Raw genomic sequence first — 142,548 nt, forward strand, 5'->3', positions numbered from 1 at the left:
GGGGAATCGGACCAGACTCTGGGTCTCTTTCTGTCACCTACTAGGTGCAACCTTGGCCCAATTCCCTGACACCTCTGGGTTTCCAGTTCCTGAAACCTGGCCCCTGGCTCCTCTGGACTGTATGCGCCCCTTGAAGGCTGCTGTCTTGCTCAGCATTGCGTGATGGGCGCCGGGACCAGGACCAGTCCTGAGCGGGTTGCCAGTCACCTGATGCACCAGTGAGCGAATGAATGAAGGAAAGAACGGCCACCCTGTGGGCCTCCCAGGGGCTGCTGTGCGAACGGGCTTTGTGGACCGGCACCGTAAGAATAAACGTGCTGTCTTTGTGACGGCTCAGAGCAAGGGAGGTGGCAAGGACATCTCCAGGTACCTTCTAGCCTGAGATGGAGAAGGAGTGAAGCCCAGAACCGAATCTTCTCCCTCCTTCTCCTGTCTGCGTGTCCCATGAAGGGATGGAGGCAGGCAGACGCCTGTCTAAGGTGCCTCGGAGTCCCAATAAAGCGGGGGGTGGGGGTTCCCAGCTTAAAAGACTTGGATGGCTTCTCGCCTGGCTTACCTGACCCCCCTGTGTTAGGCTGAGCTGAGGCTGGCAGCAGCAGATGCTGGGGGCCGCCTTCTGGGCTATGCAAAGGGTCGCCTGGCTTGTGCCGTGGGCCTGCCTGGAGATGTACTAGGTGGACCTGCTGCTCACGCTGTCCCTCCCCCACGTCCTAACAGGGGGCATTTCCTCCGAGCAGAACTTTTACACACAGGCCCACAGGAGGGATCCATAAACCAGGTTTATCCACCAGCTGAAAGGCGAGTAGCTTGGGACCCAGGGCCCTGATGCTAGGAAGATTCAAACATCACCACGTCTGTTTATTTTTTTTTAAGTTTCTGAGCGAATGTATATTTCTGCATGTTTAGAGATTGGCAGCCCTGGAAAATGAAGTTTATTTATCTACCAGATACACATCATATAAACAGCTGCAAACGGTACCCCCCACCCCACCCCCCGCCAGCTGCCCCACGGGGCTGTGGCACTCGGCTCTGACCTGCAGGCCTACAGCTGAAAGGTGGCTGCATTTCTTGCCTGCTGTGCTCTGGGCCAGGCCAGGTGATGCCCATGGGAGGTGGAGGCCTGCATCCTGGGACTCAGGTGGGGCTGAGACCCATTCTCGACTGCAAGCAGGGGCAGATTCCAGAATCTTCTCTGGCTGCCTCGAATCCCAGGTCTTCGGTTTATTTGTTTCTTCAGCCAACCCATAGCGATCTTGCCCAGGCCCCATGCTAGATCCTCGCGATGCAGAGGTGATCCGCCTGGCCCTTGGGAGCCCCTCACCCCGCAGGTGAGAGCCTTGAGGGGCCGTGTCTTGAGGGGGACGGTGACTTCCCTCTGGAGCGTCTTTCAGCCCCAAACAAGACTGCCTGTCTCTTCTGTTCCTCCGGCAGCGACAGCTGTCCCTCGTCCGCCCAGCTCTGTTCCCATCTGTGCTGGGGGAAGTGAGCTTAAGGATGTTTCCGGAAACGAGGAGAGGTCAGGACGCTCAAGTGTTTGGAAGTCGTTCTAGAGAGTGAGCACCGAGGCCTGTACTCTCCACAGACTCTGCCGTGGCTGGGGACTGCTTTGCGTTTGCACATGTTCTAATTGATTAAACATGGAGGTACAAAAAAAATGGAGTGAGATTCCTGCACTGCTGATGGAATCCATCAAACCTTTCCTCCTTTGCATTTTAAGTCAGGCCAACGTAATATGAACAAATGTGCAAGGGTGGTGATCAGCCGGTACCCAGTGTCTTGTATGTAGTGCAGACCCCCAAAGAATTACGGCCCTGGAACGCTCACTTGGCCAGGGTGTCTGGATGTTAATTGCTCTTCTTTCTAGGAAGAGCAGCTCGCGCTTACAAGGTGGATTATTATCAGACCAGGAGAGGCAGAGGGTGCAATTTCCTGCCTGAAAATTACTCTTCTTCTGAACCTTTCTGCCACTGAGTCAGCATCTTGCTTTATCTTTGTTTCTCCCTTGAGTTTTTGACCTGCATTGCCTGATAGGAAGGCTCTGTTTCCAGCCAGCTGAGCGGCGGGATTTTCGGGGTGGAATAGCCTTTCCAGTCTCCATCTTTAATTGGCCCAACCTGCCAATGGGTACAGCCACCTGGGGGGTGGCCTTCCAGAACAGGTGGGGCTTGAAGAGTGGCCAAGATGTGGATTTGGACAGCCTGGGAGAAGGGAGGGGGCATCACCGACAAGGGGGCAGCCTGAGTAAAGGGCTGGGGGGAGGGGGTGAAGCTGAACACAGGATTGGAAAGGAACGGTCAGGACGCAGGACAGAAGGCAGTGTGATCTCTAGGCCTCTGCCACACATGCACCAGCCGGCCCCGTCCATGGCCGTGGTCATCCAGTGTGTCTGAGACCTCACTTGTGCATGCCAACCGCTACTATTGATTAAGCACCGGCCAGTGGTCAGGCCCCATGCCTGGTGCCTTTCTGGCATTACTTCGTGTTGGGGTTGAATTGCGTCCCCCCAAAATAGTTGTTGAAGTCCTAGCACCGGTATCTGTGAATGGGACCTAATTTCGAAATAAGATCTTAGCAGATGGAATCGGGTTAAGACGAGGTCGTTAGGGTAGACCCTCATTCAGGATGACTAGTGTCTTTTTAAGAAGAGTGAAATTTGGACACAGACATACAGGGACAAGCCCACGTGACGAGAGAGGCAGAGATTGGAGCGACGAGCTGCAATGCAAGGAACGCCAAGGATTGCCAGCCACCACTAGAAGCTAGGACAAAAGAGAAGGGATTCTCCTCTATGGTTTCAGAGGGAGCATGGCTCGCTGACACCTTGACTTGGGACTTCTAGACCCCAGAACTGTGAGACAATAAACTCCTGTTGTTTTAAGCCATCTAGTTTGTGGCACGTTGTCACAGCAGCCCTAGGAAACGAATGCACCTTGTTTTACCCTACAAAATCACTACCCCATCTGCGGTAGGCAGAATAATGCCTCCCCCCTCCCCTGCCCCAAAGACATCCATCGTCTAATCCCCAGAATATGGTAAAAGGACTTTTCAGATGGAATTAAAGTTATGGACATTAAAATAAGGAGATTAACTGGGGGGACCCAATCTCATCATGTAAACCCTTAAAAACAGAGAACTTTCTCTGGCTTGAGCAGAAGGGATGCCGGAGGGGAAGAAATCAGAGGGATTCCCAGTGTGGGAGGGACTTGGTGTGTTGTTGCTGACTTCACCAATGGAAGAGGGGAGTGGAGAGGGGCTCCTGGCAGCCAGGAAACAGGGCCTGCAGCCATCGGGAGCCGAATTCTGCCAATAACCCGAATGAACCTGGAAGCAGGTTCTTCCCTCCGAGTCTCCAGAAAGGGACACAGCTCTGCCAACACCTTGAGTTCAACTGAGCCCCCCCGGACTTCTGAACCACAGACCTGTGGCTTAGCTAAATTTGTGTCGTTTCAAGCCACTAAGTTTGTGGTAATTTGTTACAGCAGCAGTAGGAAACTAATACGCCATCTAGAAAACAGGTGTAGCAACGGACACACAGAGAACTTGTCCAAGTTCAGAGAGTGGTTCAGTGGAGGAGCTGGCCTGGGAACCCAGGTCTGCCTGAAACCAACATCCATGGCTTACCTGTCGGAAGCTGAAGGCATTGGTGACAGAGGCAGATGACGGGTAAAGTGAGCCCTGATGCATGACGTGACATGACAGGGGCTGGCAGAGGGGATGGGAGGGATGGCCAGTGGAATCCATGATCTCTGGGGCTGGTGTTGGGGTGATACCCACAGCAGACAGCTGACACTGGTGGGGTCATGAGAAAGTACTGGGAATTCAGCAGGCTTGAGCAGAAAAATTGGCTCTGAGAAATGGAGTCAGGTAGAGTAGCAAGGGCTGGCACTGGAAAAATGGCCCAGGTGGGTGGGGACATATTTGTAGCAGAGGTCCTGTCTGCTGCCATCTTGGACCAAAGTTGTGTTTTGCCCATCAACTAACTCCCCGTAGGATGGCAGAGATCAGGTGAGGAAGCACGGTAGCTGAGAGGCCCGTCATCACAGGCCTTGTGACCTGTGGCAAGCTGCAGTGCCCAGGGACTGTCACACACACTTGATGGCAAAACATCATGTCTTCTCCAATAGTGCAGTCAATACCATAGTTACTACTTCATTCAAGAGGAAGCATGGTTTTATGATAGATTATTATCTTTATCTCCAAATAGCACTCTCAATGCATAAATTAATCAGGTCCAGGATGGGAGGGGGAGGCAGTTCCCAATGACCTCTGGAAAGAATGCCCAACTCTCCTGGACTTGCCCCAGTCAGTCAACTTGTGGGAGTGCCTTCTACCCAGTGTAGGGTTGCCATATAAAATATAGAACATTCACCACAATCGGAATTTCAGATAAACAATGAATACTTTTTTAATAGAAGTATGTTCCATGCCATATTTGTTCATGCAATATTAGGGAATACTTATACAAAAAAAGTATTCATTGTTTATCTGAAATCCCAATTTAACTGAGTGTCCTGTATTTTTATAAATAGCTAAATTTGGCACCGCTAACCCAGTGGTGTTCTGAAGTGGTGTCTTGTCTTATTTGGAGGCTAACAAATGTCTTGATTCCTGTTTTGAAGCACACAGAGGATTTTTACAAAGAAGTGAATGGGTTCTTTCCTTGTTCCCAGAGGCTGGGACTAAATGATGCCTCAGTTGGATAAAACCAAGAATCGGCTGTTGGTCATGATGAGCCAACACTGGAATGGATTTCTATGTGATACTGAGAAGCCCCTTAGAAGAAAGTGAGCAATAATTTGCCCTAGACAGCTTGAGCTGCTTCTGGAATCAAGGCTATTCGGGGTGAAACTTGAACATGGTGACATCCAATGCTCACCACCTATAAATAAGGACACAGGAGGCTCAGAAAGCCCAAGTAACTTGCCCATGGTAACACAGCAAAGAGAAGTAGCAGGAAACAAAGCCAGGGTTAGGACAGAGCTACAGAGAAGGAGGTCTGAATGCCTCTTCATTCAGACTGGAGATAATAACACCAGCTAACATGTATTGATCATGGTATTAGTGTTACTTCATTTTACAGAGGAGGATGTGGAAAGAAGGTGCAGATGTGAGGCCCACAGCAGGCAGAGCTAGACTGCAGGGCCCACGATCCCTGCCGCTCCAGGACAGCAGAGGGTGGGTGCAACCTGCAGGCCCACAGGCCAACTGAAAGAGGGGTCAGTCCAAAAATTGACACAACTGTCATAATCCGAATGGGATGGCCAAGCTCTCTGGAAGGATCAGAAGAATCGGCCCCATTGGCCTCCATTTCCATCCACCAGCTGAGGCTGCTGCCCCACCCTGGACCTGATGTGGCCCCCACCGCCTGCTCAAGGAATCCTGGCAGCATAAGGGACAAGCATCTGCCCCAAAGCCAGGCTCCCTACCTCATGACTGTATGACTTCGGCAAACTCTCCACGTTTCCACTGCTTGATTTGTAAAACGGGGGTCAGAGTGGTGCCTACCTCACAGGATCCTTGTAAGCAATAGGGGGTCACCCATAAGGCCATGATCACATTTGCTTGGACCAGAGCAAGTGCCTATTAAATGTCAGCTACCAAGCACCCGCTCTGTGATGACAGAGCAGAGGGTCATGGTTCTAGCAGATGCGTGAGCCGCCAGGGCTCTGAGTGATGAAGGAGCAGGGCGGTGGTCGCCACCTCTGGGTAGAGTGGGTGGCGGAGAGCAGAGGCTGGAGGGAGACGCTGGCCCAGAATCCTAAGGGACTGGGGATCCAGGGCAGCTGCAGTGATGCTAGGAAAAAAACAAACCCGAAAGGGGGTCGGGCTGTGCATGGTTTTCCAAAGACAGCCCAGATCTGGGCACGGACGGGCTTTGGTGGGAGGGGAGCTGGAAATCCCCACCCTGGAGGGTGGCAGTCTGGGTGGGCCCTGGGGCCGGAAGCCCAAACAGTGGGCGGGAGGTCGGAGCTGGTGTAAGGATGAGCGTGCAGACGTGGTTCTCAGGCTTGATCCATGTGGAGAGATGTGGCCACAAACTGGAAGTGTGGGGGAGAGGCCACGCTGTGGACAGAGGAAGCCGGAGGTAAGGACACGCCAGGCCAGGCCAGGCGCGGTGGAGGCCGGGCCGCCCGCTCCCCTTGCCGCATCCCGAACCCCAGACATCGGGGCAAGACATCCGTCCCAGCAGGATTCCTGCTGCAGACACGCCTCGACGTTAATCGCTCATCACCTGCCCGAACGACTTCCGGGAGAGGCCGGGCGCAGGCGGGATCGTCCCTGCTCCGGGCCGGGCTGCACCCCTCGTTCACCCGGCCCCGCGGTGCCGGGGCGCCACCGGCCCACCCAGCCACCCTCTGCGCGCACGGGACGCGCGCGGCCACACGGGGGCGCTGGCGCCCGCCGCCTGCCTCAGCGCAGAGCCCGGAGAACAAAGGGAGCTCTGGGGACCTCGGCCTCAGTCACCTGGAGCCACCTGCTCCCGGGGCCGCGGGCCGAGCGCCACGCCGGCATCCGGCTCCCGCGAAGGAGTTAATTTTGGTTCAGCGCCGCTCTTAGAAATCTGTGAAAGAAATCGCTCCCCCCTTGATGGTCTTTCTCCCCAGCCTGGGGACAAAATACAAGAGCTCTGGGACTCTAAAAGTGTTACTGGGCTTGTGGATTTACGATTTCTGCTCTGTATTCTCCGTCTCCTTCCCCAATTTTACCAGGATCCTGGCCGCATCATTTTTCTCCCCTTCGGTTTATTAAAGTGAACTTCTTTTCTCGTTTGGACGAAGTAGACACACACCCTCAGGGAAATAGCAAAACAAACCAAACGCAGACATCAAGAGGAAAGGGGGAGGAAGGCGCTGTGGAAATCGCGTCTTGCGAAGAAGGGAACGTCCACTGCACAGCTAGGTGGGCCTTGCCGTAAAACGGCTTTTCTTTTCTAACTTCTAAATATACTTCATGGACTAGCTGCAAAACCCTATGTAAATGTTCCCAGACGCCTTAATTAGGAAGCCCCAAAAGAGGCTAAGTTCAGTCACCATCAATCACCAAGTACCTGTTGAGGGCCCGTAGGCACAAAGGCAGCTCATGAACTGCCCACAACCAGCCAGGCAGTGTGCCAGGCCCTGGACCGCGAGATGGGAGAGGCAGGCTGGGCTTTTTATGCATGTTATGATCTAGCGGTCCCCAATTAACCCTTTTATCCCCAAATTGTTGTCCAAGGTCAAATTCGGCCGGGCTTTCTCCCAGGGCATTGCCATCTTGGTTCAGCCGGCCTTTCTCCCTCTGATTCACGGCCCTGGAATCAGAAGGTGATGCTACAGGCACCTCATCACTTTCATTCAGCCAACGGTAATATTGTATTTGTCCATCAAAGAGTATCCTGGGTCTCTCTGGCACTCTTCCCATTCCGAAGGGTAGAATTCCTATCCCTAAACCCTGCTGGTAGGGATTTCCCTGGTGGTCCAGTGGTTAAGAATCCACCTTCCAGTGCAGGGGACGCGGGTTTGATTCCTGGTCCGGGAACTAAGATCCCACATGCCGTGGGGCAACTAAGCCCACGCGCAGCAACTACTGAGCCCGCCACCACAACTAGAGAGAAGCCCGTGCGCCACGATGAAAGATCCCACTTCCTGCAACTAAGACCTGATGCAGCCAAAAATAAAATAAATAGAAATTATAAATAAATAAAAATAAACCCTGCCGGTAGCACAAGACGATGGAGAGCGAGTGGGAGTTGGGGGGAGAAAGGCAGGAGCAGGTCCTGGGGACTCCCCTGGCTAAGGAGATCCTCTTGGAAGGCAGGGAGCCTCTCCAGGGAAGTCCATCTGATACAGCATTCTGCCATGATGACAATTTCCTCTAACATCTTCACTGTCCAATGTGGTGGCCCTAGCCACATGTGGCTTTCGAGTACTTGAAATGGGGTTAGTGTTAACAAAGACCTGAACTTGAAGTCTTATTTAACTTTAATTAATTTAACTTAATCACATTGCCTGGTGGCTGCTGTATTGGACAGCACAGCTCCAAGCAGCGACAGTGGGCGCGGATGGGAGGGGGCAGAAGGTGGCAATAGGACCATGGTTGATCTCCTTCTAATTTGTCCTGCACCAGCTAAAACCACCTGCATGTTTTCTCTCCAGTCCGCTTGGAGGCGTTGTGGTAGAGGTGGTGGTTGAGGGCGGGGTGGGAGTGGAAGGAGAGCACGGAGTCTTGCAGCCAAGCAATGACATGCCGTAAATTGCTCTTAAGCAGCAATGGGCCGGGGATTAGAGGACTTTTCCGGCAGATACCATTACTAGCAGACAGGGGTCAACAGCAGGGTTCCTGGACTATGGTTTCAAAATACTTTAAAGTGGACGTTGACTTCCTGTAACCAGTTCGCTCTTCAGTGATGGGTAAATGACAACCTCTCTGTTTCTCTAGAGGCAAGGAATGCTCTGAGCTGGGAGGGGCTGGAGATCATAGACAAATTTGTCTTTGCAGCTAGAAGGGGGAAACCTCAATTATGCAAAAGTGGGTGATGCCAAGGGTGGTGGGGTGGGCACATTCAATGACTTTGCTGTTAGTCCCTGACAACGTTGGGATGAAAACCCAGGTCTTGGGTGCCCTGGCCTCGTGCTGTTTCTGCTGCACAAGGTTGCCTGTCAAGTGCCCTGTGACTTTGGGCTTCATAGACATCACATCTGGCTGGTTTGGCCAACCGTTGAATCGATCAATCAAATTTCCTTCACGTGTTCAGACTGGCAGACGCCAGGGAGGAACTTGCAGCTTATGGGGGTGACACTAGGGGACAGTGTTGAGACCAGAGTAAAATTTCCCCAGTTATGCCCTCTCCCACTATCTTTTACAGCGATTTTTGCTTTTCTTGAACCAGAACACAGTCAAGGTTCCTGAATCGCCCCTCAATTGCATTTTGAGTAACAGACCCAGTTACCCAGATGCAAATAGCAAATGTGGGGTGGATTTGTAAGCCTTCGTTTTTCAAACGCAAGCCTCAGCGATTCTTCAGAATCTTCCATTTCCATTTGTTTTTATAATATCCCTGATAAGAATCATTTTACGAACCAAAAATGTTGGCCTTTAATTCTTCCCCTGTTTTGAAGACTGTGCAAATTCAGCTAATGAAATTGTAAGCATGCAAAAGAGATGTCAGACGATCTCATGCACCTGAACTTGAAGGTTCTTTGAAACATAACATAACAGCAATGATAACCCTTACACAGATTCTTCTTGGAACACTTGAAGAAGGAGAAATGGGCTGGACCCATGGGGAGTGGGTAATTTCTCTGGAAATATTAACATTTTGGGAGGCAGTGAATTCTACTCAAAATATCTCAGTTCTATACTGAGCGGAATCGCCTGGCGTAAACAGATGAAAGTGGCTGACTTGTTCTCGTGGCCACTGAAAAGAATCCCAGCCTGATTGGGAGAACAGATTTCTGGGTTTCCCTGCCATCAGCCAGCATGGTGGCCTAGAGCCCGTCACTTCCCCTTTCTGCACCCTGATTTCCTCCCCTGTAAAATTCGGGAGTCAACAGGATGGTTTAATACACACTTCCTCACCTTGGGCCCAGTCTCCCTAGGAAGACCTACCAATGTCATTCAAGCCATTTGGAAATCTAGCAAACCATCAGAGCAGGGCAAAGTGGCAATTTTTATTCAGATGCTCCTCACGTTTTCAAAGAAGCTCTTTCTTAAGCTGTTCACTGGTGTTAAAAGTGTCTTCTGCCCAGCACCACCCCCTCTATCTTCCTTGCCATTCCCTGGGACCGCTTCTGGGCAGTGGGTACCAATGAGCGTTGTAATGCTTTCCAGTTGGATGGCCATTTGTATGACTTGGCTGCCTTCCAGACATTTCATCTTAGGGGGGTCTTGGGTAGGCACCTCCAGGCCTTTCAGCTGGGGCAGAGGAGGATTGGGGAATCCAGCAGTGTTGGCTCCAGACTCACTTTAATTTTTCCAGTAGTCCCAGGAGGTGGGAAAAATACTAACAGCTAATAATAATCATAGCAAACACATTGCATTTCCCATGTGCCCAAGAGTTGCTCTAGAACCATGGGGTATCTGGATAAAAAGGTCTAAATGCTTGTCACACCTTAATTCATTTAATTCTTTGAGTGACTCTATTAAATTACAGCAAACTCCCTACATACGAACGAGTTCCATTCCGAGAGTGCGTTCGTTAAGCCCGATTTGTTCGTAAGTCCAACAAAGTTAGCCTAGGTACCCAACTAACACAATCAGCTATATAGTACTGTACTGTAATAGGTTCATAAGACGTTTGCGTCGTTGAAACTTCGCAACTTGAAGGTTCGGATGTAGGGGACTTACTGTACTACAAGATAGGTACCATTGTTTTCCTAATTTTATAGCTGAGAACATGGAAGACTCAGATAACTTAAGTTTTTCTCCAGGGAAGTCTTGGCTCAGAGATTCAGGCCCTGTTCTAAGTGTAGAATCATTGGTGATGATCAGTGCTGGGATTCATGATGTTGCTTCAGCTAAAATGTCATGAGCTCCCCGAAGATGGGTCCAAGCTCTCCGACCCCCTGCCTCCACCAGCCCATCCTAGGATTAACGACTGTCACCATAGTCCTTGGACTATTGTAGATTTCTCCTTTGGAAAGCTTCTTTTATGCTACAGACATTCTTGAGATGTAGCTTAAAGAATAAAATTCATAGTTTTGCAGGGCGCTCAGAACCACGTTAAAATGGCTCATTAGCACTTAAATGTCAGTAGCCTTTTTATTCCTCTAACTTTTCTATCGGGTGAAGGAACAGCCACCCATTAAAAAACAAATTATTAAAAGAGAAATTCTAAATCTTTAAAGGAGAGAGGCCCATGGCAGCTAGGGTTCCCACCCCCTCCCCTTTTCTCTTCGCAGAACCAATGGGCGAGCAGCAGTTTGTCCCTTGAAGCTTATGGGGCATTGGAGTTCTGGTGTCCTCATTTTCCTTCCTTCCATTGATGTATCATTACTGGAGTGAAAAAAAGAAGGGCGTCTCGAGGGCTTTTGAAAAAAAATGGGTGACTACTCAAGACATTTTGTAAAGGGGGGGAAATTGTGAGGAAAAGGGGCCTCAGTGGGGGGCGGAGGGGCTGTGAATGGGGCCTTGTCTGGCGGTTCTTCCAGCTGAAACCTGGTGCTGGCGTTCGTGGTTCAGTTCAAACTGTCACCTTTAGTTCTTTCTGGCTTCTCTGCCCTCGGCCCTGAACCTCAACAGATTGGGGCTTATTTACCTATTCACACTCGGCTGTGGAAGCTCATTAATAGGCTTATTAGCTACACCATTCACGGGAGGCCATTGACAAAAGGGGTTCCAGCCACTTGAAGAGGGAAGAGAAAAAAACTGTAAAGAGATTATTTTCTCATTCAGAAGTCTCGCTGGTGTGAAAGCTTTCCTAGACCCTCTGAGGTCACTCGAAGCCTAAATATGATGACAGGATTGGTTTTTTTTTTTTTAAATTCCAAACATGCTTTTGCTTTTCAAAAAACCAGTTTGCTGTTGTGGGCTTGCGGGCTTCACTCACTTAAAAACGGACACTCTTAAGGGAATAAGGGGCTTTTGATGGATGGGTGTCTTTTCATCCCTTTAAAGAATAAATTCTGCAAACTGCATCTGGACGTTGAAGTAGGTGTTCTTATCTGTCATTTTCAGCGGAAGGCTTCCTTTTTATTTGACGTACATAGAGCCATTGATGAATGGGGGATAGGGACGGCAGCTTCCTGCACCACTAATTTATGTGAGAATGTGTTAACAGCATTTTCAATGGCTGATGGATTCCTTGCAGGATGGGAAAGGAATCTGTACTGAGACGCTTGAGTTCCCCATTGGCAGGGAATATAAAGATGTAAGTGCCAGTCTCTGAGCAGGCAGACGCTCAGCCACGTCTCTTTCCGTGACCCCTGATCTGAGATGCTGAAAAGGTACTGATGTGGTCATAACAACTCAGGTGTGGTGGATGGCTGAGGGTCACCTGGCTGAGGTGTCCATGAATTAAAAGGTTCTGGGACTGATCCAGGTTTGAAGACTTGACCAAAACACATAGCCCTCCCCCAATCATATACATGAACTAATTGTTTTACTTGAGAGTCAGACTATTACTTTTGCTGTCACGTTTCCAAAATAGAATTTCATAGCCATTTGCCTGAAGCATTTCAATGGATCTGTTACTCCTGGCTTTTAGGGAATTTTACATAAAAGTTCTCTGAGATGTATTGTGAAGAAAAATGATTTTCTAATGATGTGGCACCTTGAAAAAATATTTCCGTAAATGTTATGAAGTGTGCAGTGTCAATGACCCATGAGCAACTGCATTTCTAAATTCAGGAAAAGTCGATTTCCCAGGTCACTTTGGTACTGCTGCTTCATCCATCTTCAGGACTCAAAAGCACTTCTGGGTTTAATGACCTTTTTCTAAGGAAAAATAATTAAGGTTTTTATCTATATTGTCTTGGACTTAAGGCACCACTGCTTAGAGCTGGATGAGTGAAGAAGAGAAAGTATATTAAAGAATAAATTATCCGGTAGATACAGCCTAGTGGAAAAGGTAAATGGAAAATATGAACTTTAACCAGTTACAGCTTGGCATTTGGTTGAAGAATCTTAAGATTGAGAGAGAGAGGAATTGATTTGCTCAAGGTCGTACAGCTATTTACAGTGGAGTTGAGTCTTTAGAATCTTCCGAATTTATTGATCCAAATATATATTACCAAACAACACTTTTTTTCCTCCAGTTTTGAACTTTTTCTAAGAGATCCAGATTCAGAGCCAGGCTCAGCTGCTGCCTACTCAGTAACCAGTTGTTTAACCCTGGACAAATAACCTCTCTCATCCTCAGTTTCCTTACCAGGAACTGGGACTATTACTCTGCAGGGTGGCTGTGTCAATTAAAAAGAAGACTATTCCGTGTGTCCCACCCATAGCAGGGCCTCCATAAATATTCGTTTCTTTTCTCATTGCTCTCGTTTTGAAGGACAGAGCAGTGTAGCGTCCAGCAACCATTCCCAAGTTGCTTCCTCTCCTCTCAAAGTTTCAGTTGCATTACGTTTCTCCCCCCAATACCACGCAGACGCATATTAAAGTCTCTTTCGGGGGTAGAGCAGGCATTCTGTCATTTGTTTTGACTTGAAATAAGAACGTAACGCAACCGCCCGGCAAACCGTCGGTCAGGCCAACTCCCGAAGAAAGGGGGCGGGGGCGGGGGCGCGGGACCCGGCCTGATTCACCGAGGATGCTGATGCCTCTCTCCGTCCCGGCGCTGGCCGGGCCCCTCGCCTTCCCGGCCGGGGTCTTGGGGCCGCTCGCAGGCGTCGGGAGCCGCGCGGAGCAGGGGCGGTCGGGGCGCGCGGCGCTGATTGGCAGAGCGGGCGCCGCCGTCCAGGAAACGGCTCGGGTTTCAGCGGGGGCGTGACCCGCCGGGAGGGGGCGGCGGCGGCGGCGGCGGCGGCGGCAGTGGAGAGCGCCGCGGAGAGCTGAGCGGGCGGGCGGCGGGTGAGGAGCGGGCGGGCGGGCGGGCGAGCGAGCGAGCGAGCGCGGCCGCCACAAAGCTCGGGCGCCGCGGGGTCTGCGCGCGGCGTAGCTAGCCCCGCGCGGCGACTCCTTTCCATGCTGGCTGGGCCCGGCCGCGAGCCCCGGGCGCCCCGAGGCCGCGGCTTTCCTACGCGCTCCGAGCGTTCGCAAGTTGCGAGCAAAGTTTGCTGGAGGAAACGCCAAGCCTGAGTCCTTTCTTCCTCTCGCTCCCCAAATCCAAGCGCAGCCTGCGGGCGTCATGCCCGCGCGCCTCCGCAACCTGGGGTGCGCTTGAAGCCTCGGAGCCTTGGCGCCGGCGAGGACCCAAGGACCACTTTTTGGGGGGAGCTCGTCGTTTGCTCCGTCCCGACCCACGCCGGGCGCGGGGACAGAGCCGGTCGCCGGGGATCGTTGCCATTCAAGGTAACCTCCGTGGTGGGCCCCTCGGGGAGCCTCGCGGGACTGGAGAGTGGGCCCACGGGAGAGTGGGCGCCGTGAAAGCCCGGGACGCCGGGTGCACGGTCCCCCGAGCGGAGGGCTGGCACTGTGGAGGCTGCTCCTTGTTCTCCCTCTTTGGCTGCATAGGTGATGGGGGAGCTGGGTGCATGCTGACGGCTGGCGTTAGGGAAGTTCTGCCTCAACCACCCCCATCCAGATGCTGACATCTGCCTCTGGCGCTCACACCCGCCCCCCTGTCAAACTCCGGCCGGCGAGATCCTCCGACCCCAGAGCTGGCGGGCGAGCGGCGGGGCTGCCTCGCTGGTGGCACAGCCGCACAGGTCCGGAGCTCGGAGGGGCATCTTCGGGGTGCCTCGTTCCGGGGCCCGGGGAGCACCCGTCCCGTTCCATCCAGGCCCCGACGGGGGTGCCCTTCCCCGGGAGGGAGCCGCTGGGGTGGGGCCGGCGACACCTCCGTAGGGTAGGAGGTGCTCGGGGGTGGCACATTTGGGGAGGGGGCTGCTCCGGTTCCCCGATTGTAGTGCCGGGCGCCCCTGGCCCGCAGCCGCCGTCGGCGCTGGAGGGAGCCCGGCGCGCCTGGGGCTAGGGGGCGAACTGGACCGACTTTTTCTAGTTCGCTGCCTGCTCCGCCGGCAGCAGCTCGGAGATGTCGAAAGCGCAGGCGAGTTCTAACTTGCGCGCTCATTCTTTCGGCTGCCGGACCGCGCCGGGGAATCAGCTGGGGGCCGGGCCAGGAGCTGGCTCCGACCCTCGCGGCCAGAGGGCCAGGCACAGAGGTCCGGCCCGGGGGCGATGAGTCTCCGCCGCTCCCCTCGCCGTCCGCTCCCTTGCAGACTCTTCTCGCGACCTTCCTTCCTCTCGCCCAATTCAATAAAACCTACCCTTAAAGGCAAACCTGCTTTCACCCATTATGTGTTTGGTGTGAAACGCTATCAACGTTTAAAACCCCATTGTCCCCGTGGTCCCAAATCCCTGTAAATCTTCCACTGGCCTCGACTCATTTTCATCTGAAAAGACTGTTTAGTTTGAATAGAAAAGAAATCGGGAGCCTCTCTCTCTCTCTCTCTCCCTCTCTCTCTCTCTCTCTCTCTCTCTCTCTCTCTCTCTCCCCCCTTGGAATGTCAATTAAAATGCAGATTTCTCTGAGCTCTTTAGCGCCCAGAGAAGGGGGAGAAAATCAGATATTCCAAGCAAACAAATGAAAGAAGTGCTACAATGAAGCCGGGTTGGTGGTGTTCAGTTCTCCCGAAGCGGCGGCAAGTCCTCATTGGCTTGCCAGCGTTAACAGGGAAGAGAAGGTGGTCCCAGGTCAGCCTGTATTTTGCATTTTTTGAGAATTTCAGTATGTTGAGTAATCCCCACACCCACCGCATTTGACCCCTTGAGAGGCCCCTGCCCTGTTAGCTGTGGGGAGAAGGGGAGCTAGGGAGGCTCTGAGCCAGGAGGTGGGTCTGCCCCCGGGGGACCTGGGCGCCCCCGCACCTTGCCTGGCTCTCTTGACTGATGTGAAATGTACTGGGAACAAAACACCCAAGTGCTCGTCATGGGCGGGCAGGCAGGCAGACAACCTCTTAGGGGTAGAAACTCAGGTAAGGCGGGCGCTGCATGGGCTGTCTTCTTGGAGCGTGGTGGTGGTGGGGTTGGGAATGTTCTGGTAAACCGAGGAGCCCAGCATCGACCTGCATAGGGACCACTCCCCAGCCAAGCCCACTCGCTTGTCACTTTGCCTGTCTTTGGGGGCGGGCTTGTGCCGAGGTGAAAATGGACCAGGGGGACGGGTGGCCATGAAGAGCCATCCATCACTGGGAGGGTGACAACTCCTCCCGCGCCCAGGCGGAGAAGAGAGTTCCCTTTCAAGGGGAAAAATAAACACGCTGGGGCTTTCACTGAGGCTCAGACTCCAGGAGGGATTATGGTATTGAAGGCAGGAAGCTGGGATTGTGGCCGCCAGTGGCATGCTGGGCCTGTGTTCCCAACACCGAGCCTGGGGACCTCATTATCCTGCCTAGGAGGTCCCTCCATACTTTTGTCCAGTCCGGTGAGGAGTTGTGCAGACCTGCCGCCCTAGGCCTCCACCTTCCAGAGATTTGGGAAGGGGGTGGCCGCGGGGCCTGGACCTGGAAATGGCTAAAAGTCAGTTTCTGGTGCAAGCTGTTGGGATGAATGAATGGTTTGGGATTTAGCTGAGGTCACTTACTGTCCACCTTTCCCTGCCTAGAGCAAAGGAAGCTCCTCTAGGCTGGGACAGGTGGGCGAGGCGGCTGGGGAAGCAGCCTGGGGCCCACTCTCCTGCTAGGATTTAAGATTGTTCCTGTGAGGCAGAAAATTCCCATGCATTCTGGAAATGCTTAGTAAGTCAATGAGAATGTTTGTGTGTTTCCCTCCCACGTGTATGTAGAAATAGATATGGAATTATCTTTTGAGGCTCTTAACTTGAAGAGGAAAGAAAAGTTGGCCAAAAAATCCTTCAAGCAGACTGAAAACAGGGTGGGCACACATGCTTTTCTTGCTTGTGCCGTGAATCACACCACTTCACATGTGCTTTCTTTGAAGCAGAGATTTTCTTTATTCCTCCTCTGGAAGTGGTGCAGCATCCTTTTTTCCCTTACCCACTTTAATCCTTAGTTAAAGCTAAAAGTTTTTTCTGATGTAGCTTTGGGGAGGCTCCAGCAGTATTGAAATCGTAGTCATAATTCGAAATATCAAGTCATGCAGAGAGCGTGGGGTTTAGAAAGTTCTCACCCCTACCCTCAATCCTATAAAATGTGGTTCATGCATGTATAGTTCACAGAATCTGACTGTGTCGATCAAATTCTCTAAAGTTTGTGCATTTCGGTTCTATACTTAGTAATTGATACCGAACAAATTTAAAGTTATTTGGAATATCTTAAGTGCGGAAAATTTTCTTTGCCTTTGGATCAAATGAGTGAACAGAATAGCAGGTTGGGCACCCCCTTGTAATTTCTGCTCTGAAATTTTAGCCAGTAGGTTAGCATACTGAAAGTTATTGGCCCAATCACATACCTTGATGATAATTTACATATCATCAGAAGCAGCATCATTAATAAATGCCTGTGATATTCATCAGAATTTGCATTTGCTCCCCTTCTTAACCCACTCTGTCTGAAGACATTCACTAGGCCTGGGTTGCCATTAGTCATAGTGGAACGGGATTCAGCCTTCGAATCTCTTTTTGGATCAGCTGCTTTGAATGTATTGCAGTTCCGTTCATTCTTTGTAAGTGGCTGCTTGGCGAAAGATTGAAATACATTTCTGCATTTGAAAATGAATCTCGACAAGTGTAAACTGGTGGGAATTTTTGGTCGCCTTCCTGGGGTTCTTTTTACTTTGCTTGTCTCCCTTCTTCCTGAGGGCTCCAGCCCCCAGAAGCAGATGCCTCTGAAGCGCAGTTGGCCTGAGAGAAGTTAACGAGAGGCTGGGTCTGCCAGCCCGAGCATCATTAACTTGCTTTTGTAGTTGCCCTTGAAACTAAGGTCACGTTGCTTCTGCTTCTTGAGGGCGGTAGAGGTGACAGTGGGTAGGAGAAGAGAGTACACTTTGCCTAACTGAAGTGGCCGCACGTATCTGTGTCCTGTAGCTCCTCTTTTTTTATCTCTGTTTCTTAAAAGTAGGCTTTCTAAACGATCAGCCTAACACCTTTTGTGGACGGGGCTGGTGGAAACCCCTGGGACTCACGTGCGGATGGAAGGCATTTGCAGATAATGAAGAAGAACTGGGTTGAAATGAGTTGGAGTTGGGGAGGATTTCGCTGACTTGCCGACTCTCTCCTCTAGAGGCTACAGCAGCAGCAGAAGTGGCTGCAGGGCCGGCAGAGGCTGTCACAGCACCTCGGTTCCCGAGCCCACCGCCGGCTGAAGGCGTTGCTGCAGGCAGTCCATGCTCATAGAGGAAGTGTGCAGATGGGATTAACGTCCACATGGAGATATGGAAGAGGACGGGGGATCGGCACTGTAACCATGGTCAGCTGGGGGCGCCTCGTCGGCCTGGTTGTGGTCACCATGGCAACCTTGTCCCTGGCCCGGCCCTCCTTCAATTTAGTTGAGGATACCACGGTGGAGCCGGAAGGTAAGTTGTTTAATTTCACTTTCAGGGTACCAAGTTTGTTTTGGGGTCTGTCCGGGGAAGTGGCACTTAGGTCGAGGCCTGTCTGAGAATCAGCTGCCCCTTGTGTTGTAAATGAGCCTTCCAAGAGCAAGGGAGAGTGGGCTGTCTGCTCCCCGCAAGCCAGAGATTACGAGAGCAGGTTCCCAGCTGGGACACTGCAGGCAGAGTGGTGTAGTTTGGTGGTTTTTCGGCATGTGCGTTTCTCTGACCTGGGTGAGGGAGACAGCGGGCAGTTTATCCAGTGCCCAGGAGAGCCGTGGAAGGGGAGCTTGTAGCTGAATGCCATCTAGGGCTTTCTGCAGGAGCATGCTTACCGGAGAAAGTTTTGCTCACAGTGTAAAGAATTGCTGTTTTCTGACAAAAGGAGTCACTAAGGGAAATTGCCGACATCTGAAATGCTGACATTTTATTTTCATTGTCTGAGGAGAAAAAGCAGCCTCTGAAGTTCAGCACGGAGATGCTTGACACGTTACATTCTTTTGAGCCATTGTAATTCATAATACTTAAGCAGTACGTCACAAAGCGGCAGATTCTATTTTAAGTCAATTTGAAGTGTACCTGGGCCTTTCCTGAATCTCTGAGAACTTCCAGATCTAACAGGGCGTGCGTTGGTGTTTCAGCTTTGGAAATTGCATGAAGGCAACACATTATGCATTTTGGAAGGTACAGAAAGGCGTGAGGCCAGTTGTGAGCACCGAACAGGGCTGAATTATCCCGCCGGGCAGATTTGGAAACTCTTCCCAGGTCCTTCCGAGATGTCGGTAGCCAAGCCCTGACTCGGTGCAGCACTGAAATCTGTCATCAGGAGGGAATATCGGTAGCTGAGCTATTTTTCAAGTGGTAATCTGAGAATAAAACGGCAGATCCTAGCACTCATCGCCACTTAATGAACCTGTTTGCTGAGAGCCCACCTGGTGCCTGCTGAGCTCGGGGGCCTGAGTGGGCTGGGGTCAGCTCAGCTGTTCTGGAAAGGCACCCAGCACAGAAGAGGACCGCAAGCCCGTCTAGGACCACGCGGGAGGGAGGGCTGTGTCCCCATCCGAGGGGGGCTCCCGCTGAGACCCCGAGTCAGGAAGCATAAAGGCATATCTTTTTCTAAGACGGAGGGACTTCTTACCGGAAGCAGTCCAGCAGTCGTGAGATGAGGCTCATGCCCTTTTTCTTACACAGAGGTACGGAGGCTTTATAATGAACAGGTGCGGTGACATCGCCGAGGTTTCCAGATCTCCGGGAAGGAAATCTTGTAGGAGCTTGTGTCTGTGACTACCTCCTTGTGACATAAGCATGGCTGTAATGTGCAGTGGTGATGATTTTTTTTTTTTTTTTTTGCGGTACGCGGGCCTCTCACTGCTGTGGCCTCTCCCGTTGCGGAGCACAGGCTCCGGACGCGCAGGCTCAGCGGCCATGGCTCACGGGCCCAGCCGCTCCACGGCATGTGGGATCCTCCCGGACCGGGGCACGAACCTGCGTCCCCTGCATCGGCAGGCGGACTCTCAACCACTGCGCCACCAGGGAAGCCCAGGTGATGCATTTTTAAAGGGTTTAACTTGAGGGAAAAGGGTCCTGGTTTCTGAAAGTCATGCCTGTACTTCTTTAATTTTGCTAATAATTAAAATGGATGTTTCTCTAATTGCCAGTTTTCCCCCGAGTGCGTGGCTCAGCCCACACGGAGGCAGCTGAGCTGGGATTTCCCAGGAATGGCCCAGGTTAGGAGGAAAATGTCATTTTTCATTTAGACTTCCAGGGCAGCATTATTGGGAGTTTATTTCAACATAAAGTGTAAAATGGTCCTGGAGGACTTCTTTTTATCATATTTAATTATTGAAGAGAGTTTAAAATATGTGTGCACATGCTGGAAGAAAGAGGTGAGGCAGAGAGGGGGAAAAGCAGTGGACAGGGATGGAGTCCGCACGGTGGTTCTTTGTTAAAAATGTGCCTCCAACAATGTGAGTATCGTTGGAAGCAGGTCTTCCCAACTTGGCATCTGTGCGCTTGCGGGTTGAGGGGAGGTGCCTGAATTCCCGGAAATGGTAGGTCATATTTTGCAGATGTCCTTCTGTGCATATTTCGGGGTTCATAGCTTCTATGAGGTTTGTGTCCAGAGTTGTGAGAGGTTAAAAAAAAAAAAAGATTTAGTGGACCCCGCAAAAGCCTGCAAAGCGGTGACTTTGGAAAAGCTCACAAACCCCTGGACCTCAGTTTCCTTCCCTTTCTGTCGTCTGAGGGTTGGATAAGACAGTCTTCAGCGTCTCTTCATTCGTGCTAAATGAATATTTATATCCTCAGAAGCCTTCTGATGACCTGCCTCAAAAGCTTGCTGGGAGATTTAGGTGGGCCTGGACGTGAAGTGCGCTTAGCACAGGGCCTGGCGTCTAATGAGCACCTGGGATGTGTTGTCATCATTGTTCCCAGTGAGCTGGGCACATGCATCTTCCTGGTCCCGTGGGCTGGCTGGGTCAGTTGCCACAGTGTCAGGAAACATCTAGGCTTTTGGAGACAGTTGAGTAGAAAGTTGCTCTCTAATGGAGGAGGCCCTTCGTGTTTCCAGGCAGCTGTGTTTGTTTGCTTTCTGTAGGGTCTGTACTTCCCCTTCCAACTGATTTGAGCCCTAAGATGAGTTCTTGCAATGCCGGAGTTTTGCTTTGGTGTCAGAGGTTGTTAGGAAGGTAATCTAATTGTAGATGAGGAAGAGGAGATTTTAGCAACTGGAAGCAGACTAAGTAGGGCAGCTCCAGTTTAGGCTGTGGTACCAACGAATTGGAGAGAGACAGACAGAGAGTCCCCCATCCATGTGTGTCCATCAGTCCCTGTCTGTCCTCCATGGTGAGTTTAACTGTAGCTTTGGTTAAAATAAGTTCAACCTTGACCTTCTAGTGCACAAGGCCTTATCTTATTTTTGTTTTGCTAATTGGGAAGCTCAGTTTAGATAATGTGTATCGGGCTGGACCAGAGGAAAATTTGTGCGGAGAAAAAGGTAACTAAGTTCCAGGAAGGAGCCCTAATGCTAGAGGGTCCTTTTCCAATTGTCCCAGCTTTGTACAGTATCATGTCATCTATCATCACCCTATCCCATCCATCATCATATCATGTATCACATCATCTCATCTACCATGTACCATCATATCATATATCCCATCATCTGTCATATATCATTTGTCTCTGGACACATTCTGAAGTGGTGGCAGTAGGTTTGGGTCTACTCAACTGACTTAAGAAGAAAATAATCTCTAGAAGATTTTAGTTAATATTCCAGACTAAAAATGAATATTTTCAACTGGTCATTCATTTTTGTAGGTGACCAGCTGCGAAGGGTTTAAACTCAGTTGACTCAAAGGGGCCAGTAGTCCTCAATGCCAAGCACTGCTCTGTTGGTTAAGATTGTAATTATTTAAAGTATAGTCAAGCTTGATTACCTTGGGGTGGAGGCGACTCTTACTTTCAAGTTCTTCCTGGCATTGTCACCTACTCTGGTTAATTAAGTCATTGTTGACATAAACCACATCTTTGTTTACATCAGCCCAGTAGGAGCTAAAATAAAAGGGCTTTTCCAACCCAAAACCCTTTATTACTTTTCCACCCTCCACAAAGTGTCATTCTGAAAAGCAACAACCTGGGAAGAAAGTAGTATGCCTTTTTTTTTTTTTTTTTAATCAATTTTTGGGCAAGGTGATCCTGACTGATGTGAGTTGGTCCAAAGTTCAGTAGCAGAGAGATTGAGCATGGGGTCCACACGGAGACCTCCTTACCTCAGATTTTTCCAGTATGGTTTAAGTCCTTTGTTAGAAGTATTGTAAATGCCATGATATCAGCCATACGCATTTAATTGCAAGTTAAAAGAAAAGAAAAAAAGAATATATCCGCATACCAAGAATGAATGATTTAAAATAATCTTCTGTTTTGTATTATCTGCATCTTTGTTCCTCAGTATGTGTTAATATTTAAGAGTTGACTGTAACTTGATAGCTTAGGAACAAGGACTTATTCTTGGTAAATTAAACCAAACGTAGGCTTATGCAGTTCAATACACAACGAAGTACACATTCTTTATTAGTATATAAAGTATTTCACAATTCATAGACAAAGAGCTGTGTTTAATATTACTTCTAGAGCAAAAATTTGGCAAGCCCAGAGAATTGGTATTTGTATACTTTCTGTACTGGCTCGCTCTCATCCAAATTCCGTGTGTGTGTGTGTGTGTGTGTGTGTGTGTGTGTGTTTGTATTTTGCCTTTTTATTTTAACCAGTTAAAACACTGAGTACCTACTAGGTGACTAGTCCTTGCTAGGCCATAACTGAAGACTTGTTGCTCTCAAGTGTTTCCCACTCAGCTGAGGGTGAGAATTCAAATAACTAGAGCAATCCAATATGAGATGTTTCCAATATCAGGCTTAATGAATAATTACATGGTTATGAAATAACTGGGGTCGTGTTTAAACAGGAAGAGTTTTGTTTAATGTTTGTGTTCTCAGTAAAATGTGTCCAGGAGCCCTCCCATTTGTAGTGTCTTGTTTGGGTATTTACTTATCCAGGGTAATTGTTAAAAGGCTGCCCCCCTCTTTCATCAGAGTCTGGCTTAATTTTACGTTTCCATTAAAAATGCTGTCTAATCTTAGTCTTTAAAGGAAAATGTGGGAAATTGATTTTTGGGTGCCGGCATCTTAGGCTCGGTAGGAAATACAGCTAGTGTGCCCCTTTCCGCTGTGTCGGTTTGACGCTTAGCAGGGTGCTTGCCTTGGTAAGCAGTTCAGAAGTGACTGTTCGGAAGTTTTTCAGGCTGTCCCACAAACGATTCTGATCCAGTGGGGTTTGTGAGGCTGTGCAGAAAGGCCCATGGTCTTTATTATTATTTGGTTTTCCTGGAGGGATGACTTTAGCCTGAGGTTTTGCATCCTTCTTGTGCTTTTGCTGCATCCAGGTGGGATTTAGAGATGGCTCTGCTTTTCCGGCTTCCCTGGCATTGCAACGCCTGATGCCACACCCTCACCCCACGTCCTTCTCTCTGCCTTACCGTCTTAGCAGTAACTTCTTTTAACTGATGGTGACAGTGCTGAAGGCCATATGTGGCTGAATCGTGAACCTAATGTAAGGGCTGAACGTTTGGCCTTAAGCCAAAGAGGTGGGTTTCTGATCATTATATCCAAGATGAACAAACCCCGAAGAATTCAGCTTTGACTCCTTAGAGGCTTAGAGGCTCTTGAACTTGAGTTTTTAAAGCTACGCACAACTCGTGTTCCATTTTGCGGACAGTGTCTATCTTCATGGGAAGCCTTAAGGCTTTCTGGCAGCCCGAGAGTCTGCACAAACTGGCCACTTCCTCCTGCTTACCCAGATAGACCTGGAGTGACCCAGCCAGGTTCAGCTCTGGCTTTCCTGGATCAGGGAATGGGAGGAGGTGGGGAAGGGAGCTGAGGCCGAGTTCTGTGAAGAAGTCTGGTTGAACAAGCTGCTGGCCTTTTCACTATGATGGGCCCCCATGTCTTGGAGATGTTTCCTTTTGAAATTAACAAACGTCACACTTTTCCCAAGTTCTTTTTCCCCCGTGCTCTGATTGTTACTACCCCGGTTTTGGGCATGACAGGAAACCCAAAATGGTAGCCACGTCAGTGGTAGATGGTGGTTGCAGGCTTTCACTGGCCTCTGTTTGTGTAACTTCAAGCTTTTACCGTTTATATAATCATGTAAAAGGATATTTTAAATCATCAGGCTAGACCACTGTTGTCCATGAAGAGTGCAAATCAAGTAGAATAGGCATGCTTTAGAGTTTCAGTGATTTTGGTTTTAGGAAACTTGTACCATGATGGAGTTTTAAGATGTTGGGTGTGAGCTGTTGTCATTTATTCCACTTTGGAATCCCATAAGTAGTTACGTCCCCTTCTGGACTTTTGCCATTTCATGTGAATATTAAAAATTTCAACTTCTTTTTGACTGTACTGAGTCAGGGAGCTAAGGTGTGGCCTACTCTTTGCTCTAACCCCTGTCCAACCAAAGCATGGTAAATTCCGAGTCGTGTCTGAATGGAATGCACATATATAGAATGTCGGGTCGTGGTGAACGTGTTTTATGGGGAGGTCAAAAAAATAGCTTATAAGGAAAAGACTGACAGATTCAGAATTGAGGTCAAGGGACATATATATTTTATGATCTATATATACAGCACTTGACTTGAAAGAAAGAACCCAGTTCTGAGCTCTGACGTTAATACGGTAAACTCTGTATATATTGTCATGATTATTTTCTAACACTAGAACTTCTTCTGAGTTACTATGTGTGACCTCTTTTTAAAGGCCAGTTTACTGTTAAGTTTTGCCATACGTAACCAGCTGTAATGTTTTAAGAACATCAAGACATCAAAAAGTCCAACTTTGTGTGTTGCAGGGGGCGGGGGGGTAGGAGGTGGGGGGGCGCTACAAAATGTATGGAAAGATCTTTGCAGTGGTGAGTTTAGGGTTTAAACTCTTTGAAAACCCTTACACTTCAGATTGTGAGTAGACAGTGAGTTTGCCCCAAAGGAGTGTGGCTGCCTTCACGGCACCTCCTTCCTTTGGGAATTCCATGGCGGTCCAGTGGTTAGGACTCTGCGCTTTCACTGCTGAGGGCCCGTGTTCAGTCCTTGGTCGGGGAGCTAAGATCCCGAAAGCTGGCTGCACAGGTGGCGGCCACCCCTAACCTCCGCCCAAAAAAAGGCACCTCCTTCCCATCCCACTAAGCCTCCTGGATCTTGACCAAAACTTGTTGCCTTTTTAGCTGACCCAGGCAGGTGCACAATTAACTATACATCCTAGGGTTCAAACAGAAAATCACTCAGATCTCTAAAGACCAGGAATACTCTATGTTATTATCGTAAATTCTGCATCTGACTTTTTTTTTTTCGTAGACATGAATAAAATCATTTCAAATGGTATGTAATGTGCTTTCTGGGGACCGAAACTCACCGAAGGAACTTGGCCTTGGGAGCTAAACAAAGCAGATTTGAATCTTTCCATTATCTACTGGTGCCGTGACCTTGGATAAGTTAGATAACCTCTCTGAGCCTCTCTTTCTTTATCTAACAGTGGGTCTGATAACATCTATCTTGAAAGGGGGACCCTGACGATCAAATGCAAGTGTATGTAAAGCCCGTGCAGTAGTTCCTGGCAGATAGTAGGTGCTCAGTAAGTGCTACTTTCCTCCCTGCCCCACCCCACTTCCTTGTAGAGGTAAAAACCTGAGATAGGATGTCAAACCAATACTTCTGGGATGTTTACCCTACGATATACAATGACAAATATTCTGATGAGAGGCATGGGAGCCTGTCCAACCCTTTGTATTATCCTGGGCATTTACAAGTCTGGACCCTAGAAATGGGGTCCTCTTGCTGCTTGCAGTCCAAATGGTTCAGGGTTGACATTTTTTTGCCCTGTCGAAAAAAGTCAATTGCGGCTGTGTAATGACGGCTGGATATGTGCTTCATAAGGAGCAATATATTTTGGCAAGGAGTTCTGTGCTTGGGGCTTCCAAACAAAGGATTGTCAAGAGGCCCTGTGAAGAAGGATGGAGAGGGACTTCCCTGGAGTCAATGGTTAGGACACTGCACTTCCACTGCAGGGGGCACGGGTTCGATCCCTGGTCAGGGAACTAAGATCCTGCATGCCACGCGGCACAGCCAAGGAAAAAAAAAAAAAGAGAAGGATGGAGAGAGGTTTATGGGATGGGTTGGCGGGGAAGGGGAGTGTCACATGCTCTGCTTTTGTCCTGGCCCGTGAGGGGAGCTCCATAGCATGTTATGATAGGCTCTGCCAGGTTGGCCTGTGGTGACTTCCCCCGGGCACTCTGCTGGGCCTTCCTTAGTTAACAGGTGGCTGGGCTTCCAGTCTTCGTGGAAGGGAGCTCAAGGAGATTGTTATGGTACCCATGGCACTGGGGGTGTGAGTGGGAGTGGGCAGTGTGGATGGGGTCATATTCTATTAGCCCATTCCTTGAGAGGCTGAGGATGCAGGTGGTGGTAACAGTAATTCTTATTACCATCTATTAAGTGCCTGTTGTGTGTTGGACATTGTGCTAGGTGCCTTGACATGTTATCTCTAATCTCTTTCCCCAGTTTTATTGAGATATAATAGGCAGCACTGTTTAAGATGTACGGCACAACCGTTTGAGTTACATATATGGTGAAATGATTACCACAGTAAGTTTAGCTAACATCCATCATCTCATACAGACACTAAAAAGAAAAAGAAAAAAATATTTTGGGATTAACTCTCTTAATGACAGTCACATATACCAGCCACAGAGCCGTGTTAACTCTAGTCATCACGCTGTACATTATACCCCTGGTACTTATTTCCCTTCTAACTGGAATTTTGTACCTTCTGAACCACCTTCCTCCAATACCTCCTCCCGCCACCACCTCTCATCTTAGTGATGCAGCTGACCCCAGCTATCCACATTCGCATTTTATGGCTGAGACTCTCGGAGATGAAACGATTCCTCCAAGGCCCCGTAGGTAGTGAGTGCGTGTCCAGGCCTTGGGGTACATTGATTGGTGCAACAAAGATTTCCCAGTGGCCTCCTCTTTCCTGAGCAGGTGGCTCTTCTGTGGAATACTGTGGGGAGCTGCTCATTCTTAAATCTGTCATTTGACTCTTAAACATGTAAGGACAGTGCTGGTTGATGCAGTTTCTTCTCATCTGTCCACATCTATTCCCCTAAAGCTATTTGAGGAAAAGTCGTAGACGATAAAACCATTCCAATAATTACCACTTCGTGATTCTTCTGGAATGGTCTCTGGTGGTATGTCGCTTATTGGTAAGAAGCTAACCCTCTCTGCTGCGCAGGAGACCAGAGGGAGACTGCGTGGAGTCCCAGATAGTGTCATGCGGCAGGAGTCACAGCAGGAAGGGCCGGCCCGCAAGGCAGCAGCACGAGACCATCCCGTTGTCCTCGTCCCAGGTGCTTCAGGCGGTCTGCCCTGGGACCTACTCAGTGTTCAGTTTTGGTCGTCAGTTTGACATTGTGTCAAGCTTTTCTTCAGCATTTCTGGTTTGAGGTTGGGTCAAGGCCTACCTCTGCAGACTGGTATACCTGGGGCTCCTGCAACCTGTGGTCATGGACAGATGCTGAGCCCTCTAATGTCAGAAGCTAGGAAAGCAAAAATAAATAAATAAATAAAAGGGGGGGGAAGGGGAAAAAATTGCCAGAACGAAAGGGCAGAAGCAGCAACACCTATATACTTCCTGTAGCCTTGGCCAGGAAGGGTGTCCCGAGGGAAAAAAGAGGCCGGGGTGCAGAGCCTGTTTTTAAAGCAAACGAAGTTCAGTTTGGTGGTTTAAAAAAAAAAAGAAAGTGAACTCTGAGCGGTTCCAGCCCGACGGGGAGGTGAATCAAGCCTGGTTCAGCCAGTTGCACTCCGCGCCGGCCACCTGCTCGGTGACGCAGAAGACGCAGGCATCCAGAAGGGGGGCTCCGTGTGGGTGAGAGGTTGTAGGATGCTTGGCTGGAAGGTGACACTGCGCGGTTCCCTCTGAGCCTCTCAGCCCTGGTGCGGCCGCAGCTTCCAGAGCCAAGGTCATTACCACAGCACACCTTTCAGATTGCAGCGTCGTTGCTGTGACTCCTTTGAGTTTGTCCCCCAATTATGTTGAGACCCTGCTATGTCCTACTGTGTGCCGGGCTCTGTGGGGATAGAATGACAAGCAGAGAAGTCTCAAGTCCTGTTGAATTGGGGGGGACGGGGGGCGGGGAAGGGGACTGGCATTTGTCAAATACTTGCAAAAAACGAAGGGGCACCTTCCAATCTGAGGTGAAGGTCATCCGAAGTAAAAGCATGGTGTGTCTCAGAGGGAATCGGGGAACCCCGAGGAGGCCAGTGTGCTAGAGATGGGGCTGCGGAAGCAGGCCAGGCCGGGCGGGGCTGGAGCCAGCCTACGTGCCATGTTAAGGGTTTTTCTGGGTCTTCCAACCGTGCGCCTTCCTGAGGCTGGTCTTGAAGGCAGTGGGTGCCGCCTTGATTTGCTGGTAAGTTCACCGCGTCGGCCCTAGTCAGCCCCGGCCAGGTGTGCCAGCTAGGTTGCTCTGTGCCCACTTTGGGAATCCTCCTGACCTCTCTGCTGTCCGGTAAGAGGTACCTACCCTTAAAGGTATGGCGAGTCAGGAGGTCACGGGCAGCCCTCAGCCGCCACTTGAGTGGGGCATCTCCTCGCTCCTTGACAGTCTGGAGCTGCAGTTCCTTACCAGACCCACGTGGATGCAGGGAGACGGCCCTGGGGAGCCAGGGAGACCTAGTGAACACGATTCTGGTCCCCTCTCAGGGGCCTCACCTGGGCACTCAGGGATTCAAACAAGGCTTCCTCCTCTTTCTGTGGAGAGGGGTGCACAATCTCAGCTTAAGAAAGGACCTGGTACGCCCTGTCCACGTCTTGGGAAGCCAAGACGCTGGGGAGCCGTGCACAGCGTTTCCAAGAGCAAATGCTCCCGAGGGTTTTGAAAGGGGCTCTATTAGGAGGTAGGGGCTCTTCAAAGTTTGTTTCCTTGAAGTTTTTACCTCTCTGCAAATAGGCGGCTTAGGGTTGGGGAGAAAGGTTAACCACGGTGGCGCCTATCTTAATTTGGAATTTCCTGAATGAATGTGGTTTCAATCCTCAGGCACAGGATTCCCCTAGGGAGATGTTTTCTTTTCTCTGCATATCACGGGAGAAAAGTGATCCCTGTGGCTTGTCCTGCCTTTCTGGGTCCTGCCGGGCCCGGGCCCCGGCTGGGAATGGGCCCTGCCCACCACAGAGGCTCCCCGCCCCCTCTGACTTCAGGGAGACCTCTGCCAGGGGCCATTCTGATGGAGCTGCTCGCTGAAGACCCCTCGGGCTAGGAATCTGTGCCTTCGCCTGCCCGAGCCAGATTTCAGCGCTGGCCGGGCCTGAACTTGCTGAGGCCCGGGCTGCCAGATCAAACCCATTCAAATGAGGAGGCCCATCTGTTTCCCAGTATCCAGCTGCTGTCCCTTCATTTGCAAATGGCTGGGATGCTGCTGGAGGGGGGACCAGTCTGGGGGCACATCTGCAGGCTCCGAACCGGTGTTGGAACTGGGGTCCTGCTGAGAGAAGAAAGGCCGAGCCCTTTAAGTAAACTTGCTGAACAATACCCCCATGAGGTCCTGAGCTGCAGAACCCGAGGCAGCCTTGCCCTCAAGGAGTAACTCTTCACCTCCCTCTCTCCTCGTCAAGCTTCCTGTTTTTTTCCCCTCTCATTTGCAGCTGGGGCCGCTTTAAAAGTATTCATGTATTGAGAACGTACTCGCTGAGGGAGGGGCTCGGGAAAATGTCCAATAGGATTTGGACATTGATCTGACCTTTACGGGACTTAGAGGGCAAATGTATCCCCTGGAGTTGGCACCGTTTATGTCAGTAATGGGGCCATGTGAGCCACAGGTAACACTAAGGTGGAAAGGCGACCGCCCCTGAAAACTTGCTTCTGAATGTGGTCAGGCTGCTGGCTTTGCAGCATGCTCTCTGGAACGCAGGCCAACTACCCCGCTCCCTGGAGCCCAGGTCCTCAAGCTAGTGGCCTCTGGGTCTGGCGTTCAGGGGGTTTCATGACCTGCTGTCGGGTTGCAGTGAGTCATCCCTGAGCCCAGCTGGGATCCTCTTTTCTAGGGAGTTCTTTGGGGGGTTACCATGCCCCCCATACAAATATCAGTTATCTCAAATTTGTTGGATGGATGAATAGTAAATGGTATTTTAATAAGCCACAGGCTTCTTCCCTTACAAAAGTAATCAAACAGGTGTTGTACATAGCCGTTGATGACGACGACTCTCACAAGATCCTTGGACGTTTAGTTCCATTTGGGAACATTCCAGAAATCCCCACTTTGGTAACTTACATATATATGATGTGGCAGATTTGTTCATTTGAAAGAAAACCCCTTTTTAAAATCAGACAAATTCAAATTGAGGTTCCCATGTGATTGGAAAAATGTAATCTGCTGATCAGTTAATATATTACTCAGCCATAAAAAGGAACAAAATTGGGTCATTTGTAGAGATGTGGACGGATCTAGAGACTGTCATACAGAGTGAAGTAAGTCAGAAAGAGAAAAACAAATACCGTATATTAACGCATGTATGTGGAACCTAGAAAAATGGTACAGGTGAACCGGTTTGCAGGGCAGAAATAGAGACACAGAGGTAGAGCACAAATGTATGGACGCCAAGGGGGGAAGCGGCGGCGGGTGGGGTGTTGGTGGGATGAACTGGGAGAGTGGTATTGACATGTATACACTGATGTGTATAAAATGGATGACTAATAAGGACCTGCTGTATAAAAAAATAAAATAAAATTCAAAAGTTAAAAAGAAAAAGTATCAAGCTACAGCCCACAAGCAGGAGCCTGGCCTGCTCTGGCCAGTGCTGAGGGGTAGGCAGGCAGGGCACCCCTGCCGGGGTGGAGGCTTCTCTTAGGTGTGCCCCCCACTTTACAAAAGCCTTCCCAGGCAGTCTCTGGTTTTGTCCCCGTGGTGACCTTGACCTAGCCTGGAGGTAGCCTCTTCTACAGACCAGGACTCTGAGGCTCAGGGAGGAGAAGGGGCCGCCCAAGTTGACAGGGTTCATCACTGCCGCAGCAGGTCTAAAGCTTGTCCTTAGACACCGGAGCTGAACTTCTCACAAGGCGGCCCTTGGACCAGTAGTATCAGCATTCCCCGGGAACTTGTGGGAAATCCAGAATCTCAGACCCCACCTCAGGCCTCCTGACCTAGAAACGTTGGAAGGGGCGCCCTGGAAGCTGTGTCTGGGTGATCTTTATGCAAAGTAAAGGCTGAGAAGCAGAGCCCCCCTCCTCCACTGCCCCCCCCCCCGCCCCCAGCTCTCAATTGGAGTGGGTGGGTGGAGGCAGACTGTATTCTGCTGGGAATATACTAGATGGATAAACAAAGACCTGATGAATTGGAGATGGGAGCCGTGCAGTCTGTCTTAATGGGAATCAGAGGAGATGATATTTGAGCTGGGCTTTGAAGGCTGAATAGGAGTTTGCCGTGCAGAGTCTCGGGACAGGGATGCAGGTAGAGGGAACAGTGCCCATGTGAACAGACAAGCCTCGGCTGTGAGAGAGAGGGTAGAGCGGGATCTGGGGCCAGGAGCAGCCAGGGCCTTAGTGTGGGTGATGTTCTTTGGGTTTCACCCTGTCGAACTGTGGAGTGGTCTGTGCCTTTTTTTTTTTTTTTTTTTAAGTGGTGGTAAGATTTGCTTTTCAGAAGATTGCTCTAGTGGCTCATGAAGGACACAGGGGGCGGCCCACGGGTGATGGGTTGGGGGGTGTTGCAGAGCTCTTTCGGAGAGATGGTAGAGGCCTGGAGTAGTGGGCCCGTGGGACCGAAAGCCGCCCTTGCTTTATCTCCAGAGCTGTTGCAGAGACAGACTGAATAGGGGAGGAGATGTGGGGACTGACGAGGTGGGAGGCGAGAGGGAGCAGAGGTGCTTTCGGGTGGATTTGGAGCTTGCGTTGATGTCACGTGGTGACTCCATTCAGCAAGAGGCCAGAGGAGGAGGTTGAAGGTCATCTGCCTGCTTTAGAGAGGACCTCTGTAGACACCCAGGTAAGGTGTTCCCTCGGGCAGGTGGAAACGTGAACCTGCAAGCAGGGGCTTGAGTGGCATTGCCATGTAGGGGTGGGAAAAGCTGCAGAGATGGAGGAGATCAGAATACAGGGAGAAGGACCAGAGGAGCTGGGGGTGGAATTCAGAGCGTATCCACAGGTATGCGGGGCGGGGAGGAGATTCCCAGAAGGGCAGGCAGGTCTCCATGCACGTTCCTGTTCTTGAGAACACATGTGCACACGCGTGTGCGCGCACACACACACGCCAGCAGAAAACAGCATGCCGCTGTAGGCAAATAGGCGCTAAGCTGTGTTAGGGGCTCTCCCTTTCCTGTCATCGCCAGCCTTCCGCGCTGAGAAGACCTGGTCAGGGGCGTTTCCTCCGTTCACGGTTAGCCCCGGAACAAGGCTTTCAGCCACAGGTTCTTCCCCACGGCTGGTACTTTTGAGCGCTCGCTAAGTGCTGGGCACTGTGCTCAGTGCTTTCCGTGCACTGTCAGTTATGGTTGTTCCTGGTTTGCAGGGGAAGAACGACGAAGTGATTAGAAAGCTGAGGGCCCTGTCCTGGGTCACACAATTTCTAAGTGGCAGAGTTGAGACTCAGGCCTGTTCTGAGTCTGGTCTTTTAACATCCCCAGCCTGTCCTTGCCTTTTCTGAAGAGTCACCAGGGAGGGGACAGAAGTGAGGCTAAACGCTAAGGTACCACAGGGAACAGCTCCAGGAATTGAAGGAGCATCGGATGAGGAAGGTGGCCTCCCACTCTGTACAGTGAGGAGGGCTGCCTGGGGTCAAGGGCTGCCACGAGGACTTGGGGACAAAACTGTTTTGGGGGGCAGAGGATGCGTTTTTCAGGACCGGAGATGATGATGTGTGTTCATTTTACAGGCGATGCCTCTGCAAGCCCACTTCAGGCAGATCCTGTTCATTCCTTCACCTCCTCGCGACACCCCCATCCCTGTTCCCCCCTTTTCCCTTCCTGGTTGTGGTGATACAGGGAGTACAAAACCTTCTGCTGAGAAAAAGAGACAGATTTTCCAGTGGTCTCAGTCAGTCGGCAGGGCCAGCTTTTTGATGATGTGGTTTTTCCTAGAACAGCATGCCCGAGGAAGCCTAGATTTCGAGAAGGGCCAGCCTCCTCCGCCGTGTCTAGCAAGCGCGTTCCCAGAAGGCAGGCTCAGGGCCTGGACGACCAGGGGGCTGAACGCACAGGCTCGCTGTATATCCGACCTGGGGCAGGGGAGAGCTACTTGGACACAACTCTTAGCGCCAGTTTCTGCTTCCTGGGCACTAGGTACCCTGATGGCTTGTCTCTCTGGGAATTGGGTTTTGAACAAAGGGCTCAATTTTGAAGTTCTTCCTCAAGCAAAGCTACCAATATCTAGGGACTTTATGCGGGTGCTTCTGTTCCGTACCCTCCTCCTGGTGGTCCCGTGGGAAGTTTGCTCTCCGAACGTGAGTTCGTTGCACGCGTTGTGACCGGGGGAAAACCTCTTTTGTGTCCCTCTTGCTTCCTTTTGGAGGACACTATCATTCATAGCCTAAAACCTTGGATCAAAAGAAGATGGGATGCTGACAAAATACGGGGTGAATATTTCCGCATTTGGGGTCCGAATATTGGGCGGTAACGGTGGCTCACTCTTAAATGTGTACTTTCTTAGGCACTTTACTATTTCCACATTTTTATTTTCTCTTAGGTAACAACGTCATTTCTTTTCCAACTTGGAGAGCTGTTCACCGGCTTTCTCAAAGACAGACCTAAATTATATGAGGGGTGCGCCTAAATATATAATTTTTAATGGTTACCATATTGGAAGCATTAGCCATTATCCCATCTGATCACCAGGAATGTGAGCCAGGCTAGAGTTTCTGGAACAGTCAGGCTACTGTGGCAGAGACAGCTATGAGTGGTTGTCCTGGCCCCCGTGATACCGCCAAGGAGAGTTTTAAGTCCTGACGTGAGTCTGCAAGACACCCCGACAAAGGGTTGGAAGAGAAAACTGCAGCCTGTTTACTTATCTGTGTTCCAGGGCTTTGAATTCTTTGAGGCCCCCATTTTTATGTTGGCAGTATTTCTTGAGGTAGAGAACTTTCATCTTTATATTGTGCAGAGTATTTGTCTCTCCCTTCCCCCCTTAAGGAACAAGTAGTACCCAGGCCTTATAAGGCCTCTGTTTGAGGCCCGGATTTTGTCTCCTGCAAGCCCGTTCTCGTAAAGGAGAAGCTTCGAGTCTGTCTGAGCTGGAAACAGCCAGCTCTGCTGCTGCCATCTGGGTGTCTGCGGAACCCCCGTGCTAGGGCACGCGAGGGTGGTCATTTCTGACTTGAGTGCAGGGACACCAGGACCTTTCAGTCTTTCTACGGCTAAGCTTTGATGCCACCTAGATGGAAACTGTGCCGTAGAAAAGTGTGGGCTTCGCTCTTCCAAAGCCCCTGTGCTCTAAGACACCATGGATTACGGAAAAGCAATGCGATATAGATGTCTGTCTGTCCAGACTCCCTCCGTTCCGGCTGGTAGAAAGTACTTTGGCAGTGCTGTGTATGTGAGGGATTCTGTATTCTGTTCCTGTGGACAGGAACTGGGGGGTTGGCCAGTTGAAACTTCTTGCCGGGACTGGAGTGTGGCCTCTACGGGCCATCGTAAAGACCAGGAGGATGAGTCTGCAACAGACACTTACCTGCTCTGTGCCCTGTGACATTGCAGTGACGTGTGCAGCTGCGTCCTGTGTATTTCTTCTGTCAAGACAGTGGCAGCCCCACAGCAGTGATATTTATTCCTCTCGTGCGAGGTGGCGGAAGGTCGGGAGGGCACCAGGAAACCGGGGCTGTTTACTACTCTTGCCTCACATGCTGGTGTCGTAGTTCCCGGGGAGGCCTGCCACCCATACCCCCTAGCAGGACACCCCTTTCCCTGTCTCTTCCTCCCCTCCTCTCTTGCTGAGGAATCTATTTAGGGATTTCTTTCTCCATTTCTTCCCCTTCCTGGAGGAATGTCTTTAGGGCTTGGATGCCCCTGACTTTCTCAGACGGAGAGACCTCAGGGGGGATGCATTCCAGGGGGGACCCCCCTGCATCCTTGAAACCGGGGCTCCCATTTCTTAGCTGTGATCATCTTGACCTTTGAAAAGACACTGGTCCCTAGGAAACCCCAGAAAAGGCTGAATTTGTGTAGTTAGTTGTCCCCTTGGCATATGCGGCTCTTTTCTTCCTTAACAGTTTAAATCTGTCATCCATTCTCCACGAAATGATTGGACAGGGCAAGACGCGGGTTTCCCATCTGTTCTCTGTTTGCGTTTGGGCGCCATTTCAAAAACCACACGGGAAAAGTTTATAGGCAAACATTATAAAAAGTGACAGTCTGAAGTGCTGCTATGGCTGGTACGGCAGCATCAAGTGTTACCTGAAATAGCTCCCTGTTCCAGCTTCTCTCCTGTTCCAATTCTCTCCAATTGTCTCAAGACGGCCTCCCGATGACACCAGGGAAGAATTCAGCTGGTCATGTACAGCGAAGTCCCAGAAACCACAGCCTTTTCTGACTTTTACAAGACTTGCCCCTCCCTGGGCTCTGCTCACCCCCAGCAAGGATTGGTTTCGCTGTGTTGATTTCCTGTGAAGTAAAGCTGGTGACATCAGCGTGATGTCACACCTCTGCCCTGATCCACTGCGGGACTTGGGGTGTCAGGCAGCCCTCACCTCCTCAATCTCCTCTCCGCAGTTGGAGGCCCCTCAGTTCTACATTCCAGGAGCTCCCAAAGCATCCCGGCTTCAGAGTTTCTTAGGGGTGGGAAGGAGATGCAGCTCTGGACAGGAATCACACACCAGCCGTGTGCAGTGGCGGCTGTTAGTCACACCATTCACTTTTTGATGAGCTGCAGAGATGCCCATCTCTCATTTTTTAATATCAGATTAGTCCATTTATTGGAAAGCAGCTGTGTGATAAGATGCCACTTGTGCTTCTCAAGTGTTTGAAACTTGTGGGGAGAAAGTTCAGATTGATGCAACCAAAGATCTGCACAGCCGAGCTGCCCCCGCCAGGCGTGTGGCCTCAGCAAGTAGAAACACGTGCCTTTTCGTCCTCCCAGAAAGTAAACTCAGCGCCTTGTTTGTTTAACACTTTTAGGTACAGAGACAAAGAATGTCCAGCACTGGTGTGTGCGCTCCAGCCTTCTTGCTTCTTTGTGGATTGTAATTTGTATTATGAAAGATATGAGGAAACATTTTCTGTCCGTGGAAGCCTCTGAAAGAGCAATTGGTGCATAGCAAAGTGGCTTCTGGAGCCTTCTCCTCGTTGTGTTTTGGTGAGAACAGATGACGGAAGTGTTGGGCTGTGTGTGTGCTCTGCATGGATTTCTCCACTCCTGTCTGTAAGAAAGAGTAAAAAGTATGCTACAGTACCAGAAAAAATAAATGCAGGAGGTATTAATATTGCTATAAAAGGTATCGTTTAAATCTCTCAGGGAATACTTTGCCCCGTGTCAACCATCATATTTTATAGAGCAGGCCGTGCAGCTTGGTGGACTCAAGGGGAGGCATGACCTGTGACCCTGGGAGGTGATCACATCACAGTTAGAGGGGTGGGTAGGGTACCGCAGGTGCAGCATCACTGATGTCAGAGGGAACCGGCCCGTTGTCTCCATGGAGCAAAGTGAGGTCGGTACCACTGTGGAGGTGTCCACAGAGCACTCGGGAGCACGTGGCAGGGAGTCACCTGGAGGATAGCGGCACAGAAGAGAAACCAAGCCCCAGTGGCCGCGTGGGAGGGGCAGGGACAGAGCTGCCTCCACTGAGCCAGTGGTTTGGGTCTCGGGCTAAGTGTCCGTGCCCTGGGATGTCTTCGATGCAGGAACCTACGAGCTGGGCCACGGGAGCTGCTGGGTGGCCTGGGATGGGTGTGTCGTTCAGCCCCTCACCCCCACCATGTGCCCCACTGGTCTTCCCCGACTTTTAATCCCCAACCTCTTCTCCCTTCTTCCCCCCTTTCTATTCACTCTCCCATCCTCCCTAAGTTGCGCTTGAAGTCCTAGATCATGCAGGGGTATTGCTGGGTTCTGCCGGGGTTCCCCAAAGCCGCCACAGACCCCCAGATGAGCCTGTTGTGAAATAATCAGCTGGGAAGGGGGAGCACACACTTGTAGAATCTCCCGCTGGTAGTAGTTACTGGTTTCAGACCTTGAAGGTGGATGGCTTAATGTTATGAGTGAACATTGTTACCTTATTGATGTATTTCGGGGAATTATTTTACTACCCTTGAAGCTTATCATCTAATTGGAAAACTGGGTGACAGGTTTTTTTTTTTTTTTTTGCGGTACACGGGCCTGTCACCGCTGTGGCCCCTCCCGTTGCGGAGCACAGGCTCCGGACGCGCAGGCTCAGCGGCCATGGCTCACGGGCCCAGCCGCTCCGCGGCACGTGGGATCTTCCCGGCCCGGGGCACGAACCCGTGTCCCCTGCATCGGTAGGCAGACTCTCAACCACTGCGCCACCAGGGATGCCTTGGGTGACAGTTTTTGTTTGTTTTTTTTTTAAAGAAATGAAATCCTTTAGTTTATTTATTTATTTTTGCTGTGTTGGGTCTTCGTTTCTGTGCGAGGGCTTTCCCTAGTTGCGGCAAGCGGGGACCACTCTTCATCGCAGTGCACGGGCCTCTCACTATCGCGGCCTCTCCCGTTGTGGAGCACAGGCTCCAGACGCGCAGGCTCAGTAGTTGTGGCTCACAGGCCCAGTCGCTCCGCGGCATGTGGGATCTTCCCGGACTGGGGCACGAACCCGTGTCCCCTGCATCAGCAGGTGGACTCTCAACCACTGCGCCACCAGGGAAGCCCTGGGTGACAGTTTTGACCTGGTTTTCCTGGAAATTAAAACCACTCTTAGTATCTCAAGTCACCTTACCAGTCCTTTTGACCTGGGAGCCAATCATTAGTAGCATCACTCTGTATCCATGGCGATACAAATCCAAGGAGTCTCTCTGATGATCCTCCGAAAAGAGAGGCGCTCGAGATCGTGGTAGTGTCTTCAGCCTTGAAGAATGATGGAGATAGTGACCGTCATGGGCCCAACAAGGTATAGTTGGAAGGTCAGGTTCATATTGAATGGCTTGTTGGATTCTCAAGATAATATCCTGTTTTGGGGGCATTCTTGCTTCTCAGGAGATGAGGAGCTGAGGCCGAGAGCCTAGGTAGGAGCAGAGTGGCCTTGGACCTCAGGGCTTCATCCTTTTCCCAGGCAGGCCGCATGCACTTAACCAGCATCTCCTGTGTGTCCAGCCTGAACAGGACGTGGTCCTTACTGCCCCGTGTTACCTCCTTCTGCAGCAGCAGATGGTAGTGTCCTTTCGGTGATGTTGGTCCAGCATCTCAGATACTCCTGGTTTCAGCAAGACTTTGTGGTTTACCCATTTCAGATGAAGGAAAGGCTTCTCAGTCAAAATGCTTTCCTTTAAAAATGGAGAAATCATAATTCCACCTTTGTCCGGAGGGAAATTTTTCTGCATCATAACTGCAAGTGTCTTGCTTTTTTTTCTTTTTAAACAAACAAAACAAAACAGAAGCAAAACAGTATTAGAGCTTTCCAGTGCCTCCATGAAATAGGGACATGGCTTCCCCTTATCCGAGGGCCAGGACAGAACAGGTTGGCCCTACGGGTCCTGGGCTCTCCTTTAAGGGAGGAAAGTGTTGCAGCTTCTGACCAGCTGGCTTCTTGCTCAGTCATCTCTTGATGACCAGTTCTGGCTCAGAGGAAAGCAGATTCCACAACATTCTTGGTAACTTGCTGATCATACAGTGTGGTTGTAATAAATATCGATTATTTTATGACCCAGGCTAAGCCACTGGCAGCTCATCCTAACATTGTGGGTGCTGTTTCTGTGATCAGTTGTTGGAGACCCAGGACCCAAATGACATCTGATCCTCGCCTTGACCAGCTGTGAAAGGGGTGGGCCAGGTGGCCTTTGGGGGCCCGTCATTTCAGATATTGACTGGCCCTGACTCTAGGAGGTGGGAAGAGGAGATGCTCTGAGATTACGGGCCAAGCTGATTCCTTTGTTCTTCTCCGTTTCCCCTCTTACCCGCATTTCTGCTCAGGATCCAGAGTTCAAAACATTTTTATTAGTCCCTGAATTCGGCAGCATTATGACTTAGCCTTGGGAGGCCGCATCTGAGGACCTTCCAGCTCAGTTCCCAGCAACATCTTTTAAGCATTGCTTTGCCCTTCACTTCTCTCCAGAGAAGACTTCTCTGACCATGCTATACAACAGGAGTTGGTGAACTTGCCCTAAAGGACGAGACTGTAACTATTTTAGGTTCTGCAGGCCATTAGGTCTCTGTTTCAACTACTCAGCTCTGCCACTGTCACATCACAGCAGCCCCAGACGATACGTAAGCATGGCCGTGCGCCTATAAAACTTTGTTTACAAAGACAGACGATGGCTGGGTTCGGCCCGGGAGCTGGGGTTAGCCAACTCCTGCTTTGGAGCCCGGAGCCTCCATCTCTGGGTGTGCCGCTAACCTGCTGAATCTTCTCCCTGACACTTAGGACCACCCTGCATGCTTTCTCATTTTGTCGATGTTGTATTTATTGTCTGTCACCCACTGTAATTAATATCCCATAAGTGCAAGGACTGTTTTTGTTTCCTGTTGCTTCTTGAGCATCCGGAATGAAAAGCAGCGTGGCCCGTAGTAGGTGCTCAACAAATAACTGTTGAATGAGAAAAACACACTTTTGAAATGTAACCTGCTTGTCATTGGGGCTTTCTGCCCTTGCTTTGGGGTGTGTTTTTCCATGTTAAACATGACTTCTATTTTCTCCTCTTTGTGTGGTAACCTCCTTATGTTCCCATCCTGTTCAACGTCTGGGCCCTTCTTGGCGTGGATGCCTCGGTGAGGCTAGGGGTGCCCCTTTGGGGGGCCCTGGCCCTCCATGTTGGCTGGCGGTGGTGGTGGGGAGAAGGATTTTTCTAGAACCAGATGCGTGCGGCTCTTGCTGGTCCTTGGATACAGGGACTGAAACGTGAAGTAACTTTCTTTCAATCTTATGTGGGAGATTGGTCCAGGCCACATTCAGAAGGACAAAACAATTGCCTTGTGATGTTGCCCAGCTTTGGAACCGTCCCAGAGCCGGGAAGCTTTGTGTTTTTCTGGGCCTGGGACTCTGGGTACCATTCATAGTTCTCCCTGTGGAGGATGAAAGCCGATTCACAGACCCTCGTGGGTCCCGGCTGGCAGCTCCGGCTGTTCTTGACGCACGGCTCCTTGTCAGTCCTTTCGCGGAGGCTGGATCCTGCCAGGTCCCATCTTGCCCTGTTCGAAATGATCACCTTCCATGCGTCTGCCTGGGGCAGGGGAGGGGCTCACAAAGAGCCACAAGACCTCAGCCCTCGCTTCAGGATCTTGGCATCTCCTCTGGACAGGACAAGTCCCTCAGGAATGTCGTCCGTCCCCAGGAGCTGGGGAAGAGGGGAGACCCGCTTCCCTCTGGGCCAGGGTGGCTGGTGGCACTCCCTCATCTGGGAGGGCACGAGTGATTTGGGCCTTGAAGGGCGGGTTGGTGTTAGCGTGGAGGCAAGGGAGGAAGGAACAGCCCTAAAGGAGACAAAGGCCGAGGCCTGAGGAGGCTGAAACCCAGGGTGTATGGCAGGGGCTTTTGGGCAGGGAGCGGTCCAGCTTTCCGAACGGAGCGACAGTCCTGCAGCCTTCAGCAGCTTCATTTCAGGATCCATTTACGTGTAATGGGGGCTGGGGACCGCCTCTTGGCTCCCTGGGGGCATTTTTCTCTTTTCTGTTTTGACATTAACGCCTTCAGGCTATTATTATTTTAAGGGAAAGCAGTGTATCCCAGCTCACCCAGCGCCGAAGTAAGACTCCAGACCAGCAATGTTCCGATCTGAGCCTGAGAGTTTGAGGCATTTCTTTTTAAGAAGCTCAGATTTATGACAACAGGCAGAGTCAGCACAAATAAATAGGGGTGTGTGTGTGTGTGTGTGTGTGCGTGCGTGCGTGCGTGCGTGTGTGCACAGCCATGCAGTCATGTGGAATTAAACCATTTGTAAAACACACGATCTCACAGATTAAAAACGCCACGATGATAGACTTTCCCGGGGGTTACAGTGTAAGCAGGCTTTGGATTGATCATCGACTTTAGAGTTTTCTTGTACAGTGTCTTTCCAGGTTGGGTTTGTGTTTGTGTTTAACGCTCTACAGTTTGTGGAAACTCAGTGGGGCAGCTTTTGCCGGGTGCTTCCTCTGGTTGGTTTTGGATTCTCCTCTTCTCCTTGGTGAGGGCGGCTTCTGGGGGTGCGAGGAGAAGCAGACACCCTGGGGCCATTTGCAAAGCATGAACTGCCTCTCTTGGGAGTCAAGGGGCCTCCACTGACCTTTGTTGGACGTTCTCTCCTTTCCCTCTTTCCCATCTGTCTCCGTCTTCTCTCTCCCACCTTTCTGCAGAGCCATCAACCAAATACCAAATTTCCCAACCAGAAGTTTACGTGGCTGCGCCCCGGGAATCGCTAGAGTTGCGCTGCCTGTTGCGAGATGCCGCCATGATCAGTTGGACTAAGGATGGGGTACACTTGGGGCCCAACAATAGGACAGTGCTAATTGGGGAGTACTTGCAGATAAAAGGTGCCACGCCTAGAGACTCCGGCCTCTATGCTTGTACTGCTGCTAGGAATGTAGACAGTGAGACTGTCTACTTCATGGTCAATGTCACAGGTGAGTTGGCCTGCCAGCTGTCTGCTCTCTCTCTTCTCTGTAGCCATTTTTCTGGGTAAAGTGTTATTGGACAAGTGAAATCATGGTGGGATCTGCTAATTGGATGCCAGGCACAGAACTTCACAGTTTGTGATTGATCTGTTGTTGAAGTTCTTCTACGGGACCTGGTATATCAGAGAGGCTGGTCGTTAAAAATGACGGGATTCTCATGTGCACAGTAACATTTTTCATTTAAGACAGCACACTTTCCTATAAGTAAAAACACATCTTTTTTTTTTTTTTTTTTAACCCCCATACCACCGGCATCCTTGGCATTTAGAACATAGAATTGAAACTTGGATGCTGAAGATTTCTGCTTCCTTTTGTTAAAATTTGAGTTTCTCTCCTTGACTTTTCTTCCATGTGGTGAGGAGGGACTGCACAGGACCCCTTTGCAGCCAAGTTTAAAGTTCCGCTTTCAGAATATTAGTAAACGGTCAGAAGGCCACACGGGGGCTAAGTTTTTCTAGCGACTAATTTGCTTTCTTGAAGTAGACCCCGAGTGCTGAAAGCTTGTGTTGGAAAGAATCTTTGGATATTACACAATCAGTAAGTTCGTTGGGGACTCGAGTACCATTTGAAGCTTAAAATCCAGTTTCAGTATATCCAATTTTATAGCATGTTTAAATAAGGTGAAAGCAAAAAACGTTGAGAATCATAATATAGACGAACTATCATCATGGAGTGAAAATTTAAGCCATTAAAACCATCTTAACTAAACACGGTCTCAGACTTCTTGCCTGGGTTCCTGGGTTGTTGAATCCCCTTTCCAGAAAGACTAAGTTGTAGATGATTGCAACCTTTGGCTCAGCAAAAACACAACCATGGATATGTTCTTTTGAATACAGATGCCATCTCATCCGGAGATGATGAGGACGACACAGATGGCTCGGAGGATTTTGTCAGTGAGAACAGTAACAGCAAGAGTAAGTAATTGCTGTCTCTGAAGGTCCCCGAGAGAGGAGAGCTCAGTGGGAAGGCCTGACTCTAAGCTGTCTCCCTGTCGACTCTTCGGGATGCTGTCGCCCGCGGTCCCCACCTCTCTCTGCTGTGTCTCCTCTCTTGACTTTCAAATCTGAGAATAAACCAGTGTTACTGTACACCCTTCTCTACTGTTTGTTCTTTCTTATTGTGTCAGTAGCCACTTTTCTTTTGAAAGCAGTTATGACTTTTCTTTCCTTGGTTTTCCTTTTTCCTCTGACTTCTTGCTGTTTGGAGACGTAAAGCCAGCAGAGCCGTGTAACATTCTGGTCTCGTTCATAACCGTCGACGGTGCTTGGCTTGTCCCAGTGGTTCTCCACGGGGGGTGATTCTCCTCCTTCCCCCTCCCCAGGGGGACACTGGGCAATGTTTGGTTGTCTCAGCACAGGAAGTCGGGGGGATGCTAGTGGCTTTGCAGAGGCCAGGGATGCTGCTAATAAACATCTTTACAATGTACAGGGCAGCCCCATAACAAAGAATTATCTGGTCCAAAATGTGGATAGTGCCAAGGTTGAGAAACCATGGCCTTGTGAAACATTAGTGCTTGCTGAGCAGAAATAAGGGAAGTGTGTCTTACGTTGCAGATAGAAAAGGGGGGCAACGAATGCTGTTTGCGCATTTAAAGGCAGTTAAAGCACTGCCGTAACTGACACTAGGAGGCCTTTACATGGTGAGTGAGAATGTGGCCTCTCAGAGCTGGGCAGCCTCGGTTCAAATGCTGCTCCACCACTGCCGAGTTGGGTAACCTTGGGCAAGTAATTTAACTTTTGTGCCTCAGTTTCTTTATCTGTAAAATGGGAATAATCACAGTATCTTTGGGGGTTATGAGGATTAGTGAGTCCATATTTGTACATTGCTCAGAAAAATATTTGTGAGTGTTTATTCAATAAAGAAGATCAAATATTTCCAATAACATGGTTGGAATATTTCCAAAGTGATTTTGCATTGGTCAGTGGCATTCTTTGCTTAGATGTTACATGCTACGTTTTCTCAAAAGGATATTACTTTAATAACTTTAAACAAGGCCTAAATAATAAGATAATTCGTTATTAAAATAGACCCAGGGCTTTTTCAAGGAAGAAGAGAAAAATCCATGTTGTCCGGCACCTGGGATAATGTTTTGCTTAAGTGGGGAACTGGATTTGTCTCTTGAGTCTCCTAGTAGCTTAGGCAAAAAGGGAGGTATTTTGGCTCATGTAGTTTTCACTCTTCGGCAAGAGAAAGCTTGCGACCACTAGCATCAGCGTCACTTAAGAACTTACTGGGAATGAAAATTCTCGGGGCCCACCCCGGACCCACTGAATTAGAAACTTTGGGAGTGATTCTGATGCACAGGAAGCGTAAGAACCACTGGCTTAGGGATTCACACATGCAGATCTGCTTCCAGAAGGAGTTTATTGTTAGCGATCTCGTTGGTAAAACAGTGGGTAATAAGGCGAGTGAAAGTGTCTTCCGCTGTGCTTTGTACCAGCCTTCTAATGAGGTGGTTGTTATCATTGCGATTTAGTAATAAAACACTGGTACGTTACAACATGCCGCTCACTTCTTATTAGTTCTCTGGCTCCGGCAGGAGAGGCAGTGACCCTGACAGTGATGAAAAGGGTCTGCTCTGGGCTGACTCTGGGCTGGCTGCTGGTTCAGTCAGTGCCCCCAACGACCAGATAAGGTGGAGACAGGAGTTGTTTGTGTTTTATTCATTGGCAATCTGTGATTCAGTGAGCCAATAGCCGAGCCGCAGTTCAGTCAGAGAGGCCTGTTGCATGTCTAATCACAGCGCCCCTCTGCCAATACTCAGGGTGATGACGGGGGTGAAGGGAGGATGCTCGCACAGCTGTTTACAGCTCTCAAGTGGTACCCGTGTGTGGGAGCCATTGCTGGTGACTGGGACATCAGATTCAGCGCGGTTCTGTTGGCATGCCTGGGAACCGTGTTGTTCTGGTGATCAGTCCCCTGCCTAATAACACGTTACCCGGAATATGCAGGAAGTTATCAAATGTAACGGCAGGGTAGGCTGAATGAACTGAATCTCTCTCTGATGACTCTCTTTTCATCCTGAATACTAGTCCTGACTGCTCAGTGCCCAGGTAGGGCCAGGTAGTAGAGTGTTGCATTTAAGGCACGCCAGCCCACGTTGAGTGAATGGCCGTGCCTTCCTTCACCTTGCAACCAGGGTTCTTTGTAATTAGCTCTCGAATGACACCAACTCTGCCCCGAAGTGGGTGCTCTGCAGTGATTAAGGGCTGGTGTTAGCTGTACCAGGCAGATACTGCTGTCGGGAATTGCCTCTGTTTGGTGCCTGTGAAACATTAGATGCGATTTAAAGTGATAGCAGTTCTTAGCTGGCTCCTTGGCCTCTGCCATCTGTTAGTGTGATTAGGCCGGTCTGATTCACAGGTGCAGCCTGGGGCGGCTGAGATTAAGCAGCTGTGGCCCGTGTGGACAGAGGAATGCCATGGCCAGGGTAATTGGCAAGGCGGGGAAGGGGATGTTGCCATTAAGACAATTTTTTGCCACCTCGAGTGTCAAATGCCTGACCTGATTAATAGGGAACATTGTAGAAGCACTGAATTCTTTGCATTTTCAGCCACCTGGAAACCAGTCATGTGTCCAAATTGATTCCTTCGGTGCCTTCTGATTGCCTGGAGATGCCACTGGGGTGTGTTTGAAAGTTCCCCTTCAGTGAAGTTAACAAATGATGCTCCGGTAACCCTGTGCTGACACTGATAGCCCTGAGCTTCTCTGAGAAGGGTTTTTCTCTTTTAGGATTGGTCTACGTTAGTTCTCCATCAAGTGACTCCAAAAATAGATTGTAGGTTACTCTCATTGCTGGTATTCTTGTTTATCTAATTTTGTCAGTTAACTCTCAGAAGCCAAGCTTATCTGCCTGGTAGAGTTCTTCTTAGATTCTGTACAGAGTGCAAAAAGTATGGTAGTCAAATATAATGGCAAAAAGCACAGTCAAAAATTAAGGCAGGATTGTTGCATTTTGGCCGTGAAACTGGTATCCGTTAACCTCCAGGTCCAATTTGAGTTTTATAGGAATGTACTGCAATGTTCAGGTTGATCTGAACTCTTACCTCATCCTGCGAGACCCAGCTCAAAAGTGGGCTCCTCTGTAGAGGATTTCCTTGTTTACACTGGAAGATTGAGTGGCTTTGACTGTTGTTCACGGGTTCTGTTGTATCACAGGTAGTGTACATTGTATCACGTGTAGTATCACGTATCTCAGACCTGCCTTTTCTGGTAGATTGCTTCTGGAGGGCAAGGACTAGCCTGGATGTTGAATGAATATTTTGTGGAACTACCGTCCTCACGTATATCTTTTACAGATCCCATTAAAAACAGAGCAGCGTTCAGGTTTGGTTTGTACATTAAGAGAATAAGCTGATGTTTCTCAAAGAGTATCCCTTGGAACCCTAGTTTGGCATAAATTCTCTGCCAAAAATGACTTGTATTTTGAAATGAATTTGGAAAATACCTCATACCGTGACCTTTCTTGAAGACTTACAGTGTCCATCAGCCTGTTACAAGCTCTGAGAAGTTCTGTAGTAAGACATCTGTTTCTTTTTGTCCTTTCCCAGGGTTTTCCAAACTTACTGACCGTAAGACCCTTTTTAAAATATAGCATCTATTCACATCCTGCTGCACGTGCTTTGAAAATCCCCGCAATGGGCTGGTTTGATTGATCTGACTCTGCCTCCCCTTTAAGGCAAGTTCTTCCATCACAGATGTGAAGGGCATTCTCCGGTCATATTTTAGCAGCTGACTAGCTGATGACCTCACGCCTGACCAGTGCTAGACGTTTCCCTGAGTGGAACAATCTTGTGATGTCACTGCGAGCCCGGCTGCCAGGAAATAATGTTGCTACACATGCCCTTTGGTGAAAGAGACTTTCTCCGGACAGAAAGTGGTGATTTCAGATGCTAATTTTTGAAATGCGTCCAGGTTGAGGATTTTGAAAAGGTTCAAGCTTTGTGCTTTAGCTTAAAAAAGCGTAACTTAACTAGTCCTTGCCTTCCCTAGGTACTAGGTGTCTTAATGGGTTATCTGGCAGCAAATAGATAGACGTGTCTGTCCGTTTTTTTCGAGGTACTTTTTATCACCTCCCGCTTGTGTTTAAGTGATTCCTGTCTCTGGAGAACTTGAGACTGACTTCTTGGGAAGGGCATGAGTGACAGAAGGTTCAGGTTGGCTGCTTAACTAGAGGGAATTGATAGTAAGACAGTCGTATCAGGTGGAGTGGTTCTTCCTATTGAGTAAAGAGAGAGAAGGTAATTTTCTATTTTGGCTTTATTTTCGTTCAGACCTGCATCTGCCCATCCTCCATATTAGGGAGAAAGGCAATTTTTTTTTTTTTTTTTTTTTTGTTGTTGTTGTAAGCAACTGGGGAAAATGAAGGTTCTTGGCCTGAGATTCTAAACGTTCATTGATAGACCTGCTGATCGTAACAGTTCACCGTCTCCTTGGCTCTAATTGAGATTTTCCTTGGAAGAGATCGTACCTAAGTTGGTAAATGCTGGTTTCTTAGTTGTGTTGAAGTTTCCAGGAACTGAAGAAAACAAATTTTTAGAAAATGTACCAGCTGCCTAAAGTTTTTGAAACACCTTTGCGGTGAAAACCTCATTACAAGTTTGGTTTGGGTGTTTTATCACAAAGGCCGGGGGTGGTGTTCCATCCATTCGGCCAGATTGAGCGTCTTTTCGTTCTCGGCCTCCCCTCTGGTCCAGCAGCATCACCGGCCACTAGCGGGTTCTCTTTTGAAGGCAGAGCCTGGGAACTCCCCCAAGCAACTGGTCTCCCAGTAGACTTAGGCGTTTCACATGTGGGTCGCTTGCCTGGTTTGTTTTAATGTATTTCTTATTGAGTGCCTTGTTGGTCAGCAAGCTGTTGTTTTAATGAGATTTCTCCAATAAAGCCCCCCTGAGCCCCACAGTCACACCTTCACTGACATCTCCATATTTTGCTGGATTTGTTTTCTGTTTCTCTGTGCAAAACTGAAGACAGATGAACTGCAGTCTACTGCAAGGATGGGGTAGAGCTCTCAGAGACGTGCCTCCTTCCCTCATCAGGGGTCAAAGCATTGAAATGTCCTGATTAGTGATATTTTTAAAGGCACTAATTATAGACTTAAGACAGAGGCCTTAGTGAGGCTTTAGAGAGTTTGTGAGACTTAATCTAAGAGCTGAAACAGGCTGTTGTTTTTTTTTTTTTACATCAATAAAAATACAGTTGGCAGTCATCAGCGGCCACAGCTCACATAAATCTTGAACTTTTGACTTAATTACCATGGGAGAGTTCAAAGGGCAGCATGGAGTGGTTGAAAGAGCACTGCTCAGGGAGCTGGAGACTTGGGTCTAGCCTCAGCCCAGCCTCTGGCCATGTGACCTTGATCAAATCACTTAACCTTTCTGGATGACATTGATCACACCAGCCGTTGGGCCAGATGGTCACTGAGGTCCCTTTTGGTACAGTGGTAATTTGAGTCCATGTTTTTCCTTTAAACCACCAGGCTGTATTCTCTCTATTTGGTGAGAGAGAGAGAGAGAGAGAGAGAGAGAACCATAAACCTTCGATGCCGGGGTGGGGATACGTAAGAGTTTTTGTGGGAGCTGGCTCAGCAGCCCATGTTTTCTCCTTGGGTTTAGGTTGCAGGGTCAGAATAAATCCTCTGATCCTATCATTTGTTGACAGAATCAATATCTGTGTAGAATATAGATAGATACCTGGAAAGAATGTTAGAACCGGGAGGGGCCTTATCAGAACATTCAGTTCAGCTCCCTCATTTTATAGCTCAGGCTTTTAACAGTCGTCCATCTGGTCCGTCCATCCATCCATCCATCCATCTGTTCAATAAACACTTGAGTGCCTGCTTCACAGTCTGAAGGTGGCTTGAGCTGCACACTCCAGGTGATCTGCCCTTATTGGTCAGCAGACATCGAGAGGAATATGTTTCAGTCTAGAAACACTCTGGGCATGGAAACAGACATAAGTAACCAGGAAGATGGTGGACCAGAGAAGGAATGATGAATCTTTATTGTGGGTTGAAGGGGGGTTAAGAAAGGCTGTGTTGAGGGAACCTTGAGGGAAGTTTCTGTGGGGTTATAAATCTGCTTAACCAGCCACAAGTTAAGAGACTTCTGTTGTATTAAGTTAAAATTCTACTTACTTGGTATTATTACTAACATACAGTATCTGTTCCAGTGTAGAAAATGGTAATGAGTCAATACGCTAAACCTTGATGATGGGCTTGTATTTATTGATTTATTTTGGCTAGGTCTTACTGTTCCCTTAACTTGGTCGTTATTAGTATTTAATGACTAAGAGAATGTCGTTCTTTTGCTGCATACTACAGCAGAAGATTTGAGAGTGTCAGAGCAGAAGGGGCCATACCTATCATCTAGGTCAACTTATTTCCTCCTGATTTAAGTATAATTCATGTTTTATGCCATCAGGGGCTTATACCACGATTCCGTCTCTATTAAATAAATCCCTAAGATTATGTCAGGGAAGGCGTACAAAGTGGTTGCCGTACACCTCTTTCAAGCAACATGGTGTGGCCTTGGCCATCCGTATTGAGCATCTACTGTGTGCTAGAGTCTTCTCTGCTTTTGTAGATCATTAATTTGTTAAGTGAGTTCCTCCTCCAAATGAAAGTTGTTAATGCTGTTCACAGCCTTGGGATAGAGAGGCCTCATTAGGTAGAGGAGCTTTTTAGGAGCCTGGTCCCTGTTTCTCTCCAGCTGCATTGTAGTTCTTGGGGTGGGCACCTTGGCATTTCCATGTGTCCAGACTGCAAACATAGCAGGAAATATTGAAGACAGGAAGAGTTCGCAGAGGACATAGGACATTGATGATGGAAACACAGCAGGGCCTTTCCTACAGTGTAATTATTTTTCTGGACCTTCCAGATTCTTCAAGTTTTCCATAAAACTAGTTTATTTCAGAAAGAGCCGTTGTAAAATAATAAAATAACTCCTCCCCTCCAGCATATGTTCTTAAAAAAATTCGTGAGCTTGACTTCTTAAAGGAAGACCTCATCGTGAAAGCACATGGTGCCTGTGTGACGTTAGCACCCGGAGTGGTGTTGGACACGGAGTTGGTGGTGACCCATCACTGCCACTCAGGGAACCTCGAGAACTTGGCCTGACGGCCCTTTTTGTTGAGTCAAGCTTTGCCGTTATTCAGAGAAAGCGAATGTTGTGAATTCGGGTTTCCAGTGACAGTCATGTAGGTGATTGGCTTCTACTTTGTTGATTAGATTTCACGGCGCCTCACCCACCTGCGATCTCTGAGCCTTTAGATGAGACACACGGTGCCCACAGACTTTATTTAAAAAGATTTTTTTTCTGGTTTCTTCTTTTTTTTTTAACATCTTTATTGGAGTATAATTGCTTTACAATGGTGTGTTAGTTTCTGCTTTATAACAAAGTGAATCAGCTATACGTATACATATATCCCCATATACCCTCCCTCCTGCGTCTCCCTTCCACCCCTCTAGGGGGTCACAAAGCACCAAGCTGATCTCCCCGTGCGATGCAGCTGCTTCCCACTAGCTATCTGTTTTACAGTTGGTAGTGTGTATGTGTCAATGTTACTCTCTCACTTCATCCCAGCCTAACCTTCCCCCTCCGTTGGGTCCTCAAGTCCATTCTCTACGTCTGCGTCTTTATTCCTGTCCTGCCCCAGGTTCATCAGAACCTTTTTTTTTTTTTTTTTTTTAGATTCCGTATATATGTGTTAGCATACGGTATTTGTTTTTCTCTTTCTGACTTACTTCACTCTGTAGGACAGACTCTAGGTCCATCCACCTCACTACAAATAACTCAGTTTCATTTCTTTTCATGGCTGAGTAATATTCCATTGTGTATATGTGCCACATCTTCTTTATCCGTTCATCTGTCGATGGACACTTAGGTTGCTTCCATGTCCTGGCTATTGTAAATAGTGCTGCAGTGAACATTGTGGTGCGTGACTCCTTTTGAATTAGCCCATAGACTTGAGATGAGAAGCATGGCTGTGTGTCTGTTTTGCACAAGCAGATTTTATAGGTGCAGGTTTGATGATTGAAATTTCACCCCAGGGAAGTGGCTATCTGCCAGAAATTCCAACAAAATTCTTTCACCCTTGTCCTTAAATAATTCCTCAGGCTCCAGGAAAAAGGTGCTGGTTGCCAGTGTGCTCTTGCCACAGGCCAAGACTGTACAGGCCCATGTGGCCTGGGGATCCCCATGTGGGTTGCAGGCTCACCAGCAGCTTAGCCCGGTGACGGAGGAGCAACGCAGCGTTCCTAGTTGCTAAAGCTGAGTCCTGTTTTTCCACATAGGGAACATGGAAATCGTGCCTCTTGGTACGTAAGCACACGTCTGTTGATTTCTTTTTATATAAAAATGCAAAGACACTCCACGGGATCAGGGCAGCTGTAATTGATGGTATCTGAAAGAGCCACTACATTAATATTTAGCTAATTCGTATGAATAGGCTATTGTGTTTACTTAAACAGATAACATGAATGCAGATACCTGACAGCATGAGGTATGCTTTTCATTTAGGGCAGATTTGTAAAAGTCTTTGTGTAGCGACAAAGCTCATTATTTATTTTGTGCTCTCACTGCTTTCTTTTTTAGTGGCTGTGGATGGAATTTTTCTAAGTAGGAGCTTTTAAAATGAAAGATGATTGAAATTGTTGCAGTATATGCCAGGCCCTGGGAGACTTATGATAAACAGGAATCGAGTACTCCCTGGGGAACCCTCAAAAGAATAGGTGTGTTTATGGGCATTTGACACCCCAAGTCAAGTGGCTACCAAGTTGCCTACTCATTACAGATGCAACTGGATTCAGAGGAAAGAAGGGCAGCTCTATTTTCTCCCCCAGCTCCCCTCCCGCCCTCCCACTGGCCTTTCTCTCTCTGGTGCACATGACTGACAAGTTTTGCCTCCCTTTGCTCTGCCTTGGCATCATGTCGATACCCCACCACCTTGACACTTAGATAAGCAGAAGGATAAAGACGATACAGCGTGTCCCCGTTAAGAAATCCCTGTTTCACCTTTTATAGCAGGTTTCAAGAGCAAGGATGAGTCAAAGAAGGGTAGGTGTTTTGGATGCAGTCTTTCCACTTTCTGATTCCACCACGACAGCCTGGCTGTTAAGTGAAGGGCATTGTTACCTCGCCAGGAACGAGCTGTGTCATCCGCAGAACAGAGGAGGAAGCTTCTAAGTCTGCATCGTAGACAAAGCCCCTTCCTACGCCCGTTTTTGCTTCTGGTTTGTGGAGGGTGTGTGCTGCTGCTCAGTCTAACCCTTGTTAGAAATAAGCACTTATGGATCAGTCTTCAAGAGTTTTAGTGTTCTAGAATGTTCTAGGATGTTAAAGGCCCTGCTGATGCATGCTTTGGGGAGGATACAGGGATTTTGGTTACCTGTTTGCTGAGACAGAATCACGCATGTGAAGAGTTAAATTGCTGTATAAGATTTCATTGGAAATCCTGGGCAGTAATAACGGAGGCAGTGTGCCTTCAGCTGAGGCTGTCCTGGACGCCAGTCCTGCACGTTCAGAGAGGTTAAAGGTATGGATTCCAATGCTTTGGAGAGTAGGTAGGTGACAAACAGTGGGCTCTGCAATCAAACTGCCTCGGATCACATCCTGGTCGCGCTTCTTCCTAGTTTTGTGGCTGTGGGCAGATTACTTCTCCGTGACTCAGTTTCCCCATCCCTAAACAGGGATTATAATTGAATTGTGTCAGGATTAATACAGTAAACACGTGAGAGCTTTGGGGGCTTTGTCTGCAAATAAGAAGCACCCAGTCAGTAGTGGTCATGAGCCATTATTAGCAGGCTTGAAGAATTTATGGCAGTATTCCCGATTGATGCTGTGACTTTAATTTAGAAAAAAATGTCCTTCCTGTGGTAGTTGAAGAAGGTGTCTCCTTCTTTGAGTTTAAAAAATCCCTAGTGTTCCTGTCTTTGAGGGCTCCTTAGAGGGCACAACAGTGTTTAATTGGCAGCCTCCTATTGAGTTACCTGCTTAGACGTGCTGGTAGAATTAGGGCATTCACAACCATCATACGAGAGGAAAGAAACCTTTTTTTCTTTCATTTTAAAAATTAAAACATATTTAGTAACATGGCTTGTTGACTTGTCAGATAAAGTGCTGGGAAATTAATGAATCCTCCCTGAGCTATTCTACCCTACTGAGATAAGTTATACTATTGATTACCCTTTGAAGCGCCAATGGGTAAATTGATGTGGCTTTTGGGCACAACTTGTTTATGTGTATATGTGATCCTTTCGTAGGTGTGGTGATCTAAAATGATACATTTGAGGGGGACTCAGCTGTTGTTACGGTATGTGTTGTCACCGTGTCTAAAGTAGCATTTTAAAGCATGATTCATGCATTTATATTCTGGCACTAAGAACAGGGAGAGAAGCTTCCCTGTTAATAGACATAAACTCTAAACTATCAAGCAGCCCACCTCCAGGGACCTTCTGGGAGGCCAGCTGGAGCAGACTTCAGAAAATGTTTCCCTGATGTAAATATTACCCAAAGGTTTTGAAAGCGTCGGATCATTCACCTACAAAAGAAAATGATCTTACCTGTTAGGATTTAATGATGGAGATGAGGCTATCCATCTACGTACATTATAATGTCATTTTCCAAAACAGGGGCACCGTATTGGACCAACACAGAAAAGATGGAAAAACGGCTGCACGCCGTCCCAGCAGCCAACACTGTCAAGTTCCGCTGTCCAGCTGGGGGGAATCCAACACCAACGATGAGGTGGCTGAAAAACGGGAAGGAATTTAAGCAGGAACATCGCATTGGAGGCTATAAGGTAGAATGAAGCTTTCAAAATATTCTATTTCTTCAATTTTTATTTCTTTATTTTTTTAAGTAGTCAAAAGTTAGCAGGAACTAGAAGGAATATTCTTTTTTTAAAAAATCAATAATTATCATAATTGATCGTTTCCATGTTTGATATTTTAAAAAATTTACCCTGGACTTGCATGTAATTTTAAAGTACAATCCCCATTTGTGTTGTTCTTTATATGAAGAGAGTTTAGTAACAGAAGGGTCGAAAGTTGAGAGTCTGTTTTCTATATGTTTTATGGTCTGTAAAACTAAAACTGAAGCAGAATTTGAGAAGTGTTGTAAGTTCAGTTGCCCTATCTGAGCAGGATTGTATGAACAGTGGATGGACTTGGATGAGAGACTGGGGTATGAAATACTACTTATTAAGAGAGAACACTTCCCGGGACTTCCCTGGTGGCGCAGTGGTTAAGAATCCGCCTGCCAATGCAGGGGACACTGGTTTGAACCCTGGTCCGGGAAGATCCCACATGCCGTGGAGCACCTAAGCCCGTACGCCACAACTACTGAGCCTGTGCTCTAGAGCCCACGAGCCACAACTACCGAGCCTGCGTGCCACAGCTACTGAAGCCTGTGTGCCTAGAGCCCGTGCTCCGCAGTGAGAGAAGCCACTGCGATGAGAAGCATGTGCACCACAACGAAGAGCAGCCCCTGCTCGCCGCAACTAGAGAAAGTCCGTGCGCAGCAATGAAGACCCAACGCAGCCAAATAAATAAATAAATAAAACTAAAAAAAAAAAAAGAACACTTCTAAGATGACAGAGGCAATCTCCCTGTCCTCCATCCTCAAGGATTCTGAAGAGCCCATTACAGAATGTGGTGAAATATAGTCTCATCACTCACTGGGGAGGTTGAAATTGACAACCATTTCCCTGAAGATGCCTCTTCAGGCGTTTGTCCATCCATTGAGCAAATGTTGATCGAGTGCCCTCGTAGCAGGCACCGTCCTAGGCTCTGGGCAAAGCACGGCCCTAGCTTATCGGGGCTCCTCGTCCAGCAGGAAGGCAGACAGAAGAGCTGGCAATCAAGACACTGATATGGGTGAAGTTAGAAGAGTAGGTTGTGCCGTGGATGTGCAGAGAGGTGATGTTGGCTCCTTGGGAGACTAAGGTAAAGGAGATCAGGAAAGGATTCTAGGCTGAGTTTGAAGGAAGGTTGTCTCAGAAGAGTGATGTGGAATCTCCAGGTCATTTAGTGTGGAAGGGGAGAACTCTACGAATTTAGTATATAAGGATGACTTAAGGAACCTTACTGTGAAATTCTTCGGTGCATTTGGAACGTGAATGGGTGTATCAGTTACCCATTGCCTTGTAACAAATTACCCCAAGACCTGGCAGCTTTTATAACAGCATTTATTCTCTCACAGTTTCCATGGGTCAGGAATCCAGGTGTGGCTTAGGTGGCCTTCTGTCTCAGGGCCTCTCACAGGAGGGTAATCGTGGTTTCAGTTAGGGCTGGGGTCTCATCTGAAGGGTCAGTGGGGAAGGATCTGCTTCCAGACTCACTCATGTGGTTGTTGTCAGGATTCACTTCCTTGCAGGCTGTTGGACTGGGGGCCTCAGTTCCTCACTGGCCGTTGGCTGGAGGCCACCCTTTGGCCACATGGGCCTCTCCATAGGGCAGCTGACAGCATGGCAGCTAGCTTCCTGAGGGGGAACAGACAAGACAGGAGAGTATGAGGAAGATAGATGTCACAGCCTTTGTAACCTAATCACAGAAGTACCATCCCACCACTTTTGCTGTTTTCTACCATTAAGTAAGTCACCAAGGGAGGTGATTACTGAGGGCACGAGTATCAGGCAGCACGGGGATCACTGGAGCATCGGAGGAACCTGCACAGTGGATGAAGCGGGATATGCATCAACTCAGGCCCCAGGTCCTTAAGAACCATGTGGGAGAGGATTTCTTGGTGGCAGCAGTGTGATACCCAGGAGGACTTTCCCTGATGTACCCCTTACCTGTGTTAACACAGCAACATCACTTTAGATGGCACGTGAGTCCCTGTCCCATCCCTGCTGCGCTCAAATGGGGCTTCCCTCCACACAAAGTGCCCCGGAGCCCTTTCCTGAAACACTATACACAGTTACTCATCTTGAAAGGGTTAGTATTTTCGTCTGTAGGAACTTTTGACTTTTGTTTTAACATTGAAAAATTACTTTCTAGAAGCCAAAACCCAGAGGATAATTGGGAAAGCCTATGAGTAAATTTCTAAGCGCACGTGTGGGCAGTTTATGTGTGAAACAGATGTGAAACACATCTGCTGGAAGGTGGATGCCTTTGAAGCCGTGGAGTAGAAATACTTGGGTTGTCTTCTACGACTCCTGCTCATTGGGGGAAGCAGTAGCAGGAGGTCGATTTGTCTCTTTGTTCAGTCCTTAGACTGGTACAATGAGATTGGAGGTTGGCTTTTTTTTTTTTTTTTTTTTTTTTTAAAGAATGAATAGACAGATTTCATTAGGGGATGCTGGTTGTAAAGGAAGAGTTAAACCACTAAAATCGAGGCCCCTGGGATTGTTCTAACCACCAAACGTTCTCTGAAATCATAACTGATGCAGTTCCAATGACTTATTTAAATACAACTTGAGTATAAGAAGGGTGGTCAAAATCTTGGTGGTTAACTCATTTCCTTCCTCAAGAAAGTCTGGGAAATGAGTGCAAAGGGTCAGTGAGCCTCCAGAAACTCCCGGTCTCAAAATAAATAGGACCAACATCATTATTACGGGGAAGGAGCTTTTTGCAAATCTGAATTAGTGGTTACAAACACGCTGGGAGACTGAGGGTGCCGAGTGAGGAAATGCTGCTTGCTTTTAACAGGTGCAGTTCGGTTTTGATTATTGATGACAACACTCCACGAAATGAAGAGCAGCTAATGTTCTAAAAGTGAAACTAGGAACCTTTAGCCTCATCCCGAGGAGGCACAGACGACCAAAGTATTTTTGTTGTTTGATGTTGGAGTCATTTCTGGAGTGAAAGAGGAATGGAATTTGAGTGTGTGGGGAGAAAAATCTAAACTCTGTTTTTGTTTTCAATGAAAAGGGCAAACAAAAGGGAGAGTATTACACCTTTGGAGCGGGGGTGGGGAGTGCCAGCCGGCAGTGATGCATCTCTTGCCCAGCTGGCCTTTCTCTGTGGGCCTGACTGGCCTGGGGGCTTGCCGCATCATTGCAAGGGTAGTCAACCTGGATTCACAACCGTTGTGGCATCGGTCATTCGTTTTGGGAATACGGGACACCCTTAGAAATTCCATTGAGCCCAATGGGCTTCTGGGACTTGAAAGGAAAAGACAGAGATCTCTTACCTCCTGGGAAAATATAGTTACCTAAAGCCTAAGTCTTGCTAATGACGTGTTAGACCCACCCCAGGTCCCCAGGTTCCTAGGCCATGAAGTCGCCAAAGGTCACAGAGGTGGACTCCCCCCTGAGGGCCACCCCTGCTGGGCTGAGCTCCAGGGCAGAGTGGGGAGCATGGTGGTGATGGGAGGTTTTCCCTCTGATGTTTCCTTTGTTACCTACATACACTTGTAAAGAACTGTGTCTCTGAACATGTGACTTGAGGGATCCGTGTTGTACAGTTTGTAGTTTCCATTCCTCGGCACTTCCCCCCAAGGCCGAGACCTAATTGTTCACGTGGAGGGCCCGACTGATGTTCAAATGACCCCTCCTCTCACTCCCGTCCTTTTGCTCTTTTATTTAATGAAGAAGCAAACTGTCAAGTTTTCCAAGATGTATTTTTCCAGAAAGCAAGACCTGAAATTTCCCACAAACAAAATTGTGATTTTTTTGGTGTGCATTTCTGTGATTTTTTTTTTTTTTCTCCTTCATAAATCTCATTGCATAAACCATGGCTGTGCTCTGATGGCCCAGCTGTCTGTCTAACTCTTTCTACCTGTTTATGGGCTGGGCACTTTGGCCCTGGTCTACTGTATTATGCATATGTGGCCATTGAAGGGAGAAGGAACACAAAAAAACCAAAACAAAGTCAAAGAGAATTATGAAACAGGACAGAAAGCTCATTTTAATTAAAATGGCCCATAGAGCTCTTTGGTATTCTGTGTTTCAGTCTTACTTATCAAAGAACTCATGCTGAGCCATTCTTAGGTTATTAAGAGTCAAATTACTGTTTTTCTTAGTATGTGGGCAAAGCCTGGTTGGATGTTATATAATGACGAAGCATGACTTGAAGCAAAACCATATCTCCCTAATTGTGCTGATGCCTGGGCTTTTTAACATCAGTTAAAAAGTTGGCTGAGATCTCCGGGCTTCACATCACCTATCCTTAAGATGAGAAGATGGGATAGGAAATCTCTAACGTCTGATCCTTTCCAGCACTAAAACCTGTGATTTAGTAGCCTGACCATAACGCAGCATCAGCCATTTTTCATCTTAAACAGCAGCACAGAGTTTGTTTTTTATAAGGAGGTTGCCTTTAAGGCTAGATGTTTAGTAGGGCTCTGAGCAGTGATTACAATTAAATGTAGAAAAGCAAGAAGATGACTGAGATAATTAATAGACCAGCTCAATTGCTAGCTCATTCCTAGGTAACGATTTAGGCATAGAGGAGAAGAACATTCTTAAAAACCATCTTTCAAGCCACTTACTAACTGCGTAAGACCCAAGAGAGATCATGGGATAAAGCTCTCCCTCAACACGGCCATAGAATTGGCACAAGAGCCCACGGCATCCAAGAGGTTAGAATTCCCACGGAGCGGCCTGGCAGAGGAGAGGAAGCATTGTAGAGTATGGACTGTTAGTTTCCAAGTACATTTCAGGTCCAAGAAAAGACAACTACAAAAATTATTTTCTTATCACAACTGAACTGGTTGTTTTGATGGTTAGGTTAGATTTACATTTTCTAGGTTATTAAGTGTAATGCTTAACCCCAAAGTGTGTTTATTTGGAAAAATCAGTACTAATTTGCGTTTTAATGTATTCATATTTGTTGAGCTTGTTTTCAACCAAGACACTTCTGCTTTAATGTCAGATCAGGGAGACTGTGACGAGGGGCAGGTGTATGTTGGTATCTGCTGGCATGTGTTGTCTGCTCACCTGTGTCCTGACTGTTCCAGGTGCCTCCTGTGTACATGGCACCCTGTCCCCTGCACAGCCCAAAGAGGTGGGCACTGTTCTTTTGTCCCCTTTGCACATGGGGCTCCTAGGTGGTGGAGCTGTTATTTGGACCCAGGCAATTTTTGCTCCAAAGTTCATGCCCTTATTAAAATATGGTTCCATGTTTTGTTTAAAAAAAAACCCCAAACACTGTTATGATAAACGAAAGACACGTAGGTAGTAATGGCTTCCCAAGAGCATACAACTATCAGTTGATGCAGGGTATACTGTTGAGAGTAAAGTTGGGGGGAGGGGTATGACGCTGTTCTTCTAGCTTCCGTGACCTGTATGAGATTTTTTTTTTTGGTGTGTGGTAAAAGTATAACATAAAATTTGTCATTTATTTCTAAAACTTTTTCATCATCCAAAAAAGAAACTCTATATCCATTAAACATTAATTCCCTCCTCCTCCTTTCCCCAGGCCCTGGTAACTTCGAATCTACTTTCTGTCTGTGAATTTGCCTGTCCAGGTATCTCCTATAAGTGGAATCAGAGGAAATGTGTCCTTTTGTATCTGGCTGTTTCACTTACTGTGTTCAAGGTTCATCCATGTTGTAGCATATGTATCAGAACTTCCTTCTTTTAAAAGAGTGGCTGAATCATATTCCATTATATGGGTATATCACACTTCGTTTATCCGTTCATCTGTTGACGGGCGCTGGGGTTGTTTCCACCTTGTGGCTACTGTGGATGACGCAGCTATGAACATTGGTGTACTAGTATCTGTTTGAGTCCTTACTTGGAGTTCCTTCGGGTGTATACCTAGGAATGGAATTGCTCGATCATATGGTGATTCTGTGTTTAGCTTTTTAAAGAAGGCTGTGACGTTTTTAAAGAGTTAAGTTCAAAAGGCAGCGGATGCCCTTTTGGCAGTCTGTCCCCAGAGCACCTTTCTGGGCACCGTCAGGGAACAGGCATCGAAGAGATCAGCCTTGCATTTTATAATTCATTTCCCACCTCCTCTGGAGAGATCCATTGTTTACTGAGTAGAGGGAAGAGTTTCTGCCATTGGTCCTCAAAGATCAGAGCTCACCCAGCCCTGTTCTCTGGACCCCTCCCGAAAAGCAAACCTCTTGGCGTTTAAGCATTAAACAGGTGTTTGTCTCCAGGTCTGCGTGGTGACAGGAAGCAGTGCTACAGCCCTTGGCACATGTAAGCTCAGTTTGTATGTATACATCCCAGAGGGATGGTCTGGAGTCCCCCAGGAACCAGCTGAAAATGGGGATCTGCCATGGGCTAGTAAGATTTTAGGCATCCTCATGACACCTGGTCTGTGTTGAATTGTAGTTCGTGGGGCACCTTATGAAGGCCAGGGTTAAAAGGGAGTGCTGTCCTTCTCCATAATTTGAGCCCTGATACTGGTGGAAGGAAGTCTCGGGGGTATTTACCATCATGTGGACACATCATTCCTCGATTTGGCACAGAGCAAAACTTTCCATCCAGCTTCTGGGTGTTTATTCTGCTTGTTATCGAACACCTGGGTGTTTGGAACTGTTCAGAGTTTTCTGCAATGTGGAAAGCAAACATCCAGGTGACAGCTGGGTCTTTGACCTTTCACCTTTCACCTAGGTGTTTTGGTGTCCTACCAACTCAATCGACATTCCCAGTTGTCAGCTGAAGGCTAGGGGTTTTAGGTGCAACGTGGAGGCTTTAGGTAACTGAGGAATTCCGAGAAAACCTGTCTGGGCCACCTTTTGTCTTTGCAATGACAGGGTGTAGCATGTTTGTGGATCCAGTTTTTGGATTACAAGTAAGAAGAGAGTTGAGGCCATTAGCTTCAGTCTGCTTGGTTTCAGTATTGAAATGTTATTTTTAGAAGATTTTAGTGAACATAGTTTTGAAACCCCATGCTCTCTCATTTTGTTCCTTGGCAGATGAAAAATACTGATGAATTCCACAAAGATTTAGCCACAGGGAGGAATGAGAAGAAGGGATTGTGCATGGTCGGTTCCTGCAGGATTTCTCTTCTCCCTGGCTTTTGTGGTCTGTCCGCCGGAGAGTTACACATGCGGTGGTTCTGCCACAAAACAACTACTACCCTAGGGTTTATTTCACTTTTTCTGTTGTGTGTGTGTGAGATTTATGTTTAAATCTGAAAAGTGAAAATGAGAAAAGAGTAAACATTTCTAATCCTGCTGCTTAATTCTATAAAGTATATCACTAACAGTTGAGTACATTTTCTTTCTGATTTTACCTTGTACACAAGTCATGCTTACAGATTCAGGCCTATATGCGCCTAGAAGGTTGTGTGTGTGTGTCATGTGTGTGTCTTGTGTGTGTATGTTTTTTACAAAATGGAATCATGAATATACATATTTGCACTCAGGCTACTTGTTTTCATTCATCAGTAACTATCAGTGATATTTTACCGGGACGGAACATAAGAATACCTCATTCTTTTTAATGACTGTATGCTATTCTTTTGGAATAAACTGTTCATGTTGAATGAGTCTCCTGTTGATGGATTCCAGTTTTCTTCTGTTACAGACTGTGCTTGAAGCAACAATTTTATTATGTGCTTTGAAGTAATCCTGCTCTTTTCTGTGTAGGCAAGATTTCTAGAAGTGGAATTAGCTGGGTCCAAAAAAAAAAATGTGTGTTGCTAATTTTAGCAAATTATTTTACAGAAAGGTTTTTCTCAACTTATGTTATCAATTTGAGTTTCTATTTCCCTCCACACTCACCGAGTACTCAATGACATTGATCTTTCTAATTTTTGTTAATCAACTGGTGAATAACAGTGTCTCATCATTGTTTTTCCTTTTTTTTGCGGTACGCGGGCCTCTCACTGCCGTGGCCTCTTCCGTCGCGGAGCACAGGCTCCGGACGCGCAGGCTCAGCGGCCATGGCTTACGGGCCCAGCCGCTCCGCGGCATGTGGGATCCTCCCGGACCTGGGCACGAACCCGCGTCCCCTGCATCGGCAGGCAGACTCTCAGCCACTGCGCCACCAGGGGAGCCCTCATCATTGTTTTAATTTGCAGTTCCCTGCTCCTTAATGAGGTTAAGCATCTTTTCATATGTTTGTTGAGTACTTACATTCCCTCTTCTGTGCAACCAAAGATGGTTTATGTTCATTTGACCTAAGTGGCAGAAACAATGGAGCATTAAAAAACTGAGGAATTGAGAAAAACGTGTCGAAGATGACATCTTACATTTTTGTAGTTTCTTTAGGTGTACCCGGAATCTCGGTATGGAAATGGTGTGTTTAAAAAAGCACAGAAATCTTTGTGCCTCTGTTCCCCATCTTTGTAGAGTTACTGTTTGTAGTCTCTTAGCTTGTCATTAAGCAACCAATAATTAATGGTAGGATGTCCCCTACAAAACTGTCAAATAGTCTCCCTGTTGGAGACTTCCAAGGGCATCCATTGGAAAATGCCACAGCTCATAAAATTCGGGATTGGTGGTATGTCAAGGAATCAAATACTGGGGCCATGGTGTAAGAAAATAAATATTAACAGCACTGTATGGGGCAATATTGATTGAGTACCAAGGTCTCTGGAAGGGCAGAAGCACCCTGTTGGGTAAATGTGTTTCTCATTGTGAAAGCATTTTATAAATGTTAACTTATTAACGTTATTGTCGTGCATCTCTAGGAAGTAAATATCGAGGGAGCACATGCCCTTGTAGATCTTACGTGGAATGCCATAGCCCCGACGAAAGACTGGAGCTGACCATAGGCCCTAGGGTTAAAAAAAGGCAGTGGCGTGCGGGGCTGTATATGCCAAGATTTAATGTCTCGGGCAGAGACAGACCATGCCCTGCTTGCACAGTTCAGGTTCAGCTCCATTTGGAATCCACTCTGTGCCAAATCTGGATCCAGGCACAAGAAAGACATTGACAGTTTGGATGGGGTCCAGAGACAGGCACTAGCCATGATTAAGGGCTTATGGGCATGACATTTGAGCAGGGGCTCAAAGAACTGAATATTTACAGCGGGGCTAAATGCTGGATTACGTGGCTTGGTGACATCGGCCCGAGTTACCCTCCACGTGACTGGTTCCTCAGAGGCCAAGAGAGCCCCATTGCTGCTACTGCTGAGCGCTTCTGGAGCGGGAGAGTCTCATTGTGGGCTCATCTGCCTCGAGTCAAGGAGCTAGCACCTGCCTTTTCCATGCTCTGAGCCTACAGCTCCGGGGTAGCCCCCGGGGGGCCAGGATTTCCATAGGGAATTCTTACACTGGAGATTTTAGCGTCCACATCTTCTCTTCTTCCTGAGCGTCCCTTTTATACATTCTGCAAAGAAGGTGCTTCTCCCAAGAGGAGACACAGCCTCTCGTTTTGGTTCTCCTAAAAGTCTTTGGCCCAGCCAAGAGTAGAAAGTGAGTCTTCTCCGACGTAGAGAATAGACTCTCTCCATTGTAGGTCTGATGACTTCAAGTTCATTGACTGCCAGACATTTCACCTGGGACAGTGAGACGAACACCCCATCACCAGCTCCAGGACCTTAGACTGAAACAACCTCCACGGTTTACAGGGGGAGTCGTTTTCAGGCAGCACCTGAAGCAAAGTGACTGCTTGGAACGCAGTCTTAATTCAGGGCTTGTAGTCTGTGAAGAAGAAGAATCCAGCCTTCACCCCCATGATGCTTCCCAAGACTGTTAGTGATGACCAGCAATCTTGTTTTTGGACTCAGCGTCAGTAACTGCACTCTGCCGTGATGGCTTGTGCTGAACTGAACGGCTGACATGAAAAGAGTTGTCCTATCGCGTGTTCTTCTAACCTCTTACCTCTGTTGGCTCTGCTTTTCCAAGTGGACAGCTGCTCTGCCCTCCCCTCTTTATAATGGAGCGTTCACGAGACGGTTTTCTTTATTCTCTAATTTAGTTCCTAGAATCTCTCATGTGCTTGCGCAGGCTCTGCTGGCATTATCGGTTTTTTATGTGATTAAGGCAGAAAACACTTGGAGTGCTCAGGGAATCATTCAGAAGGTCAGTTGGAATCCCTGAAATAGGATGAGTAGGCCCTGGCTTTTTATTTTTTCTTTCCATTTCTCCAGAATGCCTTGTCCAAAATGCCTTTAAAGAATGATACGGATTTGGAGAGAAATATTAAAGCCATGAACCTGAAAGATGAAATCTGCATTTTGACCTTGATAAGGAAAAATCATGCTTGCTTGAAAGCCTGAGTCTATTGAAATACTTTGAAAGCAAGGTGGAAACCTTAGAACCTAGTCTGTTTGCATGTTGACAGAACTAGGGTAAGAATCACAATAACTTATTTTCTCATGTGCTGCTTATTGAAAAGTCTCAAGGAGTTTGTAAACAGATGGATACACAACTTAAGTTTCCTGAGGATTCATTGCTCCCATATTTGAAATTCCGAGTGTATCTCAGGAACATGTAGCATCTATTCAGCCAGAGATGGGAGGGGCAGACCTATGTTTCCAGCTGAAACTTCTTGAGATGTCCTGACAGCATCTAAGCGCTGTGGGGAAGGATCTAAGAGGACTTCAAACCAGAAGCTTCCAGGAACAATAACAGCACCTACCTTGCGGGCTCCTTGGGAGAGTTAAGGTTAAGTTAGCTGAGGTGGAAAGGAGCGCTCAGCAAAGTGCCTGGTTTACGGTACGTGTTCACTGGCGTTTGCTCTACGTAGTTCCTTGGTGCTGTAGGGTTTGAGGGCTCCCAGTGGAGGAGCAGTCTGAGGCTCACCTGCCCTGGGGCACTGATGCTGTGGGTTAGTGTTAGGTTCCCCGGCCACTTGGCAGCTCCTGGAGGACCCCTCAAACCCGTGACAGTGACAGACCTACTGCAAACACTCTTTTGTATCTTAACATGATGATGTCAGCTTGCCAGATGTTCACCATGATGATAATTGTTGTTTTCCTGTGTCACCAGTCTGAGTATTTATTATGAGGAAAATTTAGAATTCAGGTGATTCTTCTCTACCTTCCTTGTCTCCCTCAACTTCTTTTTAAATCAAGAAAGCAAAGCGCCTGGTGTTCTGTACTAAGATTGTTCAATAACCACCTTTCCTCTCATCTTTGCAGGTACGAAACCAGCACTGGAGCCTTATCATGGAAAGCGTGGTCCCATCCGACAAAGGAAATTATACCTGTGTGGTGGAGAACGATTACGGGTCCATCAATCACACGTACCACCTTGATGTTGTTGGTGAGTTTGCTTCTCCCCGAGCGGCAGCCACGTGCCAGCCTGCTGCAGCTTTACTCATTTGAAATTGTGAAAGTGAGTCTTGTTTCTCCCCGTGCTTTCAGGAGGCTTGGTTTGTTTTCATTCTTTCTAAATACACGCTATCATTTGGGAAGGATTCTTCTGTCATTTGACAATGTTCTGTTTCCTGATTAGCTGAGTTTTATGTGTTTTGCGTGATCCCCTTGGCTCCCAAGCATCGTTTTGTGTAATGTGGATGTGGTGTGAGATGTGCTGATGTTCTGGAAGCTGAGATTTCTCCGCAAAATGTTAGCGTCTGCAGGGAAAGGTACAGTTAGGCTGTGGGAGAACGTTGTTGCTGAAAGAAGGGCAACTATATAATGCTGGCTGAAGAGTAAAGGAAAAGGTATTATAATGACTGAGCTTATAGCTGGTTGGACGAAGGTTAACGTCAAGGGACCCTTCAGTCCCATCAGAAGAAAGTCATTAGACACTACAAGTTCAACATCTATTCCTAGAAGCTATTTCTTCTGTGAAAAGGGAACTGTTTTAATGGGCTTATGAATACTTTTTTAAATCAAAGTGCTTAAATAAACTATTTTAATGAAATATCTTAAGACAACATAGCTTGTTGTCCTGGAAACTCAAATTTCTTCCTAAGTCTGGTCTATTATGATGGGTTTTGTTGTAACTGATGAAGAAAGGCTGTTTCTCTGTCTTGTTGGAGCATTGATAAACTTACACCCAGGAGGTGTCTCGTTTCGGGATGGTGGGCTGAGATCTTTCCTTTGTAGAAGCCACCTTTTGTCTTTGCCATCTACCCTGACTCTCAGTGTGGCCACCTGTCCTTGAGTCCTTGCTGTGGGTTACCTAATCGGTTTGCACATCCCCACATGCAGGTTTCTGACTCCTGCTAAAGTCTCAGGCTCACCTTGACTCATTTTGCGTTAGTGTGACCCTCTGTAACCCCACAAACTCATGCCCACCCCCTGTGCATCCACAAACAAAGGCCTTCCGCCATCATTTCCTGTGCACGTGCCCTTAGTATTATTTCACATGTGGGCATTTCTTCTCCTTCAATAAAATATAAACTGTTTGCGGAGAGAGACCCCATAGATATTTGAGTTGCCCAAAGAGCCGTTAAAGAAACTTTGCAACATCTTGATAAACCAAATTACATAGATGTGGTTAATTGAAGTTTTAGGTTAACTGAAAATTAAATAGAAAACCATTTTAATTTTCTATCAGGTTAAATTAAATCCATAAGAAACTCTGCCTTAGAAAGCATGATTCAGTCTTTATCCCCATTTGTAAAGTGTTCAGTGAAAAAAACAGCATTTTGTTATTCAGAAGCCCTAATGTGAAATTTGAAAGGATTTTGTATAATATAGATTCTGTAGATATTCATAAAAGCCTGAGTTTTAAGAGCCTTTTTTTCTCACAGAGATATTTGTGGAATGTTTCTTAGCGGGAATCACTACGTACTGATAGTTTACCAAACAAACACAAGGAGAAGTAACACTCACACATGAGAAGAAAATGGTTAACATTTATTTTGGCATTGATGTGTCATAAGTCTATCAATCAAAGAGCACACGACTTGGACTTCCCTGGCGGTCCAGCAGTTAAGACTCCACGCTTCCAATGCAGGGGGCGCAGGCTCAATCCCTGATCGGAGAACCACGATCCCACGTGCCACATGGCGCGGCCCCCAAAATAAATTAATTTAAAAAAAAAAAAGAGGAGCACACCACTTGGATTTCACTTTGGGCCTCGCATATCCTGAGTTTGACATGAAAGTGTTCCTATTAAAGGAAAGAAAGTTTTGGGGCTAAAAGTTCTAAATAGTTAATTTTGGACAAAAGTCATTTATTGTGGGAATAAAATCATTGTGTTAACAGCAGTCTTTGGGGATCCTGGCTTTGCAGAGATCTACAAATCATTCATTAAGATTGGCTGGGGCCATTCCAGGAATCAGGAGTCATATCTCGGCCACTTCAGCCACGGGCTCTCGCTTCTAGCAGGTTTTAGGTTGAGTTGTTATGTAAAATGTTCAGAAGCCCCTCACCCCACCTCCCCTTTCAGCTTGCTGGCAGCTCATCTCTGTGAAGCCCTGAAATCTCTCTTAGAGTTTAGGGTTGGATTTGAATTGTGCTGCTGAATAATGGAATTGTGCTGTCTAATGTTAATCCCCTGGCAATCAGTCTTGTTGAAAAGAGCGTATGATTCAGTGGTGTAATGTGGAGGGAGCGTAGTGTATGGAGTAATGCAGAGAAAGGCCTGATTATGTCACAAAGTTGGGAGATCGCCCAGCTAAACGTGGGCCAATAATGACACAATGCTGGTTGGGAATATCCATTAAAGCTCAACCCCAATAATTTTCCAAGCCTTGAACCTTCTTAATAAATAGAAGCCAAAAGTCAGTGGAGTATAAGACATTTTCAGGAAAGATGGAGGTGTGAAATATTCTCATCTTTGCTCAAAACCCTAGTAATTGCTTTGAGAAGTGGTAATAAAATAAGAATTGAGTCAGCTGAAGCGTCTCAGGCAGACTTACAGGGCTGGCAGACAGTCATCCTGAACATCTCGGCAAGTGGAAACAAAAGGAGTTCAGGCTTGAACTGTGAATTTCTGGTGGCCTGTAGGTCCAAGTTTAATACACGGCTGCGTGGTAGCAGCCTCTCACCTCCATCTCGGTTTGACAGACTATCAGAGACTCTTTCCCAGAGAAAGTGAAGTCCTGACCTAGTTCCCGTTCTCCGAGGTTTTATTTTTGTTGCTATGATACATAGGCTTGTAGTTTGGATATGACGACGCATCAAACTGGGTGAGACCTTTTTATTGAAATTCTTCCCTGGAAAGGCATTCCCATAAGCACTTTAATGTAAAAGCTGTGTAATTTAAGTGACATTCTTGTGTTCTGGAATTAAATAGCGAGCCATTGTTGTGTGTGAGGGAAACGCTTTGGTTTATGGGAACCTTTTAGGAGCCTTGTTTGATCCTCATTAAAATTGACACCATTACTTTTCAGCCATTTACTTGCAAGGGAAAATTAGTGTGAAGCTCCACATCTCAGTAATTGTGGTGATAATAAAACGGGCCCTCCTTAAAATAGCGAGCTCTGGGAGGTGGCAAGTGCTCGCCCGTAGCTCATCAGTGAGTGAGGCTGGAGTGCAGAATTCTGCCTGGGCCCCGCCACCAAGAAGCAGCAGCCTGGCAGAAGGCCTTTAACTTTTTTTTTTTTTTTAACATCTTTATTGGGGTATAATTGCTTTACAGTGGTGTGTTAGTTTCTGCTTTATAACAAAGTGAATCAGTTATACATATACATATGTTCCCATATCTCCTCCCTCTTGCATCTCCCTCCCTCCCACCCTCCCTATCCCACCCCTCTAGGTGGTCACAAAGCACTGAGCTGATCTCCCTGTGCTGTGCGGCTGCTTCCCACTAGCTATCTATTTTACGTTTGGTAGTGTATATATGTCCATGCCACTCTCTCGCTTTGTCCCAGCTTACCCTTCCCCCTCCCCATATCCTCAAGTCCATTCTCTAGTAGGTCTGTGTCCTAATTCCTGTCTTACCCCGAGGTTCTTCATGCCTTTTTTTTTTCACTCTCCTCGTGTCTGAAAAGGAAGGTGCTGAGACTCACTAATGTTAGATAAAGGCAGCCCGGTGTTGTGAGCATAGCGGCTCTGTCGGCCCACACACTGGGGACCAAGAGAACTGGGACAAGTGACTAGCTCCTCTGAGCCTCTCTCAGCGATGATGCTTACCTCGTTTCTGTGATGGCTGTATCAGTTTCCTAGGGGCTGCTGTAACACATCATCACAGGCTGGATGGCTTAAAACAATAGGAAATGATTCTCTTGTCAGTTCTGGAAGCCAGAAGTCTGAAGTCAGGCTCTCTGTAGGGTTGGATCCTTTTGGAGATTCCGAGGGCGAATCCGTTCATGCCTCTGTCCCAGCTTCTGGTGGCTGTCAGCAGTTCTTGGCTTGTGGACATATCACTCCACCTCCAGCTCTGTCTTCCCGTGGCCTTCCTCTCCGTGTTGTCTCAAATCTCCCTCTGCCTTTCTCTCGTAAGGACACCTGTCGTTGGATTTGGAGCCCATCTTCAATCCAGGATGACCTCATCTTGAGATCCTTAAACTCCATCACAAAGACCTTATTTCCAAATAGGGTCACGTTCACAGGTGCCAGGGGGTTAGGACATGGACTTATCTTTTCTGGGGCCACAGTTCAACCCACTCTAGTGGTTGTGAGAAATCGGTTGGGTAAACAGGTGAAAACACCCAACGGGTACGTAGGTGGCTAGCAACAAATGCTACTTTCCTCCTTTCTAAACTTGGAAACTCCTTTGAGGGTTAGAAGACGTCTTAGATGGCCTTTATGGACTCAACCAGAAGTTTTATTGAACAACCTGGTTGCCGTGTTGGGACCGCCAGAACCGGCCAGTGGCTGACGGTCACTTGTCCTGCTGAGGTTTCCATCTTTGGTTAATGCTGTCATCAGGGCTTTCCCAGGACTGAGATAGTTGCTTGAACTCACAGAAGAGGGTTGTAGAGTTTGAGAGCTTCAGGTTCATCGAGTTGGTCTCGTCACCTCCACCTCCCACCCCGTTTTACAATTGGGGGCCTCCAGGTTCCGGGCGGGGAAGTGATTTTTGCCAAGGTCTCGGAGGAACTCCAGAGCTGGGTCCTCTCGAATCCTAGACTCGTGCTGCGCGCACCACACACTGCTGTCTCTGCTTCAGGATTGCTGTGGAGTCAGCAGCTGCCGCAGCCAGACTCAGAGGTGAACCCCATGTGCAGCTCTTTGTTTCCAAAAAACCCCAAAATGTGAGAGAGAGAGATGGAAGTATTCAGAAGACCAGTTGCTCCTTCTGACTCATAGAGACCCTTTCTTTGGCTTGGAATTGTGAACTCTGCCTCCTTTCGATGTCCAGTTCTGCATTCCCAGAGACCATCAGATACCTTGTGAGCTTTTCCCCTGGCCTCGGGTATTCTGGGGGGCAGCAGAGCAGCAGAGGTGGATACGGGGCCTCTGGATTTGCAGAGGCCAGCCTTGCCTCCTCCTCTACAGTCTACTTTCCAGACATTTGTCCTCCCGGGGCAAGAGCTATAAGCAGCACACAGTGTCTCGGAGGCTGGTTGGGAGCCGATCGGGGCCAGGAGTCCCTTCTGGCTGTGAGGCGATCACCCAGGCCCCTCCGCCAGCGCTGACTCGTTTGGCGGCAGACAGGGACAGTGCTGTCCACTGGCCCTTGACATCAATCTGCTGTAACCCGGCTTCAGACGTGATGGGACTCAGCCCGAAAGCAAGAAGGAGTCCGTGCCAGTGCTGACTGCTACCCCCCAGGTGTGTGTCGGGGAGGAGTGAAGGCTGTTATTGCGGGCGCTGACCCATAGGCCTGACTAAGGGGCTGACGTTGAGCGCTCGGCGGCCCGTCCAGTGGGAGAGGTGGTGTCAATCGTTTATTGCTTGGGGCAGTCCCGTCCTGGGAAGACAGAGGACCCAGTGTGATCCCTGAGCCCTAGGGAGGGGACTGAGGCAAGTCAGAGCCCCCGAAACCACACTTCTGCAGTACAGCGGACCTTTCTTTTTTGGTGGGAGGTGTCAGGTTGGAACAAAGTGGTGTTTCAGTAAATGAAGGAATGGTGGTCTAGTTCATTAATTAACTGGTTGGTTTATTAGGACCGTTCCCAGCCACTTGCTCCTTATGGAAGACCCTCCTCTGTCCTAGTTTCTGTCACATCATGGCTCCCGGACACTGCTTCTGTTTCTCTGAGTGAAGAGGGTGGCTGCAGTGCAGGTGGCATGAAACTACACAATACCGTGTATCTGGAGATTTGAACGCATTGGACACCTGACTCTCACCTTCCAACTTGGAGCTCTTGTGCATTTCCCTGGCACTCGCCAGGCCTCAGCTCCACAGAGCCCCTTGGGATTCTCAACTTGAAGCATCTTGACCTAGAAGCTTCCTGGCCAGACCTCATTTGATTTTCCATATTCATGATTTTGATGCCAATGAATTCTCTTCCATTTCTTGCTCTGAGTTCAAGACTTGGTGTTTATCCTGATACTGGTTCTGCGTGCCAGCTTGACGTTGTGAAATCTAGCTGGAGGAAGGCAGCAAGCCCCTCAGCTGAGAGCGGATGGATGGAGGTGCCATGCCAGGCACGGGCCACAGCGACGCCTTCCTAAGTGGGCTTGTTAAAGTGGGCGTGGAATGGTGGGGCTGTAGCGGCAGTTGTGTAGGAGGCCAAGTCCTGCTGCTTTTGTGGCTCCAGCAGCCAATACTGCCTCCCTTGTCCTAACCGTTGCTCCAGCATCAACCCTCGGGGGGACACCTGAGCACCTCTGCAGGTACTGGTGGGAATTACGTGGGTGAGTGGTTCAAATCCTGTTTCCATCCTTTGCTAGCTTTGTGGCCTGGGAAGTCATGGAACTTCTGAACCTCAGTTTTCTCATCTGTAAAATGGAGGATGGCATGCTTTGGTAGGAGGGCGGTGCTTTTAAATAATGGGACCCACTGGTGATGTCTAGTCCTGTCATTAGGGGGTCCCACACCTCCTTTCATAGCTCTCAGCTGAGACATGTACACTCAGCTCAGCCCTGGCTAAGGGAGTGGTTGGTCCTCTCCTTTCCTTCAGGACGCAGATTTCAAAACTTCCTTTGGTAGCTACTGTTTAACGAGCCTTTTGGTTGCCACAGAGTGGCTTTTCATACCTATTTCACAACAGGTATTCCAGGGGCAAAAGCTGGCCAGTGGGTGGCTACATCAGCGCCGAAGGTACCGAGCGGAAAGCGCTTTCCTGCAGGACTGATACCAGCTCAGAGTTACTCCTTCTGGGCATTGAGGGCAGGTGATGCCTGTGGGTGCCAGCTCCTGGGGCTGGAGCAGGCACACGCTGGCCTGGATGGGACCATGTGAGAACTGCCGTCTCAGCATATTTGCCATGTTCTCTGCAAGCCGTCAGTTGCCCTCTGCTCCATAGCTGAGGAAGGAAGCCTTATTGATTGTTTTGGATTCTGGCCGTGGGCCTGACTGCGGTGACTGGGGTGAGGGCTGATACTTGAGCTCTTGTCTGATCTTTGGCGTTGAGTCTATGGTGTGGGCAAAGAGGATGTAGAAGTGTTACAGACAAGTGCACGACTTACAGCATTTTGTAAGAGGGTCTCTTCGTCGTAGCTGGAAATAATTCAGGTGGGCGCAGAGGGCAGAGAGAAAGCTTGTTGCTACTAGTCTCTGGGCAAGTAAGCATGGCGTGAAGATGTAGATTCATCCATGGCAGTCAGAGCGCCCAGCGATTTGAGCTAGAACTTAGCAAGCTTTTGATCAGTATGTGCTGAATTGAAATAGTAGAAGAACAGCCTGAGTTACTTCTATTTGCGGGTATGTGGTTCTTAACATATGGCAAATCCTAATGCAAGGAATCTTCCGAGCTCTTCTCTAAACGTATATATACAGCTTCAATTACCGGTCACCTTTTTTCACGAAAGACCCCAGTTGAGACGTATTATGCCGACTCTCATTAAGATGAGTGTAGAAATGCCAACAAATTCTTCCCCTTTTAAATAATACTTCCACCAGAGTGCTTTTATGGGTTCTCCCTCCCTTAGAACACCCTGCTGTTGCATTCAGGTCTTGTGTTTGGTTTATTTTCACAGTCAGGAGAAGGTAGGGCAGAAACGACCTATCGTAACGGGGGTGTGTTCCCAAGTTCAAGAGCAGGTTTGAGTTGGAGAGGCAGCGTTTAGAGTTTCACCATAATGAGGTCAGAGTCGGGTTGGAAGTGGGGAAGAGATGGCTGAGGGGAGGATGTTAGTGTTTCTCTGGGAAAGTTTTTCTGTTTCTCCTTCTGAGAAGAGAGAGATGAGGAGATGAGGGCATCAGTGCCTTGGTTTAGAGGGGAAAGATAGAGCAGAGCATTCTACAGGGATTGTCTTTATTGATTGTACTGTAATGGTTAATCCTCTATCTATGGGGCATCTCGTGCTTGGCCTAGAGGCTGTTTGGGACAATTGGTTGAATGAAACACGTGCTTTGGCCTCTTGGGGTTCTCAGCTCACAGTGCAAAAGACCCCAAACTGCCGCAGTGAGAAGATGATAAGTAGGGATGGAGATTCCTGGATCTTGATAGAACTTCTCCTTTGACTTTCTTTCTCCTGGAGCCTCCCCCTTAGAGAATTCTCTCAAACAAGGCCTGTAGGAATTCTGTCCATCCCCAATACATGCGCACATCACAGGTCAGGTGGTGCCCCAGGCATATTCTTTATCATCTCAGCCTGAAAGTGCTCTTTTTTGAAGATACGCATTGCATATTATTTGGGAGGAATCTTTTGGAAGTTGTGCTTTTTTTGAAAAAGGAATTCCTCGTTTTATTTGGTTCCGTATACACTCTGGACTGAGACTGAGAAATGAAGGATTTAGTCCTTTAAATTTACATTTTGGCCAAAAGAAACAAAACCATCTTGTGTGTGAACCATCACTGAGTGATCGGTGGGCAGTGGGCAGGGTTGCAGGCTGGCCTGAGGCCTCCCATTTGCCTTGGATGGTGAGAAGAGACGTAGAATTCATATTGGAGCCTTTTGTGATCTGGGTGACTATTTTGAAACTTCTCTTTAGATGATGCTTATAGCAAGGAATTATCTAGAATCACTTTTATTTTCAGGGTCTGAGTTTGCCTCTAAGAAAACAAATGAGGTTTTATTGTTCCACTTCTCCTATGGTTCGTTACCAAAGGGAGGCATTTCTTGTTTGCTCAGATGGGCTGAAAGCTTTTGCTTCTGCTTGACACGCCCCAGGAGCAAAGTAAGGCATCTGAGAGATTAGCATGATAGATTTTTCTGGACTTCCTCTAGAAGTAAGGTTTTTTAATGGTGAAAGTTGATGAAACTGTCAACACTCTTACCGTGGACATCTCTCCATGTCTGTACATATCTCTTTGCTTCATTCTTCCTAGTGGCCTGTGTGCTGTCTGTTGTGAACAGAGTATAATTTATTTAATCATCCCCCTTTTGCTAGGTATTTAACTTGTGTTCATCTTCTAGTTTCCAGTTACCAGAGAGGCTCCGTTGACAAGCTCTGCATACACCTATTTGTTGGGCACCTGGGTGAATATTTTTCTAGGACCTATTTCTGGATCTTTTTTGATGTCGACATTTTCATCCTAAACAGCTTCATTCTGATCGCTGCTGTCTTTGGGACTCCTCCGTGGTTTGGTTTTTAGCTTCTTTGCAGATCATTTGAGAAAAGATATTCTAAATCAGAGTTCTGCCTGTGTAACAAGAGGGTATGTTTAATTCCTGGACTTTTCTTTTTTTCTCTCTTCTTTTTTTATTGTTTCTAGCATACTCTTCCCATGAAGGGAACCCAGGTCTGCACACAACAGCTGATAATCTTGCATTCCTGAAAGATGTTGCACCCGCTATGGCAAGTGGCGGGGTGCTGAGCTCCCCAGCGTGACTGCTCTCAGCTGCGTTTACCCCAGCTCCCCAGGAGGGAGCCTGGGGAGACTGATGTCTGAGTTTCGCATCAGCGTGAAAACCAAGCACAATACGGAGTGGTGGTGGGGGACCTTGTGCAGAGTCTTTGCGTCAGAAGAGAGAAAAGCCTTCATTTAGTCAATGGGACAAGATAAACATGCTAAACTAATTGAGAAGGCAGCTTTTCCGTGATCCTGGGACTATATCTTACTCTGTGATATTGTCACCTTTGCCATGTCTCTCTCTCTCTCTCTCTCTCTTTTGTTTTCAGTTGCGGTAAAATACACATAACATAAAATGTACCATTTTAACCACGTGTAAGTGCGCAGTTCAGGGGCATTAAGTACAATTGCTGTGTAACCATCGCCGCTCTCGCTCCCAGAACTTCTTCATCATCCCAAAGCTATGCGTCCTTTTAACAAAAAGAAGGGCATTTTTGAACCTAAAAGTGGCGTACCTTTGTGGCTGCCAAAGAGTCTTCAGTTCCAGTTTAACTTTTCGAAGGCACAGAGATCAGGGTATCGTAAACATTTGGGGTGTAAATAGCACACGGCCCTGCTCCTGTAATTTGCCCAAGAAGACCTAAATTGACACCCAGCTGGTAGAAGCCACTCAACTCCCAGCCAAATAATACCGTCTATGACATTAATTAAGGAAGGCACTGCGCCTCCGCCCGCTTTGGGCTTCCCAGGCCCTCCGGCCTCAGCCAGCACTTCACCCTGCGTCTCCACCTCGTCGAGCAAACACAAAGGAATTAGTGGTGTTTTGCTTCTAGCATTTCACATGGTGCAGCCTCCGTAAGTCACTGAGGAACCTCAGTGCCGGAGGGAGAACGCTTTGGCTTTTCCCAAACCAGCTTTTGCTCCCCAGACTTTGCTCTCTCTGCCGAGAAACATGTATGTTTTAGAGGAAGATGGATCCCCAGCCCAGTTCCTCAAGACCTTCCAGAGTCAGATGTCCAAGCAGGAGGAAAACGAGGCGACGTGCAGGTTGGAGAAAGAGCGGCAAACCAGTCACTTTCTACCAAAATGCATTTCCCGCCCTCCCTTTGTTTTTTTAAAGTAATTCCAGGTACCCAGCATCCCTAGCCTGTTGTAGAAGGTGACAAGCAAAATACTGGTTACGCATACCTTGATTCTTTCTGAGAAAGAAAGAAATGTGGTACTCCTCCTGTGGCGCACCTTCTCATCCTATATCCTAACTGTCCCTTTTCCTCCAGATCACTTTTGGTTCTGACCTTCTTTTGTGCCAGTCTCTAGAGGCTGGAGGAAGCTTAGGGAAAACAAAACTCAGAACCCAGCTAGATGTAGCCTGTCTGGTTTGAGGGCATTTGGCACAGTCTTGACAAGACAATGAACTCATTCTACTAATTGTAATTAGCATGAGGGCTTTAGCAGGTTTTTGGGCTCCTCAAACTTCAGAGGCCTTTGATCGGCTCCCCTAATAACCATGCCTCATGCTAACTGGTTTAGTGCGGTTTTTTAATGCAACAAAAGCCACCACCGCCTCCTCTTGAGAAAAAAGGGAGGCTGGGCTTTAGAAACAAGAATTCTCAGTTGTTTTCACTTGTTCTCTAAATCGCAGAATGTTCTTTCCTTATTCAGCCCCTTGGAGTTGCTAAGAAACTGCCGTTTTAGAGGAAAGGTAATTAAATTTTGATTTTAATTTAAAGACAGGGAAGGCAGGGTTCTTCACGTTCCTTAAATGACAGGGCGCCCCGAGAGGAGACTTTCTGTTTCCAGATCAGTCCTGGGCAAGCGGTGTGATTGGAGTCTTTTGGTGTTTTGCTGCCAGAGAGCGGGGTTTTGAAATGGTTCTTTGCTGCAAGCGCTGCTGAACTTTGGGGAGGGATGCTTACAAGACCAGTGTGTGCTGGGAAACCAGTGACTCCGGGCTTGATTAATTTATAGGGTGTGATTTAAGAAGCTGGTTCTCCTTCTGATCCCCGGGATGCGTATTTACTGAGTCCGTACAGGAGGCCCCTCTGCCCGGTGGACATTTTTTATGGCCTTTGCTATGTCAGAGCAAAAGTTGTAGATCTCTTATGAGCAAAGGTATTATTATGTCCAGGAGAGGATGGGCATGTTATAAAGTTTCAAATGGTCAATTAACAAAGATTTATTCTTTGTCACTCAGGTATTTTCTCTCTCTTTCTCAATAATTAGCCCTTGGAATGAAGCAGGCTGTGTTCTTCCTGCTTTCCTGGTCGTAGCTCCAGAGCAGGGTTTTGAGACAGGCCGTCCGACGTTTAGACTCTTAGCAGCTGGGCCTTCGGGTTCGGTAAAGTGGACTCACTTGGAGCACTTGACAAAAGGGAGTGGGGAGAATGCGGGGGAGACAATGTGTTTTTAAAGCACTCCGGACTGTGTTTACTACACATATATTTGGTAGAACCTCATTCCAGCAGGGCAGCCAACTGTCCCTTGGCTGCAGCCCCGCCCTTTGGACTGCCTTCCATTCTGTCTTAATTTGGAGCTCACGCAGGGACCTCAGAATCTCTATTGTTAAGAGTTCTCATCCTCTTTTGGGCCCATGAACTGGCCCCTGCAGCCTGCTGAACCCAGAATATGTATTTTTAAACATTTCAGTAAAAACACAGGTGAGGTGCTCATCAGCTTTTCTGTATATGTATTTCACTCCGCCGGTAAAGAGAAAAATCTATTTGCTATAATATCTGAGAGTTGAACATGCTGTAAGAGACCCTTGCCTAAAACGAAATCCTTCCTGGCGGAGAAGATGTGACTTTCGTTATCGCAGAAGGACAAGAGATGGGCCAGCTCTGGGTTTTATTCTCTCATCCAGAGATGATCCACTGAGTAATTCTTCTTTTTCTATCAGCTTGCTGCCCAAAAGAGTTGCAGACCCAAGGGCTTTGGTGTGGCCCAGGGCCGAGGAGCACACATTCGCTGTTGGAGGGTCTTCGTGCCCACCGTCACTGCCCTGTCCCCGGGGTGCTTCCCAAGTGCCCGCTGGGCCGGGCCTCGGAGGGGCTGCCCGCTTCCTGGGGGCTGCCACCCAGCCTGTTCTCCTAGCTGCCATCTGCACCCTGCTTTCACCCCAGCTTTTCAGAAGTTAGAACGGGAGTCCAATCGCTGTCATCCCCTCGCTAACGATTCCTGTTCTTAAGGGTCTGATGGACACAAGGAAGAGTGATCACTGAAGGATCTGAGAAAGGGGAGCGCTGTGCTCGGCAGATGCGGGCACCCAGGGACCTTTTCCAAGATGTTTCAGGCCTCATTCTCCGACTTGTTTAAGGGCAGAGAATAAGGTTGCAAAGGAAATCAAAGCCTGATGTGGAGAAACGAAACATGAGGCCTACTGACTTTTTAAAAACATTTTAAATAACATTCTCTAAGGTTTCATTTTATACTGAAGGCAGCTGTAATAAGTTTTGGAAGGCGGTGTAAGGTTTCGGTTACAGAGCGATCCAGCTTGCAGTTTTTGTACCCAAAGTGAGAAAGGGCTGAGGGGGAGTTGGGGTGGCTAAGAGGTTATTTTGAATAAGGTGAGAAAACTTGAAAGGATGAATTCAAGACTGTAAGCGGTAACATTTGGTACGCTGTAATTTGCAAATGCAATAACATGAAACCATTGCAAAGGTGGTGGTTTTTTTTTTTTTTTTTTGGTGAACATAGTCCGGATAGCAATGGAATAACTTAATAACCAGAGCGCAGCAGCACGCTGACCACAAGTAAAACAAGACTGCAGCTCCGTCGTGGGCGCTGCCAGTGTTGCCCCAGTGACGACGTTCTCCGCTGAAGGCTGGCGCAGGCTGGAGCTGTCGTGCCATATGAAAGACCTCATTGTTCATGGGCATCGTTATTTGGTATTACATGCACAGTGTTTGCTTGTGAAACGATTTATGAGAAACAAGCATGTTTAAGAAAGAGGACTTGGTTTGAAATTCAGTTGATCTGGCTTATGACATTTAAGATTTTATAGTACCTTTGTTTCTGAGAATAAATATTTAGGTTCACTGTAAATGTTTATCTCTGAACATGCAAACACATGCACGCAAAACTGGAAAACTGAGCCAGAGAATGAACCGATACCTGACATTCACTTCTCTGTGGAAAGGCGTAAACTACCTCAATATTTGATAGGTGCAAAGGTGCCTATTTTGTGAACTTGGCTGGCCGCGTCCAGCCCGGAGGGCAGTGCACCTTGGGCTTAAATCTCTTGGGAGGAGGCCTGGTGGGGAGAGTGTGTGTGGACTTAATTCTGTTCTTCTCACGTGGATGGGGCGAGCCGGGGTTGAACCAGAGCTCTGTCCCTGCCAGCTGCTGGCAGGTCCCTGTAGCATCCAGCTGGCCGCCCGGCTGGACCAGGAGACTCGCAGTGGCCCATCGCTAGGATGGTGTCTCAGGCAAGCAGTGAGTGTTTCTAGTGATGCTTGAAAGGATCCCGGCTTTGACATTTTCTGCCCACAAAAACTAGGAGACTCGACTTCTGGGCTCTTTGCTTAGCCTGTGCGGGTGATACTGTGAAAAATGAATGACTTCTTTGGGGATCTGAAATCTTTATCTTTTTAATGTAAAAATATAGGTGTCTGTGAAGTGATGGGAGATTCTGGAATGAAATGTGCTCAGAGTAATTGCCAGCACTTTTTCTTTTTTCGATTTCCCTCCCTCCCCCTCCCCCTCCCCCTCCCTCCCCCCTCCCCCTCCCTCCCCCTCCCCTCCCCTCCCTCCCCCTCCCCTCCCTCCCCTCCCCCTCCCTCCCCTCCCCTCCCTCCCCTCCCCTCCCTCCCCTCCCCCTCCCCCTCCCCCTCCCCTCCCCCTCCCTCCCCCTCCCCCTCCCTCCCCTCCCCCTCCCTCCCCCTCCCTCCCCCTCCCCTCCCCTCCCTCCCCTCCCTCCCCCTCCCCTCCCCTCCCTCCCCCTCCCCTCCCTCCCCTCCCCCTCCCTCCCCTCCCCTCCCTCCCCTCCCCCTCCCCCTCCCCCTCCCCTCCCCCTCCCTCCCCCTCCCCCTCCCTCCCCTCCCCCTCCCTCCCCCCTCCCTCCCCTCCCCCTCCCTCCCCCTCCCCTCCCCCTCCCTCCCTCCCTCCCTCCCTCCCTCCCTTCCTTCCTTTTTTTTTTTTTTTTAAAGTTTTTACAACCAGCAACAGGCTTATTGCAGTAAAATCAATTTGCGCATGGTCTGGCTCTTGTCCAACACATTCCACTAAATGACATTTTAATCTGAAAGCCCAGATATAGAAAGGCTTAGGTAGCCATCGTGCCGATTGGCTGTTTCCCGCCCAGTGCGCGGGAATACTTAGGCGTAGCATAGAGACATCCTTGCTGTGTTGGGCCTCTTGGCCTGTCCTCATTTTCCTTGGTGGTGTTTTAGGCTGGAGGGTGAAGGTAATGGTACCCACAGTGCGGAGAGGGAAGTGGGCGGTGGCCTGTGCGTACAGGTAGGTGGGGATGGGGTGATATTTGTGAATGGACGGATGATTGGGTGTGTGGCTCTTGACCGAGCTGCTGTGCAGGAAGGTTCCAGTCCAGTTGTGATTCTGGTGCCTCTGTGGACAGGATCACACACAGGCTGGTCTGTTAGTTGATTCTTGCGGAGCCTGGTGTGTGTTTGCTCCTGTACCTTGGTGTGGGTGCCTCTCCAGGGTTTCTGCAGAGACCGCCTCTGAACCGGAGAGTTTCCCTAGAGACTGAGGCAGATGAGGGAGGGTGGGAAGTCATTGCTGGCTTCTTCTCTATGGGGCCTCCTTTAAGACAGCCTGAGACATGGCCAGGGTTTGGGAACCGGTGTCGCTTTTTGTTCTTTCAGTGCCACGTCTGAATAAGCTGAGGAATGTCTGTCTGTGCATCTAGCATGGGACGCACAGTGACACTTAACTACTTATGGAGGAGGTGAATGGGGGCATGGGACAAAGAATGACCGAATGGAGTGAATGCCACAGCAAAGAAACGAAACCATTTGTTCATAGCTTTGGGCCTTAGCTTTTAGTTTATTTTCTTTTTGAAACAATGGATGGGAGTCTTCTCAGAGCATCTTAGAAATGCACGGGGAGACACTGCCTATAGGCACCATTTTGGAATTCAGGGCGACCTTAAAGTTAGTCTTGTCGCTTCCCTGGGATTTGGTAAGCTGACGACCAAGGTGAGCTTCTGATGGTGTCCCCAGTGGGATGAGAGAAGAGGCGCTCTTTCCCCGCCATTTGTCTTTTAGATTGTCAGAATAAAATCTCATCCCTTGTTCGTCAGGTGGCCACGGACGTCCAGCGACTCATGATGTAGTAAGTTCTTCTCTCGGTTTTCTAAATAAGTACTCCTTTCACAAGGGTCGCGCTCCAGCCGTCTCCTTTGAAGTCGTTTTTGTTCTGTGTCGGGCTGTGGTGTTATTTCAAAGGAGTCAGCCAGCAGGCTCGAGGCCTTTTTGGCTTGAGTTCACGGTCGGCCTTCTGGACAACACAACTTATTTGTTCGTCTCTCCCCCCCGTCCTGGCCCTGCTCCCCCTTCCACCCCTCTCTCCCCCAGAGCGATCGCCACACCGGCCCATCCTCCAGGCCGGACTACCAGCAAACGCCTCCGCCGTGGTCGGAGGCGACGTGGAGTTTGTCTGCAAAGTGTACAGCGACGCCCAGCCCCACATCCAGTGGATCAAACACGTGGAGAAGAATGGCAGTAAATACGGGCCCGACGGGCTGCCCTACCTCAAGGTTCTGAAGGTGAGCACGTTCTGAATCCAAAGACGCCCACGGCCGGGGTCTCCCTGATGGGTTTGGCCACAGGTTCTTTGGCTTCCCGTTGGATTTGAGAGAAGACGACTCTCTTACGTGTTCAGCACAGGGTGTGTTTAAGAATTAGCAGATCCTTAGGCTTGCTGATAACGCCTCAGAAGGGAGCCAGGGGGTAGCGGGAGGACTGCCAAAGCTGGAGTCAGAATAGTTGAGCTCTTTATCGGCCCTGAGGTCTTAGATGGGACATTTAGGCTTAGCTGCACATCTATAGAAGTGGTAATATCTCCCCTACAGGGCGTTACGCGGAGTTAATGGGATGAAGTAGCTGGAAAGAGCTTTGTAAACTCAAGGCGTTATACCAACGTTTATTGTTACACTGATGTTGTCTTCTCTTAATATCCCTTAATACTACGTTAGGATCACATTTTAGTAGCCACCTTTTAGAAACAATTTAGATTTTCCTTTTAAGAGAGACCCCTTAACCTTTGAAATTCATTCACACGTGGTTTAGTGATAAGCTTGAGAAGGTATTCCTGCACTCATGTAATGCTGAACAAGGAAACTTTCTTTCCCCTTGTAGTCCTTATTTGGTTCCTTGCAAGACCTTGTTTTAATAGCACCAGCCTCTTTATTTCGTAGATCTGTCTTGCTCTTCAGGATGGTGATAGCAAGCAGCAGTTAAGTCTGTACAGATGCTCTGAGTGCACTGCCTGCCACGTCTCCCACGTTGAGCTGCTCATAGAGAATGTCCTTTAAAAGAACAGTCTCCCAGGGCTTCCCTGGTGGCGCAGTGGTTGAGAGTCCACCTGCCGATGCAGGGGACACGGGTTCGTGCCCCGGTCCGGGAAGATCCCACATGCCGCGGAGCAGCTGGGCCCGTGAGCCATGGCCTCTGAGCCTGCGCATCCGGAGCCTGTGCTCCGCAACAGGAGAGGCCACGGCAGTGAGAGCCCCGCGTACCCCCCCCCCCAAAAAAAAGAACAGTCTTCTAGTAGGACCATAGGAAGCTCAACTCAGAACATTAAACCAGTGAAGTGTTCTCTCCAGCTGAGAACACCAAGAATCCAAAAAGCTGGAAAGAGATGACCAGCCTGGGGAGCTGTGGACCCGTTCTGCAAGGGGATTGATCACACCCTTCCTCCCCTCTCCACTGGGTCACTTCTGCTGTCCACTAGTTGACTTGTTTTCTTCCTTCTAAACCCACAGCCCCTTGATGTTGCTGTTTAGATGAGATGGAGGTTGTTTTTCTGTGGTGTGTTGGTGGTGGGCCCCTAGGTAGTGTGAAGTCCTTCCTGGTTGGCCATTATATTGTTCTCCTATGTCTGTTCCAGCACTCGGGGATAAATAGTTCCAATGCAGAAGTGCTGGCTCTGTTCAATGTGACTGAGGCGGATGCTGGGGAGTATATTTGTAAGGTCTCCAATTATATAGGGCAGGCCAACCAGTCTGCCTGGCTCACTGTCCTGCCAAAACAGCAAGGTAACAACGTTTTTTTTTTGTTTTTGTTTTTGTTTTTGTTTTAAAGAAGGCTGGATATAGAAGCTGAAAAGACTTGGTGCTTTGGGAGACTGCAGGCAGCTTATAGGATAACTCTGTGGTCTTGGTATATTCATCATAATCTTTCTTTGGTGATGCAGCTGGTATGATACCAGCAGCCATGGAAAAATGCCCACAATATTCAAAGTGCTTGCTCTAACTTCTTCTAAAGATTACCTTCCACCCCCACCCAGTTTTTAAGTTGTCCCTTCTGGTTTATCTCGTTCAGGCTGCACGTCTCCCATCATTACTGCACACCAGCACCATTGTAAGCGCACACCGGCATGCCTACTGAATCTGTGGCATTTGCATAGTAGCAGAATTCATACCTCCTCTGCCCCGCAGTTGGAAAGAAATACTGGCATGATATAACCGGTTCAACAGAGCATCATTTTCTTGATTGTGTAACTGATGCTTAAGGAATGCTGTCCTTGACTTTGTTTTCCCAGTTCAAGGATATTCCATCTGAATGAGCAGATGCGCTGCTGGCCGCTGTTGAAGACAGCAGGTTGCCTTTCTCGATTTGTCATGACTCACGTTCAAATGTTTGTATTAAGAAAAGAAAAAACAGAGTCCGGTTTCTTCGCTACCAAGATCGTGCCTTCTTCCATTTTCTTTCAATGCAATGTATGTCAGGATGGTTACGCAGGAGTAAACGTAAGCAGAGCCTGCTGACCAGCACAAACTCCCTTCACCCTGGTGGTTCCCACAGGCCTGAAAGGAGGTGCCAGGTGTCCACTTGGGCTTATCTGTGGTGTGCGGTCTTACGACACGACAGTTGAGGCAGAACCATCCTTTTTTCGAGGTGGGAGTCTGCAGCCAACAGGACCAGAACCCAACTTGGACTTTTGGGGGCCATACTTTTGGACAATCACCCCTATATCCAAAGCAAAGCAAAGGCCAAGAGAATGGATCTCTGTGGGCTGATTTTTCCATGCCTCTGATTGCATGCATGTATGTCTAGGTGGTGAAGCCAGTGTGGTGACGGGCCTGTGGAGGTGAGCTGCTCCGTGTCGCTCAGTCTCTCTTGGTTGTGGGCTTTGTGGATGGGCTGCAAATCGGAATCTTCCGGTGGCCGGTACCCTCCGGAGCCCCCGGCGCGACGCCTCATGGTTCCATGGCCCCCTCCACAATCATTCCTGTGTCGTCTAGCCTTTTCTCTTGCTTTCCTTGTTTTCTAGGCCGCCGGTGTTAATACCACGGACAAAGAAATTGAGGTTCTCTATATTCGGAATGTAACTTTTGAGGATGCTGGGGAATATACGTGCTTGGCGGGTAATTCTATTGGGATATCCTTTCACTCTGCATGGTTGACAGTTCTGCCAGGTATATACTGCTCTTTCTCTCCATGGTTTTTCCCTCTTCTGGGTTGATTGCTATAAAATTAACACAGCTTCTGTTCTCAGAAATGGCCCCTTTTCCCCTTTGCATAAAGAGTTTTTTAAATGTTTAAAAATTATCCCCCAGGGATAAGAAAGTTGCCTTGGAAATTCACTCACAATGAGATCCCACCCTCACATTTATGAGCAAGTGAAATTTCACCCTTCAAACCCGAAGGGATCTTATATTTTTAGTGAGTCAGTGGGTCAGTGTATAGATTTACCCATCCCCCTTTCTTTTAAGGAAGAAGTTGAAATTACTTTGTAAAATCCAAAGTAATTTTTTCTCGTGTCAAATTCCATTTTGCTAAAATCCCATAAGTACTTTTATTACTTTTGTTCTGCTTTCTATTTTTAACAAGATGTAAATAGATGGGTGTGTGTTGAGGTGGCCGGGGAGAAGCACCCCCGTGCGTAGGGCGTACAGAAGCAGTGTGTTACCTACCTTGGGGATCGGTGGCTTGCTGCATGGTGGAATGCAACGGACTCTCGGTTTGCTTTTACTGCAAAGCATGCTCTTGCCATCTTGGGTTTGATGTTATTTCTACCCTACAGAGAAATCAACATCGCTGAAGCCCTGTTGCCTAAACATTGCTGCTGTCTGAATCTTTAACCGATATCTCTATCCTAGTCAAGCTTTCTTGATAATTACTGTCTCCTTAATGCATCTGTCTCTTCGTCATTTCCTTTGTGAAACTGCATAGACTATGGTTTGCTAGCTCATAATGTGCTACTCCAGTTATTAATTCCTTATTTTTAAAGTGCGGTGCCTACCTGCATGCTTATTTTATATCCAGTAAAAATAAATGGAGCATTTCGTTTTGTGCTGTGCTGCTAAGAGTTTTGACTATCTTGCAAATAGTTTTCTGTTTCAAATGTATAAGCTTTAAATAATGCCATTGCATTCGTGTTTCCTTTTGTTGTGAATCTGCTCTGTGAACATTTGCTCTGAGACAATGAGATGCCTCTTGTATTGAGCTTGCTTTTACTCGCAGTACTGCATTCTGCAAGTGCCTGATCGGCACTTCGTAACCCATTTGCCTGACAGCACAAGCACATTAACTAAGAATGCAGTTTGAGAAAAACACTACTTGGAAATACACTGCTTGTCGATTGACCGTTAAGCACTAAGGAGGAAGCAGACATTATTGGAACTTGGTATAAGAATGTGCTAACTTAAGTCATGATATGTATCCTCACATGCGACATTATCTCTATTTTCCCTTGAAGGGAAAAGTTGCAGTGACATCAGTATAACAAGATACACAAAAATTTAAATGGTTATTGATGAAGGAATGTTACAAGCTTTTTATCGTATGGACGTAATGATTCTATATTATAAGCAATTCAGTCTTTATATTAAATGCATTTGTTTGTTTAGTTGAATAACCTACTGGACTATATAAAGAAATTTGAACCTTTTCCAGTCCGGCCTACTAGATGAATATTTATCTCATGTCCTATGGAACTGTGTTCATCTGGGTCAATGACTTTGTCGCATCTTCCTTTGGAAGAGCTTTACCCAAATAAGACTGAGGCCACCCCTTTAGAAATAAAAGTGGGCATCGTTCCTATTTAAGAATCTTTAAATGGTTTGCCTCAGAGACCATCAAGGAAGACGACTGTCCTTTTGTTGAGGTTGTGGTTGGCTGCTTTACTCTGCCCAAATGCCTAACAGAACGTGACCTCGTAACCTGCCCCTTGTAACTTGGTGGCAGCCAAGCCACCACAATCGCAAGATTGCAGAGGCCCGTTGAGGATAGAGATAGCGACCACCTGGGCCCCGGTGGTCAAGTGAGGAGCCCTAGGCTATTCACCTTCGTTTGGAAGAGGTGCACGGCTGGCCCGGAGCCCATGCCCTCCCGCAGCACTGAGTTATCGGGAAGCCCATCTTGCCTTGGGAGCGGTCGTCGCCTTTTGATTCCTGTAGTTCTGCCAGGATGCATCCGTCCAGTGTCCTAACTCTGTGGCCTGCTTATCTGTTCCTCTCGTGTGATCTGCAATCTAGCTCCAGTAAGAGAAAAGGAGATCACAGCTTCCCCAGAGTATCTGGAGATAGCCATTTACTGCATAGGGGTCTTCTTGATCGCCTGTATGGTGGTGGGGGTCATCGTGTGCCGGATGAAGAACACGACCAAGAAGCCGGACTTCAGCAGCCAGCCGGCTGTGCACAAGCTGACCAAGCGCATCCCTCTGAGGAGACAGGTAACAGAAAGTAGATAAAGAGTTTGAAGAACCTTACCCCTCCCCCACGCCCAGCCAGCTCTCGGGTCTCCTCCTCTGCCTCGTGCCATCTTCTACTTCCGGGAGTGTCCCTGTGCCAGTGGTTCCCGTGGGCCTCCCAGTGGCCATCTGATGAGTGTCTGGAGCTTGGAGGGTCAAGTCCTGGTGCATCAGTGGGGTCCACCGAGTCTAGTTCTAAGGGCAGGAAAGCCCAATGGTGCAAGACTCCGAGCTCCTCCGCGTGACTGGAAATAACCCAGGAGGCAGTGCCCTGGTGCGTTCGGTGGGACTCGAGTGCAGTGGTCTCTTCAGAGCGTAGGCCCCTTTTGTTCCTGTGATCTAACGCTGCTTTTAGAGACAGGCTCATGCCACTAGTTGGAAAGCAAGGGACTCTAGTTCTCTTAGACTTATGTTTTCTTAAGTCAAGTTCAGAAATCTGTCCCTGGAGGTGACTGAACTGCTGCCCCATGAGGAGGTGACTGAACTGCTGCCCCATGAGCTCTGTCTTAACTGAACTTTGGCGCCACCTCTTTGATTCTTAAAATAGAATCGTATGCCTGTAGTGTATTGTTTGCACTAACGTTGTGACTGTGGATTCGGTGGCAGAATGATTTTTTTTTTTTTTTTGCGGTACGCGGGCCTCTCACCGCTGTGGCCTCTCCCGTTGCGGAGCACAGGCTCCGGACGCGCAGGCTCAGCGGCCATGGCTCACGGGCCCAGCCGCTCCGCGGCATGTGGGATCTTCCCAGACCGGGGCACGAACCCGTGTCCCCTGCATCGGCAGGCGGACTCTCAACCACTGCGTCACCAGGGAAGCCCCCAGAATGATTTTTATAATGAATAGGGAACAGACTGTTGTTAGCCCCGCACTTGGTCTTTGGTGGTTACTTTTTCCTTGTGTGTTCCTCCTGATTGGTTTACTCTTGCTTTGGGCAGACAGGGCAAGGTGCAGCCTACACCTCTGCTTTCAGCCGAAACCCTGCAGAGCTGACAGAGCAGGCAGTGCTCTGATTCTCTCTCATGCTCACGAAGATGGAAAGGGGAAACGGGTGTGAAGGCAGTGTTTCCAGAAGTACTTGGAACTTGGTTCCGATAAAGTCATGTGTTTTGAAACAGCAAAGAGGATGGCTACCTCATGGGCCCTAACTCAGCGTGTACTTCAGTTGAATTTACAGGGCGCTTGTTAAAACTGTAGACTCCTTGGTCTCAGCCCCCGAGATTCTGGTTGAGTAGGTCTTGGATAGGACCAGGAACCTGCATTTCAAGCAAGTCCTCCAGTGATTCTGAAATGCACTCTGAGCGACTCTGGGTTAATCCCAGCCCTGTCCCTCCCGGGACTTCAGGTGGCGATGACATCTTCTGGACGAGGCCCTGGCGAGGCCCTGGCGAGGGTCAGGGACCATTCGGTCAGCAGCGGCTGTAGCACAGATCCGGCTGTTCTCAGCCCACCTCCGAACTCCAGGCTGAACGGGTCCTTGCCGACTTCTTTGAAGCCACGTTTCAAGCAGGTCTTTCTAAATGGAGGCTGAGGGTAGCATCTGGAGTATGTGTCATGTGCAGGCAAGTGCTCAAATGGGGTTAAGAGTTGGGGGGGAGAAGGGTGCCCATCGGTCCCCCTGCCTCCAAGAATGCTGTTGTTATTAAAGGTACCACTGTCATTCTTGGGGCCAGGGCAGCGATGATGAGACCACTTGCCTGATTCTGGGAGAGTCCAGTCCTAAGGTGACTCTTACAAGCTGGTACCCTTGGTGACCTTCAGGTGATGTGGCCACCCCTCCCCAACCCTTGCTCCTTACCAGTTACCTCTGGGCCATCCTTACAGCCACCATCCTGAGAGCCTGGCTCCAGGGAGCTGAAAGAGGGAGTGGTGTTCCCACCTCTATTATTATTTTTTTTCCTAATAGGGAAAAATGCTGCCTTCTAGAGGAAACCTGTAATTTGGTGTAGCTAGACCATTGTCCTGTAATTATTTCATCATCTTTTTTTCTGCAGCTGTTTACAATGCGCTTCTCTTTATTTAATATAAACGAGGCAGATGCCTTTAGAATCCCCTCGACTCAACTCTGTTCATTGTGTTTTTATTTCTCTCTGGCTGACTGGCCTTTCTTCATTGTCATCTCCACCTAAGTTGGCCATTTCTCCTCTGCCCCCCTGTGTAACTAAAGGGAACATCCGAACTCTTCCTCCTTTTTTATCCCTCCCTCCTTCCTTCCTTCCTTCATAATTTTCTGAGTGCTTAGTCTAACCCAGGTTCCATATAAGACGTGGCCCGTCGCCTGCGCCAGTGGCTCCAAGGTCATTTGGGGGCCTTCATTTGAGATGCAATTGCCTTGTGTTTCAGTAAGGTCGAGTACTGTAAGAGAAGCAGAGCAAAGTGGGCAAACACGGTTCCCTGGAAAATTAAATCTCTGGGAGTTTATTTGTGGAAATGTTGACACATCTCAGCTGCTCATGTGGGAGGCACTGATTCTTCCCAAAGAGCGATTCGTCCATAATAAGCACAGCCCCTTTGGTGGAGGAGACGCTTAGCAGGTAGCTGGATAAAAGGGGGTTATTGGACTGTAGCTGGAATGAAGAGCCCCGGAAAGGCCGGCAGATATGTTGATGACGGAGAGCATACCACAGGGATGCCACGCATGCCTTTACCTGGCGACAGGTGAGCCTGTAATCAGATGTCTTAGGGGCTGGGTTTTTCCTAGGCATTTGCTAGGCGCCTGTCATGCTGCATGTGCCCGGCCCTCTTTATTACACGGTAGCATTCTGCGTCTTTGTGGTGAGTCCGAATTTCATCTTCTTGGCCCTGACCCTCGCCCCTCCCGCGAGGTGCAGAAACCGCATCTCACTCAATCAATCATTGCTCCCTTTTTAGAACAAGAGAAGGTTAAAAAAAGTTTTTTATCCTACTGTGAATTTTTTTTTTTTCATTGACATTTACTAATCTGTACTGGACTTACCAGTGTAAGACAGACATTTGAGTTTATTTGTTTCTGAGACAAAAATACTTTTTCTCCAGTACCTAGGAAGAAATTCCTTGTGATCATTTCCCAGTAACCATGAATTTTTTTGAGACTCTTCATGCGTTTTGATGTTTGGGGAAAGAGAAACAACTTTTAGGTCGGGGGGAGGCGGGTAGCACGGGGCATCTCCTGGTTCCCCTTGACGGGGGTCCTCCCACATTCTGAGCTGGGGCTCAGGCAAGGGGACCAGCAAGAGCCAGTCCAGAGAGGGGCGTCTGCGTGAGCCTGTCGGCCCTTGTACACGTTTCCAGGGCTGCTGGTGGACGGCGTGGCCATTGTGAAGCCTTCCTTGCACATCCGTGAATTACAGGGAGGGCTACCCTTCCCGCGTTTTGCACAAATTGGTTGGGTGGGGGCAGGGAAGGGTGTGAAGGGAATTGAGGACGTCTGTTCAGGAGGCGAGCAGCCTCGCTGCGTTCGTTGCATTGGTTTTTCAGGGAGCACGTCAGCCTCTTTCTCTGGAGCCAGGCACTTCCATAGGGCATGATGGAGATTCATAAACAGATAAACGCAGCTCCTGGGTGGGGACATACACGTGGGTATAGCTCATGCTGTCTCACCACCACCAGCATCTCAGAAGGGGCTGCAGGTTTGTTTGTTTGTTCTTTTTTCAGACTTCAGTTTCACCCTCTTGGCTGCCAATACAGATAGGTTGAAAGCCAGAGAAAAGTCAGGGGCTGCCAAGGTCATGCTTTGTAACAATGTCTTTGAGGCAGATGGCACGTTCCCAGGGGCGCCATGAACAGGGCAAAGATGGCGTGTGTGATTCAGGAGCCAGTTCTTGGGGCTGGGTATGAATGGCTATGAAACATACCGAACTCCGTGAAGGGCAGTCCCACTTCTAGAAGCTCATTTACGACCTAGCAGCTAAACAGCGTGATCTCGGAACATTCTCTGTATTTTGGTCAATCAAGTGGTCTAATGAAACCTCGCCAGTTCCAGAAAGCATGTGGGTATTTAGATGGTCATGGATGGTTTAACTGGAATTTGCCCTTTTGTGTGGGCGCCTGGCCCTCCCAGCCCCCATTTGGCCATTCTCTCCTCTCTGCTTCCAGAAGACACAACAGTTTGGCTAAGCTCGGGCCTGGGTGCGATCTTCTAGGAAGACCAGCCGGTTGGGGTTTGATAGGTTTACTCTGGAGAGTCCTGGGGGGAGGTCTGGGGAGACGGAGACTTGCTAAGGGAGAAAAGTGTGTGCCAGATCGACTACCCTGCCTCTTTACCTAAAATTTGTTACGGAAGGAAAAGAAATCCCGTCCCCGCACCCCTTGGACCTTTATTTCAGCTTGGGCTGGTGAAGGCATTTTGCCTGCCGTCGGGGAGTGATGGGCAGGGCTTATAGCAAACCTGTGTCGACTCCAGGACCTTGTGCTTTGGTCTGGGAATGCGGACCCGTGGACTGAGAGTCAGAGGGTTTCTCTGGCCGGTTGGGGTCCGTTTGTGAGTCCTCAGAATAAGCAGGCGCACGGATATTCATACCTCCTCCCTGTGGCATCTGTGCCTCTGTCTGCTCTGTTCTCTGTGGGCCCCCCTCTCACTGTTGAATTGAATCTAGTATTAAAAGATAACATAGTTTCTCGGTGGCCCTTTAAAAAGAAAAGAAAAAAGCCCGGCTTCCTTGCTTCATCTCCTTTATGTACCGTGGAAATAGACAAAAAGCACATTTAGTTAAAGGCTTGATTTATGGCACGAGGAATTTATGGTAAAGAGATTCTGGAAAGTGAGGAAGCTGAATGGAGACTGAAAAAACATGCTAAAAACGTGGCTGCCAGGGTTTGGGAGTGGGGAAAAAAGAGCTTGTTTTAGACTGTTCATGTTTATTGTTGTACATAACTAAATGATCTCTATCGATGGACTATTTTAAAATTAGATAAAAAGGAAACCCAGAATTGAAGAAGCATATCTGACAGGGAGGATTATGATTTTGTGCCAAAGAAAAATAGCGATCATCTAACATTGCTGCAGAAGCAGGATTCAGAGGTGGACAGTGGATTTCCTTAAGGAGTGTGGTCCAAAGGAGAGAAGCTCCAGAAACACGGTGTTCCACGGAGGAATTGCCTGCAAGGGGTCGGGCCAGCCCTGCAGACACGTTAGCACGCGGAGGGAAACGGAGTGAAGAGAAAGCCAGTCCTATTTTACAGTCCCAGAGGGGATTTTAAAAGCATAGTAAAAATGCACGGGGGTAAAATGAAGATATACGTCCACAGACAGAGTGATTGAATTCTGTCGTTTCTTACACTTGGGGCATTTTCTTCCCTTTTTTCTCTTTGTGTGTTTTACAAAAGTATTTTCCAGATCTGTACATGGAATCTAAACCTCTGCACTTAATGTGAGCAAAATTTCCATAACTTTAATCATAGTGACAGCAACTAAGTTTGGAAAGGTTTTCCATGTTCAAAGCTCTCACCTTAAAACCTTGTTGGAGACAATCTGTTTGTGGGGGAAGATGTATATGGGTGTGAACTTTCGTCACGGTCTGTGGGCCAAGATTCCTTTGGGGTCACAGGTTAGCCGCAGAGCAGTTAACTTCTGACTGGTTGTTTCGTTTTTCTTTCTGAAGCGGCCTCTAAGCCCTGTTTGTCATGAGGACTTTCTTGCTCTCTAGCTTTCCTCTTGCCCTGGGACCGTGCCCTGACTCCTGGGTCCTTAATTTCTGGGGTTTGCTTTTTTGCTCACTGGAGCCCCGGCGCATCCTGGCTGTGAGCAGAGGATCTAGTCTTTCACACCATTAAGGCAAGTCCTGCCCTTAACGCCGCCGGTGGGGTTTCTCTCTCCCCCGTTGCACACCATGTCACAGGAGCTCACACACAGAACAGCCTTGGGCTCCAAGTCCTCGGGCTTCCCCCGGGGAGGGGCCCTCTGAGCTCCCTTGGATCTGAGCAGCAAATGACTCTAAAAAGATGCTAAGAGAAACCCTTGTGGGGTTGGTAGCGAAAGTTGACTGAGCTCCCAGCAAGCACCAGGCCCGGCACCAAACACTTTATGGGTGTGACGTCATTTTACCATCACGGTCATTCTGTGATGTGGGAACTGTTCCGGTCTCCCTTTAGCAGGTGAGGAAACCGGAGCCGAGCAACGTCAAGTGACTTGCCGAAGCTCTCACAGTAACTGTTGGAACAGGGATCCCACAGCCCGCGGTGGTCAGGGTGCCGCCACCGGCTCACGGCCCCACATTATAAACAGTTTGCAGGCGAAGGGCACCAGCTAGGGGTGGCTGCTTGGCTAGGGGAGGTCACTGGGTACCCACACGGGGGGACGCAGAGACGCCCCCGCACCCAGCCTCTAGCCCAGGGAAGGGGCGACAGCAGTGATCTCGTCATTTTAACTCATTTTAGAAGTCAGTGTATTTTAAGCATTTGCCCTGTTTTCCGCCCCCGCCCAGTGCCATGCCTCAGTCCAGATTCTCTTTATTCTTAAAAATATTTTTGTCATTAAAGAAAAGTGCTTTGTTTTCATAGAACGTAAAAGAGATACATATGCATGGGAATGAAATTCAGATGGTTTAGGAAGTTCTGAAATAAGACATAGTCTACCCCGTCCCTCGGCGTCCTATAATCTCTCTCCCCAAAGGTGACCACGGCTAAGGCTCTTATATGTCCTTCCTGAGGCTTGTTTTCAGTGCCCGTGTCCTCACACCTTGCCATGGGAAGGCTACTCCTCTGCGTTGTGTCCTGAAGCCTCAACCGTGTGTGATGTGCGGGGACGTGGCAGGGAAGGCCAGACGGGCCTCTTCACCCAGAGCTGCACCCCCCATCACCGCCCCAGGGGTTTCTCCCTCACCACGATCCCAGCACACCATGCATAGCAGTTCTGGCCACCCTGCGGTCCAGCAAGGAGGGCTACGCTGCTGGCCTTGGAGGGGGTGTTCATCTGTGAAATCTGCCAGCCCTCGTCTGGTTGGGGCTTGTAACTGTCTCATTGCCAGGCTGACTTTGACTGCTGTTCCGAATCTTCTTGGCTGTCATCTTCAAGCCCGGTTCCCACTGCAATGAGTGGTGATTTTTGCTTCTTCACGTGGGAGACCTTTTTGTCTCTGAGAACACCAGTCTCCTTTTGCATCCATAGCTCAAAACCGATGCAGGGCGTTAGGATTTGGGGAATTATTTTTCGCCCAACTTATTCCTTGAATCTTTCTGAACCCTTCTCTGCAGTTGGAGCTCAAGACATATATATGTGGTCAGTGAAGGCTGTCGAGGTCTTGAGGACGTTCCTGGTGGGCCCTGCAGCTGAGGTCAGCGCATTGCGGAGGTTGTTTCCACGGGCTTTTCGTCTTTTTCTTTTTGCTTCTGCTGTTTTGCCTCTGTGGCCCAGACACTTGGGTGTGAAGCCTCAGCCTCTTAGAACCATATCTATTCATGAGGCCCCTCTCAGCTCCAAAATTAATGATTGTTCAGTTCCTTAAAAAAAAAAATTATTTACTGTGCTCACGGTGAATAAACATTGATCATACTGTCTGCATAATAAAATTTAGGAACAACAACCTTTGACAAAAGACTGCTCAAAAGGCTCAGAAATGTTTTCATGGACATTTAAAAAGATAATAGAAATTCTGTGTTAAAAATTGCCTACTTCTTGATATTAATACGAAAACCAACTTCCTGTTCCTAAAATGATTCCCTCCAAATCCACTCTTCGACATCTTCTCAGGTCTCCTACCTGCTTTTTAAGGGCAGTCTGGGTTTAAAAAGGAGAGAATCAACATTTTTTAAGTAGGACGTTCCCAGGAAAGTACAGTCTTCTGGTTCCCTGTGGGAATGGTCCAGGCTCCACCTTGAAAGTTCATCCCCATTAAATATGTTCATCTTTACTTGGTCCTTGCCACCTCGATTTAAAAAGTGTTTGTAAGCAGAGCTGGGAAGATGGGTTGATGTGGGCAGTCATGCAGGGGACAGAACCACGTTTGAGGGGTCACGTCAAACCCCCGATTCCAGCTCTCTCGGGCCAGAGTGTTGTTCACGGTTTGGAATAAGGTGATGGTCAGGCAGCCCGCGATGGTGTTTTCCTTTACAGAAACCAGCACGGGGAAGATGATATAGTTAAGAAATAACCATTTTATCAAATGCAGACTATAATGGATTAGAGTAAATGAGAAAACTCGGTGAAACCCTGCAGGCTTCCCTGGGGGAGAGGAGCTTTCCCACGAGATTGTGAATAAAGAGGTACTTTTCTTTCCCTTGACTCTTCCACTAGTTTCTGAAACTGAAGTTGACAAGAGGCAGTTGATTTTCTTCAAATGGCCTGGGCATCAACCAGTTCCCAGAAGGACTAGGGAGAAGCAGATAGTGGTCCCCAGTGCCTGGGTCTCTGGTTACCTTGAGTCAAGGCACGTGGAGCTACTGGAATGCTTTTCACATTCAAATCCTAGAGCTAGTTCCTTGAGGTATTCTGCTTACGTTTCAAAAGATAGAGCTGATTGAAGAGCCGATTTTCCAGAAGTTTTTGTGGAATCTCACAAGCACAGCACTGATTCACCATCCCTGCTGGTCTACGGGCAGGAGATTGATAATCCGGGGCTCCAGTACAGGCACAGGGAAGAAGGCAAGAATGAAGCCCATGGGGTCTGCCTGTATGTCCTCAAGTGATTATCTTGAGGAATTGGGACAGAAGGAAGACATTTTTTACCAGGCACTCTCTAAAACTGTTGTTTGGAAACCTGGCCTTAGGCCCGTGTAATTTGGATGCAATCTAGCACATACTGCATGGATGGAAAGACAGAGGAGTTGGAATCCAGGGTTTTGGTCCTCAATTCACGACTTTGGCCAACCCTCACCTTCCCACCTTTCTAAGAGCTGACTGGCTGGCAGGGCTCTGGCCGGCTTCCAGCCTTCGCAGGTAGAGCCAGGATTACATCTGTGTCTTTGTATTTTGTATCCAGGTTTCTGCTGAGTCCAGCTCCTCCATGAACTCCAATACCCCACTGGTGAGGATTACAACTCGCCTCTCCTCGACAGCAGACACCCCCATGCTGGCGGGGGTCTCCGAGTACGAGCTGCCAGAAGATCCAAAATGGGAGTTTCCAAGAGATAAGTGAGTACTTCTGTGGGGCGCATCGCTGGTGGGGGCTGAAGTATAAAATGGGGATATTGGGCTGACACAAAGAACTAATTCTCTCTCTCTCTCTTTTTTAATAGTTCTTTTAAAACAGAGCTACTAAGCCATGGCTGATCCCCAAACAAAATGGTACCTTGGTAGCGTTTTTTTTTTAGCTTTCTAGTTAATTCAAACCCAGTCAAATGGAATCAAAGTGGGATTATCCCATTTATAAAACAGAGTTGACATTCTAACTTCTGGTTCCTAGAACGTGTCTGTCCTACAGTTCATTTCCTTAGAGAAATTAGGTCTAGCATATAAATTGCCTTAAGAATCTTCACCCAGTGTTGCTGTTTTTAATAGTTATTAATATAATATTGGGCTAGAAATCTTCAAATACGGTACCTGACATCGAATTTCTTGTGGTCCCTAGTATTTTCCTTATCGGATGATATGGGTGTGTTCCAGTCACATGTTCAGTCAAAGTGTGGCCACCTGGGCTCTGCTGAAGGCATTGTTGGGAGCTGTGTGTCTCTTCAAGTTCAGGGACTGAACTGGCTTCAAGTTCAGGGACTTTGGATTCTATTGGGCTGGATTGGAATCCCGGCTCTGCCAGCCAGTGGCTGGGCAACCTTGTGTGAGTTCCCTGATTCTCTTTGAACTTCATTTCTATGAAATGAAGGTCATGGTACAGACCTCCAAGGACTGAGCACAGTTCTTGGCTCATGTGAATTTCCCTTCCTTCCATTTCCCTTCATAACCTGAGAGATCTGAACTGCAAATCTCAGCAAGATGGCAGAACTGGGCATCGAGTCAGTGGACAGATCTTGGAGTACCAGCCCTCCATCTTCTAGCTAGGGACCAGCCCCCAGACTCGCCTTCTGAAATGAATACGATGGTCATTGAAGGGCTGTCAGCTCATTTCCAGGGTCTCTCTTGTAGTAATCAGAGTCCAAACAGCTTGAGAATAATGGAAGGTAGAAATCGCTGACTATACATCTGCATCAAATCAGCTGGAATAAGCTTTTGACTTGCTCATGTACAGCAACCCTATTGGTCTTGACATTTGCACTATCTCCGTGAGATTATGTCAGAGAAGTGTCTAATTACTGGAGAAGGAACTCATACACAAATTTGGAAATACAAAGATAAGCTCTTCCAGGGTCTGGATATCATGTGCTCCCTTTGGAAGGAGAGAGAGCTTCCATGGCACTTGTAATTTCGATTCACACAGCTCCAACCAGCTTTGTTTTCTAATGGCTCGTTACTTTAAATAATAAACAGCTCATTTATTAATGTGCAGCCTACATTAGAACCAAATTATTGTACCAATATCATTCTGTTAGAGTGTTAATGGAAATGATTTCCAGTTTGTGTACTGTTCATTCATTCAGTACTTGTTTACTGAACACTTACCAGTGAGGTACCAGAAAAAACAAAGAATGATTTCTTTACGTGTAGAATGTGGAAAGGGGGTGTTTCTCGTGAGCCCCCTCAGCTCCCTGGTTTGATCAAACAAGTAGGTGGGTTAATGTGCACATTCCTATGGATATAGGACTGAGTTTGGGAGCTGTGATCATACTTTAAGAAACTGCAGTGCTCAGGTTCAATCAGTGGTTTTTGCCACCTGTGACACCACTGGCAACAGCGGGAGTCTGTCTGTTAGCTCCCACCCGGGGTACCCGGAGTGTGGAAAATTTGAGTGCAAAGCATTTCAAAATAGTGTTTAGCACAACCGTAGGTGGAGCAGATTTCCAATGAATGAAGGCCATTTAGAAGCAGTTTATTAGATCAGAGGCAGACGTTATACAAAGAAGGGATTGTTATGCTTGTAGCAGCAGGGCAATAGGACATAAATTAGTCATTTTTCCAATGCAAATGTTTATTTTCTGCCAAGATATTAAATTTAATTTTAGCTCAGGATAGAAAGGGAATGACCTCAGCATAGCACACACTGCCCTCGGTCTTTGCTGTGACTTTTGCAAACCATTGCGTACTTACCAAAAATACTGCTTACTAGTGGCAGCTTGGTACTTTGCTGTGTTATGCTTAGATGAAAAAACCACATTCATAAGTGTTCCAAAGTCTCTTCCATTCAGTTGGTTTCTGGAACGCCCAAGGAGTCTATATGGCTATTAGTATGATGTATGTAGAGCTTCTGAGCTTAGAAATTAAGTTTGTTGTGATCACTTTGGATTTCTTCATTATTAATTTTGGGTAGTCATAAGGATTTCTAAACTATTATGTCAAAAAAAAATTGCCCCAATTTCTAGCATTTCCTTTTTCCTTTAATGAAAAAATAGAGATTCCTTGAAATGCGTTTAAGATTCATATCTTGTAACTTGGCCCAGAATGTGACCGTAAAATCCATTGGTATTCGAATAATAGCGATTTTTAAAGACATCACAGAGACAAAAAATAACAGCTTTAATGGTTTTCTTTGAGATATTCTAAATGATGAAAATTCGATCGGCTCAAGATCAAAAAGCTCCTCGTTCTTAGCACTTAGGAAGGCTGACCACCTCACTTGCAATGATACCGTCCATAAAGAAAATAAATCGAGAATACAAATGTGAAATTCAATAGCTGTTCCAGCAGTAATTGACATTCTCCAAAACGTCACTAAGAAAATACTCAAGCGCATGTGTACCCCAAGTCTCATTAGTTCCATATGATAAATGCTCCATGCTTTTGTAAGCCGCTGAAAGATTTTTATATTGAGTTCAGGAATTTCCCTCGCTACACCAGATGCTGTTTGCTAATCCTCTCTTTACACATTTAGGCTGACGCTGGGCAAACCCCTGGGAGAAGGTTGCTTTGGGCAAGTGGTCATGGCTGAAGCAGTGGGAATTGACAAAGAGAAGCCCAAGGAAGCAGTCACTGTGGCCGTGAAGATGTTGAAAGGTGAGTGGGGCGGAGGTGGGGAGGGTGGGGGAAGGGAGGGGTGAGGGCGCCTTATCAAGAATGTTCCTTTTGTGGCATGTGAACTCTATCATGGCAGGGGGTTAGAGAGCACATAGTTGACCTAGGGGTTGAGAAGTTTTCAGTATAAATCAGCATCTTGGACAGACTATTTATCTTGAGCTATGTGCACTTATAAAAAAGAAAAGCCAGTTGTATTGGAAACTGGCAGCCTAATTCCCTTTATATTTGTACGTGCTTAGAAAGTATCGATTCACGTAGAATTGATTAATTTAGATGAGTATTGGTATGTCGGATTCAGGACGCAAACCTTAATTTACAAATGAAGGAAAATTGGCCGTTTTAGAGGGAGGAAGGAGGCTCAGGGAGAGGAGGACACACTTACTCCTTTGCAGGAGGAACAAAGCAGGAATGACGTTGTCTGTGGGAGTCGCTTGGGAAGCTGAAAGGGGACTCACCGGATTGGTGCTGGTCTAGAGCTTTCTGGGACGTGTGAGCCGTTACCCAGGGATGTAAACGTCGAGTGGCGTTCGTGGGAGCCTGAATGTCTCTGCATTAACCTTCCAACCCTGCTTCATGCCTGCGTCCAAGGAGCTTAAAGAACTTTTAACCATTAACTTCATCCTCCCACAGTGTTCTTTCATGAGAGGAGTTATAGGGAATGGTTGCATTATAATTCCCATTGTAGGCATCTCAGAAAGGACACCCCAAGCTGAGTTTTTCCCACGTGTCCCGGAGGAGAGAGGTCTGTTCTCAGGACATGGGGGGCCTCACGCATTGTGGACGCCCCGGGGGCTAGGCTTTTTCTTTCTTTCATGGGTTTTTGTGGGATAGTCACCACGTCTCTCCCTGAGGGGAGGGAGCAAGGTGGAAATAGTCAGAAAGGTGTTGGGTGTTTTCTTTCTGTTTGTTTTTTTAGCTATGGATCTGAATGGCTCCCAAGGCATACTAGGGTATTTTGAGCTGCTCCCCACTTTGGGGTGCGATGCCTGGGAGGACTATGTTCTCCCACCCTGCATGTCTCAGCTCCACCAACAGAGGCAGCCAGCCCTCTGCCTGCATCCTGCATGGCCTGGGCCTGCCTCCCGTGCCTTTGCCTTGCCGAGTGGCAGGTGCAGAGAGCTGTGGGCTCCCACCGGCCGCCCCGACAGCCCCTGGCCGTGTACCAGGGCCGAGTATATGGAAGGCCCAGGCTCCCGGTCTCTGTGGACAGAGCTGCTGATTCGGTTTACGGAGCTCAGGGGGAGGAGGTCTGGGAGTTTTCTTTCTCCGGTTATTTCAAGGCTGGCCTTCCCTTAGGATGGAGAAGGACCTTAGCCACAGAGCCCTTATGACGTGGCCATGTTTACAGCCAGTGGGTGGCTCAGAGCTTAGAGGAGACCCCACAGTGTCACCGCAGTGGAGCCTCTTCATCCGAGGGGCAGGCGCTCAGTCCTCCACATGAGTCTGCGTGGACTTTGCACTCCAGGCAATTGTGTTGCTCTTCCTTTTGTGAAGCTAAAAAGCTTCATGCACCATGGCTTCTATCCATGCCCTTACCTCATTTTTTATAGTAAGCCCAGATTTCCCCATATTGAATTAGCTCAAAGGGGGATACCTGGAGAAGAATCTTGCCACTTTTTGGAAGCTAACTGTGAGCCTGTGTATGCGGAACCTAAGCCGTTCTTGCTTGAAATTATGGAGCAGAGGTTTTTAAAACCTTAATTTTTTAGGAGGGGAATCCCAGCCCCTTTGGAAGCCCGTAGAAGGCATGGACCTTTGCCCCCTCAAGGTGCGCGTGCACACACGCACTTTTGTCCTCAGTACAGGGTGTCCTCTGAATCCAGCTGTGAATGCTCTGTGGGCTGCGAGGGCTCAGCTTAGCAGCACGTGGTGCAGAGAAAGTCTGAAGTGATGTGAAATGCTCCCAAACTCCTCTCCCTCTTCCTTCCCGGAAGTCCTCACAGTTGCTTTCAGGCCCCATGAATTTTGATGTGATTTTCTCAGGTACCTTAGGTCTGCCAGAGGATGGAATTATTTCACGATAGAGAAAAATGCCCCCTCGTTTGTGAGGTTTGCTGGAAAAGATTTGGCCTTGGCATCCAAGGCCTATATATTTGTTCTGACTTTTGACCCTGTTGACCCCAAATTAGCTATTCGACACGGAGCAGGGCAGTGCTGGGCCCTTTCCGCTTCACCAGTAAGATGATTTGGAAAGTTTTTCTGGTTCTAAAATTGACTGTCATGCTGTTTCAACCAAATTTTCATCAGCTAACGGTAGCAACCGGCGGGTTAGAGGAAACTGATCTGTAATTTACTTAATGTTCCTAGATGATGCCACAGAGAAGGACCTTTCTGATCTGGTGTCAGAGATGGAGATGATGAAGATGATTGGGAAACACAAAAATATCATAAATCTCCTCGGAGCCTGCACTCAGGATGGTGAGTAGGAGGAGAAAGAGCTTTTATCCACATAAGCCAGGGTTCAGTGTCAGCATCGTTTTAAAAATGGATGGACTCTTAGATCCTGCTCCTAGGGCCTCTCAAGTGCATGTTTAAAGTTTTCCTTAAAAACCCCCTCAGGGGGAATTCCCTGGTGGTCCAGTGGTTAAGACTCTGAACTCTCACTGCCTAGGGCCTGGGTTCAATCCCTGGTCAGGGAACTAAGATCCCACAAGCTGGGACTTCCCTGCTGGCACAGTGGTTAAGAATCCACCTGCCAATGCAGGGGACACGGGTTCCAGCCCTGGTCCGGGAAGATCCCACATGCCGCGCGGAGCAACTAAGCCCGTGTGCCACAACTACTGAGCCTGCGCTCTAGAGCCCATGAGTCACAACTACTGAGCCCACGTGCCACAACTACTGAAGCCCTCGTGCCTAGAGCCCGTGCTCCGCAACAACAGAAGCTACCGCGAGGAGAAGCCCGCAGACCGCAACGAAGAGCAGCCCCTGCTCACCACAACTAGATAAAGCCCGCGCACAGCAACGAAGACACAACACAGCCAAAAATAAATAAATGAAAGTAAATAAGTAAAAAAATTAGTAAAATCCCACAAGCCATGTGGTGTGGCCAAAAAAACCCAAAAAAACAAAACCCGTCAGGAAGTGTTCCTGGCCACGAACACAAAGAAGACGTTATGACTGTGCCTGGGTTCTGGGGGCGGGAAGGTGGGCATTGGGCGACTCTGGATGGGAAGGCCTATAGCGTCCTCCTGTTTTTAGGGTATAACCTGGAGGGTTTTTGGAAAAGGCAGCCTCCTTATGTTTTCGTTTTGTAAGTGCTAAGAGAGATTTCTCCAAATAAGATCCTGCATTTTGGTTGACAAGTTCTTCCCTTAAAGTGGGGATTGAGGAACCCATGTCTTGTTATGGGTACCAGGTGGCTGAGCTCCCACGAGTGGCCTGAAAGAGGGGAGACGGATAGGAAGGGGCACATTATCTTCCTCGGGGGAGCGAGACCCCTGACTTCTCTCGCGGATGATCTGTGGCACTTTGCGAATCAGTTTGATGCTAATTAATAAACTTGAAAATGCCTGTCTTTGCCTCAGCAATTTCCCTTTGAGGTCTATACCAGGAGTCAGGAGACTTTTTCTGTAAAGGGTGATGATAAATATTTTCGAATTTGTGACAACTACCCACCTCTGCTGCCGCAGTGAGAAAACTGCCACAGACAATACAGAAGTGAATGGGCCACGCTGTGTGCCGGTAACATTTACACGCAGAAACAGGCTCGTCTATACCATGGGGAAATTATTGCATATATACAGAGACATGCACGGCAGTGCTCACTGCACACTGTTTGCAATGGCCCAAACCCGGAAACAACCCCTAGGGGGATGGAGAAATAAATGTGGTGTATTTATATGATAGAATCTATGTAACTGTTAAAAGGAATGATCTAGGTCTATTTTTATCAGCCTGACTGGCTTCCAGAAAGATAATATGTGGGGGGAAAAATGGTGCAAAGCTATGTCTTTATTACTCATTGATGTGATTAAAAATAATACGTTGTTTATTGATACATAGGTATCTGTAAAATAGTTAAAATGCACTACAAGGACCAAATTTATGGTAGCTGTTGCTTTCCAAGAGGGCGCAGGTGAGAGGCTGGGCGAAAAAGGGAAAGGGCACTCACTGTAGTATCGCTGTTTTATTTCTTAAAGACTGTTGAGTCTATCTCGACCAAGCGTCGGTTGTCATTTGGGGGAGATTAGAATGCAGGTGTTCTGTGTGTGCTTTCTGTATGTTTAAATTTTTAAAAAAAAATGATAAGGCACTGGGTTGTAATAAGTAAAACTCCTTTGCTGAGCTGCCCCAGGGCAGATCCGGGCTTCCCTGCCTCTCCAACTTGTGTTCTCGTCGTCCACAGGGCCGCTCTATGTCATAGTCGAATACGCCTCAAAGGGCAACCTCCGGGAATACCTCCGAGCCCGGAGGCCGCCCGGGATGGAGTACTCCTATGACATCACCCGCGTTCCCGAGGAGCAGATGACCTTCAAGGACTTGGTGTCATGCACCTACCAGCTGGCCCGGGGCATGGAGTACTTGGCTTCCCAGAAAGTGAGTCCTTCCCATTCTCCTTGGTTGGGTGGATTCCAGTGAAAAATGTCTTTGAAGAAAACAGACCGTTGGGACGTGCTCATTTGCTGAATCAAGCCCTCGCCTGTCTTGTACGACCTGGAGACTGTGTCTTGCGTTATCCACATTGGGGTTTAATGAACTCTTTAAAAGCCAAAGCCTCGTAAACCAGTAGTGACACCACAGAGATGAGCAGAAGGGATGTCTCTTTTCGCAGGCACGGCTGGCTGTGGTCTGCCGGGGAGTCGGCTCTCCGGGTGGGCGGCAGTTGGGTTGGGGGGGCGCTGCCTTTAATTCTGAGGATTTTTTGGCTTTATTTGTTTCGTGGTTATTGAGTCTTTGGACGTGGACTTCGGGTGTTGTCTTCATGGTTTTGAGTTTGAAATGACGTTAAATAGTCTAAGAACAAAGATCAAGTGAAGGGGTATTTCGGTAACGTCGAGTGCTGGGTATCTGCTGGATGTATTTTGTCTCGTTGGCGGGGTGACCCTCTGCGGTTAGAAGCTGGCCAGGTCCCCTGAGGTGAATCGCCTGTATTCCGATCATGCCACACGCAGTGGACTTGAAACATCTGAGTTATTGTGAAAGCAGTTAGACAGGTGCCCAGATATCCCGTGGGGTATTTTGGACGGCCCAAGACACCCTTCCCTGGCCCACGCCTGGGGGGAAGTACAGACCTACCTTCTGGGGCAGAGGTGGGTCAGCTCCTAACCGCGCTGAAGCTTAATGCAGCATCAGGGATTCCTCTGGTCCCCAAAGAAGTAAGAGCCTCTGGTGGGCGTGGACCATCTGTCCCCTTGTGGCCTGGGCTGGGTCCTGGCCATGCCAGTCACATGAGTGAGCGAGGCAGCCCCTGTCACATCACACCGAGTAGGGATTTGGGGACCGCTGGCTGCACCTCAGCCCCTGCTGTCTGTAGCCATGTGGGAACACGGCCAGAGCCACCACATGTTCTGTTTTTTGTTTTTTTATTTTCAAGAGAGTCCAGAGTTGAAGATTTTTCAGAGCTTTTTTTTTTTCTGTAAGATGTCCCCAAGTATAGATTTTAGGAAACCGAAACAGGGTTGTGCGACTGTGTACACGTGCGTGTGCACAGCGGACTTTGCCAGCTGACAAGTCTTTGGCAGGAAAAAACAATCAGATCTAGAATGTGGGACATTTGACAAGACATTGCTTCAAAATGTCAGTGTCCCAAAAGACAAAAAATGCTGGGGCGACGGTCCCAGATTAAAGGAGGCTTAAGAGACGTGACAACTGAATGTCCGTGTGTGATCCCGGAAGGGATCGTGTTCTGGATGGGAGGTGGGGCTGCCGCTTTTATAAAGGACATTTATGAACAATTGAAATGTGAAATTGATAGGATAGTAGATAATGTGACTGTTTCAATGTTAAATTTGGGGGTGGTGATAGAGGTCTTGTGTAAGGTGGGAGGTATGTGCTAATGAGGTCTGCAGCTCACTTTTAAGTGGTTCAGCCATAAAACGTGTGTGTGTGTGTGTGTGTGTGCGTGTGTGTGTGTGTGTGTACAGGGAGGCTGGGTATAGAGAGAAAGAGGGAGCAAGGAGGCGTAACAAGTGAATCTGGCAAACCCGGATAGCTGTTCTCTTTCGCCTTTTCTGTAGCTTGGAACTATTGCTAAATAAAACCCTGCGGAGGCAGCCTGTCCGCAGGCTGCCTGTCCTGAGCCTCTGGTCCTGGTCGCCCTCTGTCCTCCTGGTGTGGGAGAGGGAGGAAGGATTTTTTGGACTCAGCAGGGCACTGCTACTAATCCAAAGTGGTGGGAGACTGGCCTGGTCATTTTATTAATCCTTCAACGAATATTCCTGAGCGTTCCTGATTTGGGTGCCTGGTATCCCGGGTCAGGTGACCAGGATGGACACAGTCCTTGGCCTCTTGGAGCAGGAACTATGGGGGGCAGCAGGTGAAATCAACAATAAATGTGGGCATAAAATAAGTGTGTGAAAGGCTGGGAACCGTGCTGTGGAGGAAACCGACGGTGTGAGGTCAGGAACAGGGGGGACTTGGGAGGTTGCAGGGGGAGGTGAAGGGCAAGCCCTCCCGCAGAGGGACGGGCTGTGTGGAGCCTCTAGGGCATCTGACTCTGCCCTGTGCTCTGGGCTCTGGGGAAGCCACCGAGGGGGAGTGATTTTGATCAGGTTTGAGCTGTAAAGCGGCTCCTGGGACCATGGTTTGGGCTGAGGTTTATTGGCCCCGATAGACACGAGGGAAGTAGGTTGCTTTGGGATATATTTTGCTATCAGGACAGCTAAGGGATTGAGTAGCTGTAGGAGGGAGAAGAGGAGGGATCAAGGCTGACTCCTGGATTTCCAGCTTGGGAAACTGGATGGTGGTGCAGCTTCATCGGGATGAGGAAGATGGGGGCATGGGGCGGTGGCAGGAATAGGTTCTGGTGGGAAATCCAAGGTACGTTTTGAACATGTCTGAGGGTCACTCAAGGGCAGGTGTCGACCGGGAAGCTGCGGGCTGAGGCTCAGCTCTGAAGGCTGGGCTAGACGCCGGAGCCAGTGAAGGAAGGGTAGTTTCAAGCCATGGGAATGGATGGGTTCTCCTTGGGTGGGGAGGTTGGGGAGAGACAGAGAAGAGGGGGAACAGAAGCCTGGAGTCAAACCCTGAGAAAACTCTCAAATCTAGAGATGGGCTGAAAGCACAGGAAAAGACGGAGGAGACGTGGTCAGAGAGGGTCAGAGAGGGAGGAGGGAACCCAGAATGTGGTTCACAGAGGCCCCGGGAGGAGTCTCAGGAAGGTGGAATAGGAGAAAGGAGCTGGTGGAGTCTGGCTTGTGGAGCAGTGGTGGGTCCCCCCCATACCGCCGAGGACGAGATCCTTCCTGCCTTGAAGCTGCTTGGTGTGGTGGAGAGAGAACCAAGAATCAGGTGAACTTGGCAAAATGGGGAAAAGGATACATTTTAGAATGACAAACTGAAAATGCCCTTATTAATGGTATTGTAATAATAATAATTATCATTATTACTAATCACTACCACTTTGTGAGAGCTTAATGTCTGCCAGGCATGGAGCAAGCATTTTACATACAGTATCGTCCATAACCCCAGAACAACACAGAAACAGGTGTGTTTAAATCCCCATCTTATGGATAAGGATGCAGGGGAGTGTTTGGAAGTGCCAGGAAAGCTTTGAGCCCAGGTATGAGGGAGTCACTGTCCTAATTTCTGAGTTGGGGACTCGTCAGCCTGGAGAGTAAAGTGGCTGGTCCCAGACCTGGCCTTTTTGTTCTCTACCCACCTATCCTGCTCTCAGGTATTCCCTGCCTCCCTGGACCGAGAAGAGGACCATTGAGATGCCCTGTGTCGGGGCTTTGTTTGCTAACCCAGGGTGGGGTAGAGGGGACAGAGTCCTGTTTCCTAAGGCTTTGTAGTTGTGTTTCCAAAGCTCTTTGCTGAAGGCAACCGGCAATTAAGGACCTAGAACAGGTTTAAAGCAGGTTCTAGACCAAGATCTTAAGAACGGTCCCCTGAGTGGAACATGCTTCCAAAAATGGAGGGCTTATTCCTGACAGTGGAAAATGAAGAAGCAGAGGACAGGTCAGCCCCGTCACACCCATTCCCTCCCAGTGGATGGCGATAAGTTTGTTAGAGACCCGCCTGAGGAACTGTTGGGTGAGACATCTGGTTCATTGCTGATGGAGTGTAATTAGGAATTCAGCTCAACGGACGTTTACTGGGTCAGGTTCTGTGCTGGGAATGTAGAGGTGAACCTGCAGTCCTGCCCTCGACCTGGGGACGCTGGGGGTCGACAAGTTAAGAAACTCCATGATGTGTACAGTAATATAATTAGGTGATGTGGGATTTGAGCCTTCTACCAGTTATGGAAGCCTTTCTATTTTCAGTGCAAAGTACACTAATTTTTCTTTTTTACAAAATCCTAAGGCCAGTTAAACCTCCCAGGTGTTGAACTTGAGCAGCTGCTTTTGTTTTTGTTTGCTTGGCTTTTCTTTTTTTAGGAAGCTCTAACTTCCCCATCTGTAAAATGGCTACAATAATACCCATCTCATAGGTTGCTATGGGAATTTAATGTGATCAGCCGTGCAGAGGCACCCAGCACACTGTCAGGGTCATAGAGGTGTTGGTTTTCCCTCCCTTAGCGACCCGTTGACCTTTGTTTATTGAAGAAATGGAACACCAAACAGTCCGAGAGCCCTAGTTATGTAAAATGGTCAGCTCTTTGCACTGGAGAATAACTCAGATTTCTGCAGATGATGGGAATTTGGCTTGACTTTGATTATTCTCTTTTTCTTGGTATTGGTTCCAAGTCTCTTCTTGTTCAGCCCAGAGGGTGGGCTTTGGTGTTTCCTAGCACCCTGGGATGCGGGAAGTTTGGTGCTGAGTTCTGGCTCTCTTGGAGAAAATGGGGGTCGCCGTCGTAGTGACTCTTGAGTTGAGCCCTTATGTGTGGTCAGAGCCCCACGCACAGGGAGTCAGATTCTTCTGACCACACAGCTTGCCAGACTCACAGAGTTGTGTCGGCAGGGAGCACACCACTGGGAGAGTTTGGCCCAGGGCTTGGAAGTTCAATTTGAAGAGGCCTCCAAAACCAGGAACACAGCTCCCGCCCCAGCTGGATCCCTGGGCAGCTTCTGGGAGCTCTCACATTTCCTGCTTCCATTCTGGCCGGGCACAGGCATGCCTGTGGGGCTCTCCTGCCGTCCCTTCAATGATCTTGGCCCATCCAGGGGGCCACAGAAGCAGATTAAAAACAAGGAATAGTTGGAGGGTGGGCAGAAAAAAATGATCCCGCATTTATTCTTCAGAGAGAGTTTGGTCTGCTCCTTTTTCAATGGGCCATGTTGCGGAGTATCAATGTCAAATCAGCCCCATTTCACCCGTGTCAGATCGGTTGGTAAGACTCTCTCCTTCATATAATAGTTAGCCTTTGCCTAGAACCTGTGTAAAAGTGTTTGCTAGGGATGTTTGTTCACTTCTTTATACCTTACCATTTCCAAAACTAGGAGGTGATGATTTGGGACCCTAATTACCATGTATCCTGGTAAAATCTTGGTGTATTAAAGTACAGCTAAAACACTTTTAACAGCTTACAAAAACGTATCATTTGTAGAAGGGGAACACAGAAGTTATAATGACTAGAGCTTTCTGAGACCAAAGAGTTAGTATCGGAACCATAAATCAGCTGCCCTGTAGCGAGCATCTCAGCATCTGGCCCCCGTGTATGTGGCAGACACAGGTAGGGCCCCGTGTGGGGACCAGGTGTTGGGTGAGAACTGGACAGAGAATATGAATAGACAGGCATTGGCCTTCATATAAGCCTGGAACAGATGTGATCAGCTCCTTCAGAAACATAATTTGAGGGAAGCAGAGAAGATGCAATAGTGCTGAGTTTGAACACAGAGACCTGTTGGAAGGGTGATGAGACCCTGAACTAAGGGCTTAGCAGTGGGAACGGAGCCGGGTGGACAAATTGGAGAGGCATTTGGGGGTTGAAATCAAAAGAACTTGAGAGGAGTGTGTAAAGAATTCTGCTGTATGTATCTCAGGTGTATACGAAAAAGACCAAGAAAATGAGAATAGAGACCTTGAATTTAAAGGTGCCAAAGGGATGTCAATGTGGAAATGTCCTATTGAAAATGAGAATCTGGATCCCAGGAGAGAGGTCAGGTTAGAGATAGGGATTTGCAGATCTTCTGTATGTATCTAAGAATGGAAGCCATGTGGATATGTGGAAATATACAAAAGTAATGGGACAGGTCCTCTATTTTGAGGGAGAGAGAAGCTAAAGCCAAGGAATCTGAGGGATCGGGGAGAGAGAAAGAGTGAGCTAAGAGAAGGGATGGGTTTAGAACTCAGCGGGGGGACAGTTTCAAAAATGAGCAAGAAAGCAGCAGTGTCCGGAACTGCAGAGGGGGAATAATTGTGGCATTAAAAGAGGTCATTTAGGGCTTCCCTGGTGGCGCAGTGGTTGAGAGTCCGCCTGCCGATGCAGGGGACACGGGTTCGTGCCCCGGTCCGGGAAGATCCCACATGCCGCGGAGCGGCTGGGCCCGTGAGCCATGGCCGCTGAGCCTGCGCGTCCGGAGCCTGTGCTCCGCAACGGGAGAGGCCACAACAGTGAGAGGACCGCGTACCGCAAAAAAAAGAAAAAAAAAAAAGAGGTCATTTAGCTGTTCATAATACGAAGGATACCAGTCAACTGCAGATAAAAGGGCATGTGTTTTCTTACCTACCTTTGCTCTTTGAAATAGTTGGGGCCTTGTTCTTTTATTTTAATTAGAAAAGAAATACCAATTTTTGATGTAAGATGTATTTTCTCTCTGCATTATAAGAAGCGCGTATGTTACCTTTTTATTCTTGTAGCATTTTGAAATGCGTTCTTTGTCGATTTCAGTGCATTCATCGAGATTTAGCTGCCAGAAATGTTTTGGTAACAGAAAACAATGTGATGAAAATAGCTGACTTTGGACTGGCCAGAGATATCAACAATATAGACTACTACAAAAAGACCACAAATGTAAGTTGTGGCAGTGATGAAGTGGGAAGGGGTGGAGAGGTGGCACGGGATGTTCCAGGTGAAAGGTGTTGCTCAGAGCTAAAAGGACCAATGCCTTTTTACTCCTGTTCGTTTGCCTTACTCTTTATGAACTTCTCAGTAAGCAAGTTTAGACTACAGTTAAGATACTCTTGGTAAATGTGAACCAGTCTTATATACAGAGTAGTCAGCAGCAAGAACCTTCGTAAGGCTCCTTGTCGAGACCTTTCCTAGCAAAGGTTAGAGCCTGGGAGTTTCTGGGTTCATTTTCACCTAGGAGTTGGTCAGGGCCTGCTAGGGAGATAGATGATAATGAGAACCCAAGGAAACGACATTTTATTCACGTGTCCAAATCTGTGCATCTCCCACGCTCTATGTAGTCCCAGTTGGAGCTTATTTCTGCGCTAATGACTGTCCAGCAAAAGCCATTAGAGTGTCAGCTCGTAAGATAAACAGGGCACAGCCCGGTTGAACCTGCTAAAATGAATCGGTTTTAATATATTGGTTTTTACATTTCTTCTACACTTGCAGGGCCGACTTCCAGTCAAGTGGATGGCTCCCGAAGCCCTTTTCGATAGAGTGTACACCCATCAGAGTGATGTGTAAGTAATTCCCTTGTCTCTGCCTTTTCCCTCGGGCTGAGCTGTAAAAATCTCGTACATTCTTTGCCTTCCTTCATTCTTTGGTCCCTGCTGCATTTCACACATGCAGAGAAGGTGCAGGAGCTGGCCTTAGAAAGGATGGATTTTATGGTAGGCTGGTAACCAATGCTCTGTTACTAATCTGCCCGGCTTCAAAGCGCACAGGAGGTGGAACCGCTAACCTGCTCCTGCCAGAGCGGAAGTTCTCCCCCTTGAACTAATTCACGGATGTGCAAGTACAAAGCTGCTATCTAATTTGCCAAGCTGTTGGCATGTTCTTCGCGCCCTTAAACTTTTCCTACTTGAGAGTAGTTTGTCATGTTTTCCCCGTCCTAGGTTTGTCCTCATAGGGGAAAGCTGGTTGGGACACGGTCCACTAGGATGATCTCGACAGGGCCCACTCCCTGTTTATCCTTTGAAAAAATTCTGATCTCCTCGTAGCATCCTTGATAATGTTACAGAAATAGAGTGCAAACTATACAGTATTTCTATTGTGATACACTTAAAGCTATTATTAGGGCCAGGCTCCAACTGGTATTTTAGAATTCCAGCTTTGGAAATGTGGTCGAAAGATGTTACCATTGTGAGAAACTGGGTGAAAGGTACAGAGGATCTCTCTCTGTTCTATTTTTTGCAAGTTCCTATGAATTAAAAAATCAGTTGAGCTATTCTTGTTTGTGTGGGTGGGAAGATTTCTGGGGCAGGCATGGATCCCATGCTATAGCCACTGGTCCTCTTCAGCAGTCCTAGAAGGAAAGTGTTACGATTCCCGGTTCTGCAGTGAGCACACTGCCTGGATTGTGCTGCTCTTCTCGCTCTGCACAAAACCAAAGGCGGTTTCATTTCTGAAACTCAACAGAATCAGTAAGGGTGTATTTCCAGTGACATAGATAGATGCAGGATTCTCGGCCTGATCAGCTCAGGAATTGTGAGTCTCTTGAACAAGGCTCCGAATCCAACTGTGTGTCTCTGCACGGTCAGGTATAAATTGTGCCCCGTGAGATGTTTTCGCTTTCTTTCGTATGAAGTTTGTCTGGGGCACAGGGCTCCTCCATCCTAATCCCAGCCCGGCGCTAACTCCCTTCATGACCTTAGTAATTCGGAAAACTTCTGTGCCCTCGGATGGTCCACTGGCCACCTTGGGCAGCTGTTACCTCTCAGAATTAGCATGCTGGCCTTATTCTGTCAGCTGCTCGTACTGTAGGTCACAGCCCTGGGGTCAGGCACATAGGCCGGCGGCAGAGCTGGACAGGAGCATAAAGGGCTTTGCAGTTTCGAAGTTCATGTTTATAACACTTGCCTTAAGACAGAGAGTTTTATTTGAGAATGATGGAAGGAGGAAAAAAGACCCCAATCTCCACCCTCCCCTCTGCCCCCCAAAAGAGTGGTGGTTTACGTATCACTTGTCTGTTGATGGAAAATTCCATCGGAATAGCCTCTCGTTGTCGTCCGGGGATGCTCTTTGGGGGCAGGAAGGGGCAAGTCGGATGAACTGTAGGAGGGCCCCGGTCAGTTGTCTTTGAATGTAAGAAGTAAGTGGGCGTTAATTTTCTTAACTGGGCGTGATTAGGTTTCTGTGACTGAGATGCATTACTAATGCCGCTTTCTCCCTTCTTTGCAGCTGGTCCTTCGGGGTGTTAATGTGGGAGATCTTCACTTTAGGGGGCTCGCCCTACCCAGGGATTCCCGTGGAGGAACTTTTTAAGCTGCTTAAGGAAGGGCACAGGATGGATAAGCCGGCAAACTGCACCAATGAACTGTAAGGGCCGTCGTCTCTCCCGATGCCCCAGGAGCCCCTGCCCGCCAGTGATGCTTCTCCTGGGTGCTTTGGTTTTCTAAGGCCCCTGGTTTTTTAAACATGTCCTAAGAAGAAGAATTGCTGAAACTTTCTGGGCCCAGTCCTGGAACTGAGATAGAGAGCTCCATGGACAGCCCTGACTGTCCAAAAGAAAGAGCATCCTTCTGAGGTGTATGGAACGAGCTTTAAACCACAGAGGGTGTCGGGCTGCCCGGCCGAGGGCTCCTGACTTCACACAGCGAGCCCGGTGATCTTCCTGGGCCACTGTACTGTGCCTTGCTGTTGTCAAAGTGACAGGAAGGTACATCAGGCTTCCCACATACACAAGCTCAAAAGCCCTGGGGCCGCCCCCTTTCCTCATGGGCTGTGCCTGGCCCCTGCACGGCGAGTAGTGGAGAATGGGTGCTTCTGCAGCCTCTTCGTGACCATTGAAAATTGCTATTATAGATGGACCTCAACCACATTCCTCAGGGCGAATGAACTAGCATCTGGTTACCTCTATTTTACCCATATTTTAGTGCAGAGAATTAAAAACTTGTCCAGGTGCCATCCTTAGAGTACCCGATCTGACTCTAAAACCATGAGCTGGTTTCTAGCAAAACCTACCCCGCACTTTAAGTGGAATTACACTGTGTTGGTGACATGGGTCTTGCACAGTAACGTCAGTGCTTTATAAAGGAGTCTCTCCTTCCAACCCTCAGAATTGACTAAGAAGAGGGATTGTCCCAGAGACCGCGGTCTCTTGGGTATCGTTTCACGGGATTTTATATCAGTCATCCCATGAGTGCTTTTCGGTGTACAGTGGACATCTGATGAATGGCCACATTTTATAGTATGTTATATAAAGGCATTTATTTATTTATTTATTTATTTTAACATCTTTATTGGAGTATAATTGCTTTACAATGGTGTGTTAGTTTCTGCTTTATAACAGAGTGAATCAGCTATACATAAACATATATCCCCATATCCCCTCCCTCTTGCGTTTTATTGTGTTCCTTGTCATTCCTGGTGCTTTTGCTGCCTTAGAGGGTCTGTCGGAACCCATCCTCAAGATAAGGCCTGGGAACCTAGGCCTATCCAAGAGTTAATCAGGAAGTGAAGGTACAGCCCAGTGACAGCAGATTAATTCATAAGAACCTTGCCTTAAAGTTGTAGTTTTCAAACTTCAGTTTTTTAAAACTGAGGAACCTTTGTTCAGAGTGTCAGGCAGATAACAGTAGAGCAGCTTTGGTCCAGGCAGGGGTGTGTGGGGAGGGAAGACCGGATTCCCGCCTGCTCCTCTAGGACTCTTCCCACAGTGTGCAAAAGCGCCGTGGAAATGTGATACCCTATTATAAGTCACTGCCACAGGGATACCAGAAGTCAGCCGTGAAAACTCATGGAAGTGTCTCTTTTGATGGCATATATACCTTCCTAAAACGTTTTGGTGAACGTGATGTTTTTGTAAATCCAAGTGCCTTTCAGGGGAATCAAGCAGTGCCTCTTTTGGCAAAGTGGATCCCACCCCCTAATTTAGCTGCTAGGGAACTTCTGACACATTTTCGTAATTGAGGACATCTCTCCATATTGACTATTAAGACTGGCTTATAGCCATGCCCCCTAGTATTTAGGGATTTAATTCACCAAGGAAACCCATCTCTTCCAGGTATATGATGATGAGAGACTGTTGGCATGCGGTGCCCTCACAGAGACCCACCTTCAAGCAGTTGGTAGAAGACTTGGATCGAATTCTCACACTCACAACCAACGAGGTAAGAACCTCCTTCCAGAAGCCTAGGGTCCTTGCTTGGGAGACCAGCACAGTTTTTGAAATGTAGCCTCCCCTGTTGGACTCTGGGGTATAGTTTATCCTTGTTCCACAGGGGTCAGACAGAGTGAACCTAAGTGTTCCTCCCAAATCCTGACTTTTCTCAGAACTACATCTTGAGAGTTCTGTCTCACGAAACCAGAGGCAGAGGACCCCACCTGAGGCTGCCCCTCACTGTGGCATGTGGGTGGTGGGTCCAGGGTGCGTATATGTAGGGGGATGGGGAGAGGAAAGAAATGTCCGACTGCAGTGTTTGGGTTTGTGTGGGAAGGAGCTGGGGTTTCTGTGCTGGTTGGATTCCTTGCCCTGGTCATTAGGGTGAGGGCTGCTGATGGTCCATTACTGATGAGCTTGATGGGATGCATTGAAGTTGTGCCATTCCAGCTTCTACATGACACATTCCAGCTTCTATATAATGATGTGACCCTGCCTGGTCACAGCGTAAATGTACACAGAGTTTCCTTTAATGAGTGACTTACAGGATCTTTAAGTGAAAATTCATACCTTTTGTTAAAATATTTATTTTCTAGAAAATATTTATAATCTATACCAACAAAAGAAACCCTTTTTTCTCACTCATTGTCCAAACTCGGCCATGTCAGTGGCTGCTTCACCATAAGGAGAGAGTCATCTCTGGTTGTGGGAACAAAGTGGTCTGAGCAGGAAAGATGATAAACCCATCAAGGCCAGAAAAACCCCACAATAGGGAGAACTTATTAGTGAATGAATTAGAGATATTTAATGAGGATGTAGAATAGTGTTCTTCCAAACAGTGGGGGGGGGGGGGGGGAGAAAAACCCTACAATTGTCTTAATAACAGCAAAAAAAGGTTAAAATTGCCTAAATATTTTAGAAGGAAAAGAATACCTTTATTTTAAAATAATGCACTTAATAGTTTCAGACTGATTTTTTAAAAAAATAATCAAATATTGTGATTTGAAGCCTCAAGCCAGCAATATTATCTGTGCGTCTGACTGTAGCTGATAGAGGGAGAGATTGCATTTAAATGAATACAGCTGACCTTCAGAAGTTGAAAGGAACAGTTCAAGGGAAAAAAAAAAAAAAAAAACACCAACTTTCTTCTCCTGCCAAAATTGTTGTTTCTAGTATAAGTTCCTTTAACCCTAGACTTGGAATCCACTGATACCCGTAGTTTTTTTTTCTTTTTTCCCTATCAGATCTGAACGTTTATGGCTTCAGTTAGAAACTGGGAAAGCACTAAAGTTCCATTTTAATGATCCTGTGTCCGTGCTCTATGCTGTTTATTTATATATTTACATTAAAAGTGGGCCCATTTTCACCCTGAAATTTACATCTAGCATCCTAAAATTAAAAAGCAGAATGCCATATTGTCTAACGGATATAAAAATCGAAGTTTCTTTCCTTCTGAAAATCATTACCATATGCTGGAGAAAATTGGTTCCATTTAGGACAAAATTTCATTTTTATCATTGTAAGCAAAAAAGTTCTCTTTTGATGTGGTGGGCGTGTTTGTTTCCAGTTGTGCAGTTCCTCCTGATGTTGTTGGAACTGACACATCCCCCATTCTTGGATGGGGACTCTTTTTCTTGCCAAACCTGGTGATGAATTACAGGGGTGGTTTGGGTTTTGTTGTTTTTTTTTTTTTTTTTTGTCTTTTAAAATGTATAGTCGCCAACATTCTGTGGGCTCTTTTCTGATAACACTGAGGCTGGTTGTGCTGTGGTCTGCACTTTTTGCCCCCCTTCAGCAAAACCATGTGTCATAGTATTCTCCTTGGCTTTTGGGGGTGTGAGCAGAAGCACCCCAACATGCTAGCCCAGTTGAGGCAGTGATGCCCAGAAGTTCCCCAGTTTAGAAATCTTTTCATACTTTGCAGACCTTTGCTGTCAAGGGCCAGACAGTCAGCTTTCAGCTTTATGGGTTTCTTTGTGGGTTTCTGTAGCAACCACTCAACTCTGCCATTGTAGCAGGAAAGCAGCCACGGACGATGTGTAAATGAATATGTCTGTGCTTAGATAAAACTGGATGGACCCTAAAATTTAAATTTAATGTGAATTTTGTTATTTTACATAGTTTTAATACAATGAGATGTTATTCTTCTTTTGATTTTTTTCCCAACCATTTCAAAATGTTAAAAAACCGTTCTTAGCTCACGGGCCACACAAGAGCAGGCAGTAAGCTCTCACCTTGTCTCAAGTCGGAAGCAATGTTATCTGGGGGCCATCGGGTGGGCTTTCTGACAGCAACACCGATGGATACTTCGGGGAGCAGAAGAGCCCTTTTTGAATTTCAAACCTTCAAAACGTTAAAACGCAACCTGCATTTTCCTAAACTGTTCTCCAACAGTCCATTGTGGGTGTAACAAACACGAGTATATCCAAGCCTTTTTTGAACCTGTTTACATTTTCAACTCAGAGAGCTTCTGAGAGTAATGAATTGCATCTGTGAAATTACCTGCTGAATGAAGACATATTCCCCTTAAATTATCCTGGAAACTACAATAGTAAAATGTAATTCGTGAAATAAATATTCATGGTCTCGGCTATGGAAAGGGGTCCCGGGCATCCACAACACCTTCTGTTTTTTCCATTTTGCTGGGTGCGGATTTGAACCGTGTGGTCTAACAAGCAGGTCCTTGGGTCTGTGCCCGTCGAGGTGACTGCTCAGCTGGGTGTTAACATTCCCTACTTGCCGATAGTTCATTTGAGATGGCTTGAGAAGAAAAGTGAAGGGCAGCCTAGAGGAGATAAAGTTGGGGTCTCAAGGTGGTCTTTGTGGAAGCCGGGGTGGGCAGGTCTCAACCTGCTGGGGGTGCCCCCATGTTGTCCCAACTCCCATATCAACGTCTCAAGAGCCTGCGTTTGAAATAAAAGTCTTCTCTTCGCTTCTTTCAGGAATACTTGGACCTCAGTCAGCCTCTCGAACCGTATTCACCTTGTTATCCTGACCCGAGATGAAATAAAACGTCTCTCTTCCCTTCTTTCAGGAATACTTGGACCTCAGTCAGCCTCTTGAACAGTATTCACCTAGTTACCCTGACACAAGGAGTTCTTGCTCTTCGGGAGATGATTCTGTTTTCTCTCCGGACCCCATGCCTTACGAACCCTGTCTTCCTCAGTATCCACATAGAAACGGCAGTGTTAAAACATGAATGGGCTTGTCCCCCGTCCGCAAACAGGGCGGCACCAGGAACCTAGCTGTACTGAGCAGGGAGGCCCTGCCTCTGGGAGCCTGTTGTCTTGGCTTGTGTGTGTATATGCATCAGAGGAGTAAATAATTGGAAAAGTAATCAGCACACGTGTAAAGAATTTGTAATCTTCACCAGGAGAAGAAGAATGTTTCTGGGGCAGTGGACTGCCATGGGCCATAACGTTCTGATGACCCACTGTGGGTACTGGCTGTGGACCAGCCAGACTCAAGGCAAACATGCATTCTGCATTTCTTGTGAATTTTGTAATAAATGGAGAAAATATATGTCAGCACATACTTATAGAGCACAATTGCAGTATATAGGTGCTGGGTGTATGTAAATATATTCAAATTATGTATAAATATATATTATATATTTACAAGGAATTATTTTTTGTATTGATTTTAAATGGATGTCCCAATGCACCTAGAGAATTGGTCTCTCTCTCTTTTTTTTTTAAATAGCTATTTGCTAAATGCTGTTCTTACACAGAATTTCTTAATTTTCACCGAGCAGAGGTGGAAAAGTACTTTTGCTTTCAGGGAAAATGGTGTAACATTAATTTATTAATGAATTGGTAATATACAAAACAATTGTTTATAGTTTTTTTGGCTTTTTTTGGTAATTTAAGTGACATTTCTATGCCGGCAGCGCATCAGACTAGCTAACCTTTTGCTTGGACTTAACTAGTTATCAGATCCTTTGAAAAGAAATATTCACAAACTAGGACTGATTTGGGGAAAATGAAGTTTTGATTTATTTGTGTTTCAACTCTGCTGTCAGATGATTGTTCTTAAACCACCTAAATGCCCATGTTAAAAAGAACTCGTTAATAAGAAGGCGTTTTGTTTTGGTGCAGCTCTGTCTTTGGGCCCATAAACGTTTAACTGGGCTCGCCAAGACAAATGGTACCACCGTTCTCTTAAAAAGATGCCTTAGTCCATTCCTCAAGGAGGGCCCTTCGTTGAGATGCTAGCAGAGTGTTCTGCTCTCCGGCAGCTGGCCTTCTGCCCCTGAGTTGCACGTTGATCAGATTAGCCTGTATTCTTCGGCGAATCTTCATAATGGCTTCCAGATTCATTGGCGACAGAGAAGCCTTTTAGAAACTTCATGTCCCATCGAAGAAAATGGAAACACCGAGTTGTTCTGCTGATAGTTTGGGGGATCCTTCCACCTTTTTAAGGAATTGCTTCCGCCTAGCAGGACCTCACCAAAAGAATCCCACGTAATGCCAACGTCAGAATACTGCCACGCTGTCCATTCTATGTGAAAGTGCTGTGTTTTGCTTTCGAAACACCTACTCACTCTGCTGTAGCCATGCAGCATGAATGGAGATGACACTGATTTTTAACGTGCTATGAAATTGGAGAAAGTATTTAATAAAGCCTGTTAATTTTTATACTGACAATAAAAATGTTTCTACAGATATTAATGTTAACAAGACAAAATAAATGTCACGCAGCTTATTTTTTTAATACTCGTGTCTTACCAAATGGTTTCCCGTGTTCGGAGGTGCCGACGCATGCTGTGTGGTGCGATTGTGCGGAAGGAAGGCAGAGCTGGGGGGGTCTGTTCTTTGCTACAAACGGTGTCTTGTCAGAGGGGTTGTCCGTGACCAGCAGTACCTGCAACAGGTGGGTCCAATGGAAAATCAGAAGAGGCTGGTTCAAGTCCTGGCTCCGTTGCTCCCTGGGACCCCAGGGGAGTCCGTGTTCCTTTCTGGGCCCCATCCGCTCCCAGAGGAGCACGTGAATGGCATCAGAGGGAGCTCTGCAAACGGGCAGCTGTTCTAAGGCTGGGAGGTATTGAGAGGGGAGATAGTCAGAAGGTCTGGATACTGGGCACCTTGAAATCTTTTAGGCTGCCTTCCTCATGATGTAGAATTTGCTTCAAAATCTCAAAAAGACAACTTGAACAAACTTTCAAAATAATTTTACTTATTTCCATGCCACCCAGAATCTGAAGAGGGAAAGGGCTTTTTTGGCCTCTTAACAAATGTGAATCTGTGACTCTTACGGCTTCATTATATTCGCTTGCCAGCCTCAACCCCAGGAAAAGGAGACAAAAACAATCTGGCTTCTGAACTTCAGCCACGCTCTCAGAACCTGCTGGGGCTGTTGGTGGTTAAAAAGTGCCGTCCTTGGCCAGAACTCAACTTTTCAGTTCAGAATAAAATAAATATTTCTCGGGCTTCCCTGGTGGCCCAGTGGTTGAGAGTCCGCCTGCCGATGCAGGGGACACGGGTTCGTGCCCCGGTCTGGGAAGATCCCACATGCCCCGGAGCGGCTGGGCCCGGGAGCCATGGCCGCTGAGCCTGCGCGTCCGGAGCCTGTGCTCCGCAGCGGGAGAGGCCACAACAGTGAGAGGCCAGCATACCGCAAATAAATAAATAAATAAAATAATAAATAAATATTTCTCCTGGGGGGAAAAAAAGAGAAGGTGGCATCTTTGTTCTGTTTGAGGCCATTAGTGGTAGAGTGAGGGTCTCACCAGCCAGCTGAAGCATGTCCTCAGCCTTCGTTGTGCATCTGCCAATCTCCTGTGCTATTTATTATCAGGACAGGGTTATGATCCCACCCAAAAGAATGGGATTTAAAAAATAAGATAACACGGGAATTCCCTGGTGGTCCAGTGCTTATTAGGACTCGGCACTTTCGCTGCCTTGACCCGGGTTCAATCCCTGGACGGGGAACCAACCCACAAGCTGCGTGGCACAGCCAAAAAAAAAAAAGATAACATCGTAAATCAAGTATACTTCAAAAAAAAAATTAAAATTAAAAAAGGGAAAGCAGCCTTTAGTCACACGTGTTCAGGAAGATTATTCTGCAGCCCTCTGGCCATCTACACCAATGGGCTCCCCTTGGCCAGGCTGCGGGAAGGACTTGCTGGTTCTCCACATCCATGCAAATCCACGGTACATCTTCTATACTTGTGAGACTGAAGGAGCAGGTTACGGCTTTTTACAATGTAAGCTATCTTGTAAATAGACAAGGTAGATTATACTCCTAGCTGTTGGCCATTTTAGTTTTAGAATTAGATTTGTCATCAAGGGAACGAAGGTAATGTGGTCCATGAGAAGGATGGGAGCTACTTCTTTTTTGATACCTACCCCAAATAAACCGACACGGGCAAGGCTTGGTAAGAATCCTGGAGCATAAGGCTTCCCCCTGCCCCGCTTAGCTTAGCCCACCTCCCACCCTGAGACTTAAGGAAACAATGGGAATGAGTAGAAACACAGTGTGATTGTCATCGAGACATGAAGAACCAAAAGTCGCAGGCATCTTGGTGAGGAAGGAGGGGTTCCTGACGCTGCTGTCTCCGGCCCGGAAGCGGGGTGATTCGAGAGGCTGCTCCAGGTCTAGCTGGTGGTGAACTTGGAAAGGATGCGTGGATGGAGAAGCACGGTGGAGAAGTCAGGCCTTCAGGGGCGTTGGGTGGATTCCCTGAGAACCGGGTACCCTTTTCTCCTCTCAGCTTCTCCATCCCTTGTTACCTCAGGGAGCTCGCCTCCACCAGATGTTTTGGGAAGTTGCTTGATGCCACGCATAGGAAACTAAAACGTGCAGTTACAGTAAACTATCTGACAGACTTGAACAGCTGAGGATTGAGGAGCCAGGCCCCATTCTGGAAACAAGATGTTGGTCTGCTAGCTTGTACTGTATAATTGAGGCTCTAGGAGGGCTAGGTACAGAGACCACTATTACAGATCAGGAGTTTGAGGGTCTGCTTGAGGTTCCTAAGGGTCACATGGCTGGGAAATGGTCTAAGTAAACAAGGCTGCAGCCTTATGCCGTCCAGGAGGAAGACGATGGATGGTGGATTGGGAGGGAACTGGATTGGTTTATTTCTTATAGCTGGGTGATGTCGGGCAAGTCCTGGCTTCTTTCTGGACCTTCGTTTCCTCAGCTGTAAAACTGGTTATCACCAGTGTCATGGTCTTACCATGAGGGCTGCCCGTAGGAGCTTAGCTCAGCTCTGGCAGGTGGTACTCTAATAAACAGTTTTCTCTTCCTGAGAACCTGTTTTTGTATATTTGTGATTTTTTTAGTATATATTCACAAGATGGTGCAACCATTACCACCGTCCAGAACATTTTCCTCGCTCCAAAAAGAAGGCCTGTCCCAGTTAGCAGTCACTCCCCACTGCCCCCTTCTCCCAGCCCTGGCAACCACCCATCTGCTGTTTGCCTGCTCCAGCCATTTCACATAAATGGAATCATATAGGGCCTCTTGTGTCTAGCTTCTTTCACTTACCATAATGTTTTCAAGGTTCGTTCATGTTGTAGCGTATATCAGTACTTCATTCCTTTTTTGTTGGCAAATCATATTCCATTGTGGGGATAGGTACACATTTTGCTTATCCATTCATCAGTTGATGGGTATTTGCCTTGTTTCCACTTTTTGGCTGTTACGAACAGTGCTGCTCTTAACATTTGTGTACAAGTTTTGCGTAGTCGTATGTTTTCATTTTTCTCGGTTGTATACCTAGCAGTGGAATTGCTGGGTCATATGGTCACTCTGTGTTTAACCTTTGAGGAACTGCCAGACTGTTTTCCAAAATGGTTGCACTGTTTCACGTTCCCATTAGTGTATGAGAGTTCCATTTTCTCTACATTCTTGCCAATACTTGTTATTGTTCATACTTTTTATTATAGCCATCCTAGTGGGTGTAAAAGGTCTTCCTAAGATTTCAGTAGCTGAGGAAATAAGACTTAGATCATGGATCAAGGTACATAATAGCTACTGGGTTTTCTAAAACAAGATATTTCAGTGAATTGGCTGGCTTTTGCACCTATAAACTGGCCAAGATAGCTAAGAGGGCTCAGTGGAGCTTCACGGAGTAGAGGGCCTGAGAAATTGATCAATTCCATGTCTTTCCTCTTGACTGAGAAAGGAAGGAAGCACTAACACGTGATGCAGAGGGACAGAGGTTCTTTCTGGCTGGAATCCTTGAGTGCCTCTCTGCCCCATGTCCCCAGTTTTATAGCAAATAAAGTCTGGTGAGCTTGAGCAATCCCCTGGGACCGATTAATGCACTATTACTTATGTATGCACGTTGGAGTCGTCCTTATCCAGCCTGCATTTTGATGTTATTTATTTTTTGATGTTTTTGAAGATGAAAGCGAAGTTTATCTTCTCTCACGTTTCATTCCTTGGAAGCCTTGAAATGACTTGGCTGGGCAAGGACTACAGAAGCCTTCCACGTCTTAAGTGACATTCTGGAATGGGGCCCCTCTGTGTCCTCTTTTCCTCAGGGTTTCCGGGGGTTTTGATGAAGCTGCCAAACACTGTTCCAATGTTGGCCACTGAAGCAGCCACACCAACTGTGGCAGCCCCAGCACCAATAAACTTGGCCGCTGCGTCGGTGTCCCAGGGGCTTCAAAATTGCCTCCAAGGCCTGTCTCACAGGTCACTTGAGGTGCTACAGAAGACAGTGGATATGAGGACAGTCAGTGCCAATCATCTGGAAACTCCAGCAGCCCTTGCCATCCTCCCGGGACCTTTGAAATAAAAGGCAGTGGATTTCTTTTATTTGCAAAGTTGAATTCTAGGGTATGTAGTTTAGTGACGGAATTAGGCTTAAAATACATTTGCAGGTAAGTAATCTATCTCTCTTGCCGTGACTCAGGATACTGCCTTCTGTTGGGTTGGTGTGTTCTTGAGTCTCTTTTTCCCTCTAATTCTTTAGTTGACGGCACTTAACTGAATCTTGCCTGCATCGCTTACAAGTCAAAATCCTCAGCATAATGTACTTGGAAAGGGACAGATTTATGGATTTATAAATTAAGAATAAAGGAGGAAATGTTTTCTTGGTCTGTAAATGGCGTGACAAATGACCCCTTTCTCAAGTGAGAGTTGAATTCAGTGAGATTTTACTAAACACAGTGCCTGCTACGTAGCGCTCAAATATTAGCTGTTCTTTTATTTATCTATCGATCGAGCAATCTAGATGTAGACAGACATAGATGTAGAGATAGATATAAAGAAAAATATATGTACATGTGTGTGTTTATAATTGTCATTTTTACCGAAGAAACTTATTCCTGAAATTGCTAGTTAATTGTGAATTTCACTAGGACCATGTCTCCCCCACTTTTGTAAACAAACAAACAAAAAAAATAAGTTTTAAGTCAGTGAAAATAATGATCAAAATTTTTTTAAATCATGAAATTATGTTTACAACAGTGAACCTGTTATGTTCCCCTTTTATTTTTTTTATTGAAGAATAGTTGATGTACAATGTTAATTATATTCCCCTTTTAAAACAAGCATTTGCTCATAAATACTGCCAGGCAATGCCCTGGATGAGCTTTAAGGGACGATTCAATGCTTTCAGGACTGTACCAGCCAAGCTGGTGAAGGGTTTACGTACCACAGTTAAAAAAAAAAAAAAAAAAGCAGACCAGACCAAAAATGTAAAAGTTTGGAAGGGTTTTTTGCAAGGGAAGCTCCTCTCTGGCTCTGCATGTGATGTCGTTATAAGCAAATCAAAACTGGTACCGTGACAAATGGAAATATCACATGGAAAAAATAGAGGAGGCCTGAAGCAGTGCTGTCCAAGGATTATGATTGTAAATTGTTCAGGGGCGGTCCCAATGAATCTTCGAGAGTTGTGAAGTTAGCGTAAGTTCCCACACAGGGTTGGAAATGTTGAAATAAGCTCTCTCCGTTCTGTGGGGAAGTTCATCAGGGAATCTGGCCGACTACAGGCATCTCTCATTGCTGCTAATCGTACTGTAGAAGTTTAAATGGGAGAAGATGGCCAGAGCCTTATTCAGAATAGGAGCTGCCTTTTTACATAGTTTTGTGAGTTGACTTGCTGCCTCTTCTGGAAAAAGGCTAACTGTATCTGTGCATATATTAGCACAGCAGGAGAGGAAATCAGAAACCTAGACTCCTTCCTGGCCTGGTCTTTATTCCCCATGAGACTAGCCCTTTGGTTGCTTCTAAGTGGATTTAGATTTAACCAAAATACAGAAGTTCCTGGTTCATTTTGGCCATCACCCCGTAGTAGCCAGAGCCGGGAATGAAAAAGGCAAAGACAAAACGTTAAACCAGAAACTGGCAGTGAAATGACTGGGGCCAGGGGTGTGGCTAGTGGGGGAGCTTGTCTCGCTCTCGTGCAGCACAGGGGTGGACAAACTATGGCCCACAGGCCAAATCTGGCAGCCCACCTGCTGTTTTGTACTGCTTGCAAGCTAACCGTTTTTAAATGGTTGAAAGAAAATAATAAAGATGTATCTTGTGACATGTGAAAATTACATAACCCTCAAATTTCAATGCCTATAAATAAAGTTTTATTGGCACACAGCCATGCTTATTCATTTATCTATTGTATATGGCCACTTCAGTGCATATTATATCGGAGAGCTGAGTAGTTTCAACAGAGACCAAATGGCCCACCAGTAAGGATATCTACTGTCTGTTACCCTTTAGAAAAAAGTTGATGGACCCCTGGTTTAGATGATGATGTACCAGGTGGATGCCAGGCCCATGCAAGTGGCTTATGGTCAAGGATAGTAGCAAATAACAAGGTTCTGAAATTGAGGGATGCTTTCAGGATCAGGGTCCACTTGAAAGGCCTGGGCAGGTGGGGATGAAAGTCATGAAAAATACCCTTTGGCCAAGCGGGATGTTTTGAGATCCTTTGGAGACAGTTAGCGGCCAATGTGATGTGTCAAGACAAGCCTTCCTGGCGCCGTTTCTCCCCTGGAGCGCCGTGTACCAGCATGCCCGGTACTCTTCCAAACAAGGTTGCCACAGACAGCCCCAAACCAAAGCCTAAATAAATAACGTGGTTCTTTCAGAAGCGGGGAAGGAGAGCGGTTGACATTCGGATTTGAATGATGCTTGTTTGGCAGGAAGTAAATCTGATCTCTCCCAGCGAAAGAGCACCTTTGGACCGTCACACTCTGTATTCCTCTGCAGGGCTGGGACACTGTGGTCAGGGGGAGGGTGGCCCTCCTTACGGTCTTGTTGGCTGGACCTTATTTTCCATCACTCCGGTGTTCTCGCGTGCATTAAGATTTTCATGGGTGAGATGGTAGGCACACATTCTGGTCCAAGCTTCTCCCTGAACACAAAGGCCGTCAGAGGACAGATCACATTGGTGCTGCCTGAGTTCACCTGGACCCATCACTGAGCGTGACTTCTGTTTGCTTCCCTAAATCTGGAGTTAAAGTTATCTCTAAAGGTCAGATTGCTGAAGGCTTGAAATGACAGAGCCCCTTATCCCATAAATCAACAAGCGACTCTCCCACGTACACAGATCCAGAAAAAAAAAAAAAAAAAACCTACATACGCAATAAATGTATGTATGCAGGTAATAAAAATGCTTGGATCTGGTCTCAGCTTTTTCCTTGTCTTCTAAATGAGGTTTAAAGCAAATCAAGCACTAAGCCCTTATTTTTCTGACCTGAAAGCAGGTGAGTTTAGTCAAGTGCAGGATATATGACGTGAAGGGGACCCGTGGGAAAGGCAGCCGGGGCGTGTGTAGCTGCTCTGGGGAAGCTGAGCCTTTGGCAGCTCCCCAGAGTGAAAGCCGGGGCGGGTGCGAGGGAGAAGGCGAGGATGTAAGTGGTTATCCCTTGAAAGGTACACATTGTTGGCCTGACCTGATTTACACGGCACCTGTAGACCCAAAGAGAACCTGAGAAGGGGCCCCTGGGCAGCGGCCGGGCGGGGATTTGTGGTTGCCTGTGTGTGTGCACACGCACCATTGTAGATGAGGTTTTTAGAGCTTTTCAGAAAAATAAAAATATTCTGAATTCCTCTGGTCGCCCCACGACATAGGGCCTCCTGGTTATTTAAGATCTCATGGGACCCAAGCACACCTTAGGAGAGTTCAGATCCGTTCCACATCTACAGAGGAGCACACTGGCTATTAAGAAGGAAAGAGGTGGGAGGGCAGAGGTGGTGTCAGAATTTCTTCACAGGATTGGTGGAGGGTCTGCAATCGGTGTGGAAGGTGGTTTGAGGATTTAGGGAGTTGGTCTGGGGCTGCTTTTCCATTGCAAGCGTTCTGCTTTTATGTAAATCAAATGGTTTGGTTGTTGATGTTGCTGCATTTCAGGGCTTGGAGATTGGACAGGGGGCATTGAAAGGTCCCTAACCCCCCTGCCCCCACTGCCTACCTCTTCTGAGAGGTCTAATTAGCCTGAGCAGTTTCATTTCTCAGGCCTTCACCCCAGAAGTCCCTCAGACCAAGTTTCTAACCACTTCTGACCACCCCTGTTCCCCAGCCATAGCAGGCAGCGAGGAGCACAGAGCATCCTTTCTTGCCCCTTAAGAAGTCGTGCATGACTCCAGCTGGTGCGGGGCCCCGCTCCACGGGATGAACGCGGGGCAGTGTCTGTCCTGCACAGCAGAAACGTTGTCAGAGTTTGTGCAAAGGGAGGCTCCGGTGGACTGTTTCACTTAGCTCCCATGAGGCAGAACCAAGGGTCACAGTGCATTCTAGAAATGTGTGGCCACACCCTGTTTCCAGGGGAGGAGAGGCTATTTGGGTAGAGTTGACATTGGGTGAGGAGAATGGGGGATGGTACCTGCAGAGATGGCCCTTTAAGACTGTCCCAAAGGACATTTGTGAAGTTGCTTTGTCAGGGGACAACTTCTGAGATGACGTAGATGTTCATTCTAGCACTCTCCACCAAGCCAGCCAGTCATGAACTATGTGCTGTGGGCCCAGCACTGCACCAGGGATGGAGGGTGTATTAGCCATTATTCATTGTTGACGAGTCCCATAGTTCCCTCTTGCTGCTGTAAGAAGTTACCACAAACTTGGTGGCTTAACACAAGCAGAATTGATTCTGCCACCATTCGAGACCCAAATCAAGATATCAACAGGGATGTGCTCCTCCTAAAGGCTCCAGGGGAGAATGTGTCTTTGCTTCCTCCAGCTTCTGGCAGCTCCAGGCATTCCTTGGCTTGTGGCTGCATCACTGCCATCTCTGTCTCTGTCTTCCCATGGCTTCTCCTCTTCTCCTTATGATCGCTACTCCTTTGTGCGTCTCAGATAAGGACACTTGTCACTGGATCTAGGGACCACCTTCATGGTCCAGGTTGATCACATCTTGAAAGTCTTAATTTAATGATATCTGCAAAGACTTTGTTTCCCAAAAAGTTCGCATTCACAGGTTCCAGGGGTTAGGACATGGACATATTTGGGGGTTGGGGGGGGCACTATTCAACCTGTTACGGAGGAGGAGGCTGGGATATTTGAGACTTGGTGGCCCCTCAAATAATTTTACAATCAGGTTGGTGGATCTGGGGGCTCCCATTTTATCCGAGGGCCTTCTGGTGTCCTGACTGGCCAGAGCAGTAAACCCGTTCCCTGCCTGACCCTGGCGAGAAGGGGACTCAGCGGGGGTGGGTCTTCCTAGCATCTCCTTTCATGTTCACACCGCTCTCCCGAGACAGGTGCAGGGAGTTGAGGCAATGTAGTCACAGTTCCACAGCTGCCACGTGGGAGACTGGGATCCAAACCCGAGCTGGCCTGTTTCTAGATCTGGGAGACTTTCCTCAATACGCATACTTCCGGCAACTGTGCAGCAGTTAGTCCCTCCCTGCTGGGTGAGCTTTGCATGAGGTGGTGACCCATACTTGACCTTCTTGGAGGATAGAACAGGCTGAGGAGGAATGCACGTGACCCAGGTCAGAGGAGACCTTGAGGGTCATTCTCTGGTGGACAACGAAGTCAACAGTGAGAAAATCTGTCCATGTGAAGGGGAGTTTTTAAGGAAAGAATGGTTACCTGGGCTGACTGGGGTAGATCTCAGCCCAGGTCTCTGTGGAATAGGCCTCCTGGAGATGGAAGAGATTGGGGTCTGGGGGAGGGTGTCAGGCATGGGAACTGAGGGGTGAGGGTGGCGTGACGCACCCTGGGTGGTGGCTGGCCACAGCGAGGTTGCTCTTTCTCCCTCTTCTTTGAGTCTGTGCTCGTCTTAGTCTGCTTGGGCAGCCATAAAAAATACCACAGACTGAGGAGCTTAAACAACAGACATCCACTTCTCACAGCTCTGGAGGCTTGAAGTCCAGGACATGGCTTCAGGCAATTTGGTTTGGGGAAGAGCTCTCTCCTTGGCTTGCAGATGGCCACCTTCCCACTGTGTCCTTACATAGCCTCTCCTCAATGCCTGTGGGGACAGAGACAGGACAGGGAGGGAGCGAGGACTCTGCTCCTCTTGGTTTAAGGCCACCAATCCTATTGGATTAGGGCCTCACCCTTATAACATCACTCATCTTTAATTACATCCCTAAAGGCCCTATCTCCAAATGCAGTCACATTAGGGAACAGAGGCTTCCACGTGAGTTGAGGAGGGACACAATTCAGTCCATAGCTGTCCTTTTCCCTTTCTTCCTCCTCTCCTTTCCTTCCTGGTCTCATGTCCAGCCCTCAGACCTTGTTGCCCCGGGATACAGGCTGCATTTCTCCACAGACCTCAGCCAGGGGCTGTAGACATGACACCTGTCTCTCCAAGCCAGTGGGGTAGCTTCTGAGTAGCCATGGGCTTCAAAGCCAGGGCTGGCATCTCCTGCCCGCCCTCACTGGATGGACCGCAGGGAGCCCTCTCGGCCTTCACGTGGGGGTGAGAGGGGGGCAGAGTGAGGCAGGCCGCCCAGCCCAGTGGAGTTCAGGAGCTGGGCTTGAAACCCAGCTCAGCCCTCACCAGCCAGATGGCCCTGGGCAAGCCATTTAGTCCCTTGAGCCTCAGGTTTCTCATCTATAATGTAGGGGCAGTTATCATCTCTGGCCCCACCCCCCAACACAGCTGTTGTCCAGTAACTTTGGGAAAAGCCCTGGAAAGAGGCAAAACAGCAACAGGTCTAAAGGGCAACTGCAAGCGTGATTGTAAATAAAAGCCTTAAGGTCTCGGTCACGAAGAAGACACCTCTGCCCAGACCCCCAAGTTCACAGGGGAGCTTCGGGCATGACGGAATGAGTCTTGGGTCCCGTGGGGGGGGTGACCCTCTGCTGCGGACAAGGTGGTGTGGACTCTCTGGTTCTTTCTGGCTGCTCGAGGCACATGGTTCCAGAGAAAGAGAGACCCAGTTCTCCCAGGGCACAGGGGAACGTCATTTCTCTGGAGAAAAAGGCATACTTGCTATGTGTCCTCTGATGTCAGGACACCCCCCAGGATGAGGGTGGCCCGGCAGTCCTGGCCCCTGCACTTGTCAGATAAACACAGATAAATATCCTGTCCTTTGCCACATCTGGGGTTCTGAAAGAAAATACCATCAAAGAGAAAGGAGAAAAAGCGATTTTCTTTCCAGGTGACGAATCTGTGTTTTGTTTTTGTTTTTGTTTTTGTTTTAAACTGAGTTATCTAGAAAGAGGGTGGGCTACTTGGTTGATCTTTGAAAACAACAGAAATGTGGTCCCAGAAGGAGTTGTTAAGTTGGACCTAAGGCAGAGCTACCCACGGCTGTCTCTATGTGGCCAGGAAAGTTGTAGGAGGGGCAGAGTGTGCAAAGATGCTGAATGTGGCCCATTTTTAACTGAGACACTCTCTCTTCTTACAGTATTTGGAAATGGGTGGGCCAGCCTTTCCTGATAGAGACCACCCTCGGTTTACTGTGACCTTCTCTTGGCCTTCTCCTTGCTGTGTGACCTTGGGTAAGATGATGAACACTTCTGAGCCTCCATTGCCTCATCTTCAAAATGCAGGCAAAGAAATGGACGAGGGTACCTACCTTTCAGGCTTATTGTGAGGCTGAGGCGTGATGAGATTGCCTGGAGTCTCAATGCCTCAGCAAATCCCTGTGGAGCACACAGGGGTGGGAAAACAGGTCACCATATCACAGGCGCCTCACTGAGACTTCAGTTTATCAGCTCTTGTTCCTTCTGGAGGTTAGGGAGATTCCTCATGAGAAATCACCTGAAAACCAAGAGGGGAGTACAGAGGGCTGCACCCACCTGAATTCCTGAACCATTAACTCAGGGTCACCTCTGATTCCCAGAAAACACCTCTTAGGCGCTGAATGGTTTCCATCCGCTGAGGGCATAGCATCCCAGGCTGTAGGTGGCCAAGTGCTTGGAATTCACCTCATCCTAGCCCCTCCTTTCACAGGCCCGGAGAAGGGGGAGCTGGCAGCTGGCCCAGCGACATACCGAGGAGTTAGTCAAAGAGCTGGGACAGGAACCCAAGTCTCCCGGCTTCTAGTATCAAGATAGTGCCTAACAAACGAGTCCTCTCTTTTCTTTCCTTCTCTTGACATGTTGAAATTCTGCCTCAGTCCTGATTAGCACGGGACAGAAGAGACCTCAGATGGTGCCGGCAAGCTGGGCTGTGTTTGGCCCATGTTGTGTTTCAGTTTTTTTGGACTTGGTTCTCAGTGTTAAAATTCAGAAGATTTCACATAAACATGCATCTCTCAAGCTCCTCCTGGAAATTCAGGTGTTGGTGACACTGGCATCACGTGGCCACAGTGGCCAGAGCAGATTAGCCTTTGTCCCCTCGTGACCAGGCACATGAGCTCCACCTGTCAGCCCCTACCTGGCCAGCCTCACTTCTCAATGCACCTGCCTGGGCTCGGTGGGCCTGAGCCTGTGGCACCTGAGTAGAACTTGCTTACCTAGGAAGGGTCTGTCTTCCCAGCCCGTCAGACAGCACTTCTGAACAACAGGTGGTTCCTGTTTTTCTGCCACTTTGTTTTCTCAACCAGTTAACCTGGCTTCAGGTAAAAGAGAAAGCAATAAGGCATCCCATTCCATAAGGAAGTTATTTTTCTAACGTCCCATTTGAAAACTGTGAACTTTCCAGAAGAAACTCTTGTTTTCTTTCCACGTTGACCTAGTTGCAAAGGAAAATCTCATTTTCTTAAAGAGCCTCGATCTTGCTGGTGTGGTGTGTGGACAGACCGGTCAGCCTTTCCATTAGGAACACTTTCCTGGGCTTTAAAAACCCAGCCATAAAGATGTGTTTTGGACCGAAATTGGTCCTCCCCCAGTGGAACCTGGGAATCTTTATTTCAAGGACTCTTTCAAAACATCTTTCACTCCTGAAGTGCAAATGTGTGTGGTTTGCGGCATCCTCAACCACGATTGGGGTTTGGGATTTTGCTGCATGACGTTTTTCCAACATTCAATTTTAAAACCATCATCTTCTCTATTTATTTCCGTGGTTAAAATTGTTTTTTTCTTTTTCTATTGGGAGAGGATTGCATGAAAGGGGACTTTGTCCATCATTCCCAGTTGGGGTACACACGGACATGGGGCCTTGGTAGAGTCCCTAGCGTGGATGTCTCTTAAGTGTGTTCATTTATATCACCCGACAAGAGTCAGTGGACGTGATTCAATTACGAGTTAAGAAGAGGTTGCCTTCCCAGTACTGCTTTGCTTATTATTCTTGTTTTGATCCTTGCCTGCCCTTTGCAGGTATTTTTGATGATCTTGTTGGCTTTAATGATCAGGAGATAGAGTTCCAGGCTTGAGATGATTGTTCTGGGGGGAAATTTTGAAAATCTACTCTGTATCACTTAGTCATTTGTATTTTTCAAGAATTACTTGCCATGTGAAGTATGAAGAGGTGGCCTACAGAAAATGGCCCAATACGTGTCCATTTGCTCCATTCATGCCAAGCTACTCAAGTCTTCTCCTCTTCCTCACTCCCTAACTTGGTCAAGACCGTTCATCAGCCTCCCAAACCAGAGACTCTGGATGTGGCCTTGACTCCTCCCTCTTGTCCTCTCCCACATCCAGTAGCCACCACTTCCTGTCCATTGTCCTGTCCTGGCTCTGTCCCTCTCATTCCCATCTCCATAACCATGGCCTTCCCTCTGTCCTCCCATCTCTTTGCCTCCTGACTAGCCCGGCTGTCTCCGTCTCTCCCTGGCCAGGCCACCCTCCACCCTCTACCAGTTTTAGTCCTAAAAATGTCACGTCTCATCCCATTCCATTCTCTTGCTTAAAAAAACTTTTGTTGGCCCCTGCCGTCTCAGGATAAAATCCAAACTCTGCAGCATGACGTACTAACCAACTTTCCAGGCTTGTCATTCACCACTCCCCGCTGAGACCTTATGTTCCCGTCACTCTGAACCCATCATTCCATGGACAACCTCTCCACTAATCAACGTTCTGTTCTCTATATCTAGAATGGCTTTCCCCAGACGCCTTTCTTTGGCAAACTGTTTCAAGGCCCAGGTCAAACATCACAGCCCTTGGAAGTCTTTCCTGGTCTCTTGCACGTGGAGTTAGAATTTTATCCAAAGCTCAGCAACGGTGTTTGTCATGAACTGTGGTTTCTCTTTCTTTGGGTCTTATCTTCCCCTAGACTACGAATACTTTGAAGATATTATTCCAGATATTATTTGAAGATATTATTCCAGATTCCTTGGGTAGGAAGGCTGATAAATGGCTGGCTCACTTTTGGGAACAGATCATCTAAAACCTGAAATCCTGATCTGAACAGATACCTCCTAGGGAGTATCAAACCTCAGGGACAAAGGCAGAGACACACTGGTCCCTTCATTATCACCTTCATCACCACCCTTGTCCTTTGGGAGTGTCTCTGAGGTCAGCAAATAGACACTGTGCAAGTCTGCAAGCCCAAGTGTGATTGAGAGTTTTCTGTCTGTTTGTCCAGGACACAGGTTTATACACGAATGCCCCAGCGTGACTCCTGCATGTGGCTGAAGTCTCCCTGGGGGACACCTGTCAGGAGAGCCAAGGTAATTACCTCCTTCCTGGAAGGATGTGGATGGGTTCATCTGTCTGGTATGTTTAGGTACAGTCTTCCCTGGAGGTGGGGTCCTGAACCAGGACTCCTCCCAGATCTAGTCCACTTTGGAGGCAGGTGGGCTGGAAAGAACAGAGGCTGAAGACTGTGCCTCACTGGGGTTCCAGTGCCAGCTCTGACACCAAGGGAGGTGTTTGCTGCTTCTCTCTCCAGCATCATTCCTTCTTTTGGCCCTTCCCAATTATCGGCAATCTCTGTTTTGCTGATCTGAGTGGTTTGGGGGAATGGATTCACATGCTGCCTCCAGGGATGGAGCCGTGAGAAGGCCAGTCCAATCAGAGGACCTTTGCTGGGCATCCAGGGCAAGGAGACTTTGTTTTTCCCCTGAATATGCCTGAGCAATTCTGTAATCCTGGGGGCTTGTTAGAAATGCAAATTCTTAGGTCCTACCCCAGACCTATTGAGTCAGAATCTCTGAGCCCGAGCCCAGGAAACAAGCCCTCCAGGTAATTCTGATGAGCACTCCAGTTTGAGAAGCACTTCTCTCAATTTATAGATGATTAAACATATATATATATATACAGGCACAAAAAGCAAGGCAATTTGCCCATAGTCACACAGCTAGTGAGGAGCTAAGCCAGGTCTAGAAGTCAGCTGTGCTTCCACCCACGCCATTTAAAGGCATCTCTTTTTGTTTGTCTATTTGTTTTTGTTTTTTTTAAACTTTTTATTTTATACTGGAGTATAGTGGATTAACAATGTTGTGTTAGTTTCAGGTATGCAGCAAAGTGATTCAGTTATACATGAACAGGTATCTATTCTTAAAGAAAAAAAGAAGAGGCATCTCTGTGTTTTCGTTAAACTGTAAAACTGTCAGAAATCACTTCTCGCCTTTGAAGGTCCTCCCCTACCCGGTCTTTTTCTCCAGGGATGAAGATAAATTTCACTTGCTCTGAGGTTATGTGGAGTGAAGCCTCACTATTACTCACTATTACATGTTTATGTCCCTATCACAGACTTGATCAATGTCGGCTGCCCTCAGGAGACCTTGGAGTCAGCGAGGACCACGTCCTGCCTGAAGAGACAGGTCCACCTTTGGCCCAAGCCCCAGGGCATGCTGGGAGAAAGGTGGGTGCCACCCTTTCTGGGGTCAAGGTCCTGGTCTCTTGGCTGGCTCCTCCCAAGTTGATCTGGGCTCCCAGCTTTGGTTCGCCACCCAAGGCTCTGCTCCATGTGTATGTGAGGGTAGGTGGGGCTGGAGGGGTACGGCTGGGTCCTGGCCAGAGTCGTGGCTCCAGTCTGGAAGTCCAGGCATACCTAAGTCGTCTCTCGTGGCTCCCCAATGCCATATTAGGCTGCCCCCTCTGAAGGGTGGAATCTCTGACTCATCCACCCCCTCCCCCCACACCCTCACACTCCTGCCAGTTTTGGCCAAGATTAGAATTCACTCAAATCTGTGGGTTCTAAGGTTTCTGCGCTATTTCAGTTTGGCAAATGACTCCTTGTTTCAAGTTAGAAAAAGAAGTCCTTTCCCGAAAGAGGCTTGGGAAGGCTTTTCTTGGTGACCCAATGGTTTGGGCAACTGAAAAGGTGATGATTTCAGTGCATGTTAAACAGAAAGAAGCTGACTCTGTTTCTCCAATACATCTGGGGTTAACAGATGAGAAGCAATGAGACTTTCTCATCAGAATGACAATCTAATCTACCCTCCCGGAAAGTCCTGTAGATTTTCAGCCCTGTGCTAGGTCCTCTCTGGGCGTTTTATTAAGCCACACCCCAGTCCCAACAGGTAGGCAAACTTTCCCATTTTAGAGATGAGAAAACTGAGGTTCCAAGTCAAGTCCAAAGCCTGAGGCCATACAGCTGAGAGGTGGCATCGGGACAGGAGCTCTGGTCTCACCTGTGGTTTTGCCACACTGATGGTCCTGATTCTTGGGAAGAGGCAGGGGTCTCGCTCTGCTACCCCAAGATGACCAGCTGTGCAGTCTCTATGCCTCTGCCTTTGGATTTGAAAGGTGAATCAGATAGGGCTTTGGGGATGTGGGCAACAGAACAGGCAATTGAAAATGAGGGACAGAATCAGGGGAAGGTAGACCAGCCAGGGCCGAAGGATTGGAACGCGGCTGCTCTGAGAGTCTTGGCAGAAGCAGATGGAAGGTCTCTCTGTGGTGGTGCCACTGGAACAAGGCCACCAACCATTTCCTGCTTTTTGTCCCTCTGCTCAGGATTCAGATTCCAAGGAGAACCTGCGTAGTGGGCTCTGTCGGGCTCAGGTGCCATCTCTTGTCTTGGGGAGGGCGGGGCATCTTGAATGACGGTCTCATCAGACAGCTTGCAAGTTTCCAAAAGGAAATCAGGATGCCGTTACTGAGAGAGAAAGTGAGGAGAGTGGGTGTTGGATTGGGTGCCAGAAAGCCAGAAACACAACACTGGGTGTTGATGGGGAGCCCAGACAGCCCCTTGTCCTCTGGCTGTGGGATGAGCCTTTTTTCCTCCTCTCATTAACATCTCTGAGGCCTGGATGCGTTTTTAAGTCTGGTAGACCTGAAGACATTTTTGGGTCCAGGCTGACCCGTCATCCTGAAATGTGGCTTCGAGAGATGGCCCGGTTGTGATAATGGGGCTGGGAGATGCCAGCCTCACGCAGCTCAGGCCCCTCCTTCAGAACACAGCCCCCTACCGGCTAAGCAACGCCCAAGGGGTGTGCGGTAGGGGCGGGTCATGCATGCCAACTATGAGAACTCCCTGTTATTCTGCAAACTTCGAAGCTCTGGGGCAAAAAGGGCCAGGAGATAATGAGTGGGGGCTGAACAAAACTACTCCTCTGCCTGCCTGCCAAGAAATGCTCCTGGGATGGAGAGAGAGGAAGACAGTCCAAGGGGTCTTAGAGATGACCCACGCCAACCCTTTTGACTCTAAGAGGGAGACTGAGGCTGGAGAGGGGAAGGCAGCGGCCCAGGTGGTACCACTGATGACTCAGGTTCCAGCCTCTGCTCTGGCCATGCCCCTCCCATTCAGTCTCCCAGCCACCACGGTTCAAGCACCAGCTGTGGGCTGCTCGGTGGGCACACTGGGTCTCATGAACCTACTCTTTACCCCCAGGGAGTTTATAGCCAAGAGGGAGGAAACAAGGAAATGAAAAACCACAACAAGAAGCTGGAGCTGAAGTGTTTTACCTCAGGGACTCAGGGGGGCACCTTTTTGGCCTCTGTTGACCCCCAAAGCTTGTACCTTTGTCATGAGAAACCTTGGGGGCTCTTGTCCAGAAGCTCAGTTCCCTTCCTCTGTGCCTGTTCTACCTTCATCGTGGTCTTCTAAGTCCTAGCTCGAAGGCCTGCCCACACCTCTCCCTCGGGGGAGACGCCTTTTCTGCATCCCAGTCCCGGGAGCCCTCTCCCTGCAGATCCCAAGTGAAGTGCCCAGGGCCCGCTTGTGGTTGGCTTTTCAGTAGGGCCACCTGCATACAGTGAGGATAAATGATGAATTGCACCCTCTCTCGGCTGGACCCCCGGTGTTTGCCCACCCGCTTGCCCTTTCTAGGCTCACTCCCAAATAGCACTTGCCCAGAAATGCTTTATACACTTGCTGAATAAACATCTTGGTTCCATTCTGGGGCCACAAAAGCATCAAAAGTGAAAATTATGCTTCACTGAAGTGGAATTTGGCCAGCGTGTAGTGGCCATGGCCTCATGGTAGGTTTAAACTAGAAGTTCAAGCTCCAGCTCTCCCACTTAAAGGCTATGTGACATTGGGCCAGCTTCTGAACTTCACTAAGCCTTAGTTTACTGATCTGTAAAATGGACAGAATTCTGATGCCTATCTCACTGGAAGTAGGTGAGAATCAAATCAAAGAGTATAAATATAAAAGTGCTAGGTAAACCTCAAAGTACTGAGCAAATACTAGGTATCATGGTTACATGGCCCCTTGATATGGTCCATTTGAGAAAACATAGGATAATTCAAATCTTAGTGCCTGGGCCTAATCTTTATGATAAAAAGGAAAAAGAAAAAGAAAGAAATTTAGTAACCTGTGGTGCTTGGCTGTTTTCTCTTAAAAATGAAGTTAAAATCCAACAAGAAAGGCCTGGGAAACTAGAACTGATTAGATAATTCTCCAAGGGCGTCCCCAATCCTTTTCCAGGAGGGCAGGCGAACATTATCACAGGCTCAAACAAAACATGTGTTGACTTTTCAAAGTGGGTATTCCCCCACCCACAGAAAAACCTGGCCCGGAGGGGTGGCCTGGCAGATATTATCTTCAGGGAGTGCCTGGTACAAAGGAAAGAAGTGGGGACATGATGGCAACCATAACAACAGAGGCAGCCACGGGGAGGAGGCCAGGCTGGGAAATGCCGGGAACTTTGCCTTTCTTTAAAGAAACTCACTCGTTCCAGGAGCAGGATGGGGCATTGAAAACATTGTTCTTATCTGATTCTTATCCAGAGAACGATGTGGTAACGCTTTCCAGTATGTGACAGGGGAATGCCACAAGGAACGGGGTTACTCCAGTTGCCCCTGGCCTCAGGATGGGGAGACCGAGGGCTCAGTGCTGTGAAGAAGTCGTAAGCTGAGCTGTCCCCAGAGACAGAGGTGTTGACACAGAGGCTGTAAGGCCCCAGGGAAGAGGAGGGGGTGATGCAGAGAGAATCCGCATTAAATGGGATGAAGATGGGATAGAGGGTCGTTTCAACTCGGGTTCTTCGGTTTTTCCCAGCTTTGAGATTTGGGGTTAAAATCCTAACAGGCACCTTCTAAAGATGAAATCCGGCAGAATGCATGGTCCTCTGCACTGCAGATCCACCAGTGAAAAGACATGGATCTCCACTGGGTCCTCAATCCCTCCCATACAGGCCCTGCACAAATAATTGTTAGTTGGATAATCAATAAATGATCAGAGTCTGGTGGTTGAGTGTGTTGGACTGCTTGGATTCAACCATGGCCCTATTTCCTGCTACCTGTGTGACCTTAGCAAATTATTTAACCTCTCTGTGCCTTGCAGCCCTCATTGGTGAAGTGGGGCTATAAGTACACTCGGCCTCGTAGGTGGTTGTGGAGTTCAAACAGGATGATACGTGCAAACTGCTTATCACAGTGCCTGGCACGTAGTAAGAGCCCAAGGGGGTTAGCACGGAGGTCGTTAGGACACAGCATGGGGAGGACGCTACTTCCCACCCCCATGAACTTGGGTGGGGCCGTAGCACTTGCTCTGGCCAATAAAATACGTGTAAAGTGATGTGTGGGACTTGCGGGTGAGAACTCTTTACTACATTCCCTTCCCCTCCCACAGCCACTGTGGAAGCACATGCTGAGATGGACCCCTGGGTCCCCCAGTGACTACAACGAGCAGAGCCCCCTGCCTCCCTGCACCAGACAGTGATGGGAGCCAGAAATGAACTTCTGGGCGGTTAAGCCTCTCAGATATGTGGTATGTTTGTTATTGCATCATAGCCTAAATTCTCCTGACTAATACAATCCCTTATTTCAGTTTTAGGATGCAGGTACCCATGGAGAATTCTCCTCACACACTTTATTTTCTGGAAAGAAGCAGCATGATAGGATGGCCCAGAGCTCAAGCTCTGGGTTTGAATCCTGCCTGGTTGCTGTCTAGCTCTCTCTTTTCAGGCAGGTTCTTTAACTCCTCAGAGCCTCAGTGCCCACATATAACCAGCCCTGCTGTGTTGGGTTGTAGGGGCTCCAGGTGCTGGAGGAGCGCGTGGCACAGGCCGGCAAGCCTCCCGTGTTTAGCACTGATGGGCTGTGGCCAGGGCTGCTCATGAGAACTTCTAGTGTGGCCGCACATCCCCTCCTCCTGGGCTAGTGAGACACATTAGATAATTCTCCGAGGGCGTCCCCAATCCTTTGCCAGGAGGGCAGGCGAACATTATCACAGGGCTCAAACCAAACATATGTTGACTTTTCAAACTGGGTATTCCTGGCCATCTGAGCTGGGCTGACATCTTCACTTTGCCCCTGTGGAACCACTCTCTACTCTCCCCACCTTCTCTGCCCCAGAGGCTGACACATATAGACACACAAGCAGGCCACTGGCCTCCACTGGGTTTGGGATATTTATTCCTTCCATATCTTCCCCCACTACCTCCTGTGAAGCCACCTCAGGCTGGCATTGCCACTTGACTCCAGGGCCCAGCTTCTCTCAAGCTGGCCTCACCATACAAGGTTCCCTGGGGGTATGGTAACTATACCTGAAGGTGGTAAGGGCTGTGCTGTTGCCCTGTTTCCGCACTGTGGGCTTCCTCTCACTCCACTTTCTAGAATGATCCTATCTTCAGTGTGCCACCCAGTTCCTGCCAAGGCCCTGACGATGTCTCAGTCCTCAGTCCTCTCTCCCTCTCTCACCTCCTGTGATCTCTCTTGACGGTCTTGCTTCCCCTGGACAGAGCCTTCTCTTCTCGTAGCAGACTGGCTTAGCCCCTTCTCTATCCCTCATCTTTCCAGTTATGTTACAGGCATGCTCTTTAAGGCAGAACCTCTCAGGCCTTTCTTGGGCACCTGCCCAGACTGGACTGGAGAACTCTCCTCTCGCTGCACATGTGGAGCGTGTATAAAAATACAGATGCCTGGGTTCTACCCAGACCTATTGCATCCAGATCCCTGGATGGGGCCTGGGATTTGGATAAGCAGACAAGGGTTGAAAAGCAACAGAGGATGACAATTCCCTGGTGGCCTAGTGGTTAGGATTCTGGGCTTTCACTGCCACAGCCTGGGTTCAATCCCTGCTGGGGGAACTGAGATCCCACAAGCTGCGTGGTGCGGTCAAAAAAAAAAAAAAAGTGGGCTTCCCTGGTGGCGCAGTGGTTGAGAGTCCACCTGCCGATGCAGGGGACACGGGTTTGTGCCCTGGTCCGGGAAGATCCCACATGCCGCGGAGCGGCTGGGCCCGTGAGCCATGGCCGCTGAGCCTGCGCATCCGGAGCCTGTGCTCCGCAGCGGGAGAGGCCACAACAGTGAGAGGCCCGCATACCGCAAAAAAACAAAAAAACAAAAAAAAAGCAACAGAGGAGATGGTTGGTAACTGTGATACACCAAGGCCCTGTTAATTATATTATGATTGTGCAAGAAGCTTGATTATGCGTACTCATTCCACGTGCCTGGTGTGTGAGTGTACGTAGGGGCAGGCTGGCTAGTCTGCTCGATGTCCCACAGAAAGGCTCTGCCCACTGCTCCCCCTGAGCCTTCATTCCTGCTACTCTCCTGTAAGAACAGCAGAGAAATACCCTTCCTTCTGCTCATGGAAATTCCCCCATCTTTCAAGGACCACCAGCTTCGGCCGGCCATTGCTTGCAGCACACAGTGAGGGAGAAGGTTCCCTTTGATATTTACTGTGGTTTCATGCCCAGTTGTATTGATACATGAATGATCTCATGCTGTATCTTCATTTGGAGAATGGGAACTCAGTTTTAAACTTTCTTTTTCCTCCTTCTCCTCTGCACTGTTTATTGACTGCCTCGTCTATGCTAGAGACCATAGGTGCTTTTTTTTTTTTTTTTTGCGGTATGCGGGCCTCTCACTGCTGTGGCCTCTCCCGTTGCAGAGCACAGGCTCGGACGCGCAGTCTCAGCGGCCACAGCTCACGGGCCCAGCCGCTCCGCGACATGTGGGATCTTCCCAGACCGGGGCACGAACCCGTGTCCCCTGCATCGGCAGGCGGACTCTCAACCACTGCGCCACCAGGGAAGCCCCATAGGTGCTTTTTCTATATGTCAGGTCATTAATCGTTGCAACCATCCCATGAAGTAAAACATTATTATCACCATTTGACAGATGAAGAAGCCAAGGTTCTGGGTGGGTGGGTGGACAGGTTGGGGGTAAATGACTCGTCCAATAACTCGTCCAAATGTCAGAATCGGGTTTTCATCCCAGGTCTTCTGGCTCCAAGTCATTTGCTGTAAATCAGACCAAGCTCTTTGGTCTCAGGACTCCTTTACATTCTTAAAAATTATTGAAGATTCCAAAAAAAACTTTGTTAACCTGGGCTATATCTATCCATCTACCATATTAGAAAAATAAAACCAGAAAAAACACAAGTATTTACTTCACATAAATCAACAATAATAATCCCATTATATATTATATGTATAACTTTTTAAATGAAAATTAACGATATTTTCCAAAGGAAATAAGAGCGAAAAGTGGCGTTATTTTACATTTTGCAAAACTATTGCCTGCCTTAATGGAAGACATCTGGATTCTTGTACTGGCTTGTGCAGTCAGCCTATTGTGATACAAATCATGTAGTCCCTGGGAAACTCCACTGTTCACTTTGGAGACAATGAGAGTGAAAAGGGCAGACAATTTTTAGTCTTGTTACGGAAATCATTTTGAACGCATGTAACCCCGAGAAGGTCGTGGGGACCCCTGGGGATGCCTGGGCAGTACTTTGAGAATCACAGCTCTAAGCTGATAAGCTCTGCCTGCTCTTTGCATTCTCACCATTTCTGGGTACTCGTCTATCTACAGCACGGTCTGGACTTCACGCATACCCAACCATCACTGGGTAACGTGAAGGTAGGAAGAGGATGACTAGGCAGTCTGCGTCCATCCTTTACCAGCAGAAAAGGGCACCCATTGAGTTTGGCTCTGACCCTGGGCTCCTGGAGAGAGGCTGCTATGGTCCAGTGAGCGGCCCAGGTTCTCCAGGCTGCACAGGGCACACGGGAGGTACGGTGTGTTCTTGACCAGGTTTCCTGAGAGTCTGCAAGCTCAGCTTGGTGATGAGCCTGTGACCTGAATGAATCACCACCGTTTATTTTCAAGGGAAAAAAGAGAAAAAGATACAAATGTCTCTAGCACAGTGGGGATCAAAATACGTTCCTGTCGGTTTTAGGGGGAGGGAGGGATAGGTGGAGTCCAGGGGATTTTTAGGGCAGTAAAATTATTCTGTATGATTCTATGATGGTGGATACGGGTCAGTATACATTTGCCAAAACCCATAAGGTGTACAACACCAAGAGTGAGTCCTAACGTGAACTATGATTTTAGTTAATAATAGTGTATCAATATCAGTGCATCAGTTTTAACAAATGAACTACGCTAATGCAAGACGTTCATAATATGTGGGAATGAGGAGAGAGTGAGAGGTTATATGGGAACTCTCTGTACTTTCCGATCACTTTTCTGTAACCGTAAAACTGCTCTTAACAAAATAAATCAAAACAAAACATCCCTGCCAGTCTGGGTCTTAGCAGAGGGTCTTTGTGGTTTGGGGGCTGGAATGGCCCAGAGGAAAGCCCTGAACTGCTGTCTTGACTGTGCCACCACCCTGGGAAACTGTACCCACTCACACATCATGACCCCAGACGAGACGTTCTCTTGGGATCTTTCTCCCATCGTCTGCGTCTGCAGCTCCCAAAAGTCTACGGTAGCATCAGCTAGGATTTGGAAGGTATAATTCTGGTGGTGAGACTAGTAATTAGAGGATTGTTTAAAGACTCCTGGGGTTGTTTAATTACTTGAGAACTGTCAGCCCATCATCACTGGGGTAATAGCCCCACTGAAGCACAATGAAGCCAGAACACTGTGCATCTGTGGCTGGGGAATCTCCTGTACTGTGATCTGGGAGGGAGCCCCAGCTCTTCTGCCCAGGCTGCTTGGGACTCGAGCCAGGAATTCGACAGGAAGATGTTTGGTGACTTGGGGAGGAATCAGAAGATGTGGCTGGCTGAGGTGTACGCACTGTGAGTTGATCACCAGCTCGGGCAGCCATGCTTTGGCTTACTATAAGAAACACCCCTCCTGCCCGCCACTAAGTCTTCTTTTAAACAAGCCGAGTTGGGAGAACGGAACCTGTATGGCCATCCTTGGGGGTGTGTGGACCATAGGGTTGGGATGGAGAAGGCAAGGGAGGCACCTAGGGCACCAGTTTTTAGGAGGTACAGTAAGTGCAGACTTGGCACCCGAGAGCCTTTTGCATCCCAGGCGCCTGGCTCTCAGTTCCCTAGGCCCTGTCCTAAGTGTGCCTTACCTCGATAGCTGGTTGAATCTTCAGAAGCATTACCGTCTTCGCCACACCTGAGTCCTATGCACTATAAATAGCTCTCAGTGTGGGCTCCCCAACTTCTTTCTCCAGTGTGCATCTCCTTCCCCAGCTCCTTCAGGGCTGGCGGTCCCAGGAAATGAGCTAGACTCTGGAAGGTTTGTTCCACAGTCCAATGAACACACAGGCTCTCAGATAAAAATATGCTTAGGAGACAATAAGTGGTTGTTTTGAGATTGAAAGCGGAGACCCTAGTGACAAGGCATGGGGGAGGCTTTCCTGAGACTTTCTACTTTCAGGGTGAGGAGTGATGGGGGGGGATTGTTTGTGAGGACAGGTATGGAGGTGACCCCTCAAGGAATTTGTTTGGGGTTTTTTTTTTTTTTTGGTTCTCTATTTGCTCAAACTTAATTAGTAATATTATAACTTTCCATTTAATCATTGACCTAAATGAGTTGTATTTTTATCTCAGCAGGAGTCTGGCTGGGGCTGAAAGAAGCAGCTGTGGCAGCTGAGTGAGAGGCAAACTCTTACTAGAATATTTGGGCTGGCAAGTGACACCACTTCTGCTCCAAGATAAGACGGAGACTCTTCCAAGCTATGTTTTAAAATCATAAAAAACAGAGTCTCCTGCTGGAGATAAGACGTGTGTTG

The 142,548-nt window shown here is 48.0% G+C and overlaps 1 protein-coding gene across 15 annotated transcripts; it reads left to right on the forward strand.

Moving 5' to 3' along the window:
* The first annotated feature begins 13,477 nt into the window (after nt 1–13,477).
* FGFR2 (fibroblast growth factor receptor 2) lies at nt 13,478–117,682 on the forward strand. 15 transcript variants are annotated; one of them, XM_060033935.2, is made up of 18 exons: nt 13,478–13,932; nt 17,763–18,054; nt 41,086–41,352; nt 42,240–42,317; nt 53,033–53,202; nt 64,333–64,456; nt 80,417–80,607; nt 81,951–82,098; nt 85,543–85,745; nt 94,650–94,801; nt 97,587–97,708; nt 100,037–100,147; nt 102,075–102,265; nt 108,663–108,785; nt 109,335–109,405; nt 111,066–111,203; nt 112,891–112,996; nt 116,021–117,682. In XM_060033935.2, the coding sequence occupies exons 2-18, from the start codon at nt 17,889–17,891 to the stop codon at nt 116,183–116,185; spliced, it is 2,526 nt and encodes an 841-aa protein (XP_059889918.1). In that variant the 5' UTR covers nt 13,478–13,932; nt 17,763–17,888; the 3' UTR covers nt 116,186–117,682. The 15 variants fall into 15 exon arrangements, with proteins under 15 accessions (XP_059889918.1, XP_059889914.1, XP_059889920.1 ...); XM_060033931.2 differs by having other exon boundaries at nt 85,543–85,739; XM_060033937.2 differs by lacking the exon at nt 81,951–82,098 and adding an exon at nt 83,337–83,481.
* Nucleotides 117,683–142,548: the final 24,866 nt, after the last annotated feature.

Source organism: Delphinus delphis, chromosome 16, assembly GCF_949987515.2.
Source record: "Delphinus delphis chromosome 16, mDelDel1.2, whole genome shotgun sequence".
NCBI lineage: Eukaryota > Metazoa > Chordata > Mammalia > Artiodactyla > Delphinidae > Delphinus > Delphinus delphis.

What these genes read in the sequence shown, in the direction of transcription:
- FGFR2 (XM_060033935.2), top strand. Translation starts at nt 17,889, where the DNA reads ATGGGATTAACGTCCACATGGAGATATGGAAGAGGACGGGGGATCGGC. An exon ending in CTTCATGGTCAATGTCACAG is followed by an intron (nt 41,353 to 42,239) that starts GTGAGTTGGCCT and finishes TTTTGAATACAG; the next exon opens with ATGCCATCTCATCCGGAGAT. An exon ending in TCACACTCACAACCAACGAG is followed by an intron (nt 112,997 to 116,020) that starts GTAAGAACCTCC and finishes CCCTTCTTTCAG; the next exon opens with GAATACTTGGACCTCAGTCA.